The following is a 128,505-nucleotide window of genomic DNA, read 5'->3' as shown; positions in this document are numbered from 1 at the left end:
AGTGACGTTGTGATATCCAAAAAATTTCTTCTGTTCACATGATTGAATATCTCTAAGGACACAAGGGTAGATTTTAAAAAATAACGCGATCGCGTACTTTTGTTGGCGCACCAGGCGCCAACAAAAGTACGCTGGATTTTATAAGATACGCGCGTAACCGCACGTATCTTATAAAATCCAGGATCGGCGCGCGCAAGGCTCCCGATTTTGGGCAGCCTGCGCGCGCCGAGCCGCGCAACCTGCCTCCGTTCCCTCCGAGGCCGCTCCGATTTCGGAGCGGCCTCGGAGGGAACTTTCTTTCGCCCTCCCCTCACCTTCCCCCCCCCCTACCTTTATGCCTGCAGGAGGATTTATGCCTGCAGGAGGCAAACGTAAATCCGCGCGCGCCAGCAGGCTGCTGGCGCGCCAAGACCCGACCCGGGGGCTTTTCCGGAGGGCACGGCCATGACCCAGAACGCCCCCTGGCTGGCACCACGCCCCCGGGCCCGCCCCCCAAATGCCACGTCACGCCCCCCAAACGACGCGTCATTCGGCGACGCCCCTGACACGCTCCCTACACGCCCCTTTCAGGAAGACCCGGGACTTCCGCGCCGGCGGCCTATGCAATATAGGCACGCCGGCGCGCGGGGGTTTTAAAATCCGCCCCTAAATCTCTAAGCACGAAATCTTTTATGTTCATTAGAGATAGGCTATCTCCCTCTGTTCTCACATAGAGAACAAAATACAATAAACCTGTGTTAAGGTGAAGTCTGCTGTCTGTGAGTTATTTTAAAAGAAACAACCTTAAGACTAGAACGTAAAAGGGAAAAATCTGGCATGGATTCCCACAGATTCACATTTCCAATTAAGGAAAGAAAGGTCTTTTTTTGTTGTTGTTGTTGAAAACCTTTCACAAGGTTTTGTTTTTTTAATAGTTAAACTATATAGAAATACAAAGTTTACCAAGTACAAAAATCAACTATTTCTCAAGTAAAGGCATATGTTACTTACTTTTAATTGTGAAATGTCACTTTTGTTTTGAATTGAAATACAATGCAACCATTCTTTTTATATTTTCTTAAGAAAGTCCTCAACTTTCTGAATATATGAGCTTATTTATGCTGAAAATGCCCTCAGTATCAACAGTTTGTCATTATTCTGTATCCGCTATGCATTTTCTATGTGCAATTTAAACAGCTAGCTTAACTCATTCTTTACTCGCAGACAGAAAAGGCCGCTCCTTCACAGGTGAAACAACTCCAAACTTTATTAACAGGTAAAACATATAAAACAGGGCATACACTGGAGATAACAGCAACTAGATCAGTGTAGGCCACAGAAATAAAGACAGGTAAAATGAGGATTATTCTGCAGGGCTGGCTAGATTAGCTGCTGAATCACACAGACTGACCAAAGCTGACTAAAAATACACACACACACCCTGTAGAGCACATGCAGAAAGACCACCTGTTGGCAGTATAAGAATTATATCAAAATCTTTTGTTTGATTAAAAAGATCTTTGAGGGATTAAACATTCTGACAGTTTACTCTGTCCACTCCAACTCCACCCCTCCCCTCCTGTTCCCTTTAGATCAGGTGGGGAAAGGAGTGGATTAAAAAGCAGTGTGCCTCTTCCCTCCTCTGCTCCAGCCTCAGCCTGAGCCTCACACCCTCTTCTCATGTTTCCTGCAGGCTGAATGTAAGGAGAGGAGCTGGAGCAGGAATCAGAGAGCTAAGGCTAAAAGCAAGCACTCTGTTGCTTTCTTCAAATGATTGAATTAAGAGAGGGAGCTGCAAGTTTGTTGATTCTATGACAGGTTGTAAATTAATAACAGGCCAATTATGTGGTTTCTGCAGCTACATGGTTGCAGGAGCCTGGGGACATTTGATTTAATAGAAACAACATAAATAACCTAATGAAACAAATGACATAGCTTAGGAAATGATGTGAACAAAATGCAAAAATAGCATATGAAATGAAACGAGAACATGGAATGAAAGTTTTTTACATGCACATTCCTATTTTTATTTTTTTTTTACTTATCTTTACAGAAAGATGTTTTGATATTACAGTAAATGCTGCAAAATTTACTTTTCAAGTAGAAAGTGTCCCATATAAAATTTTCAATAATACTTTTAAGAATATTAAACAGGGACTGAAAAATCCTCTTGTTTCTTCAAATAACTTTTTTTAGTTGAACATTCATTACAAAGAAAAATTGTTGAAGAGGGAAGTGGATAGTTTCATAGAACTTCAATGCATTACTAATTTGTAATGCTTTGTATCGGTTTTAATCATGAACATTCCACCTCCTACCTTCTTTGTTTTTTTAAATATTTTTTGTGAATTGCAAGGTGCTTTAAAAACATATCATAAATATTCTTTAATGGCAGTGATCAATTGAGTCCCACTTTGTTTGTTTGTAACACCAACTGTGTGTCTAAAAATTCACTAACCACACTGATAACACCGACTGTCTCTAAAAGTCTATAATCCACCCGACAAGGCCTTGTTTCTGACCCAACAGTCAGGGGAAATCAACAGATGTTATGAAGTCGGATTTACTTATCTTAAACTTGATATTCTTCAAGATGTTCATGCCTCTCCAAAGGCTATAGGATACTCGGATGTAAAACAAGTGTAAAGGAACCTCCTTCCCTCACTGCGAGTATTCATTCAACAAATTACCGCGAGCTGAAACGCTTCACTTTTATGCCATGGTAGAACCGGTTAGACGCTCTCTGTCAACGCTCAATGCTGTCGCGGGCATAATTGGCCTAATTGTTACTGTAATATTTCCCTTCAGGTGCATTGGAACATGCTCTGCATTGTCAATTTCTTCTTTCTTCTTCATTCCTCAATCCCTGTAAATTACATTTTTGTCCTATGCACATTTTAATTGTACTAGTAGTAAGTTCAAATCATTTATACAAGCCGTAAAGCCCGTTAAAACGGGCTACATCCCTCTGTCTCTCACCTCCCCCTCATTCTCTCTCCCCTCACTCTTCACCACCCCCCTCCCCCACCCACTCCTCTCCACCCTCCCTCTCCTCTCACTCAGTCCCCCCCTCTCCCTCCCTCCCTCCCACTCAGTCCCCCCTCTCCCTCCCTCCCACTCCCTCAGTCCCCCTCTCCCTCCCTCCCTCCCACTCACTCAGTCCCCCACCTCCATTTCCTCCCGGCGCCGTAAGCGCGACTTCCCGCAACCCTCACCCGGCTCCATTAACTCCTCCCGCTCCTGCCGGCAGATCTCGGGGGGGGGGTCACTCCCGCGCGCGCGGCAGTGACCCCCCCGAGATCTGCCGGCAGATCTGGGGAGGAGAAGTAGCGGCACCGCGCGCGCGCGGTGCCGCTACTTCTCCTCCCGCTCCTGCCGGCAGATCTCGGGGGGGGGGGGGCGCGGGGAGTGACACCCCCCCCCCCCGAGATCTGCCGGCAGATCTGGGGAGGAGAAGCAGCGGCACCGCGCGCGCGCGGCGCCGCTGCTTCTCCTCCCGCTCCTGCGGCGCCACCACCATTTTTTTTTTCTGATCGACATCCTTGCCCGCACATGCGCAGTAGAGCTGCGCTCTACTGCGCATTTGCGGGCCGTCGGTCACAGGCCATTTATAAGGTAGATAGTGCTACCATATATATGCAGGACTGTATAGAAACATAGAAGAGACAGTTCATTCTCTATAGAACTTACAATTTAGTCAAGGCATACAAACAAATAAGAGGCTTTACTTGAAATCAACAAGGTTTGGTGGAATTTCATTGAGGCAAGGAACTATTTATCTAACAGAGCAATGTTTCTGGCTTCTGAAAGTCTATATAAGAAAAATAGGCAGTGAAGTAGATGGGATTCTCAGTTAGACCCTTCATTTGGATAACAGAGGCAGCTATTCTGCACATAAAATACATATGAAAACCACCTCTCAGCAGACAGTGAAAATTAAGCCAAAAAACTTACTTTGTCCTAGACTTACATAAATATTAACCTTTGTTAGACAAACTATACCATAATTTAGCTGAAACCATAAAAGTCAAGTCAGAGAAAATGTAGCCAAAACAGATGCCTCCATCCAGTCTATTCTAGTACACTTGTTGGATTATCTCTTAACCTCTAATCTTCAAGGATGGTCTTCATGATCTCTTGGTCAAACTTGATACTGTTGATCATTAGCTCCTTCTTCAAAAGCTGTCTTTTATTGGTGTTTCAGGCTAGCTCTCTCCTGATTTTCATCATATTTCTCAAACCATTTCTATTCTTTTTTTAATTATTATTTTATGTTTATTCATTTCAAATTTTACAGACAGAAATGGTATGTCCCAGAAAAATCAGGACTAACATGGAGATTTAGAAATATTGTGTTAATTACAGAAGAAAAAAAAGCAATATAAACTCCATTTCCTGAAGTTACAATAAAGTGAGGGGAGAATCACATCAACCGAGCAAATACAATATTCCATATAAAAAGAAAAAAGGAAAGAGGAGAGGATGCAGATTATTAATTATCTACAACTGAGACTTGGCTAGTTCCACCAGGAGGGCGATAGGAATCCAGAATAAACCCTAGCTGAGAAGGTTCAAAAAATATATAACTAGTATCATTAATTTTCATCACATATTTACAAGGAAATCATATAATTATCTGGGCATCCATCTGTCGTGCACGAGGACATAAAGCAAGAAACTTTTTTCGATGCTGCTGTGTTGCTCTAGAAATATCAGGATACATCCAAACTTTCTGGCCCAGATAAAGGATATTTCTGTTTCGAAGAAAAATTTTTAGAATATTGTCTCGGTCAGAGGACAAACCAAAATTTACCAATAAAGTGCTCCTTTTTTCTATCTGTGCCTCTGCAGATGTTTCCAAAAACTCTGAGAGATTTAGATATGTAAGCAGAGGTGCAGTTAAGGTAGCAACAGTTGGATTTTCACCTTCTTGCTTAGATTCCACAAAAAGATAAACCTTAGAAATTAGTGGTAATGCATCCATTGAGATATGTTAGTATCTCATGTAGATAGTTTCTAAATTGCTGCCTCAGAGATACCAGTTAACCTTTTGGAAAATTTAACACCCCTAACTTTAGATATCTTGATGAGTTCTCCAGATTTTCCACTCTTCTAGTTATAGCAAGTTTTCCCTGAATTAAGCCACTCTGTACAGATTTTATTTGAGTAATTTTAGAGTCCAGTTCTTCTATTTTAGATGCATGTGAAGAAAGAACAAGGTTTAAGGTGTTAAATTGTATTTGAGTATCCTTTAAAGCAGAAGTAAGAGATACAATAGAATTTTCTAGCAGGGAGATAACATTCCATAAAGAGTCCAAGGTTACAACATTGGGTTTTACCAAACAAGACTTTGAACTAAAAGTTACCGATGGGGTTAGTTGAAGATTTCCATTGCAGTTCTGGGTAACTTCCACAGTCTCTCTCCCAGTTGATCGATCATTAAATCGGGAGGTGTTCCTTCCAACCGTGGGGTAGAAGTCAGAGTTCCACCAGTGATAGTAGGCAACGCTATGATAGCTGCGGGTCCCGCCTTGGAGGTCATCACTCCCAAAGATGCCATCCATCTAGAGAGAACGCCCGGTCCCACATCTGCGGTGCGCAAAGGTGGGGAAGGAGACGTCAGGGCTCCGGGTTTCAGAGAGATTTCTCCCAGGAGCGATGGGGTTTGCTCTTCACCGTGTGCTACAGCGGGATCTTCCAGGGCCATTAAATCCGCTGCGGAGCCGAATCCCACTATGCTTGTCTGAACCACGGTGGGTCTAGGGGGGGGCAGGGCTACCTCCTTTACCCGACCTTTCCTCTTAGTGTGTGTCATTAAGGGAATATTTTACAGGAACGAGCAGTTTCAGGAGCTGCAACCACAGCGTCCTCTCGTCACGGTGCCATCTTGATTCCAAACCAATTCTATTCTGTTCTTGTAAATAATATCATAGCTGATTTTTCTCCTGTTTCTGTTGGAGTTGATCAAAGACTGTATTCTCTTCTCATGCATGAACAACAACCAGATAGGCATACATACACTGCATGATTTATAGGCTTCTAGGCATGAACTGAATATGCTGGATGTTGGGATATTTCATATAAATTGGACAAAGTTAAATAATCTTACTGAGTATGGGCAAAAAACTGGAAAAATCTTGGCTCAAAAATTAAAAACTAAAATTAAACAAGCTCAGATTTTAAGGATCAAAGATCACGAGGGGATGGTCAGATATATGGTAGAAGTTCACCCAATTTTATGCTGAACTGTACAACGGGGACATGGATATTTCAGAAGCATGTGTTGAAAAGTAACTTGGGAATGTCAAGCTGCCCCGATTAAGTGTTGTATATAGTGAAGCTTTGGATAGACTAATTATGGCCTCTGAAGTGATCTGGGCCATTCAGGATTTGAGAGCTAGCAAGGCACCACAATAGATGGTTACCCCCCAAAGTTCTATAAAACATTTCAGGCCTGTCTAGTCTCTCCAATCGTGGGTATGTATAATCACTTGAGAGAGGGGGTAAATTGTAAGGGATGCTAATGTTGCAGATATTACTGTGCTACTGAAAGGAGGAAAAGATCATACTCTTTGTACCTCATATAGACCTTTTCTATTTTCTATTTATTGCAGTGGTCTTGGTTCATGCATCTCAAATCATGGCTGTGCATATCATTGCTACAAGCATGACACTCACATCTACCTCTCTTTTTCCTCTGCTTCAGTTGGATACATTAAATTTCTCTCAATGCCTCTAAAATGAATGTTCTCCTCTTCTCCACTAAAACTTCTATTTCTCATGGCTTTATTCCATTGACACTGTATTGCTACCATTTTCAGAGTAGGCCAAAAATCATGGCATCATCTTTGATTTTGCTCTTTCCTATATTTCTTATATAGACAAGCATTGTTATACTCGCAGCCATCAGCTCAATATTCATAAAGCCCACCCTTTACTTATAGGTTTCAGAATGTTTATACAGCATGGAATTTCCTGGTAAAGATGCATGAAAAATAAATTTCTCAATTCATAAATAATAGCAACAAGAAATTGGTAGTTGCCTTTTCACAAAAAATGTCAACACAGGATTTATTCATCTGAATAGTTAAAGACATTACATAAAAGGCAAAATCATATCACTATATGGGAGAAAAGCACTTTGAAAATTGCCTTGCTTGGCTAGTGTGGGGGAAAGCAGGCACAATATCTGCAGAACACTTACTTTACCCTGGGGGGGTGGGGGGAAGATGCAATGTTGGGAGCAGACTCTGGGCCATCCTGGCAAATTATGTGTGGGAAGATTATTTTGAACTCCCTGCCCACACTTCTAGCTGAGGGAGTTTACACATGCAGATTCTGAGGGTACAAGCCCCCATCCCCCTGGGAATGGATTTTCAAAGGGAAACACCATGGAGAGTTTCCCTTTAAAAGTTGGCTTGCAGGCTTATGGAAGGCCTGAAAATAATCATCCTAATGAATAAGAGACATGAAAAATGAGAATTCTGGCATGAAAAATAACATACAAAATTAATTCATTATACTTCTGTGAGTTCAAGGCAAAAAAAGGAACTCTTATATGAATAATTCACAATGAGGGCGATGTACTAAATGCTAAAATGTTTTGCCGAAATGAGCTGGTAACACGTAAAGATATTCATACGTGCGATTAAACTTTGTGAAAAAGTCCTCACTAAATCATTGCCTTTTTCACAAAAAACCCCCCCTTTACATTAGTGATTTTGTATAATTTTTGCAAATAGCTGTTTTTTTCAAACATAGTCATGCTTGTCAAGCCGTTTGCACTTTGGTACATTGATCTCATTGTATTAACACAGCAATTTTCACACTTCTTGCTTCTAGTGCAAAATTTCTGCACATCACTTAATCATTTGAGAGGAAAGTGAATCCAAATATTCTTGCCATGTTTGCAAAAAGACCTGTACCTGGTTTTCAGAGGCTACTTTTGCAGTTAAATATTCAAAAGTTAAAAGTTTAACCATCCTCTTTGTCCACTGACCTAAATTCGGGTCCATATCCCCAACCCATATAGTTGTCTTTGCCACTAGTGCAGCCTTATCCACAAATAACTTTCTCTCCAGGGACAGGACTTGAGATAAATTGTCATAGAGCCCAAACAGCCAAACTCTAGGGGTGAGAGGCAGATTTATCTTATTAAGAGATTTTACAAAGGCTTGTACCTCTGTCCAGCAGGTGTGAATCTTGATGCAGTGCCAAACATCATGAATATAATCGCCAGTCTTCTGGCCACATTTCTGGCATATCAAGGAGTCACAAAGTTTAGCTGTAAATGCCCTGTCCTGAGCAAGATAAGACTTTTACATAAAAATCAAAAGAGAGTTTCTCTCAGCACCATATTTTCCATTATTTTACCTATTTTTTTAAAGCATTGTTGCTTTAAAAAAATAGGACAAGTGGTTCTATTTACTAAAGGTCTGAAGTACAGCATCCCCTGATTGGACATATAACAACCACCTAATGAATTCAGCCCAAGAAGGTACTTCTTTTCTGTTCCCCAGTAAAACCTCTTCAAGGACCTCAAAATTACCAAATTCTGACTGACTATGTAATATGTTAGTTACATAATGCCTCTCTTGGTGATATGCAAAAAATTCCTTATGTGATAATTGAAATTTGGATTGTAGTTCTTGAAAACTATATATCATATTAGAACCTTTCATAAGGAGTTGTTGAACTTGTTTAAGACTTTTATGTTATAACCTTAAATACCAGCTTTTACAGATCTGGTAAGAACTGCTGCGGGTTATCCCGAATGGAAATGAAAGGGGAAATCATGTCTATACTGAGTAAGAATTTACACATAAAAGAGCATGCTGACCGATAAGACTTAAGTAACAAATGGTCTCTAATCTCTCCTAGAATGTCCTTCCCCTCAACTTGGATTAGGGAATTCAGTGAGAATGGGCCTAACCAGCTCTGTAATAAAGCCTGTGGGGAAAATTTAGAAGTTTCAAACAACCAGCCACATATATGTCTTAGCATACATGCTAAATTGTATGCTTGCATATCTGGGCACTTCAGACCTCCCTCTTTCCATAGGTCTCATTAATAAATCCAGTGGTATCCATGCCTTCTTTTCTTTCCATATAAAATTTCTGATATTCCTGTTTATTTCTATAAGGTCCCTCCCGCGCAGCCAGATGGGAAGCATTTGCAGTACATTATTATTATTTAACACTTTTCTATACCGACCTTCATGAAAAAAAATTTAACAATTTGGGTATTTCCATCATTTTCAGTAATTGTATCCTGCTTAATACAGATAGAGGGAGACCCTGCAACCTTTGAAGGGAACTTGCCATGTTCTTCAACAAATGTTTGACGTTTACTTCGTAAACTCTGCTAATGTCAGAAGGAATTTTTATCCCCCAGTGTCTCATTTCACCTTCTACCCAGCATAAAGGGAAATCCCCGACCCATGTCCTTCTCAAAGTACCAAGGATATCTAAAACTTCCAACTTGTCCTTATTAGTTTTTAATCCCACAAAAAATTCAGGACTTTCTTTAGGGACTCTTTTGGCTCTGTAAGGAAAACTAGCACATCATCCGTGAAAGCCGCAATTCTGAAAATGTGCTCCCTCTCACCAAATCTTTTGTTAGTCTTATCAGCATCAATTTTCCTCAATAATGGGTTGATTGACAAGATATACAGTAAAGGGGATAAAGTGCACCCCGCCTTACTCCTCTTTGTATCCTGAAGTCAGCTGATTTATGGACATTTGCAGTAATGTTGGAATTTGGTGATCTGTATAAGAGAGTTATAAATTGCATTATATCTCCAGAAAAGCCAAAATACCATAAAACCAAAAATATATATGGCCATGAAACCCTATCAAAAGCTTTTTCCGAATCAAAGCCTATTGCCACCACCTGAGTAGTTTTGGCTGCCCTTCCTTTCACAAATCCTACTTGGTTGTTTGAGATTATAGAGGAAATAATCAGTCAATCTGTCTTCCAGAATGTTCGTAAAGGCTTTTAGATCCCAACTTAGTAAAGAGATAGGACGGAATGAAGCTGGGGATAGAGGGTCCTTACCTGCTTTAGCCAGGACTGTAATGTGTGCTTTATTGAAATCTGAGGGGAAAGAGTCATCTTAGAGAGCTGTTTGAAAAAACTCTCCATAGAAGCAGCTATTTGTTTACTTAGAATTTTATAATAATCATAGGAGAATCCATCAGGGCCCAGGGCTTTGCAGGATTTACTGGATTTAATGACCTGTAAAATGTCAGTAGACTGTATAGGCAGATTCAAAAATTCCAATTGCTGTTCTGATAGCCTGGGCAAGTTTAAATCTTGAAAAAAATCTTTTTGTTTTCAATCTCACTGCCCAAGCTATCAGAGGAATATAAATGTTCATAAAAATTCCTAAAAACTGCATACATATCTCTCTTTCATCACAATACTACCCTGAGTATTTTAAATCTTTTCAATAAAAGATTTCACCCTCCATACTTTAATTGCATTGGCTAAAAACGTCCCCACTTTGTTGCCAAACTGGAAGAAATTATGTTCCCATTTTTTGCACCCTGTGGTGCAAAAGCATATTTAGACTCTGTAAAATGTTTGTATATTCTTTTTTTAACATTTGAGAGCACCTCCTTACCCAGTTTTCTTTTGCCAATTTCAATTTTTCTTTTAACTGTAAAATTGATTTATTCAATCTTTTATTCCTACTTATCAAATATGAGATTATTTATCCCCCTCATCACTGCTTTGCTGGTCTCCCAAAAAAGTACAGGAGATGTCTTGTGTTGATTATTATTGCTCTCAAACTTGTTCCATTTCCTACAAAGAAAGGATTGGGAATCAATATCATTCCTTAATAAACTAGGGAATCTCCAGATTCTTTCACCTTTACCAAATTCCCCCACCTTGAAATCTACCCAAACCAAAGAGTGATCTGAGATAACTGGTAGGCCAATCTCGGCTTCAGTAATACTTGAAAAAACCTCCTGAGAGACTAAAATGTAATCAATTCTAGATAATGAATTATGTGCCCTAGAAATATGAGTAAAATCCTTGACTTCAGGATTCAGCACATGCCAAGCATCTAAAAGGTGTAATTCTTTACTTATAAAGGTTGTCCCCTTTCTCTTCATTTTCCTTAGATCCCTACTCACTGGAGCTTTATCTAGCCTGGGATCACTTACACAGTTAAAATCCCCATCATAAACAGGAATCCTTTTGCATTCGCTGTGATAATATTCACTATAGTAACAAAGAAATAATGACGATATTCATTTGGGGATAGATTTTAAAAAGGTGCGCATGGGCGTACATGTGCGCATGCTTCCCGGCGCGTGCTCATGTACACCCGATTTTATAATTTGCGAGGGCAGGCACATGCAAGTTATAAAATCAGGGGCTGGTGCATGCAAGGGGGTGCACAATTGTGCACCTTGCGCCCGCCGAGTCGCGCTGCCTTCCCCTGTTCTGAAATCGGAGTGGCCTGTGAGGGTACTTCCCTTCCCCCTAACCTGACCCTTCCACCTCTTCCCCTAACCTTTCCCCCCCTAGCCATACTCTAACCTCCTCAAAAATTTTGTTTTACCTTTTGCGCCTGCCAGCCAACTGCCGGCGCTCGATCCCCAGCATAGCGACAAATATGGCTGCTGTGCCGGGAGCCTGACCCCGCCCCTGGACTACCCTGGACACCCATGCCCCACCCCCGGACCACCTCAGACCGCCCATGCCCATGCCCCGCCCCTTCCCTCCCCTTTTTGCAAGCCCCGGGACTTACACGCATCCTGGGGCTTTATGTGCATCGCCGGGCCTTTTTAAAATAGGCCCGGTGTGCATAAGGCCATTTATGCACGCAACCTTTTTAAAATCTGGCCCTCGGTGCATATAGATCACATAGCGTAACCAGTTTTTCATTTAGTTTTCCAATAAAAATAACGTATCTCCCTACTGGATCTTGTATCACTGTTTCCTCTTGTATATGTACTTTCTTATTTATCAAGACATTGACTCCGGATTTTTTAGCTATGGCTGCTGAGAAATAACATTTTCTAGCCCAGTCTCTCTGTAATTTTCTACTCTCTATTTCCATCTGACTGGTTTCCTGGAGGCAGGTCACTAACACCTTGTCTTTGTTCAGCATATGCATTATGCAATACCTTCTTCCTCTTAATAGGTGATCTCATCCTATTGACATTCCAAGATATGATTCCTAAGCTTTCACCCATTAAATAATAAAATGCTAAAATGAGTGTGATATATCCAAAAAACTAGGCATGAGACCTCAGCTTTGTCTCGCTCCCTTTTTGTAAAATTAATGTGCATATTATCTTAACCTTTCTAGAATGGAATCCATCCCACTTAGTACACTTGCAAAGCTTACTGGATCTTACAATTCCCTTCCCCTCCCTCCCTCTCCTAATTTTCTGTTGAATCTTTTGTGCTAGTAACCTTAGAAATCCTCCCTCCCCTCCCCCCATTCCCTCCTTTCAGCCCTCTTGTACACTAATGCCTGTTCTAGGCAAACATGAGGTATGCTATATTTGTATATAGGTACCATCCCCGTTAATCTGTGAAGACCAAAAGGGGTTATAATCTTAAGTGTGTGTCTTAGAATCCATACGCTATACATATTGTACACACAAAAAAAGATTTAAAACTAAGTCGCTGAGAATTGGTCTCTTTTACTCAAAACATCCACTTTGTAAATTGAAGAGTGAGACACATATTATCCAGCTTGTCTCCAACATCCCAAAAGCCATTTCCAGTACAACCCTGAACTAATGTCATGGTGTGACTAAGTGAGCCAAGGTCCGATCGATTAGACTGATACTAAACTTCCATGGTTCATCTCCGGCACATCGACAACAGTCCCAGGATCGGGTATTAACAGTTGAGTTTGTATATTAGCAGCATTACTTACAGGGAGATTTTTCACCCCTTCGATGTTCTATGGTATTATGTAACGCCAACTCAGCTTGACAACAACCAAAACTTTATAGTGCTCTCACTGAAGACAAAAAGAAACATGGAAATTGTCTTCAAACGTCTTTGTTAAAAAGAAACAAGAAACAACGAGGTAGCCAAAAGATTTCCACTTAAGGTAAGCAATCCACAAATTCCTTTGCTTTTTGCAACTTTTCAAACCAGTGAGTTTGCCCATTATACCAAATTTTGAGGTATGCTGGATATTGTAGAGCGAACTTTACTTGTTTTTTTCACTAACGAGGAACATACGGGTTAAATTCTTTGCATTTTAAGGAGACTTTAGAAGAGTAATCTCGGAAAATTCGTATTGCTCCATCTTTATATGACAAGTTGCATATCTTATGATGTTTGGGGAATCTGCTGTTTTTTAGCCCAGTTTAGAAACTTAGCAATTGCAATGCGAGGTCTTGCTTCACTTTCTCATTTATTTCCAAGCCTGTGTGCTCTCTCCGTTTGCAGCCATCCAATGATTTCAGGAAGGCTTAATGCCTCAGGCAAACATTTTTTGAGAAACCCTTCCAGATTCCGATCCTCTATATTTTTGGGTATCCCCATTAACTTGATATTTCTTCTAGAGTGGTTTTCAAGATCTTCTATTCTCTCCTCCTGCTTCTCTACTATTTTTGTCAATGATATTTTATTTGTGAGGGCACCTAAATCATCTTCTAGTGCAGAGAGTCGTCCTTCCACTAAATAGAGTCTCAGGCCCACCTCTATAATTGCCTATTTAAGTTTGTTGAGTTACTCAGAAATGGAATTTAGTCTACCATCTAAAGTGGCTACCACTGCTGCTGTAATATCTCCTAGGGCATCCCTATTAGCAGAAAAATAGTTTGGTTTCGCTGCAGTGTTGGCCACCTAGTCTGTTGTCACTTGCGGCTTTTCGTTTTCTTTTTCCCCCCTTTACAAGGGCATAATCATCAGTGATTTCTGCATATATTTGTCTATAGACTAAGTTGAAAAGTTAGTTATAGGACCAAGTGATGCCACTGATTTTAAACGAAGAATGGGGGATGGCATCCAGAGCCAGTTCAGTCACAACTGCTCTGGCTCATCGCATCACATGACCTCACAGTGTACTTTTTAGAGATTTTTTTTGTTAGCCTTTATCAGAATAGATACATCATTGTACATATATTTGTTTTGTATGCTTTATAGACAATCTCTTTCTTTCTTGTTGCAAATAATCAAATAATGCCAGGAAATTTCTACCTTAGTGTTTTTGGTTTCTTTGGAAACTGCCGAGCATATAAGAGTGCTGTATATTGAACCTCAGGCAAGATCATTCTTTGACAGACCCTCATGGTCTTATTGTCTAACCCTGGTTTGAGATTATAACCCATGATACTTGCCTTTCTTGACTGGTAAGGCCTGAACTTCAAGTCTTTGATTTGAGATTTGTGCATTGGTTTTGCATTCTGAACACACCTATTCAGGAGTTCCTTTTGCCTTTTTTGCAGGAGCTTCAAATCCTTTTGCATTTTGTTCAACCCAATGGTCTGCTGGATTTTCCTCCAGAATGTCCTGTTGAAGTGCTCATAAAGTTTCCAGTCCAAGGAGCACCACTGTTTGACCCTCTCCTTGCTCTCTTGGGTCAGGTTCTGGATAGTGTCTGAGCTCCTGGAGTTCAGCTGGAAATAAACAACATCTTCCAGCTCCCAGCACAGAGTGTTCTTGAGGAGGAGCATGGACTCATCAAAGTACTCAGTGATAAGTATCAACTGAAATCGTCTATTAATCTCTTCAAGAACTGAATGCACATAGTCCTCTCTGTCTTCTGCATTGTTATCATAACCAAAATCATACCACATAGGGTTTCTAGCAAAGAAGCTCCGTGAGTCATTTGGTTTGTAGTAGTTCCATGGAGATGCCAAAAACTCATTCAAATCCTTTGCTTTATGAAATGCTTCTACATTATATTTATAATAAGTAAAAGAAGATTCCAGCAAACTGACTGGGCTTCGCAAGATTGAAAAGTAGAAGGTGTTGTTTGGCATTACTTTCTGCACCTGTGTAATAAAAGGAAGGTATAGGCATGTTAGAATCATCTCTGTTTATGATCTGACATAATATATATAATACACCTAATAAACTCCACAGCAGAGTGACAATATAATAATGTACTCTACATACACCTACCATTTAACCATATGGACAAAAACCCAGGCTGTCAATAAAAACTATAATGTATGGTGTAAGGTGGTAGTGTCATAAAATGTCCAAACTAAGTGCCATCCAGTTTACTGTGGACAGCTACTATAATCATTAGCATCCACCCAACCACCTAAAAGGATTTTTGTTATGACAATCCATTGAAGAAAAATGTTTTGAATTATTTTTTTGCAAGTAAAAATGTTTTTATATCCTAAATGAATGATCATAAGGCTTCAACATTTAATGCTTCCCCCTATTAACTAATTTTTATTGAATATCTTACAACTTTTTACATAGATATCTCTTACAGCGATGACTAAACCCAATGTGGCCCCAGGGAACTGTTACGAGCGCGCGTGGTCGTCTCAAGCGGGTGGTGAGCCCTTGGGCCACGGCAGGACTCGAGGAGGAGCCCCAAGCCACACCGTGGGAGGTGAGCTGGGCAGGCATGGTGAGCCAGGTGGGTACAGAAGCAGGGGAGCAGGCACGGAGTCTGACCCTCAGCCGGACCTGCACGCCCATGGCAACCAACACTGGGAAGTTGATTGATGAACGGTCCTCCGACTGTTCCCGGCCCTTTCGGACCTGCCACTGGGTAATGGCAATGGGCGGCAGGCCGGACAGAGGCGAGGGCAGACAGAGTCCTTTACACTGAAGACATCGTAGACAAGGCAGGTGCAGACATCGTAGACAAAGGCTAGTGCAGACATCGAAGAGGAGGGCTGGAAGGAGACACGGGCACTGTCCCTGAGGGCGCCCTACTCAGCCCACCCACGGGACTGAGTCGCGGACCACCCCGTCCCATACGCGCCCTATTCAGCCCAGGAAGGCTGGTCGCGGACCACGTTGGGAACAGGAGAGCACCAGGAAAGGTCCAGTCGAGAAGGAACTCCGATGCCGGGACCAATGACATCCGAAGCCCCGTCGGCTGGCAGGAACAGAAGCTCAAGAGCCCGGGGGACGAATCCCTCCTGTTGGCCACACCAGGGCCCAACAGGCCAGAAGGCTCAGGAGCCAGACGAGGACATAGGGCAGAACAACCGGAACTGGAACAGACCTCAAAACAGGACAAGGCACCATCAACACAGGCAAGACCACGGATGACCTGGATCGAGGAGAAGGTTACAGGCAACTGTAGAGCCCGATCCGAAGGCCAGTTGCAAGTGACAAGAAAGTCCTTATATACTGGAGGTTGTAGGTAACTCCCTGGGAGGAGTTTGCCAGGACCGCCCCTCACTGGTCCTATAAGTAAGGTGGAGAGCTGCGGGCCAGCCCCTAGGGAAACGGGCGTGGCTGGAAACCAGGAAGTCCAAACAGCAAGCAAGCCACAGGAACAGCTAGGCCTCTCAGGCCCTGGAGCAAGTCCCGGATGGAACACAGGCGAGGCCCTGGCTTCGGAGCGGCCTCCGGTGGAAGGTGAGAGACCACCTGTAGCGCAGCAACAGGGGGGATCGTAACAGGAACGATGATGAATCAACGATAACTTCAGACCTTTTATATCAGACCAGATCTCCCTGCTTGGCGTCTCCTTCTTGCACCTCATTCAAATGATCTTATGACGTCCATTTAAACATATCCATGTGATTAGAAAACAGATGCCAATACAATGTTTGTAGTGCTTACCCATAGGCATCAATTCACAGTAATGTCAAGCAATCAAGTTCTTCATTCATTCTATCCCGAGACACATCATTGAGGGTAAAAATCAAAAACGATTCTTGGTAATTCAAAATAGATTTTAAGTTACCTCCCCATGCTGACAATTGGACTTGTTTTATAACTGTCCATTGTAATTGCTCAATAGTGTGTGCAAAATTGGCACAGTGCTGTACTATTGGTGCCCCCAGGTTTCCTGTATTTAGTCTGGATTGATGTTGTATCAATCTAGTCTTCACTGCGCAAGTAGTACATCCAATGTACAACTTCGGACAGGCGATCATACATGTGGAAAATACATTAGTAGAAGCAGTCTATCTTGCTTCACCTCCTTACAATGTATCCTGTCACTGGATCTTGCCATTCTGGACCCTCCATTGTCCTCTGGCAGATTGTTACAATGCTGATGGTAACTTGTCTCATGTTGTACTGCAAGGTCTGTTAAATGGGAATGCACTACACGATCTCTAATATTGGCTCCCTTAGTCATAGCAATAAGAGGGTGCTCTTTAAAGGAATCATGCAAGGTTAATATATGCCAGTGTTTACTAATATAGGCTGCAATAGATGGAGCTATGGTAGTTTGTTTTAAAACACATACCAATCTGGAATTATTCTTATGAGATCTATATTGCAGCACGGATTTTTGGTCAGTAAATCTGGCATATTTATAAGCATATCTGATGGCTTTATAAGGATATCCTCCTGATTTAAACCAGGCCATTAACTCACCTGCCTGCCAATCAAATTCCTCTATATTAGAACATATTCACCTAATTTGGAAAAATTGGCTAACAGGTAGTCTTAATTTAAATGATTTTGCATGATGGCTGTGAAAATATAGAAAATTGTTTTTGACAGTTGGCTTTCTGTACACCATTGTGGAAAACTGTCCATCTTGGAAATGTACCAATACTTTTAAAAACAATACCTAATGTCTGTCCCATTGAGCTGTAAATTTGAGCTTAGTATCTAACGTGTTGATTCAGTAGAGGAATTCCGTTATATCTTTTTCTGTGGCTGACCATATAAAAAAATAATATTGATATATCGATGCCATTTTTCTATATGTTGCCACTACACAGAACTATATATGTGTCAAATCTCAAACAATGCCACAACTGAATGGCAATAGTCGATCCCATAGGGATGCCATGGATCTGATGATAATCTTTTGTTCCAAACAAAAAATAATTATTGAATAGTACTATTCTTGCCAATTACATAAAAAATCCAATAGGAATCTGCTGCAGAACTAAACACTGAGCCAATACTTTCTCTATATCCAATCAATTCATTCTTGATCCCAACTGCACGTCTTTTAAAATGTTCAAAAAGTAGACAGTGTCTTTTATATAGGACGTGGTCTGTACTACAGCCTTTTGCAAAAAAGTAGTCCATAAAAGAAGCTAAATTTGAATGATAAAAAGTTTTATTGTTTATTGACCAAGATCTTACTGAGCGTTTACAATGTCAGTTACATCAACTTATAAAACCAGCGCAGTTTCTTACGGAGAAGGAGAAGAGGTATTTACTAGCGATGAATCCACATAGACCCACAATTTATTCAGTTCCAAAAATACATAAGAATCTGATGATACCACCTGTCAGACCTATCGTGTCATTGAATGGTGCAATATTAGAACCACCAGCTGCTTTTTCATCACCGTTCCCTAAGGAAATATTTTTATCTGAAATAAGGCCACATTGGGTTTAGTCATCACAGTGAGAGATATCTATTTTAAAAGTTTTAGGAAATTCGGTTTGAACTTTCAGTAAAAATTAGTTAATAGGGAAGCATTACATTTTGGAGTCTTATGATCATTTAATTAGTATATAAACATTTTTACTTGCAAAAACATAATTCAAACATTTATTTTTTCAATGGACTGTCATAACAAAAATCCTTTTAGGTGGTTGTGTGGATATTGATGATTATAGTAGTTGTCACAGTAATCTGGATGGTACTTAGTTTGGACGTTTTATGAAACTACCATCTTACATCATACATTATATTTTGTATTGACAGCCTGCTTTTTTTGTCCATATGTTTATGTGGTAGGATATATATTTAGTACATAATTAATAGATGGGCATGATGACTCAGGATCCATTGCTGTTTTCCAGTGCAAGGGCATGAAGATGAGTTAGCCTGTAGAAAGAGCACAAGGGGAGGATTAATAAAAAGGAAAAAGCAAGTTTCATTGATTCCTGTTTGAACACAATTCTAATTCAGTATCCATTCTATGTCTAACATGTTATATTTGTAGTCAGCTCATAGTGCAATGCAGGATGGTAATGACTATAAATGAGAAAAACCCATTTCGATGTCAGATGACAGCCCATTTCGAGTAAACAAAAATATATTTTTAAAACAGGTACAATGGATAAGGAGATTAAGATAGATTAGAAAGATGCAGATTGCAAAGGTGCTTTTGTCATGGTAACCCATATTGAAATTATGATTAATAGCAGCAAAGATTCTCCCAAGACAGAATATGATGAAGCACATGAATTAACAACTCTACAAAAATAAAAAATTAAAGACCCACCACTTACTATTGCTGATTACATCTGCCAAGGTCCTAAAACTTACCTCTGGATAGCTGAACCTCATGTGGTTACACAGAATGTTATAGTTTTGGTTCACAGTGTTGAAGCCTTGTGTAAACTGTGCCTGGAATTGGTTAGGATAACCCAGGTGAATTCCCTTGCCAGCTGGGAGTGCCACACTGAGACTGTGGTTCTCTGCAAACCGGAAGAGCATATTCTGGACAGTGCTGCTGCCAGTTTTATGTGTTTTCAGGAATACGATGTTAATTGTAGGATGACAGGGCATCAGATATGTGCTAGGTAATTTGAGAAGCATGTGTAGTCTGTAGTAAAGTAAAACACAACAGCAGGAATTACTGCCTGAAGGATTGAGAAACAATTATGCCCAAAATTTTGCTCATCTCCCACATCTCTTCTTATGTGGCTGCCACAGAATTGGGCTTACTTGCACCATTATCTACTCTGAGTTCTGTCGGACATACTAAATTATTACATTAACCACTAGGGGTGTGCATTCGTATTGACCGCATATGTAAAACGCTACGCATATTTTTTTTTTAACTTAAAAAAGTGATGTGACATAAACGATCGGATTTCCCACATATCCAACATAGCTATGTTGGATATGTTGGAAATCGCGATTATTGAGCCAAAATAAAAATTTAAACCCCCTCACCCTCCTTAATCCCCCCCCCCAGACTTACCACAACTCCCTGGTGATCGAGCGAGGAGTGAGGACGCCATTTCTGCAATCCTTGGCGAGAAGCATGTGACGTCGGCGCCACGTCGAGTGACGCGGCGTCACGTGATTCCCAGCGAGTTCGCGCCGGAAGGCTCGTTCGGCCCAAAAGGAACTTTTGGCCAGCTTGGGGGGGTCAGGAGGCCCCCCCAAGCTGGCCAAAAGTTCTTTTGCTCTGCTGGCCAAAAACTTTTGCTCTGCACATCCCTATTAACCACCAATCCCAAGTAATACATGAATTTGTCTTCAAAATACTTTTGTGGTATCATGTGCACTATTGGTGAATAAGTCAATCAATCAATATGTCCTTTTTCATATACTCATGCTTGTGAATTGGCATTAACAAAGCGGTCGATATTCAGCTGCTTCCACCTAGCCAGATAAGTATGGACTTAACTTGCTAAAGGATAGTGGCCGCCACTTGTCCAGATAAGTATTTATCCTGCTAAGTGGTGGATGGGATTTGGGCGTAGCAGGGAAGAACGATTTATCCAGCTAGCATAGCACTATAAGTAGCGATATTCAAATGTATCTAACTCTGTTAGCTGGATAAGTTAGACCTGTTCAATGGAGGTCTAAAGTTAGCTGGATAAGACTTATCTGGCTCAATAGGCACTTATCCAGGTATATTTAGTGGCATAGCTGTGTTACTGACCATCCCATGTGAGTTAACTTAGCCGAATCATTACTAAATATCAACCTCAAACTTATCCAGCTTGTGCAGTCCTTAGGACTCTGCAGTCTTTGAGAAGGCAGGGCAGTTTGGGCTCCATGCCATGCATTTCTTGTTTTACAGTTCATTTGAATGATTGTACTGGCACTAGCTGACACCCATGGAAATCCCACAGAGACCTCTAGGAATTGCTCTCCCTCCCAGCCCCTGCACAGCCTACCCTCCCACTCTGAATCCCAGTATAGCCTACTCAGCTTCATCACAGGCTGTCCTCCCCCCTCTTGCAGCCCCAGGAACAGCACAGCCTGCCTTCCCCCCCCCCCCCCCCCCCCAGCCCCAGCCCAGGCTCTACCCCTCCCAGCCCCAGCTGCCAAACTGCCACCCATGAAAATTCCCCAGAGGCTCCTATTTACTGATCTCTCCCTTCCAGCCCCAGCAGCCTGCCCTTGCCCCTCAGGCCCCAGGCCCTGCAGATCCAGAATAGTCTGCCTTCACCCCCCCCCCCCCACCAAGCAGCTTCAGCACAGTCTGCACCCCCCCCCCCTCCCAAGCTGAGCCCCCTCCACCCAGCCACAGCGCAGCCGGTCTCCCACCAGCCTGAGCCCCAGCCACTCTAGCCTCCAGATATCAGACTCATTCTCTGAGGGCTAGGATGCCAGGCTGAAGGCCCTATATCACACACACACACAGGTGCTGTTTCTCAGTACTGGTTTTATTTAGAAACGGTGACAAAATAACAGTTCCTAACTTATGCATTGCAAGTAACTTAGCAGGTAACTCACAGCCGGATAAGGTTTACTTTCAGTCCAGGTATTTACTCTGGGTCAGTCTTCAGAGACAGCCCACAACATAACTGAAGACAAACTTCTTCTGCCAGACAAGATTCAAAACTTCCAGATTTACCATCACTCTATAATAGTAATAACATCCCATATGAAGAACCCGGGTGTCTTCCTCTGGGATCTCCAAACCCTTCTTTGGCCTCCCAGACATCTAAATGTTAAGAACACCTTCCAGCTGTTCCTGCACTCCTTTTGAATCCCCTGAGGGCCAATCCAGATCCTCGGGAGCTGGGCCATAAAGCAACCTATCTGCCATCCAAAATTAGCTCTCAGTGAGCCAGCCTGTAGCTCTATGCACAAGACACCAATCCTGAACCAAGCAGTCCCTGCTTCAAGACCAGGAACAATACCTTTTTTTTGCCAAACAGAAATTTTCCCTCTCAGGAGTGCCCTCTCAACACCCCAAAGTCTGGGATATAGGATGGGTGGGAAGAGTCAGAGACCAAGCAGCAATTGAGATGGGGAGACTCAGCGATTGAGTAGGGAGTGTTAGATTGGCTGAGGGTATGAGTGGCTGGTGTGAGATGGGGAGTGTGAGCAATATACAAAAAAGTGTGCCCATCCAGAAAAGCTTACTCAGAGCGACCTGGGTGGTTAAAGCAATCCTGGATCCAGATCAGAAGAGGCAGCAGCCACAATTGAGGCAGAGTAGGGCAGTCTTGCCTGGGCAGGCAGGATGGAGGGACACACAATATCTGGAGAGGGAGGGAATAGAAAATACTGGGAGATATGGAGGGGAGATTGGGAAAGAAGGGAAAGAAGGAGAGAGGGAGGAAGGAGAAGAGAATGCCTGGAGGGAGGAAGAGAAGAATGAATGAATTTTGAGGGAGAAAGAAAGAATGGAGGAAAGGAGGAAAAGGGAAGAATGCTATGAGAAAGGGGATGAGAGAATGCCTGGAGTGAGGGGGGCGAGAGTGCCTACAAAGAGAAAGAGAGAAGGGGGGAAGGGGAGAATGCCTGGAGGAAGGGAGAAAAATTGGATTTTGGGCAAAGGGGGAATAATTCCAGGAGGGGGGATTGAGGGTGAGCGAAAATGAAAAGGGGGGGTTGTGTGAAAAAGAAGGGGAAGAGAATATCTGGTGGGGGGCATCATTAGTCATTTTTATCCAAGGTGCTATTTTCCCGAAAGCTGGCCCTGGTACTACCCCCTGGGGGCATCAGTTTGTGCATTAGTGTTCTGATGCTCCTGGGGGAAAGTAAACTATGCCTCTTGAGTTATGGTTATCTTTCGTCAAATAACACAACTTGCAAAGTTTTATGCAATCCATACTTGATTTGTACGGATTCATTGGCCAGAAAATAACACGTGGAGATTCACTTTCTATACCACGATACAAATTATATCAAAATGATAGGATGGATCAAATTGGTGGAGGAGTGGTACTATAGAGGGCATTGAGTCAAACAGGATATCAGTTCTGCAGGAAACCAAATGCAATATTGAATCTTTATAGATAGAAATTCCAGGTGAAGATAGGAATAAAATAGCAGTGAGGTGTATTACTGTCCATCTGGCCAGAATGAGCAAACAGACAATGAAATGCTAAAAGAAATGAGAGAAGTTAACAAAATCAGCAGCACAGTAAAAATGGGTGATTTCAATTACCCTAGTATTGACTGGGCAAATGACTATGATAAAATAAGGGAAATGGTTAGAAAAAAAAAAAGAAAGAAGCAGCAGCAAAGGTTAAGTTTACATGAGGCTTGGACCTTGTTTAAAAGTATCATTTTGGAAGCCCAGACCAGATGTATTCCACAGATAAGAAAGGGCGGAAGGAAGGCTAAACCACTATTGACATAGTTAAAAGGTAAGGTGATATAGGCTATAATAGCTAAAAGAACATCTTTCAAGAAATGGAAAAGGAATCCAAAAGAAGAAAACAGGAAGCAGCATAAGCACTGGCAAGTTAGATGTTTCAATAAATTGGTTAGTCTATGTGGTGCCACGCAACTCCTGTCAAGTTAGATGCAAAGTACTGATAAGGAAGGCAAAGAGAGAATTTAAAAAGAAGCTTGTCGTGGAAGCAAAAACTCATAATAAAAACTTTTTCAGCTACATTTGAAGTAAAAAGCCTGCGAGGGAGTCTGTTGGACCATTAGATGATTAAGAGGTACTTAAGGATGACAAGGCCATAGCAGTGAGACTAAATTAATTCATTGCTTAAGTCTTCATTGAGGATGTGAGAGAGATACCCATGCCAGAAGTTATATTCAAAGGTGATGATTCAGAAGAACTGAAACAAATCTCAGTATACCTGGAAGATGTAATAAGGAAACTGACAAACGAAAGAGTAGCAAATCACCTGGACCAGATGGTATTCACCCCAGAATGCTGAAAGAACTTAAAAATGAAATTGTGTACCTACTATTAGTAATTTGTAAACTATCATTAAAATCATCTATGGTACCTGAAAACTGGAGGGTTGCTAATATAATACCAATTTTTAAAAAGGGATCCAGGGGTGATCCAGGAAACTACAGATCAGCGAGTCTGTCACCTGTTCAGGCAGAATGGTGGAAACTATCATAAAGAACAAAATTAGTGAAAATATAGGGAACATACAATAAAGTTACTAATTTGTACATTTAAAACTAATAAAATAAAATATGTTTTACTCAATGCATAATTAAGCTCTGGAATTCATTGCCAAAGAATGTGGTAAAAGCTGTTAGGGTAGTTATGTTTAAAAAAGGTTTGGACAAGTTTTTGGAGGAAACATCTATAAATCATTAAGGTGAAGTTGCAGAAATCCACTGTTTATCCCTGGGATAAGCAGCATAGAATCAATTTACCCTTTGGGATCCTGCCAGGTGCTTGTGACCTGGATTGACTACTGTTGGAAATAGGATACTAAGCTTGATGGACTTTTGGTCTTACATTCTTATGTGCATTATTTTTGCATAACTCATATAACACACATGAAACACTATTTACGTTAATGTGTTAGGACAGCTTAGTTAACCGGTCCCTTAAATAGCTGCAAACAGTCTCCTTGGGTGAGCAATTCTTCAAATGTAAATTAACATTTTTCAACTATCTTAAATACAATTTTTTGAAAAACACTTCAAATGAATTTTAGATGAAGTAATTTAGTTGCCAGGTTAAACCATTTAAATGCACAGAAACAAAGGTCGACAAAGAAAGAAAGAAGATACTTTTTCACTGGACTAATCCAATATGTTAATGACCTGCTTTTGAGAGTTATACTCCCTTATCAGAGGCTGAATTGGGCTTGGTGTTCTTCAATTCTTTACATTTATTGTGATCTACTTGTTTGATGTGTGACATCGTAAACCGCTTTGATGAGATTCCACTGATAAGCGGCCAATCAAATCAAATAAATAACAACAGCATTCAGCTAGATATCTTGTGCCAGTAGGTAAACCACTCCAGATATTATCAAAAACATTCAAATTAAGGCACCCACCATGTTAAAATCTCAATTTTATCACCATTCTTCATGACTGAAGTAAAAATCATTTTGAGACCAGATTTCAGCCGCTCCAAAAATACTATGCTAGAGGGAGGTAATACTAGAGGGAGGTAAAAATAAACTTCACTACCCCTGCTACCATCATCACTAATGAGCTCAATGACATAAAGAGATTGATATTCAGAGATTGATATTCAGTGCCATTCGGCTGAAACCAAACACTGAACCTCCTAAGGGACGTGTCTATCCATTCTCTGCAATTGAGAAAAAGGCTATGTCCGAATACATCGAGAAGAACTTACAGAAAGGTTTCATTAGACCTTCGAAGTCACCAGCCGGTGCAGGATTCTTCTTTGTGGGGAAGAAGAATGGTACCTTATGTTCTTGTATCGACTATCGAGGTCTGAACAAGATTACGATTAAAGACCGCTACCCCCTGCCTTTAATCTCAGAGCTGTTTGACCGGCTTCAGGGGGCCAAGATATTTTCAAAACGTGACCTGAAGGGGGCTTACAACAGTCCGGATTCACAGTGGCGACGAGTGGAAAACGGCTTTCAACACTCGAGACGGTCATTTTGAGTACTTAGTAATGCCTTTCGGCCTGTGCAATGCACCCACCGTGTTCCAGAACATGATGAATGACATTCTGCGGGATTTGTTGTACAAGAGTCTCGTAGTGAACCTAGATGACATCCTGATATTTTCTCAGAATCTGTCTACTCATCTAGAAGACGTCAAGCAAGTTCTACTAAGACTCCGAGAACACCGACTCTACGCCAAGCTATCCAAGTGCGAATTCCATAAAGACTCCGTGCCTTTTCTTGGCTACATTGTGTTTAAAGATGGCTTGCAGATGGATCCCCAAAAATTAGAAAGTATCAAGAACTGGTCCCAACCTACCAGCCTGAAGGCCCTGAGATGATTTTTGGGGTTCACCAATTACTATAGAAGCTTTATAAAGAACTATTCTTCTTTAACGGTGCCCTTGACTGCTATGACCCGGAAAGGGGCCAATGCTTCTAAATGGTCTGCGGAAGCCATTTCCACGTTTGAAGAATTAAAGACTGCCTTTTCCACGGAACCCTGCCTACGTCATCCAGACCCCAATAAACATTCATCGTAGAGGTCGACACCTCTGACATCGGTGTGGGGGCTGTTCTGAGCCAGACTGTGGATTCCAAGTCCTTATGTCCCTGTTCTTTCTTCTCACGACGTTTCTCTCCGGCAGAGAAGAATTATGGGCTCGGTGATAAAGAGGTCCTGGCTATTAAGTTGGCATTCGAGGAATGGCGGCCTTGGCTCGAAGGCGCTCAACATCAAATTACCGTGTTTACGGACCATAAGAATCTAGAGTATCCCCGCCATGTGCACCGTCTTAACCATAGACAAGCTAGATGGTCCTTATATTTCAACCACTTTGACTTCGTGCTCAAATATCACCCCGGAGACAAGAATACCAGAGCTGATGCCCTATCACGCTCCTTCCTCTCGGAGGATATTCTGTAAGAGCCGCAGCACATAATCGACCCAAAGAAAGTAGTCTTAGCAGCTACTCATTCTGTGCCCGCTGGTAAGACCATCATGCCAAAACGTCTCAGAAAGAATGTGCTCTATTGGGCGCACGATTCCAAGCTGGCTGGCCATCCTGGTCAACGCAGTACCCTGCTGAAGCTACAGAAGTATTATTGGTGGCCAACTATAAAGGAAGATACACTGTCCTATGTGTCATCTGGTGCCAACTGTGCCAAGCACAAACCTACTTCTGGCCAACCGTGGGGATTGCTGCAACCACTTCCAGCTCCAGAACAGCCCAGGACGTATATCACTACTGATTTTGTAGTTGATCTACCCCTTTCTGGAGGTATGAATACCATCTGGGTCACAGTCGACCGCATCAGCAAGATGGGCCACTTCGTGGCACTGCCTGGCTTACCCTCAGCCTCGGAACTTGCGAAACTCTTCATAGTCCATATCTTCTGCCTCCACGGCGTAGCGAAGCAAATACTCTCAGATCGAGGATCACAGTTCACGGCAAGATTCTGGAAGGCCCTGTGCAAACTCTTCGACATCTCTCTAGATTATACATCTGCCTATCATCCTCAATTTAATGGCCAAACAGAATGGATGAATAGGACCCTGAAACAGTTCATTCGGGCCTAGGTGAGTTGCCGTCAGAATAACTGGGCCGAACTGTTACCATGAGCTGAATTCACCATTAATTCTCATCCAGCAACATCAACTGAATCAATACCATTTGAAGTGGTATATGAACGTTCACCATCACCGCCACTTCCACTGAAGCTCTCAGTGACGTCCCCAGCAGTTCAATCCACTGACAGAGAGGAGCAGTCGGGAGGAGGTGTGGCGCTTTATGTCCGGGATGGCATAGAGTCCAACAGGATAAACATCCTGCATGAGACTAAATACAAAATTGAATCTTTATGGGTAGAAATCCCTTGTGTATCAGGGAAGACTACAGTGATAGGGGTATACTACCGTCCACCTGGTCAAGATGGTGAGATGGACAGTGAAATGCTAAGAGAAATTAGGGAAGCTAACCAAATTGGTAATGCAGTAATAATGGGAGACTTCAATTACCCCAATATAGACTGGGTAAATGTATCATCGGGTCACGCTAGAGAGATAACGTTCCTGGATGGAATAAATGATAGCTTTATGGAGCAATTGGTTCAGGAACCGACGAGAGAGGGAGCAATTTTAGATCTAATTCTCAGTGGAGCACAGGACTTGGTGAGAGAGGTAACGGTGGTGGGGCCACTTGGCAATAGTGATCATAATGTGATCAAATTTGATTTAATGACTGGAAAAGGAACAGTGTGCAAATCCAAGGCTCTCGTGCTAAACTTTCAAAAGGGAAACTTTGATAAAATGAGAAAAATTGTTAGAAAAAAACTGAAAAGAGCAGCTACAAAAGTAAAAAATGTCCAAGAGGCGTGGTCATTGTTAAAAAAATACCATTCTAGAAGCACAGTCCAGATGTATTCCACACATTAAGAAAGGTGGAAAGAAGGCAAAACGATTACCGGCATGGTTAAAAGGGGAGGTGAAAGAAGCTATTTTAGCCAAAAGATCTTCATTCAAAAATTGGAAGAAGGATCCAACAGAAGAAAATAGGATAAAGCATAAACATTGGCAAGTTAAATGTAAGACATTGATAAGACAGGCTAAGAGAGAATTTGAAAAGAAGTTGGCTGTAGAGGCAAAAACTCACAGTAAAACTTTTTTAAATATATCTGAAGCAGAAAGCCTGTGAGGGAGTCAGTTGGACCGTTAGATGATCGAGGGGTTAAAGGGGCACTTAGAGAAGATAAGGCCATCGCGGAAAGATTAAATGATTTCTTTGCTTCGGTGTTTACTGAAGAGGATGTTGGGGAGGTACCCGTAATGGAGAAGGTTTTCATGGGTAATGATTCAGATGGACTGAATCAAATCACGGTGAACCTAGAAGATGTGGTAGGCCTGATTGACAAACTGAAGAGTAGTAAATCACCTGGACCGGATGGTATACACCCCAGAGTTCTGAAGGAACTAAAAAATGAAATTTCAGACCTATTAGTAAAAATTTGTAACTTATCATTAAAATCATCCATTGTACCTGAAGACTGGAGGATAGCAAATGTAACCCCAATATTTAAAAAGGGCTCCAGGGGCGATCCGGGAAACTACAGACCGGTTAGCCTGACTTCAGTGCCAGGAAAAATAGTGGAAAGTGTTCTAAACATCAAAATTACAGAACATATAGAAAGACATGGTTTAATGGAACAAAGTCAGCATGGCTTTACCCAGGGCAAGTCTTGCCTCACAAATCTGCTTCTCTTTTTTGAAGGAGTTAATAAACATGTGGATAAAGGTGAACTGGTAGATATAGTATACTTGGATTTTCAGAAGGCGTTTGACAAAGTTCCTCATAAGAACATAAGAACATAAGAAAATGCCATACTGGGTCCGGAACCCCCGCTGAACGACCTCCTGCAGTCGATCTCCTGCCGGCGCCATTTTCCGTACGGAAAACGATTCGCGGCAAGAAATCGCTTCCTGAACCCCGCTGGACTCCCAGAAACTTTTGGCCAGCTTGGGGGGGCCTCCTGACCCCCACAAGACTTGCCAAAAGTCCAGCGGGGGTCCGGAACGACCTCCTGCGTCGAATCGTTTTTGTCTATGGCCGCCGCCATTTTGCGGCGGCCATTTTGCAAAATGGCGCCAGCTGAAGACAACAGGATTCAATTGAGGGGGCCGTTCCGGACCGCCGCCGTTCTGGACCACCGCTGGATCCCCAGGTAATTTAAAGCATTTGGGGGGGGGGGGGTTCGGGGGGGTGGGGGATTTAATTTAAAGGGTCGGGGGTGGGTTTTAGGGGGTTTTAGTGTGTCGGCTCACGATTTTAACGATTTTCACGATAGTTTACACACCCAAACGGCAACAATATGATTCCCTCCCCCTCCCAGCTGAAATCGATCGTTAAGATGATCGAGGACACGATTCACATTACTAGTATCCTCAGCTGATGCTGACCTGTGGCCCCTCACGGGACTGCCCCCCGTGGGCGTGGTCAGCTGCCACAGTGTCCAAGGGTCCATCCAAACTTCACTAATTATAACAGTTGAATATTGACCTCTCAGTTTATTGGCCATCACTGGAGACAGAAAGCAAAATTAAAGTCATAGAAAAAATGATTAGAATCCTGAATTAGAATAATCTTAAAAGGAACATCCTGTTTATTAATGTAAGGTCGATTAAGATTCATTGAGGCTTTTCTCCCATTTTGTGTCTATGGGACAGGGCTGGTGCAAGGTATTAGGTGCCCTAGGCAAACCTTCTGCCTTGCGCTCCCTCCCTTCCCCCCCCGGTACAGGCCCCGGCTCCGGTCCCGACCTCATTCACTCAGACAGGCCCCCTCTCTTATACACACTTAGGTCCCTTGTCTCATTCACACATGCACCCTTACACAGGATCCCTCCCTCTCTCTCACTAATACTATTGCTCTCTCGTGCACACACACATTCTCTCTCGCTCACATACACACACACACATACACACACACACAAACAGAGGCACCACTAATGGCCCACAGAGACTCTGCTTCTCTCGGCCACGAGCAAGATGTGTGCTGTTTGCGACCCAAGTCTCTACTCCTCTTGCCATTGAATGGGATGGGCTCCACTTGCAGCCCCACATGGCTGCTCTTTGCCGCCCCCTAATGGCTGGCACCCTAGGTGACTACCTAGTTCTCCTATTGGGACACACTGACCCTGCTATGGGAAAAACCCTTAGTGAATCAGGTAATAAGTTAGCCAGATAAACATATCCGGCTAACTTGGCTTACATCCTCAGTGGTACAGCCACAACACTGAATACACTAGCCTTCTTAAAGTTAGCCAGATATGTTTATCTGGCTAACTGTAGGAAAACTGAATAGCAGTTCCAAACTTATCCACCTAATGGAAACAGCTGAAATTGGCACTTATCTGGTTAACTGGATAAGTAGCTTCGCCCTGGAACTTCCCTGTCCTGCCCCTCTCTTATGTGGCTATGTGGCCGGATAAAGAGCTGGCCAAGTAGTGGCTGCTCAGCATGGCTGAAAATCCATACAGCACCACTTAGCCGGCTAAGCTGGAACTTAACCAGCTAAGTGGCTCTGAATTTCAACTTAGTTGTTAGATGTTATTGGGAAATACAATGCTGACTTTATGTGAATTTCATAGACTTGGATGTGTCATGATGATGGCCAACTGATTTTATCCTGGCTATGTGCCATAGGGTTTGATATTTTCTATTGTCCTAAGGAGAGAAGAAAAGGAGGGGGGACTAGCTTTGATCTTCAGTAATCTCATATCTGCATTGAGACATCTGTTTAGGCAGATAGAAAACATGGACTTGAAACTGGATTTTCTCAAGTCGATAGATGTCATGATCTACTGTGCCTCCCAGGGGGATTAATACCTCCCTGGATGATCTTTTAAAAATAACTGCAGATTCTGCATCAATTTCATCAAATATATTTATTATTGGTGATTTCAACATAAGAACGGAAGAAATTGCCATGCTGGGTCAGACCAAGGGTCCATTAAGCCCAGCATCCTGTTTCCAACAGAGGCCAAACCAGGCCACAAGAACCTGGCAATTATCCAAACACTAAGAAGATCCCATGTTACTGATGCAATTAATAGTAGTGGCTATTCCCTAAGTAAACTTGATTAATAGCCGTTAATGGACTTCTCCTCCAAGAACTTATCCAAACCTTTTTTGAACCCAGCTACACTAACTGCACTAACCACATCCTCTGGCAACAAATTCCAGAGCTTTATTGTGCGCTGAGTGAAAAAGAATTTTCTCCAATTAGTCTTAAATGTGCTATTCGCTAACTTCATGGAATGCCCCATAGTCCTTCTATTATTTGAAAGTGTAAATAACTGAGGGGGTCATTTTCCAAGGTATTATCGCGGGAGATAAATTCACGCTAACAGCCGTTAACGTGATTTCATAATTATATATTCAGGGGGCAGAGCATATGTAAAGTTATCATGTGCCACAGCTAATAGCTACAACACTTTCATTACCTTGTGCGCTACAGGTCAGTAAAGGGTTGAGAGAGAGAGAGAGAGAGAGAGAGAGAGAAAACCTTCCTATAGTGCCTATGCCCTAGACAGGTATTTGTATCCCTATGGGAGGGCCACCTAGTAACTCGAGGTGGGGATTAGGTATGAGCGTAGGGGGTTGGGGGCCACTTTCACATTCAACATGAGACCTACGGAAAGAACAGTGGTCTCTAGTGAAGATTTGCTGGCCGTCGGAGTGAGGAAACTCACTCCAAGAAGAGATTTGGGCAACGTTCTCTCAACCTAGCTTGTTGTGTCCATCAAGCTAGGTTGAGAGAACGTTGCCCAAATCTCTTCTTGGAGTGAGTTTCCTCACTCCGACGGCCAGCAAATCTTCACTAGAGACCACTGTTCTTTCCGTAGGTCTCATGTTGAATGTGAAAGTGGCCCCCAACCCCCTACGCTCATACCTAATCCCCACCTCGAGTTACTAGGTGGCCTTCCTATAGGGATATAAATACCTGTCTAGGGCATAGGCACTATAGGAAGGTGCTCACTCTCTCTCTCTCTCTCTCTCTCTCTCTTTCTCTGGAATTGTCATGGACCACAATACTCCCAGCTGGACAGTGAGGCCCTGAGTCACATCTACTCATTCATGATCTTAAAGACCTCTATCATATCCCCCTTCAGCTGTCTCTTCTCCAAGCTGAACAGCCCTAACCTCTTCAGGGGTTAGGGCTGTTCCATCCCCTTTATCATTTTGGTTGCCCTTCTCCATCGCAACTATATCTTTTTTGAGATGTGGCGACCAGAATTGTACACAATATTCAAGGTGTGGTAGCTCCTAATATAGAACCTAACATCGTGTAACTACAGCAAGGGTTATTTTTCCCTATATGCAACACTTTGCACTTGTCCACATTAAATTTCATCTGCCATTTGGATGCCCAATCTTCCAGTTTTGCAAGGTCCTCCTGTAATGTATCACAGTCTGCTTGTGATTTAACTACTGTGAATAATTTTGTATCATCTGCAAATTTGATAACCTCACTCATCGTATTCCTTTCCAGATCATTTATATATATATATATATATATATATATATATATATATTGAAAAGCACCGGTCCAAGTACAGATCCCTGAGGCACTCCACTGTTTACCCTTTTCCACTGAGAAAATTGACCATTTAATCCTACTCTCTGTTTCCTGTCTTTTAACCAGTTTGTAATCCATGAAAAGACATCGCCTCATATCCCATGACTTTTTAGTTGTCGTAGAAGCCTCTCATGAGGGACTTTGTCAAACGCCTTCTGAAAATCCAAATATACTATATCTACTGGTTCACCTTTATCCACATGTTTATTAACCCCTTCAAAAAAATGAAGCAGATTTGTTAGGCAAGACTTCCCTTGGGTAAATCCATGTTGACTATGTTCCATTAAATCATGTCTTTCTATATGCTCTACGATTTTGATCTTGAGAATAGTTTCCACTATTTTTCCCAGCACTGGAGTTAGGCTCACTGGTCTATAGTTACCTGGATCGCCCCTAGAGCCTTTTTTAAATATTGGGGTTACATTGGCCACCCTCCAGTCTTCAGGTACAATGGATGATTTTAATGATAGGTTACAAATTTTAACTAATAGATCAGAAATTTCATTTTTTAGTTCCTTCAGTACCCTAAGATGCATACCATCCGGTCCAGGTGATTTGCTACTCTTTAGTTTGTCAATCTGGCCTACTATATCTTCCAGGTTCACAGTGATTTTGTTCAGTTCGTCTGACTCATCACCCCTGAAAACCATCTCCGGAACTGGTATCTCCCCAACATCCTCATTAGTAAACATGGAAGCAAGTGAATACAATAATATCAGGAGCAACTTTACATTTTATTTCCTTTGGCTTTAGGAAAATAGTTTTTAAACCTACACATATAATATAGCAGGACATGCTATTGATCTGCTATCTGAATTATTAAAGGAAGATTCTAAATTGAATGATGAAGATGTGGAAGCCTACCATCTTTCCTTGTCAGACCACCATCTTATTTAAACTTTCAGCTTCCAATATGATATGAAAAAATTACAGAAGCAAAACTTTGAAAAAAATTTCATCTGAGCATAAATTGAATGCTACAGCTCTGCTTGAAAAATTAGGTCCATTTCCTTCAGACCATGATGGTAGTGATATAAATACATTGGGTAATCTTTAGAATGTCGAAGTACAAAAAGCCATAGATTCTATAGCAGCAGAGATTTAAGAACACTAAAACAGAAAGTTAGGAAATTAAAGAAACAATGGAGAAAATTGCAGTTGGAAGTAGTGGCGTATTAAAGGGGGGGGGGGGGCAAGAGGGGTGCCATCCACTGTTCCATGTTAACTGTGCTCGTGCATGGCCGCGCACAACTTTTATACCCCCGTGCAGGAAGACTGGGATGGTGAAGCTCATCCCACCACGGTCCAAAGAAAACAAGACAACCAACCTCCAGGGGATCCTTCTTTCCACTCACGTAGCTCCGGAAGAAAAATGTTGCCAGAGCCACAGGGGCAGGAAGGAGGAGCGTCGGCCTGCAATGTCTGTGGCAGGGCTGCTGCGGATCCCACCTCATAGCAATCCATGAAGATGAAGCTCAGAGTCAAAAGGGAGGCTGAGGCCCTGTAGAGTGTGTAGGTGAAAGAGTGAGTTGAGAGATTGTGTGTGTGTGTGTGTAGGAGTGAGAGCCTATATGTTGTGAGAGACAGAAACAGCATGTGAGAGCCTCTGTGTTTATATGAGACAGCATGTGAGAGCCTGTTTAGAGACAGCATTTGAGAACCTGTGTGTGTGTATTAGAGTGAGACAACATGTGTAAGAGAGAGCCAGTGTATATCTATGAGAGACAGCGTATGAAAGTGAGAGCCTGAGTGAGTGACAGAAAGACAACATGTGAGAATGAGAGCCTGAGTATGTGAGAGACAACGTGTGAGAATGAGAGCCTGAGTGTGTGTGTGAGAGAGTGCAAGACAGCATGTGAGAATAAGGGCCTGAGTGCTTTTGTGTGTGTGCGGGAGGAAGGGAAGAAGACAGGTAGAGAGAGAAGAAACAGAAGAAAAAGGAGACCCTGTAAAAGGAATTGGGAAAAGCCCAAGAAAGGGAAATTGGAAAAAAAGAAAAAAAAAAAGAGCTGGAACCAACCATTTAGAAAACTAAGATCAGAAGCAAAGGTAAAAAAAAAAATTGTAATTAAATTAATTTGTAGTGATTGGCATATATCTTTGGCATATATCTTTGCATATATCTTTGCATTACATATTTGTATTTTGATCTTTCGGGCTTTCATTTTATTTTTGTCTGCATGTTTCTGCCTGTGTTCTGCATATGTAACTGAGGTGCAGTATTTCTGCCTGCATGTAGTTTTTCTGTAGGGCTTTGTTCTGTTAACCCCAGTAGGTGGAGTATTATAGTGTTCTAAGGCATGGTATAATATTTGCATTGCTGCCGTTTCATAGATAAGGCTGCTACTGTTTGAGTCCTAGTATGGTATGGCAAGTTTCTAGGTGTCCTTTTTTTTTTGTTTTGCAAAGACTTGTGTTCTCAAAAGTGTTTGGCATGAAGGGCCTGCAGCCCCATGATGGTCATGTGTTCAGTGTGTGTGAGAACTAACAGGTGTGTTCCAACAGAAAAAGGTTGAAAACCACTGCTCTAAGCTGCAAGTGTGCACAACTTTTTTGCGGCCGCTCACAACTTTTACCACCCACCCCCTTGCAGGGATCGGATCAGGCAGGGATAAACCAAATCCCTGCCCTATCTGATCAGTGGCATCACATCTCCCTTCACCCCATCCCAGGCAGCAGGAGTCACGTTTATCCAAACATCAACTCCTGCTGCTGCAGGGCCAATCTCACAGCTCTTATCACGAGGTCAGCTCTGCGGCATCAGGAAATGACATTCAGATACGCTGCCATCCACCCCACAACTCGGCAGGCTGCCAAAAAAGGAAGCGAAAGCAGAGGCCACCAGCGGACACCATCCCGCTGACGGCTGAAGAGAGGAGAAGGATGCGATGGCCACCAGCGGACCCCCATGCTGCTGGTGGCTGAAAAAGAGGAAGAGGATGCGATGGCTGCAAGTAGGCCCCATCCCATTGGTGGCCAAAGAGAGAAGGACAATGCAATGGTTGCCAACGGACCCCATCCCACTGGCGGCTGAAGACAAAGCCCAATCTGTGTGTGTGTGTGGCTGGGTGAGAGCCTAAGTAGTAGCGTGGTGGCTACTTGTGTGTGCGTGTGTGTGGATGAGCACCTGGGTGTGCGTGTGAAAGCAAGTCTGTGTGTGTGTGTGTGAAAGAAAGGAAGGGAGGGGGTTTGTGTGTGCAAAGGAGAGGGGGAAGCTTGTGTGAGGTGTGTGTGAGAGAGAGAGGGGGAGCCTCTGTGAGGGAGAGGGGAAGCGGAGATCACTGGGGAGGGGGGATGGAGGAGTGAACCTTGGGGGGTGGGGGGATGGGGTGCCAAATACTTTAGGTACGTCACTGGTAGAAGCAAACTGTTATAACTACTACTATATATCTATCTATAGTGCTATTAGACATGTGCAATGCTGCTTTGCTTGTATCTATCCCTCTGCTATAAAAGCAGCCAAAACATTAGATTTTACTGTTCATATCAGAACTTTGCAAACTCTCAGGCAGAAAAAGATAGACATCTGAGTCACTATGCACTCATTTCAGAATCAGAATTTTTAAAATCTCTCATGAGATAAGGGAGGTGAGCCTCCTATCAGTGGTATTTTCCAAGGAGAAGCAGAAATAATATGGAAATCTTTTAAGTTAACAGACGATGGACCGATATTTGGACTTATTTCAGCAGTTTGTCCAGCAAGGTGCCCCTCCAGGTGCAGAGAGTAGCCAAGGATGGACTTGTGGAATGGATGAATCAAGTGATTAATGCATCTTTAGGGAAAGGTTGTTGCATTAAACAAAAGCGCCCATCAGGCCATTGTTGGATAAGCTGTCTCTAGCAGTACCACATGGTGGGAATTTCAGACTAGCATCAAATCTCTTATATTTGGGAAACAATTTAGAAAAGGCTGTCCATGGGCAGTTCCTGGAATGTTTAGCACAAGTGGGATTTTTAGATGCTTATCAATCCAGGTTTAGGGTCTACCATGATATGGAGGCAGTTTTATTGGCCCTTCATAATGATATCCGGCTAATGTTGGATAGAGGTTCCAATACAGGGATCACTCTTTTTGACCTTTCCACTGCCTTTGATGTGGTAAATCCTGCATTTTATTGGATTGACTGGCACAAATATTGATTGGGAAAAAGGTCTTAGAATGGTTCAGATCATTTCTGCAATCCTTGGTTGGAGGAGCACTTGAGTGTGACATTCTACAAGGGTCCTTGCTCTCATCTGTACAATTTAATATTTATGCTAAATCATTTTCAGGTCTCATTCAGCTGTTCAGTTTGCACTATTTTCTCTATGCAGACAATATTGTCCAGCTGTATTTCCTTTTGGAAAGAGATGCAGCTGAATCTCTCATTGAATAAATGAGTATATGTCTGCTGTCACTAAGCAGCCGAGAGAACAAATTGAAAATAAACCCTAAGTCATCATAACTTTTTGGGGTAGGAAAAATGGAAGACCCTGACCTGAATTTTAGAATATTTATTGATGAGTCATCTCTTATAGTTAGCCAGAACATTCAAAATTTAGGGTTGCATTTAGACCCTAAATTGTCTATGGAAATATAGATTGATGTGATAGTGCACGCAGCTTTGGAAGACTACATATAGTTAGGCAATTAAAATTATTTTTAGGAAAAGTTGATTTTACTGTAGTGCTACAAGCCCTGGTAGGGCTAAACCACTGTCTGGTGCTTTATGTGGGAGATTGGTAAAGAAACTGCAGTATATACAAAACACAGCTGCCAGGGTTTTAGTAAACTATAGACTTTGTTACAGATTTATAGCACAAGTGAGATAATTTAAATACGAGCCAGGGACATTTCTTTGCAAGAGTAGTAAAATAGCACTGCTTTTATCAGGGGCGGATTGTGGGAAAATAGTGCCCAGGGGATTTTTCTCCATACTGGCCCATGGGTATCCAATTACATATACAATATAATTTACATATATAATTGACATATATATGTACACACATCTATATTTCGGCAGGGTCCTCCCGTATCAACACAGTACTATTTGCCAAAACTCAAAGAATAACAGCCCCACCTATGAAAAAGAATATCATAAATATTACACCAGAATCTAAAATATCAATACACCTCCTATCAGGAAAACAGAACAGGCCAAACTACTACAGATCCCTACAGAGAAACCACATGCTAAAAGAATGCTTCATCTCAGTCTTTGCATGCAGAACACAAACTCTCACCAAATACAGAATAAAGCCACATAAAGTATAAATAGAAATGCACAGATAAAACCTAAACTGTAAAACATATCACGCCAGACTCTATACAGTGCAACAATGGAAAAACAAAAATGTCACCATTCCTCATGAAACAATCAATAAAATCAAGATATATAAATCATGAATCATAATTATAAAATCATATTAATAAAATAATTTCAAAACAGCTGATGAATAGAATATCCAATAATTAAAGACTCAAGCAAATTTTGAAAGCTTTACCAAACACCAATAAAATATTTCAAACAGCAGACACATCACATACTACCCAATAATTAAAATGGTAGTCAATCAAGAAAAATTAACTTAAAAAGCCACCTTTACTTACCCTCTCCAGCAGTTCTCCCACTCCTTTCCCTTGCAGGCCACACCAGAAGCAGCAGTAGCTGCTGAAGCTGTCCTCACAGTCCTCTTCCTTAGGGACCACAAGCAGTCTCTTCTCTCTTTCACACACACACATACACCAGTCATACCCTCAAGTCCAGTTTCTGTCTCTCACACACCAATCATCTCCCCAACCAGTCTCTCTCTCTCTCTCTCTCTCTCTCTCTCACACACACACACACACACACACACACACACCATAAGAACATGCCATACTGGGTCAGACCAAGGGTCCATCAAGCCCAGCTTCCTGTTCCAACAGTGGCCAATCCAGGCCAAAAGAACCTGGCAAGTACCCAAAAACTAAGTCTATTCCATCTCCCTGATCAGTCTCACACATACACACGTCACCCCTCTGGCCAGTCTCTCTCAATCACACAATGCTCTCGCTCCCTCTTACACACAGGATTTCAATCACACACATGCTCTCTCTATTTCACTTACACACAAGCTCTCAATCACACACATGTTCTATCTTACTTACAAACAGGCTCAATCACACACATGGCCCTCTCTCTCACAGCCTCAAGCCAGCCAAAAACATGCTCCATCTCTCTCTCGCACACACACATTGACTCACACAAGCACCCTCCCTGACTCACATATACAGCACACACATACAGAAGCACCCTCCCTGCCTCACATACAGATGCACCTTCCCTGTCACACACAGAAGCACCATTCCTTTCTCACGTACACACAAACACACACACAGAAGCACCATTCCTTTCTCACATCCCCACAAACACACACACACACACACACAAGCACCATTCCTTTCTCACATACACAGACACACACAGAAGCACCATTCCTTTCTCACATACACACAGAAGCACCCTTCTGATCTAAGGCCCCCAGCTGAACAGCTGGTCTCCGGCGGCAGTTAGCAGCACCGGTGTTCACTTCTTCGGCCCCCGCCGGCCTCAGTTTTAATTTCTTCAGCCCCCACCGGCTTGGTCTCCGGTGGAGGCTGGCTGGGAAGCGCCCATCTTCTTTTCTTCGGCCTCCGCCGGGTGGGGGCCGAAGAAGCTAAAATCAAGGCTGGCGGAGGCCGAAGAAAAGAAGATAGGTGGCTTCCAGGCAGCCCCCGCCGGAGACCAAGCCGGCGGGGGCCGAAAAAATGAAGATGAGCGCTGCCCAGCCAGCCCTGGCTTGGTCTCCGGCGGGGGCTGGCTGGGAGGCACTGAGGCTGGGCTGAGGAAGAGCCACGCAGTTGAGACCACGTGATCAGCTAGACTGGCCCACTGGGGGAAGCCCAATCCCCCGATAGACCAATCCGCCCCTGGCTTTTATTAACAAGTTAAAATAGAGCTGTGAGCAGCTAGCAACGCAACTCACACACAAACAGGAAACAAGTAAACATACAGAGCAGTACAAAAACCCTAGTACAGGGCTCCTATCTTGCCGTTTCTTCCCCATGTACCTATCCTCCTCTTTCCCCCTACCTTATACCCACAAACTCCCTTCCTCAAGCACCTGCCCCCTTTTGCCCTTGTCCCCCTGCACATATCCCCCTCTCTTCCCTCTGCCCCTTTCCCTTCTCTTTTCCTCTCTCCCTGTTACTATCCGAGGTCGGCAAGGTCCCGAGTCCTCCTCAGTTTCGCCACCCGGCAGTGGCAGCCGGCAACAACGTGCCTCGACATGCTTCAGGCTCAGGCCCCACCCCCTTTAAGCACATCAGTTCCCAGACGTTCCTGCAATCGCACGGGAACTCTCTGGTATTTAAAGCCTCGGCTACAGGCTTGCTGGTGCTCTGTTTGGATTGTGTTGCCTCCTTGCCTGAACTGGTCTGCCCTCGGTTTTCCTGTCTGCTGCCTGCCCTGATCTTGGTTCCATTGGATACTCTGCCTTGCTGCCTGCCTACGACCCGGACTGGACTTGGACTCACCTTAGCTTGCTGCCTGCCATGACTCTGGTCTGTTCTCTGGATATTCTGGCTTGCTGCCTGCCTATGACCCGGACCGGACTTGGACTTGCCTTACTTGCTGCCGGCCTACAAACTGGTCTGGATTTGGATTACCCTGCTTGTACTTGATTATTTACTGGACTGTGCCTGGTTGCGTGGATACTACCTTCACCTGTTTCCTCGACTTATCCATCACGGCCTAAGGTAAGACTATTGTCCACCAAGGATTCACAAATTCATAACATCCCCTCTCTCAATACCCCATATTAGCCTGATCCACATTCTCCTTCTCCCTGCTCTTATTCCCCCTCTTTCTTTTCCTTGCTCCTATATCCCCTTCTCTCTCCTGTCCCTTTGTCTCCTCTATCTTTATTTACTGCCTCATCCTCTCCTTTTTCTCGTTCTCCTACCTCATTCCTGTATCTCTCTTCCTGCTGCCCAAATCTTCCCTCTTGCCTCTGCTCATATCCCATTATCCCATTTCTTGTCCTCTCTGCCTATCCCCCTCTTCCTCTCCCCTTCTTTCCCTCTTCTCCTACTGCTATCCTCTCTTCCCTGCCTCATTCCCCCTTTTCCCTGCTGCCTCATCACTCTTTTGCCTTCCCCTTTCCTCCTCTCTTCTCCTTCTCATCTCTCTATCCCCTTCCTCTACTCTGTTCCCCTTCCACTATTCCCTTTCCCCTTCTCCATACCCTTCTTTTCCCTTCCCCATCCCCCTCTCTTCCCTTTTGTCTCATCCCTTCTTCCCTCTCCCTATTTCCACTCCCTCTCATCTCCCCTGCCCCATCCTCCCCTCTTACTTTCCTCCGCACCTATCCCTCTCCCTCTATCCCCCTCTCACTCACTTCTTCTCTGCCCCATTCCCATTCTCTTCCTCCCTACTCCTATCCCCTCTTCCCTCCTGCCCCATCCCTCTCTTTCCATCACCCTCTTCCCCACTGCTATCCCTCTTCTCCCTGCCTCATCCTCCCTTTTCTCTTACTCATCCCTATACCCCTCTCTTTCCCTGCCCCATCCCCACTAGCTCCCTCTCCCACTCTTCCCCACCACCCCTATTCCCTTCTCTTTCCTTGCTCCTTTTCCATCTCTCTTCCCCACCCCATTACACCCTTTCTTCACCCTGCCTCTATATCCACTCTATCTTCCTCTCTGCCCTTATTTCTCTTCCTCCTGCCTCTATCTCCCCTCTCTCTTGCTCCTGCTCCATCTAAACTCTTTCTCCTGCCCCATCCCCTCCCTCTCTTTGTCTCTATACACTTCACTCTCTAACCCCCTGTCCCTCTCTCTCTAACCCCTGCACCCTCCCTTGTATCCTTAACTCCCTGCCCCTTCTTCCACTTATCTCCCTAATCCCCTGCTCTATCCTTCCCTTCTACCTCTTTCCCCTCACCCAGCACCACTTTCTCCTGCCCTAAGCCTGCCTCTCACTTCAAGTTCTCCCACCAATCAATCCAGCACCAGTTTCTGCCACTAAACTCCTCTCCCTCCTCAAGTTCTACCTCCCACCTAGCACCAGTTTCTCTTATTCCCCAAAGCCCTCTTGCTTTTTAAGTCCCCTTCCCCCAGCATCAGTTTTCCCCTGAATCCAGGCTCCCTCTGCTTCCTCTTTATGGCAGTAGCATGTGCCGGCTATTTCCCTTCTCCTCCTCCTCCTCCCCCCTTGCAGCTATGGCGCTCCAGGTCTTGCTGTTCTCATGTCTGGGCTTGCCTTCTCCTCCTCCTCCCTAAGCTTCCATGAGCAGCAGCATTCAAACAGGCTTTGACTCCCCCTTACTCTACTTCAGGCTGGTTTCTGAGCCTGCAGTATACAGCAAAACATTATTGAATCAGCAATGTGGAGATAGCACATATCTAAGGGTTAGGGACTGACCCAGTGGTTGACTGAGGAGGGCCCAGTCAACCACTGCTTGACTGGGCACCAGGCAAAGGAGAGGGGGAGGGCGCCAATACTTGATCATCAACCTGTACCTGGGGAGACTAGGGAACTCTTCTGGATCTGCTCTGAGAGTGCCCCTCCCAACCCATCTACACCTTTACCCTTGGGCTGCTGATTGAAGCTAATGGTGTGGGGGCAGGAGGTGGACAATGGTAATAACTTCTGCAGGCTCAGAAAACAGCCTGAAGTAGAATAAGGGGGAGTCAAAGCCTGTTTGAATGCTGCTGCCAACAATAGAAACTAAGGAGCAAAATGCTATAAACACCTTGACCTAAAATTGGAATACCAGTCTAGAAATACAAATTATAATTAGTATATTTATTCCCAAATAAACACCGTTGTACTCAAAGGCCAGCTATAAAATTTTGGGAGAATTGTCCCAGCAATTCTTGAAATATTTGACATGTTTACTCTCCAATTAATTTCTTATGGGAAAAGTTTGTAATTTGTCTCCTTCTGTGCTCCCCAATGGCTTGTGACTTTTGAAATGTACAAAAACTAGATGTCCCTCCAAGGAACTATCCTTACACAAAGTTTGAATCAGTCAAATCAAATTGTTTTGAAAATATTTGCAGGAGGAAATATCATCCCATAGCCACATAAAGAGGCAGGGTTGGTGCAAGGGTGTTAGGTGTTCTAGATGAACCTTATAGCCTGGCGCCCCCTTGACTTGTCTCACTCTCCTCACACACAAACACACAATTAAAAATTATGCATTTATGATAGATTTTACATGAAAAAAGACAATGTATAGTCTTTTGAGATAAAAAAAAATATTACTTACAAGAACATGTATATTATATTTACATTTACTACTGTGGTGCCAACCAGAAAGCCCTGCAAAGTCGACGTTTGGAACCCATATGGTATTAGATCTATTGAAACAAGTTGGGTGTACACTTGGACATCAGAAAGTCAAGAATAAATAGAATTACAGTTACAATATTAGTACACCTTCTGTACCAAGACAGTACTAAACGCCAGCACTCAAAACATTAACAATCCTACTTATGCAACATCACTCTCTGCTTCAAAGGAGTCGTGGGGGGGTGGAAGGAAGAGGAATTTGGATTCAGAGACAACCAACACGAGCCATGACTTATTTACAGTCTGGGGTATTGATGGCGCAGACATTAAGAAAAAAACACAGGACTGCTTCTACAGCCAAGTCCATAAGCAAAGCACATCAAGCAGCACTGACCAATACATAGGGGTAACCTTCACAGTGTGGCAAATTCTACCATGGGAAGCTTGCTGGGCAGACTGGATGGATTATTGGTCCTTTTCTGCCATCATTTCCATGTAAGGCAACACTACAAATATTACAGCAGGCCCTAAAACAACCAAAAGAACAAGCCAGTATACTATAGATCTCTACACAGAAACTACATGCCCCTGCTCCTTTTGTGTCCCCTTCTTTTCCTTTATATTATATGGGGTAGAAGCATTTGTGTTTTCATCTTTTGCCATCATGTATAATGGGTAAATGATATTTCCTATTTTTCTTTATTTCTGTATACGTCATTCTATGCAAGAGATTCTTGTATGTACATTTGAAATTGCATAAAAAAAAAAAAAAAAAAAAAAAGAAACTACATGCCCGCAGAATGCCTCACTTAGGTCACACATGAAGAACACAGACAGAATCTCAACAAATTTATACTAAAGATACCATAAAGTATAAATAGAAACACGCTGACATAAATTGAACTGGAAATCACAACAAGCCAGACTCTGTATGCAATGTAACAATGGAAAAACAGAAATATCACCGTTCATAAAATGTCAGACAATTAGATAAATATAAATCATTAATCATAATAGCAAAATCATACTAGTAAGAATATTTCAAAATAGCTGACAAATAGAATATCATCTAAAAATTAAAAACTTGTAAACATTTTCCAGACACCAATAAAATATTTCAGTACAGCAGATACATCAAAGAACACCCAATAATTAACACTAATAAGGATAAAAATAAACACCCTCTCTTCATACCTGGGAACGTTTGATTTCCAGATGCCTCGAGATTGTCATGGATTAGCATGGGAGTGGGAAGGAGGTATTGCACATAAACTTTCTCCTCTCTCTCTCATGCTTTAAATCACAAACATACTCTTAAGAATCCGGAAGTGGACCCCTGTTCCGAGGTAAGGTTAGCACTGCCAAAGAGGGAGTTAACCCTCTCTGGTCCCTAGAGGACCAGAGGAGGGCAAGTCTTGAAGGTTCGCCAGTCGAGTACAAGACTTCGCCCTGGAAGCTCGCGGTTCCCCCAGGAGGGGCATGTAGGAACCCGGCCGCTGGGACTTAGGAGACTCCTTCAGGACTGAAGATTGGTCTGGATGCAGGTGCGTCCTGCAGGTCGTTGATTCCAGACGGCTGGCGCCTCCAGCAGGTCGAGTCAGTCCAGGAGTCGAAGCTGAAGAGTAGTCGAAAGCCAAGGAAAGCCTGGGAGCCAAGGGTCGAAGCAGGGAGAAGGGTCCACAGCCAGTCCAGAAGCAAGCCAGGAGAAGGATCTGCAGCCAGTCCAGAAGTAAGCCTGGAGAAGGGTCCGCAGCCAGTCCAGAAGTAAGCCAGGAGAAGGGTCCACAGCCAGTCCAAGGTCAAGCCAAATGAAGAATGACAGCCGGTCCAGGGGTTAGAAGCCAAGAATCAGTCCAACAAGGAAGGAGAACAGAAGCAGGACGAAGACCAGGAATGGAGACCAGGAACACCAGTGCAGAATCCGGAACCAGAAGCCACAATACCAAGGCAAGGTCTGAGAAGCAGACCTTGCCTTAAATACCTAAAATGAGGGAGGAGTCTCAGAAGGGAGCCACGACCATTTCCTGTCGTGGCCCCTTTAAATCTTATCTTCAGCCACGCGCGCGGCTCTAAGGCAGCCAGGAAGGGGGAGGAGTCAGTTCAGCCCCGCTGGGCTCTGCGGCCAGCCTAGGCAGTGGCCAAGGCCGTGGGAAGAACGCTGGAGGAGACTTCCTGCTCCTGCAGGAGCCTTCGGGCCCACCCGATGCCGCGGGTGAGTACCTGGTCCCGGCCGCGGACCGCTGCGGCCAGCAGCCATGACAGTCGGCCCCGGTCGTGGCTTGCCACGGTCGGCGGCCATAACAGTACCTCCTCCTTTAGGCCTCCCTCTAGAAGGCTTGGGTTTATCTGGATGTTCATTGTGAAAGTTCTGGAGAAGTGCTTTATCCAGGATGTTCTTAGCAGGCTCCCAGGAATTCTCTTCCGGTCCGAATCCTTCCCAAGACAGCAAGTATTCCCATGTGCGATCTTGTTTATGGACATCAAGTACCTCACGCACCTGATAAATCATCTCTTCTTCTGCCCTAGGTGGTGAGGCTTCAGGAACCTTGTGGGTAGGCCAAGTGAGGACCAATGGCTTCAGCAGGGAAGTGTGAAAGAAGTTATGGATTCGTAATGTCACTGGCAGATGAAGTTGATAGGTCACAGGACCTAGTTGTCGAAGCACCGGAAATGGCCCAATATAACGAGGAGCTAGTCGCATGGACGGAACTCTCAGGTGGATGTGCCGGGTGCTCAGCCATACTTTTTCACCTGGGCGGAACCGAGGACCTGGTTGACGGTGCCTATTGGCAAAGTTTTTGGCGGAGAGTGCTGCTTTACATAGCATCTGCTGAGTATGGACCCATAGCTGTCTTAATTATGCAGCAGTGAGCTGTGCTGCTGGGGTTGGAACTGGTAACAGAAAAGGCAAGGGTGGTCTGGGTTGTCGTCCAAATATGATCTGAAAAGGCGAAGCCCCATAGCAGTACAGGTGTGAGAATTATGGGAGAATTCAGCCCAGGAGAGAAGAGTTGCCCAGTCATATTGGCGAGAATTGACATATATTCGCAGAAATTGTTTTAAAATACGATTCGTACGTTCAGCCTGTCCATTGGCTTGTGGGTGAAACACGGTAGTAAAATCCAAAGAAATGTGAAATTTTTTACAGAGATTGCACCAGTAACGTGCAGTGAACTGAGGACCTTGGTCAGAAACAATGTGCTGCGGCAAACCATGAAGTCTGAAGATATGGCGCATAAACAGCTGAGCCAACTGAGGAGCAGACGGGAGGGAGGGTAGTGGGATAAAGTGGGCCATTTTTGAAAATCGGTCCACTACCACCCATATAACAGTATTGCCCTCTGAGGGCGGAAGTTCCACAATGAAATCTGTGGAAATGTGTGTCCAAGGTTTCGAGGATGCCGGTAATGGTTATAACAGTCTTGTATTTTCCCAGTAGGAATCTTATGTTGGGCACAGGATGGACAGGAAGCCACATAAGCTTTTATGTCCTTACACATTCCAGGCCACCAATAGTACTGTTGCAGAAGTGTCTGGGTCTGGGCTCGTCCTGGGTGTCCTGCTAGCTGAGAATCGTGTCCCCAGGCCAACACTTTATTCCGCAGTCTCTTGGGTACCACCATTTTTCCAGGTGGGACCGTGAAGGTGGCGGCTAGGGTGATGCAGGCCGTATCTGTAATATGCTGAATAGGTTCCTGTGTCTTCAGTGGAAAACGATCGGGATAAGGCATCAGCTTTAACATTCTTGTTATATGGGCGATATCGCAGTTCAAAGTGAAAATGTGTAAAAAAGAGTGCCCAACGAGCTTGGCATGGGTTCAAACGTTGGACCTGTTGAAGATATACTAAAGTCTTATGATCCGTATATACCGTTATACAGTGTTGAGCTCCTTCCAGCCATTGCCGCCACTCTTCAAAAGCCAGTTTTATGGCAAGCAATTCTTTGTCCCCAATGGAGTAATTATGCTCCACTGATGAAAATTTCTTAGAAAAATAGGAGCAGAGTGGGAGGTCCCTGAGATGTCATGCTGGCTTAAAACAGCTCCTATTCCTTCAGCAGAAGCGTCCACCTCCACAATAAATGGAAGTTTAGAATCGGGATGTTGAAGACAGGGTTGTTGGAGGCCATTCCTTGATGTTCGACCCTTTACGGGTAAGCGTGGTAAGGGGTGCAGCCAATTTGGAAAAGTTCTTAATAAAACTATGATAGTAGTTTGCGAATCCGAGGAAATGCTGAAGTGTATGTAATCCTTTCAGCTGGGGCCACTCTTGGATACATCTTAATTTGGAAGGATCCATCTGGAAACCATGTTTGGAAATAATATACCCCAGGAAGGGTAAGGATTCCTGTTCAAAGATGCATTTTTCGATCTTGGCGTATAAACGGTTCTCTCTTAAGCGTTGTAACACCTGAACAACATGTTGCCAATGTGTCTGTAGATTGGAGGAAAAAATCAAAATTCATCAAGATAGACTACCACGCATACATAAAGTAGGTTTCGGAAAATTTCATTAATGAGATGCTGAAACACTGCAGGGGCATTAGTCAATCCGAAGGGCATAACAAGGTATTCATAATGACTATCTCTGGTGTTAAAAGCAGTCTTACATTCATCACCCTCCCGAATCCTGATTAGATTATACGCTCCTTGTAGATCCAGTTTAGAAAACACTCTGGCTCCCTGAAGGCAATCAAAAAGCTCCGCTATCAGCGGTAGAGGGTATCAGTCCTTGATGGTAATCACATTAAGTCCACAGTAGTCAATACAAGGGTGTAACATACCGTCTTTTTTCCCAACAAAGAAAAACCTGGCCCCTGCTGGAGATTTGGATCGTCGAGTGAATCCTTTCTGTAGATTTTCTTGGACATATTCAGTCATAGCACGAGTCTCCAATGTGGATAGCGGATAAACCCTACCATGCGGCGGGGAAGTTCCAGGAACCAAGTTAAAGGTACAATCAAATTCCCGGTGCGGAGGCAACGTATCTGCAGCCTTCTTGGAGAAAACATCAATGAATTGTTCATACTGGGAAGGAAGACCCTCCAGACGAGTGGTGCAGATAATGGTACTAGAGGCATTGGATTCTTTAATGCAAGTTCCATGACAGGCTGGACCCCAAGGAACCAGTCTTAGTGATGTCCAGTCAAACTGTGGGTTGTGCCGTTGCAACCAAGGAATCCTAAGAACAACTGGGTGAATGGCTTCCTGAATGATATAAAAGGTGATGCTTTCGGTATGATTCGGTGCAATATGGCAATCCAAGTTCCCTTGCAGAGGGTCTCCATGGATGGAAGAGATAATTAAAGGCATGGGGCACAGACTGGTAGGGATATGCAGTTGTTCCACCACATCTTGCAGGATGAAATTTCCTCCAGTCCCAGAATCTACTAATGCCAATGTAGAAAATTTGTGATCTCCTAGAAGCAGGGTTATTTGTAATGTGAGTGGAGGAGCAGGAGTAGTGATGCCTAGGATTACTCCTCCAATATACCCTAGGCTTGGCTGTTTCCCAGACACATAGGGCAACGTGCAATGAGATGACCCACTCCTCCACAATATAACAGAGGCCTACCTTTGCCTTTCTTCTGGAGAGAGAGGTCCACGACCCAACTGCATAAGTTCTTCGCCCGACCTCTCTGTATTGGATGTAGATCGAGCTGCCGGGGGAGAGGAATGAACAGAACTAGACACAGTCATGAGCTCTTTCTTGTAAATGGCGATCAATCCTGGTGACAAGATCAATCAAAGAATCCAAGGAGTGAGGCAACTCACGGGCCACCATTTCGTCTTTAATTTTGGATGACAATCCCTCCAAAAATATGGTCCGGAGACAGTTCTCCTCCCAATGGAGTTCTGATGCAAGAGTTCTAATCTCTATGGTGTAGTCTGCAAATGGACGACCTCCTTGGCGGAGTTGAAGAAGCTTGGAGCTAGAGACTACTTGTTTTCCTGGATCATCAAATACTGTTTGAAACAGTTTCAGAAACTGAGGAAAATTTTGCAGAATAGGATCTGATCATCTCCAGTAGGGGGAAGCCCATGCTAGTGCCTTGCCTTCCAATAAAGATAAAATATATGTAGTCTTGGTTAGATCATCCGGAAAAAGAGAAGCTTGTAGCTGGAAATGCATACCGCATTGATCGAGGAATCCTTGGCATGAAAGAGGTTCACCAGCATAACGTGGAGGAATAGGCAAAGGAATCATAGAACAGGCATTACCCAGCCGTACGGATGGTGGTGGCAATGATGGAGGAGCTGTCTGGACCGCAGCAATGGAATTCAGCCAGGCGTTGAGTCGCTCCAGGGAGGCGGCCATAGATTCTAATATCCGTTGCTGCTCCATGACTTTCTGGGCTAGTCCAGGAATGGCCTGAAGAGCAGAAGCCTCTGCCGGGTCCATGGCCTTCGTATTCTGTTACGAATCTGGAAGTGGACCCCTGTTCCGAGGTAAGGTTAGCACTGCCAAAGAGGGAGTTAACCTCTCTGGTCTCTACCATCGGAGGGCAAGGCTTGAAGGTTCGCCAGTCGAGTACAAGACTTCGCTCTGGAAACTCACGGTTCCCCCAGGAGGGGCCTGTAGGAACCTGGTCAGAAGCCAAGAATCAGTCCAACAAGGAAGGAGAACAGAAGCGGGACGAAGACCAGGAACGGAGACCAGGAACACCAGCGCAGAATCCGGAACCAGAAGCCACAATACTAAGGCAAGGTCTGAGAAGCAGACCTTGCCTTAAATACCTAAAATGAGGGAGGAGTCTCAGAAGGGAGCCACGATCATTTCCTGTTGTAGCCCCTTTAAATCTTATCTTCAGCCGCGCGCGTGGCTCTAAGGCAGCCAGGAAGGGGGAGGAGTCAGCTCAGCCCTGCTGGGCTCCGCAGCCGGCCTAGGCAGCGGCCAAGGCCGCGGGAAGAACGCCAGAGGAGGCTCCCTGCTCCTGCCCACCCGACACCGCGAGTGAGTACCTGGTCCCGGCCGCGGACCGCCGCATCCAGCGGCCATGACACATACATGCTCTCTCACACATGCTCTCAATCACACACACAGACATACATAAACAGGCTATTTCATTCACTCACTCAATCCCCCACCAAAATATGCGGCAGCAGCAGTCTCTTCCTCCTTCAGCCCCCATGACTCACTGGACTCGTACTATTTTCAAGCTGCTTATGCTCCACCTTCTGCTCCAGGCCATGGAGGCTCCTGATGCTCGGCTTCTTATTCCTGCCCGCTGATTCTCCTCTTCTTGACTGCAGGGGCTCAGTGCTTGCTGCTGCTGCTTCTCCTCCTCCTGAAAGTGCGTAGCCCTGTTTTTTCTCCTCTCAGTTCATGCACTTGATGGTGTCTGGCTGCTTCTGTGATTGTGTGTGGCTTGGGCCTATTGCTTCGCAGGCTTCCTGTTTCTCTCTTTAGTGCCAGCCAATACTCTAACATGCTCATTCTCACTCCTAAAGGCAATAGCATATCGTCCTTCCAGCACGCAGCCCCGCTACAGTTCTTCCTCTTTATGGCACCAGCATCGACGGGAAGGAGAAGATGTTCTCCCTGCATCGCCCCCAGAACAGATGTGCTTGAAGCAGTCACCTAGTTTGCCTAGTGCTTCCACCCACCCTGTAAACAGGTGGTAACCAATCACTGACTAAAATGTAATTCTGTCCAACTATAGTTCATTATGCCATGTGTCTAGATATAAAGTTTCATTTGAATCACCCCAATGGTTCTCCAGATACGAGTTACATTTGCCCCACCTATTTCTTATGAGGAAATAACTTAGTCCCACTTCTATATCCTCCCCAAAATTGTATTCTGTCCAATCAAAGTTCCTTATGCCCTACATCCAGATATCAAGTTCCATTAGACTTGACCCAGTGTGAGTTATACTGAGTTTTGCTCCCTCTGCATTTCCTATGGAGAAATTAGTCCCTGTCCCGGGACCTCCCCCAGATTACTCCCTGACTTTGAAAGGTACAAATGTCAGATGTCCCTCTCAACACAAAGTCTGATTCACCATGGTCTAGCCATTGAGAAATTGAAATGGGGTAGGGGGAGATGGTGGGGGCAGTGATGGGACACAGACAGACATACTCATCCACCTGATAAGCCTCTTTTCCTCATGGAACAATGGCCATAAAGGGATTAGATAACAAATCATATGCCTCTCTTTAATGCCTGATAAAAATTCTGCCATCCCAAAAATTGTACTTAAAATAACTTGAACCCCAAATCTCAATTTATTATTTCAACCTTTTCCTGCTCACCTGCAAATGTAGCTATTTTCCATATTACATTTTTACTATATATTTATATATATATATATTCACCCGATATATTTATGAATGTAGATCGGATTCTTATAAAAGAGGAATATTAGGAGGAAAATTCCAAAGCACAGATACACAAATATGTTCAAGATCCAAGGGATTCTGAAAGAGATCAGAATAATCAATTAGTCATTTCTAGGCAATAAGTAACTAAGGAATCAAATATTCAAATGGGTTATGTGCCTGAATTTTAAGATTTAGGTTCCTAATTTGGCCCCTTTGAAAACTGAGAAGGACTGAGCCTCCTAAATTTGGGTTCCTATTTTCACTAAAAAGTGTGTGGGAGGGGAAGAGGGCAAGGGTGGGGAAAGTAAATTATGCGCGCAGCCCTTATTTCCAGCACTAGGCACCTAACTTAGGGGGTTATTTTCTAACCCTATCGCACATGAAAAGGGACTTTTTGCGTGCGATAGCTAGATCGGGGCGGAGTCGGGTCGGCATCAGCACCGGAAGAGGAGTCGGGGCGGTGTCGGGGCAGATGCGGCGCTAACATCACTGGCGGCAAAAAGGTAAGATCCCTTATCGCCGCCAGTAGTGCGCCCAATAGCGCCACCTTTCACGGTGGCGCTATTGGGTGCGAAAGTCGGCAGCAATCGCACCGCGGTGGTGCGATCGCTGCCGACTCTCGCAGGCCCGCCCCCTGTTACCGCCAAATTCAGAGAGGCTTGCACCGTTGGAAAATCCAGCCCTTAAGTTCCTATATTCAGGCTAACAAACAGCAGACCCCTAAAGTTAAGCATATTTCTATCCTAAAACTGCGGTGCTGAATTTTGGCTGAAATTTCACCAAACTTTAGGTGCCTGAAACAGAAACAATTAGGTCAGGCACTCATGCTCAGCTTCCTTGGAAAATCAGTCTATAAAGCACTGGAAAGAAATCTAAACGAGTAGTGTAGGTAACAAAGCAAATTGCAAGGGTAACTTTCAAAATTCACCTATAAACTCAAAATCTATAAATTATGTAAACTGCATAGATATAGATATAACTGTCATTTGCCATTGTCCCCCTAAAGATAGATATATTTAGTAGATAAATGACTAATATTATGCTTGGACTTCATGTTCAGTTTAGCCCATCACCTTTCCAAGGTAGATTGAATTCATTGCCAGAGGATGTGGTGAAAGCTATTAGTGTAGCTGCATTTAAAAAAAGGTTTGGACAAGTTCCTGGAGGAAAAGTCCATAAACCATTAAGGTAGAATTGCAGAAATCCACTGCTTATTCTTGGGATAAGCAGCTTGGAATCTATCTACTCCTTGGGATCCTGCCAGGTACTTGTCACCTGCCTTGGCCACTGTTGAAAACAGGATATTGGACCTGATGGACCTTTGGTCTCACCCAGTATGGCAGGTCTTGTGTTCTTATGTAGTACTTCTGCAACCTGGATGAAAGTACTTCAGATAGGTGCCTATATATTAGGGATGTGAATCGTTTTAGGACGATTAAAATTATCGTCCGATAATTTTAATATCGTCTTAAACCGTTATGGAACACAATACAATACAGATTCTAACGATTTATCGTTATAAATCGTTAGAATCGTGAGCCGGCACACTAAAACCCCCTAAAACCCACCCCCGACCCTTTAAATTAAATCCCCCACCCTCCCGAACCCCCCCCAAATAACTTAAATAACCTGCGGGTCCAGCGGCGGTCCGGAACGGCAGCGGTCCGGAACGGGCTCCTGCTCTGAATCTTGTCGTCTTCAGCCGGCGCCATTTTCCAAAATGGCGCCGAAAAATGGCGGCGGCCATAGACGAAAAAGATTGGACGGCAGGAGGTCCTTCCGGACCCCCGCTGGACTTTTGGCAAGTCTCGTGGGGGTCAGGAGGCCCCCCACAAGCTGGCCAAAAGTTCCTGGAGGTCCAGCGGGGGTCAGGGAGCGATTTCCCGCCGCGAATCGTTTTCGTACGGAAAATGGCGCCGGCAGGAGATCGACTGCAGGAGGTCGTTCAGCGAGGGTTCCGGCGCCTCGCTGAACGACCTCCTGCAGTCGATCTCCTGCCGGCGCCATTTTCCGTACGAAAACGATTCGCGGCGGGAAATCGCTCCCTGACCCCCGCTGGACCTCCAGGAACTTTTGGCCAGCTTGTGGGGGGCCTCCTGACCCCCACGAGACTTGCCAAAAGTCCAGCGGGGGTCCGGAAGGACCTCCTGCCGTCCAATCTTTTCGTCTATGGCCGCCGCCATTTTTCGGCGCCATTTTGGAAAATGGCGCCGGCTGAAGACGACAAGATTCAGAGCAGGAGCCCGTTCCGGACCGCTGCCGTTCCGGACCGCCGCTGGACCCGCAGGTTATTTAAGTTATTTGGGGGGGGTTCGGGAGGGTGGGGGATTTAATTTAAAGGGTCGGGGGTGGGTTTTAGGGGGTTTTTAATGTGCCGGTTTTTCGATTTTTCGATTTTTAACGATTTTTCACGATTTTTCACGATATTTTACCCCCCCAAACAGCAACAATACGATTCCCTCCCCCTCCCAGCCGAAATCGATCGTTAAGACGATCGAGGACACGATTCACATCCCTACTATATATAAGAATACAAATATTAACGCTATTGTTATAGCCATAACAGTATTGCCACTTCCTTCTTTTCATTTCTGGTTTTCTAAAAAAAACAAAACAAAAAAAAAGATTCTACCTGTTTTTTTCAATCTGTCAGCATTCTGTCTTATTTTTACTTCTCTATCGGACACTTTTCTTTGTGTCACCTTCAATATTAGCCTATGTGGGCTTCAGTAATATTCATATTTTCATGGTCAACCTTCTTACCTGAATCCACTTTCTATTTCTATTTATTAGATTCCATAAATATTTGATCTATGTTTCTCTGGAATTTCCAGGCTATTTTTAATCTGTTTTATTCTACTTCTTTATTATATTCTCTCTGAAATGTACATTATTTCTCCTTTAACCTTATTATTCTTTCTACCCAGCAACACTGGCCTGAAAGCACATTAGTCGGTAGCTTTCAAAGCAGCTTGTGGATGCACATGTGCAGGCAATCGTCAGGGACACAGCTATTTTATAACATGCGCATATATGCAAATGTATTTAAATGCTTGCCGCCTCATAGTCCTAATTACTTAAAAATTATTTTTAAGTTGTACAATCCATCTAGGAATTTGCATTCGCAATGCCAACATTTTTTGGAGGTACCAGTGGCAGATGTAGCCCGATTGCAGGAGACAAGTAATCGCGCTCTATTATTGGAGAAAAACTGTGGAATGAATTGCCTGCAAAGTTGAGAAATTCAGGATATAAAATTGATTAGAAAAATGTTTAAAACTATTCTTTTTAGTGAACCTTTTGGTAATGTTTAATGATTTGGTAGCGTCATATATTTGCAGTATTTTTAGTGTTATATGGCAGGCAGGCAGGTCAGGGACAGGCTGAGGTCTTTGGCAGGTGGCAGGCAGGCAGGCTAGGAACAAGCTGAGGTCTTTACCAGGAAGACGAACAACGAAGACAGGAACAAGCAGGGCAAGGAAGCAGGAAAAAGCAGGAACAGAACTGGAACAGAAGGATCCTGGAACGAGACTAGGAACAGGCAAGCAGGAACACGAGCAAGGGCAATCTCAGGAACAAACCGACCCGATTGCCAAGGCCAGGAAGTGAGGCCAGGAACTTCCTTTTAACATCCATTCAATCAGGGTGCGCCGCGGAACTAGGCTCCCACCCTAGAACCCATATCAGGGTGGCTGGTCCGCCATTGCGCGCGGCTAGCTGCTGGGATGCCAAGGCCCGGCGTGGGGCCTGGCATGTGACCGAAGGCTTGGCGAAGGCTGCCGCGGGACCTAGCTGGGCTTGCGAGGGAGACAGGACCGGGACCTGTGTATGACCCCGAAGGTGAGCGGTCCCGAGCACGGGGCGACCATGGGTGGGGCGCGTAACAGTACCCCCCCCCCCCCATCTAGGCCTCCCCCTACGTGGCTGGGGTTTCTCAGGATGCTGTCTATGGAAGGTTTTCAGGAGATCCTTGTCAAGGATATTCTGAGAGGGTTCCCACGAGTTCTCCTCGGCCCCATAGCCCTCCCAAGCGAGGAGATACTCCCATTTACCTCAACATCGTCGGACATCTAGGACCTCTTTTACCTGCAGAGAAGTATCAGGTTTTGCCGAGATGCGTGGAGCTGGAGGGTCTTTGCGAGAGGGCCATGACAAGACAAGAAGCCTCAGCAGGGACACGTGAAACGTGTTATGGATGCCCAGGGTACCTGGAGCTGATAGGAAACAGCTCCCACTCTTCTGAGGTTTGGGAAAGGACCTATATACTTCGGAACCAGCCGATGAGATGGAAGTTGGAGACGAATATGGCGGACCCTCAGCCAAACTTTCTGGCCAGGTCGGAAGAGTGGAGCAGGTCTTCGATGAAGATCCGAGGTGCATTTAGCGCACTCAGCAGCCTGTGAGAGACGTTCTCTTACTTGGGTCCATACTTGGCGAATGATTTGAGCCATAGATTGTGCTGCAGGAGACGGAACCATTACAGGAACAGGAAGAGGCAGATGGAGCTGCCTTCCAAGGACTACTGAGAAAAGAGACACATTGGTGGCTGATGTGAGATGAGTGTTATGTGACAGCTCAGCCCAAGGGAGGAGATCTGACCAATTATTCTATTGGTCATTGACGTATGAGCATAGGGACGCTTTCAAAGTCCTATTCGTCCTCTCAGCCTGCCCATTGGCTTGAGGGTGGTAGGCCGAGGTATAACTCAAGGAAATATTGAATTTATGACATAGGAAGCGCCAGTACTTAGCGGCAAACTGTGGTCCCCGATCGGAGACAATCTCCTTGGGGAGCCCATGAAGTCGAAAAATATTTGTTAACGGTTTTGCAAGTTCTGGGGCAGACGGGAGACCCAGTAAAGGGATGAAATGCCCCATCTTTGAGAAGCAGTCGATTACAACCCAAATCACCGTGTTACCTTGTGATGGAGGAAGATCCGTGATGAAATCAGTTGAAATACTGGATCAAGGTTCCATAGGCACTGGGAGTGGCTGTAGCAAGCCCCAGGGCTTCCCTGTGGGTGGTTTTTGTTGCATGCAGGTGGGACAAGAGTCTACATAACTCCGGGAGTCCTGTACCATAGTGGGCCACCAGTAATGGCGGCATAGCATCTCTAGTGTCCTGGCACGGCCAGGATGGCCTGCTAGTTTTGAATCATGGGCCCATCTTAAGACCCACTCTCTGAGTCAGCGAGGGACGACAGTCTTCCCAACAGGAACAGTACTGGTTGCTGTTAAGGATATACAGGCAGGATCGATAATATAACTGGGACTTTCTGGTAGGTCTTCAGGTTCAAAGGAACAAGACAGCATGTCAGCTCGCTGATTTTTCGAACCAGGCCGAAAACAAAGATTAAAACCGAATCTCTCGAATAAGGCCCAGCGGTCCTGCCGGGGGTTTAGAAGCTGGGCCTCCTTGAGGTGCTCTAAGTTCTTGTGATCCATGAATATAGTGAATTTGTACTGTACCCCTTCCTACCAGGGGCGCCATTCCTGAAGGGCCAACTTCACTGCCAATAGTTCACAATCGCCAACTGTGTAGCATTGTTCTGAGGGAGTGAACTTGTGTGAATAGAAAGAGCATGGAGTTAATTTGCCTATGGACGAGTTCTGGCTTAAGACAGCCCCAGTTCCGATAGCTGAGGCATCTACCTCGACTATAAATGGACATTTAAGGTCTGGGTGATGGAGACATGGGCCAGAGTTAAAGGCATCTTTAAGTCTCTGGAAGGCCACAATGGCTTTCAGCGTTCAGACTCGGGTATTGGCCCTCTTCTTAGTCATCGATGTAAATGAGGCGACCATGGAGGAGTAGTTAGCAATGAAGCTTCGATAATAGTTAGTGAAGCCTAGGAACCATTGTAAGGCTTGAAGCCCAACTGGCTGGGGCCAGTCACGAATCCCTTGGACCTTCTCAGGGTCCATGGAAAAACCACGGTCAGATATGATGTACCCTAGGAAGGGTAGACTAGTGTGTTCAAACAGACATTTTTCTAGCTTAGTGTAGAGATAATTTTCTCGTAATCATTGGAGGACAATATGAACATGTTCATGATGACTTTCGATGTCCTTGGAGAATATCAGAATGTCGTCAAGGTAGATAACAACAAACTTGTACAGGAGGTCCCTGAAGATCTCATTCATGAGACGCTGAAAGACGGCTGGGGCGTTACATAGCCCGAAGGGCATGACCACGTATTCATAATGACCATCCCTAGTATTAAACACTGTCTTCCAGATGTCATCAGGTTGAATGTGTACTAAGTTGTATGCACCTCTCAAGTCCAACTTGGTAAATACTTTGGTGCCCTTGAGGCGATCAAATAATTCACTGATAAGAGGTAGTAACAGTCCTTACACATTATAGCATTAAGACCCCGATAGTCAATGCAAGGGCGGAGCCCACCATCTTTTTTCTTCACAAAGAAGAATCCCGCTCCTGTGGGTGAATCAGATGGTCGAATAAAGCCCTTTTCCAAGTTTTCTTTTATATACTCTGACATAGCCTGCGTCTCAGGCTGTGACAAGGGATAGCTTCTGCCTTTGGGAGGCATCATGCCCAGCAGTAATTCAATGGGACAGTTGAACTTATGTAATGGAGACAAGGTGTCTGCTTTCTGTTTTGAGAATACCTCACTGAATTCCGCATACTGAGAAGGCAGACCAGGAAGCGTTGTGGACCTCAAAACTGGGATCATGGAGACAGGTGGCTTGGAATTTAGGACCCCACCATACCAGCTGCAGGGACCTCCAGTCGAACTGGGGTTTGTGAGTCTGGAGCCAGGGCAACCCCAGAATTACCGGGTATGTTGAGCATTTTAGCACGTAGAAGGAAGTTTCTTCTTTATGGAGTGTACCCACTAACAGGCGAATAGCCACGGTCTGATGGGTGATAAGACCGGGAAGATGTTCTCCTTGGATGGAAGCAATAAGGAGACTCACCTCCAATGGTTGAAGAGGTATCCCCAAAATCTTGACGATATCGTCCATAATGAAACTTCCACTCGCTCCAGTATCAATGGGAGTGGTGGTAGCGAACGTGTGGGCTTGATTCCCAGGGATACAGGAAGCAGGAGTTGAGGGCCAGAAACAGTTGCGCCCAAGCTCTGGACCCCCGCTGGGCTTAGGCGTTGCAGTTTCCTGGACGAACCGGGCAGCACTGCAGACAATGTCCAGAAGTGCCACAGTAAAGGCAAAGCCCTTCTTTTCTACAGCGGAGATGTTCAGTGGGAGACAACCGTCCCCGATTCACCTCCATGGGCTCCACTGTAGAGGAAGATGGTGGTGTTACGACCCTTGCAGGAGTGCAGGGTACACTTGCAGGTCAAACTGGAGAAGGGCTTGAAGCACCTCACCTCTCTTTTTCCACTTCTCCTGCGGCCTGGAGGCTGCCGACGCTCCCTTAGTGTGACTGGAGCCACTCCAGCGCAGCCTTTGCGGCCAGAGGCCGCCGACATCCTCTCCATGCGCTGGAGCCGCCCAGGTGCTGCCCTTGCAGCCAGGAGGCAGCCAAAAGCGTACCTAAGCAACCTGGAAGCCGCCGACATCATCTTCTCCCCACCAGGGGAGGGGAGGAGGCCTCCATCGTCTGCTTCTTTCCTGCGGCAGGGAGCCACTCCCAGCTTCTTCTTTGCAGCTTTGACACCGTCGCTTCAGCGTCAGGGCCTGTTCTGCTGCCCAGCCCTACTCCTGCACTCAGCGGCAGGGACGCCACTCTCCAAGGTCCTGCCCACTTCCTCCTTAGGTGCGGGGCCACGCCTCTCTTTGCCTCTTAAAGAGCCAGCCTGGGAGTGGTCCTCCTGATGATATCATTGTGGGAATCTCTCTTCAGCCCTATAAAAAGGGCCTTCTTCATTGCTTCATCGCCTTTGCAAGGAGCCAGTCCTCCTTAGGATTTTGCTGCATTCCAGCTTCTCCTAGGCACACTGTTTCATGTTGGAATTCCATGTCTTCATCTTCATCTTCGTTATGGTCTCTCGTCGGATTCTGTGTCTTCGTCCATCCAGTTCCTGATGTTCCAACGTCCTTCTCTTCAAATCTCCTGATGTTCCTGATGTTTCGTCCTTCAGAGCCCCTGAAGTCCTGATGTCCTATTCTCCTGATGTCTTCATGTCCTGATCTTCCTTTATACAGATGTCTTTTGCCTTGGCAGAGTAAGCCTCCAGAAGATTCCGGCTTTTAATCCTCCAAGCTTCAGGTTCCATACTCCGAGTTTGCTCGAGCTCCCACACCGAGCCCTTTACTCCGAGTCCTTGGATCCTGAGGTCCTTTTCCTTATCCTGAATCCTGTCCAGGTCTTCGGAGTCCCTTGCGTTTGCCTTTGTCCATATGAATGAACTCTGCATAACCTGTACTGCATCAACGTGGTCTGTGCCTTGCCTTGACTGGCTGTGGAGGGCGCGCCTCAGTGCAGGCTTCGGAGTCTTCGTTGTGGAACCTCCAAGTAACCTGAGTCGGGAACCTCCAGCGTGGTCCGTGACCTGCCTTAATTGGCTGAGTAGGGCACATGGTGTGACAGTACCCATTCAGAATTCTTGATCTTGTGACTCTGTCAGAGTCCCTCTCTTCAAGCAACCTGAGTCCTGTCTCAGTTCTTCAAGCAACCTGAGTCCCGTCTCAGTTCTTCAAGCAACCTGAGTTCCGTCTCAGTTCTTCAAGTCTTTGTGTTAATTCTTCAAGTATCCTGAGTCTTGTCTCAGTCCTTCAAGTCTTTGTCTCAACCTTCAAGTATCCTGACTCTTCGTGTGTATCCCTCACATATCCTGAGTCTTCGTCTTCATCTGATGTCTTCGCCCTTCAACCTCTGACCGTCCTGTTGCATTTGCCATTCCTGTACAGCAGGTCTGAAAGGGCTATCGAGTGGTCGGAGGGCTACCCCAGAGACCAACATTGCGTTCCTGGGTCTCTTCAATGCGATCAGGTTCGGCAGAGGCCTTGATCCTGCATCTCCAGCCTGTGCTTGGACACTCCTCGCCTGCCTCGGTGCTTCCCGGAGCTCCTCTGTGGTTGCGTCGTGGCCCAAGGGTACACAATCTCCCAGAAATGGGACCGCCTCTAGCGTTCCCATAATACCATGTACATGCATATCTCCCACTACACCCACAAATGAAAAGTTCTGAAAAAGGGACAGGACATGGGTGTGGTCTGGGTGGGGCATGGGCATTCCTGGATTTCACCCCTAAATTTGCGTGTAAATACTTACGTGCACTGGATTTTCCTGCCATGTAACTTTACTTCTGCTATGGATGGCATGTAAGTCATAAAACAAAAAAAATAAACAGATTAGTGAGATTTTAAAGGTCAGGGCTAACAGAGGAGAAGGAAGGCTATTAAACTAGGGGGATTTGGAAGTCTTATTCCTCACCTGGGCAAACTGGGAATGAACTGGCAGCATTTGCATGCATAGGCACGCGTCTACTTAAAATTACACACACATGTGCACACATTCAGGCTATTTTATAACATGCATGCATATATGTACATATGTCATAAATTGGCCGCGTTCCCTGGCGCAGGCCAATGAACATGTGCATATGTGCGCCCGCGCACCTGTTTAAAAGTGCAAACCTCTTCCTTAACTACACTCCAAGGAACACCTCCACTCATCCGGGTAAACTTTTGTGTGAACAGGATGTACACATGTAAGTTTATCTGCATATTAGGGGGGCAAAACAAGATCATCTCTGTGGATAAAACATTGTTTTACCAGAGGAAACACTTTGGAAAATTACCCTCCATAAGATAGGTTTTAGTCTTCTTAGAATTAGCCCTGTCCAACTGCTCTGTACTCCTGCCCACATACACACTCATCGTATGACCACACTACTGCTATGCTAAAAAGGCTTTGCAGTTTCACAGGAGTAGCAACCTGGATGATGAGAATTAGAGAAAGGGTTCATTTGGAGTCATCTGGAGAGAATGTTCATGTGGCATCCTGTCACTGGCAAAAAATTGTCCAAGTATTACAGATGCACACAACTTGGCTCTGCTCTTCACACATAATCTTAATATGCAAAAGAACTGGGCTTTCATTATCAAGGTAAAAAAAGAAATTGGAAAACTGAAGTGCGGTACGTCAGGAAGTTAAGTTTCTTGGTGGGTTAAAGTTGTATGGGGTGATGAGGTGCAGACCCTCTAACCTGGATAAGCCATGGCCAAGACTCCTAAATTCTCTAGAGGAGAGCAAGTTTCAAACTCCCCATGGACAGCAAGTGTACTTTTCTTCACATAAGTGGGACAAGTTTCAAAGGATGCTTTTTTACCTTGTATAACCACCTGTTTACCCATGCACATGGATTGGCTTTTGAAAAGCTTCCCAGTGGTTGTGCAGGAAAAAGCATGCACCACACTTCGCAAGCAGCCAGAGTTAGTGCACACATATATCCGTGTATGTACTGGCAGAGCCTTGGAATTTTTAAAGCAAATTTATGCATACTTTGTACCAGCAAACCTTTAGCCCTACACAGCTGTTGAAAATTACCCTCCAAAATATGCAAAAGATGCCTTTTCATGTCTACGGACAAAAGCTTTTCTTGTATTTTTACCCTTTCTAATCTAAGTGAAGCATTCAATTTAATTGATCAGAACTACTTCATCAATTGACCACCTCTATCAATATGCAGGATCCTGTAGGAGTTAGATTTCAGAATGGTACAGAGAACATCCCTGTAATAGTATCTGGCATGTTTAATGACTTTTCATGTTTGCGCCAAATTCACAGTTCAAACAAACATATCTTTCCTTAAAATGACTACAGATTAGAATGTTAGTAGTAATTGGTATTTAATAGGCAGAAGCAGCTTAGGAACTAAGGACTGAATGAACATTGCTCTCTCCTCTCATTTCTAGAGGCAGTCTCTCCAGAACAAGAGCAGGCTTGAAGCACATTTGCAATTCAATGTAGGAAAGCATTTACTTCCACTGTCTGTGCCGGATCTGCTCTGTGGATAAACAGACTTCCTTCCTATTACAGGGCTATCAATCTTTTCTGACATTAAATTCATGATAAAAAATGAAATATTCAAAAAGTTTCGATACAAACATAAATGATTTTTAAAATTTTCCTATTGTTATCAGGGTTATTCGTTGTTTCCACAGTTTTGTTTTTTTACCTTTACAAGCTTTTTCGTTCAGCTTTCTATTTTCTCTTACCTGTATTTAGGTCTCATTTCGTCTTCAAATTCTGCACACTGTGCTCAGAAGGACCATTGGTCGTCCAATCTAGCTTAAATCTTCCAGCATGAAAGGGACACTCCTGGACACCACCATCATATGATGATATGTACAAATAAGACAGAGAGAGCGAGAGACTGATGAATACGCAAGGTTACACATGGGAACCCCCCACCACCAAGCCTTAGCTGCTGTAGCATGCCAGAGAGAAGGTGCTGAGCATGAAATAACATCAGACTTAAAGCAGGACCCTCCTCCTGGACATTCTTAGACCCAATACATAACGTCTATCCACTGTTATTTCACTGTCACAGATTAAAAAGGAGTCTGGTAAAGTTTAACATCACTGGTCCAATGATTTTACCTCCATCTAGTACCAGAGAAAAAGAGAAGCAATGGTGAGTCTCAGCAGTGCCATACCAAACAGACAATCCTCACCTGCTCCAATGTCTTACTCCGTCGTGGAGAGAGCCTGAACACTCGTCAGTAAGTTCTCTTTCTAAACTGTGCTACAGACCAATTCTACCTTTGCATAGTCTCTCCAACACTCAGACCCAAACAGGATGTGGAACATTTTCAAATCTCTCCTTGTCTATTGTCCTGTGCATGCTCTAGTGCATGAATTTAATTGTACAATAATACAATGCATAATCTATTTTTATCTTGGGGTTCTTAGCATAAAGACACTGCCACATAAGTCACGGGTACAGTGTATGCACACACAAGTCTTCACAATGTACAAGCTAAGTATAAAGTTGGACGTGGGCTTCAAGTATGAGCAAGGAGCAAGGGTGGCTTGCAGACAAATAGCAGCACGGGGGAGTTTTTTCCAAAACTGGCCCACGGGATATCTGACTCACTTGTCCACTTTCTGTGCGGCACAGGCCTTAAAAACTCCCCAAAGCACACCAAGCTAATCACTGAAATGTACATCATGGACCTGAGCCTGGCAGAATTTAGAAAAAAATCTTCAACTTAAAATTTCACCTTTTTCCTAACATCCTAGACCAGAGATGAGCACACTGAGCTGCAGCCCCCCCTTCCATCCAGGCAACTGGTTGCCCCCCCACCCCCCAAGTCTGGTTACATCTCTCATATATCTTGGATTCCTGGTCTGGTGTTAGTTTTTTGCCAACCAATCAGCTCTTGAATCAGTTGCCAAGTAGTGAGACAACCGCACTGCCAGCCAGTGGTCCATATGCACACAGACATTTGCTGTTGTGCTGCTTCTCTTGGGCCCATTCAGTGAGTGTCCCCCCTGCCCCCAGCACTGCTGCATCATTGTGTAAAAGTTGATGCTTGTTGCCAGCCCTTCCTCAGCCTGCAGCAGCCCCTCCCCTTTCTCATTTTCACCCCTTCTTGGCACCTCACTCTCCAGGAGGCTCATTAGATCCACAGCCAGCTGGCTGTCCCTCTCAAAACTCAGCTCAGCCCCTCTAATACTGCATAGGCACCTCCTTCTGGCTCACTCCCCCCCTCCCCCCTTCTATTACCTCCACTACTCAGGGCTTCCCTCACTCCTACACAGTGTTATATTTCCCAACTGCGGGCGGCCGCGGCTGGCCCCTCCTACCTCCCTCCGCGATAACGGGTCCGTCGTCGGCATCCCAGCCAGAGCGGGGAGGCGCCCCCGATGCCGGCTCCAGCTCGCCCCGCTCGGGGCAGCCCCCTTGCACCAGGCCCCGGCTGCTGGGCGATACGGGGGGAGCGCTCCAGGTCCTTCCTTCCGCGGCCTCGGGGACGCATGGCAGCCCTTCTGGGTTCGACATCTGGCCCCGCCTCCTCCTAGGCGTGCGGCCGCGCCTCCCACACTCTCTTAAAGGGCCCTCATCACTGCTCAGGATGGAGCCAGACCCGGGGACGTATATAAAGACTGCTTCCTCTTCCTGTCCCCTGACTTGGCAACAAGTCTGCTTACTGTTGGTAAGTTGCCTGTGCCTCAGAGACCTTGTTTCTGCTTCCTGGACGACTCTCTGGCTCTGACCTCGGACTGGTGATTGGTGTTCCTCTGGCATTTGACTTCGGACCGGCCATTGACGATTCTCAGGCTCCTGACCTCGGACTGGCAGTGAGTGACCCCTGGCTTCTGAACTCGGACCAGACCTCGACATCTCTTCCACCTCGCAAGGGCCCACCTAAGTCCCAGCAGCTCGGGTCCCCACGGGTTCCTCCTGGGGGGACCACGGGCTTCCAGTGGCGAAGATCCAGCTGGTCCTTGCTTCAACTCTGCCTCGCCTTCCGACGGGGAAACCTGAGGGACCGTCTCCTCGGACTGCACCAACTCCTCCTCAGGCCATGGGTCCACATCCAGTCCACAGTCAGAACACACAGTCTGCTGCTTTTATAGTTCCCTAGGCTCTGCTCTGCCTGCTCCTGGGGAGGGTGACCAGAAGTGATCCCTACTGCCTGTTCCCTCCAGGGTTTAAAAAAAAAAAAGAAAATTAAGCCATGGCCAAGACTTTATGCATTACTGCTGCAGCTGAGACGGAGAGCCTACCCATGACAGCACAGCTCCAGATGGGATTCTGCTTTCCCACACGGAGCCAGGGCTGCTGCAAGGGTATTAGGCATCCGGCAAATGTTACAACCTTGCAACCCCCCAGTCCCACTTCTCCCCCCCCTCCCCAACACACACACACACAATTAAAAAGTATGTATTTGTAATAAGATTTTGCATGAAAAAAAGGACATTCAAAGAACAGTCATATGAAGTAAATATATCAACATTTATACTATCTTTACATGCACTGCTGTGGTGCCAACCAGAAAACCCTGAAAAAGTAAAAAACAATATTGGAACTTATATGGTATTAGGGCTATTGTAATATGCGTCAGGTTTGGGCTTAGCCCTCAAAGTCATAAGCAAACTAACTTACAATTATTATAATATATGAAATCTCTCATACCAAAAAAGCACTAACTGCCAGCACTTAAAGAGTAACAACCCTACTCATGAAAAGCCAACACTGCAAATATGACACAAAGCCCTAAAACATCAATACACTCTTATTAGTAGAGATGTGAATCGTGTCCTCGATCGTCTTAACGATCGATTTCGGCTGGGAGGGGGAGGGAATCGTATTGTTGCCGTTTGGGTGTTTAAAGTATCGTGAAAATCGTGAAAATCGTGAGCCGGCACACTAAAACCCCCTAAAACCCACCCCCGACCCTTTAAATTAAATCCCCCACCCTCCCGAACCCCCCCCCCCAAATGCCTTAAATTACCTGGGGGTCCAGCGGCGGTCCGGAACGGCAGCGGTCCGGAACGGCCTCCTGCAATTGAATCGTGTTGTCTTCAGCCGGCGCCATTTTTCAAAATGGCGGCGCAAAATGGCGGCGGCCATAGACCAACACGATTCAACTGCAGGAGGTCGTTCCGGACCCCCGCTGGACTTTTGGCAAGTCTTGTGGGGGTCAGGAGGCCCCCCCAAGCTGGCCAAAAGTCCCTGGGGGTCCAGAGGGGGTCCGGAAAACGATCTCCTGCCGCGAATCGTTTTCCGTATGGAAAATGGCGCCGGCAGGAGATCGACTGCAGGAGGTCGTTCAGCGGGGGTTCTGGACCACCGCTGAACCCCCAGGGACTTTTGGCCAGCTTGGGGGGCCTCCTGACCCCCACAAGACTTGCCAAAAGTCCAGCGGGGGTCCGGAACGACCTCCTGCAGTCGAATCGTGTTGGTCTATGGCCGCCGCCATTTTGCGTCGCCATTTTGAAAAATGGCGCCGGCTGAAGACAACACGATTCAATTGCAGGAGGCCGTTCCGGACCGCTGCCGTTCCGGACCGCCGCTGGACCCCCAGGTAATTTAAGGCATTTGGGGGGGGGGTTCGGGAGGGTGGGGGATTTAATTTAAAGGGTCGGGGGTGGGTTTTAGGGGGTTTTAGTGTGCCGGTTTTCCTGCCCTCCCCCTTCCCCCGATTTACGATTTTTTGACGATAAATCGGGGGAATTGGTATTGTATCGTGGCCCTAACGATTTTTGACGATTTAAAATATATCGGACGATATTTTAAATCATCAAAAAACGATTCACATTCCTACTTTAGGGAAATGCAAGTAGTCAACCTGTTCTCTATAGCCCTATACAGAAACTATACCCTAACAGAATACCACACCTTTGTCTGACTCAGGCAGAACACAGACAAATACAGAATAAATATACCATAAAAGTATAAATAGAAACATATCTACAAAACTGAACTGAAAACACAATAAGCCAGATACTGTATGTGAAAAACAGACACATAACTATTCTTCATAAAACATCAAATAAAACCAAGAATATACAATATAATAGTAACAGCATGCAAAACAAAAAAATATTTAAATATAGCAGATGAATAGAATATCCAATAAGTAAAAACTCATTTTTTTAAATTTGTTTGAAAAAAATGTTTGGTGTTTGGGAGACATATCAAAATACACCCAATTAAAGCTAGAAAGGATTTTTTAAAATCCCCTGCTTACCTGGGAATGTTTGATTTCTAGTCATCCTAAAATTGTCATTGAGGGGAGTGCACATATTTTCTCCTTCCTCTTTTTTTCACACACACAAGCAGGCTGCCTCACACACACACACACACACACACACACACAAGCAGGCTGCCTCACACACACACACACACACACACTAGGCACAAGCAGGCTGCCTCTCACACATACACACAAACACAAGCAGGCTGCCTCACACACACACACACACAAGCAGGCTGCCTCACAAAGACACACACACTAGGCACAAGCAGGCTGCCTCTCACACATACACACAAACACAAGCAGGCTGCCTCACACACACACAAGCAGGCTGCCTCACACACACACACACACACTAGGCACAAGCAGGCTGCCTCTCACACATACACACAAACACAAGCAGGCTGCCTCACACACACACACACACACACAAGCAGGCTGCCTCACACACACACAAGCAGGCTGCCTCACACAGACACACACACTAGGCACAAGCAGGCTGCCTCTCACACATACACACAAACACAAGCAGGCTGCCTCTCACACATACACACAAACACAACAAGCTGCCTCACACACACACACAAGCAGGCTGCCTCTCACACATATACATAAACACAAGCAAGCTGCCTCTCACAAATACACACAAACACAAGAAAGCTGCCTCTCACACATACACACACACACAAGCAAGCTGCCTCACACACATACACACAAACACAAGCAGGCTGCCTCTCACACACACATTGTGCCTTTCCCCTTTATTTGAGTGCTTCCAGCCTGGACTCAGGTAGTGGGGCCCGCAGCCTCTTTTTTTCTTTCACAGCCAACACTGGCCCAGGCTCCGACGACAACCAGTGGCTTCTGTTCCTTTTGTTCAGCCGCCCCTGACCTGGGCTCCAGCGGCAGCTCGCATATGGCTCGCGTATTGCTCGTGTATGGCAAATGCCAGCACTGGTTCTGTAGACACCTACAAATTTTACCTGCATAAATGTGCTTTGAAAATTTGTGATAAAGTCTGCGGGTAAAAAGTACCCATAGACTTTAAACTATGTGGGTTGTTTGGAAATTACCTTCCCTGTTATTTTGCTATGCTCCAGTTTGCATGTATCACTATTACAGAGGGTATTCTCTTTCAATTTTCCCCACATTCATGTAATGACCCTACTCAAAGAGAAAATATAATATTAAATACAACAATGTTTATTCATATAAATATACAATTCCCTATCTAAACAAATAAAAACTGTCTATCGCATTCATACTTTTTCATTTATCCACATCCAATGATATCATTACACTATTATCTCAAAATTTATATTTCTGCCTTCTTCATATAACTTAAGGTCATATTTTGCATTGCGACGATACTCTCCAAAGATTTATCCTACAATTATTAAAACAATAATACCTAATCACTATCCGTTCCACACCATGTTCTATAACTACTATCCAAAGCTGTTTATCTATTTTATATATGATAGAGGAAGTTATGAATAACATTATAGTTGGATTGGTGAGTTCATATATAAAATAGATAAACAGCTTTTGGTATAATATAGATAAACAGCTTTTGATAGTAGTTTTTAAAACCCAGCTACACCAACTGCCTTAACCACATCCTCTGGCAATGAATTCCAGAGCTTAATTGTGCATTGAATGAAAAATAATTTTCTCTGATTTGTTTTAAATTTACTACTTGCCAACTTCATGGAGTGTCCCCTGGTCCTTATATTATCCAAAAGAGTAAATAACCAACTCACATTTACCCATTAAAGTCCTTTCATGATTTTGTAGACCTCTATCATGTCCGCCCTCAGCCATCTGTTCTCCAAGTTGGACACCCTAATCTCTTTAGCCTTTCCTCATAGGAGGGCCCTTCTATGCCCTTTATCATTTTGGTCACCCTTCTCTGTACTTTCTGTGGTGCAACTATATCTTTTTTGAGATGCGGAGACTAAAATTGCATACAGTACTCAAGGTGTGGTCTAACCATTGAGTGATACCGAGGTGTTATGACATCCTCTGTTTATTTGCCATTCCCTTCCTAATAATTTCTAACATTCTGTGTGCTTTATTGACTGCCACAGCACACTAAGCCGATGATTTCAATCTAATATCAACTATGATGCCCAGACCTTTTTCCTCATCGTTTAACTACAGCATGGATTATTTTTCCTTATATGCATCACCTTGCACTTGTCCACATAATATTTTATCTGCCATATAGATGCCTAATCTTCTAGTCTCGCAAGGTTCTCCTGCAATTTAAGACAATCCGCTTGCATTTAAATACTCTGAATAGTTTGTGTCATTTGCAAATTTGATCACTTCACTCATCGTACCTCTTTCCATATCATTTATAAATATATTTAAAAGTACCTGTCCAAGTACAGATCCTTTCTCCACTGTGAAAAAGTCCATTTAATTCTATTCTCAGTTTCCTGTCTTTTATCCAGTTGGCTATCCACAAAAGGACATCTCCTCCTATCCCATGACTTTCTAGTTTTCTTAGAAGCCTCTCAGGAGGGACTTTGTCAAATGCCTTCTGAAAATGCAAATACACCAGATTTACCAGTTCACCTTTGTCCACATGTTTATTCGGCCCTTCATAAAAATGTAGTAGATTTGTGAGGCAAGACTTCCCTTGGGTAAATCCATGCTGGCTGTGTCCCATTAAACCATGTCTATCTCAATGTTCTGTGATTTTATTCTTTATAAAGTTTCCACGATTTTGCCCAGCACTGAAGTCAGACTCACCAGTCTATAGTTTCACAATCTCCTCTTATGCCCTTTTTAAATATCATAGTTACATTAGCCACCCTCCAATCTTCAGGTACAGTGGATGATTTTAATGATATGTTACAAATTTTTACTAATAGGTTTGAAATTTCATTTTTTAGTTCTTTCAGAACCCTGGGGTGTATACCATCTGATCCAGGCATTATACTACTCTTCAGTTTGTCAATCAGCCCTATTACTACATCTTCCAGATTCACCATAACTTAATTCATGCTGTCTATGACCCATTAAATCATGTCTATCTATATATTCTGTAATTTTATTCTTTATAATAGTTTCCATGATTTTTCCCAGCACTGAAGTCAAGCTCACTGGTTTATAGTTTTCTGGATCTCCGCTGTAGCCCTTTCTGTATATTGGGTGTTATATTGGCTACCTTCCAGTCTTCAGGTACAACAGATGATTTTAATAATAGATTACAAATTACTTGTAATAGGGCTATCATTTTTTAGTTCTTTCAGAACCCTGGGATGTATACCATCTGGTCCAGGTGATTTTGCTACACTTCAGTTTGTCAATCTGGCCTACTACATATTCCAGGTTCACCATGATTTGGATCATTTCATCTAAATCATCAGCCTTGAAAACTATCTCTGGAATGGGTATCTCGGCAACATTTTGTTCAGTAAACACCAAAGCAAAGAATTCATGTATTCTTTCCACGATAGCCTTATGTTGATTGAGATTTAGTTCATTCAACCTCTCCTCATAAGTCATTTGATGGAGACCCCCCACCATTTTTGTTTCCCTTCTCTGGACTGCCTCCATCCTGTCTCTGTCCCTTTTGAGATATGGTCTCCAGAACCGAACACAATACTCCAGGAGAGGCCTCACAAAGGACCTGTACAAAGGGACCATCACTTCCTTTTTCTTACTGGTTATTCCTCTCTCTGTTCAGCCCAGCATCCTTCTGGCTTTAGCTATCGCCTTGTTAGATTGCTTCGCCGTCTTCAGATCGCTAGACACTATCACCCCAAGGTTTATCTCTTACTCTGTGCACAACAGCCCTTCACACCCCAAGAAGTACAGCTCTTTTGGATTATTACACCCCAGATGCATGACTCTGCACTTCTTGGCATTGAATCCCAACTGCCATATCTTTGACCACTGTTCAAGCTTCCTTGAATTACGTCCCATTCTCTGTACTCCTTCCGGTGTTTCCACTCTGTTGCAGATCTTAGTATCATCTGCAAAAAGACAAACTTTACCTTCTATCCCTTCTGCAATGTCACTCACAAAGATATTGAACAGGACCAGTCCCAACACCTTGTGGCACACTGCTTAACACCGTTCTCTCTTCAGAATAGGTTCCATTTACCATCACACGTTGTCTTCTATCCATCAATCAGTTTGTAATCCAGGTCACCACCTTGGCGCTCACTCCCAAGCTTCTCATTTTATTCACAAGCCTCCTATGCGGGACTGTATAAAAAGCTTTGCTGAAATCCAAGTAGATCACATCGAGTGCTCTTCCTCGATCCAATTCTTTAGTCACCCAATCAAAAAAGTCAATCAGATTTGTCTGACACTACCTTCTTCTGGTGAATCCATGCCGCCTCTGGACATGTGGACAAAGTGGACAAAGGTGAACTGGTAAATCTAGTGTATTTGCAAGTGGATCAGCCACTTCCTTTGAGAACCAGATAGGTTTCTTATTTCTCTTGCTTTTGTTTACTTTTATAACATAGAGATTAGGTGCCTTTGTAATTGCTCCTTTTAGTTTGGCCCACTTTTGTTCCACCTCTGTCATTTTCTCCCAGTCTTCTAGTTCTCCCTTCAGGTACTTCCCCATTTCAACAACATTCGTATTTTTGAAATGCAAAACTTGGGTCTTTGAGTGACTTGTTTGTATCCTATTTGCGATATCAAACCATACCATTTGATGATCACTGGTCCTGAGATGAGTACCAACCCAGACATTAGAGAAGTTATCCCCGTTAGTGAGCACTAAATCAAGTATAGCTCCCTCCCTTGTGGGTTCCATTACCATTTGTTTAAACAGAGCCCCCTTGCAGGGCATCCACTATCTCTCTATCATTATTATTATTATTATTATTTAGGTTCTTTAATATACGTATGGTAACTTTTTTGACTGGGTAACCAAGGAATTGGATCGAGGAAGAGCGCTTGATATCATATACTTGGATTTCAGCAAAGCTTTTGATACGGTTCCGCACAGGAGACTGGTGAATAAAACGAGAAGCTTAGGAGTGAGGGCCGAGGTGGTGACCTGGATTGCAAATTGGCTGACAGACAGAAGACAATGTGTGATGGTAAATGGAACCTTCTCTGAAGAGAGAGCGGTTTTAAGTGGTGTACCGCAAGGATCGGTGTTGGGACCGGTCCTGTTCAATATCTTTGTGAGCGACATTGCGGACGGGATAGAAGGTAAGGTTTGTCTTTTTGCGGATGACACGAAGATCAGCAACAGAGTGGACACGCCGGAAGGAGTGGAGAGAATGAGACGGGATCTAAGGAAACTGGAAGAGTGGTCGAAGATATGGCAGCTCAGATTCAATGCCAAGAAGTGCAAAGTCATGCATATGGGGAGTGGAAATCCGAATGAACTGTATTCGATGGGGGGGGAAAAGCTGATGTGCACGGAGCAGGAGAGGAACCTTGGGGTGATAGTGTCTAATGATATGAAGTCTGCGAAACAATGCGACAAGGCGATAGCAAAAGCCAGAAGAATGCTGGGCTGCATAGAGAGAGGAATGTCGAGTAAGAAAAGGGAAGTGATTATTCCCTTGTACAGGTCCTTGGTGAGGCCTCACCTGGAGTACTGTGTTCAGTTCTGGAGACCGTATCTACAAAAAGACAAAGACAAGATGGAAGCGGTACAGAGAAGGGCGACCAGGAAGGTGGAGGATCTTCATCGCATGACGTAGGAGAGATTGAAGAATCTAAATATGTACACCCTGGAGGAAAGGAGGAGCAGAGGTGATATGATACAGACTTTCAGATACTTGAAAGGTTTTAATGATCCAAAGACAACGACAAACCTGTTCCGTAGGAAAAAAATCAGCAGAACCAGGGGTCACGATTTGAAGCTCCAGGGAGGAAGATTCAGAACCAATGTCAGGAAGTATTTCTTCACGGAGAGGGTCGTGGACGCCTGGAATGCCCTTCCGGAGGATGTGGTGAAGACCAGAACTGTGAAGGACTTCAAAGGGGCGTGGGATAAACACCTTGGATCCATAAAGTCAAGAGGCCGCCAATGAAGAGTGGGTGACTCGTCAGAATGACAGCTACTGCCTGGAGACAATACCCTTATTCAATAAACATACACATGCTTACTGTGACTCCAACATCGCTCTAAGCTTCAACAGCAAGAGGAAATGTGGAAAAATTGATTTACACTCACAAAGAGGGGAGTAGCTGGCTTGTTACGGCGATTACTACCCCAAACCAAATAAGCCTGATACTTCACCTTCAATGCATATACAGCATAGTTCTCTGCTTCAACGGCAGGGGAGAAGAAAAAAGGGTTCGCACTCACAAAGCGGGGAGTAGCTGGCTTGTTACGGCGGTTACTACCCCAAACCAAATGTGTCTGATACTTCACTTTCGATGCATATCCAGCATGGCTCTCTGCTTCAACGGCATGGGAGAAGACTGATACATGCATTTCCAGCATAGCTCCCTGCTTCAACAGCAGGGGAGAAGAAAAATAACCATTAAGGACTGTATAACATAGTCTGGGTAAAACAAATAAGCATGGGTGTAGCTTGCTTATTGCGGCGGTTACTACCCCTACTACCCCTAACGAATCAAGCTAGATATTTCAATGGTGGGGGTGGAAGGGAAATAGAACCAAGAGCTAAGAGAAACAGATAAGTATGAGAGAAAAGATGTGTGAAGTTTGCTGGGCAGACTGGATGGGCCGTTTGGTCTTCTTCTGCCGTCATTTCTATGTTTCTATGTATGCTCAAGACCAAGTCTTATCGTACCGGTTTACAATGGAACAAGGCGAAACCATTTAACAACTGTATAGAAGATAAAGTTACATTAAACAGGGAGCAAAAAACATGGGCTTGGAAGACAGGAAAGATATTAAAATATTATAACTGTAGAGAACTGAAAGTAGTCATCAACAAAAACAGTTAAGTAGCGAGGCAGATAAAGGTTAACAAGGGTTAAAGAATTCGGCTGGTGATTTATCATAGGCACTTATTAGGAAAAGTTTCCTGTGGAAGGGAGGAACAGGGGAGGTAAGCAGGAGAGGGAGGGGGAGGGGGGAGGTGGCAGGACAGGGAATGGGGCGGGGGGGAGGGAGGGAGGAGATAGGGAATGGATAGGAAGGTGAAAGAGACAATATTTGTTGATAGAGGCTCTATCAACTGTAAGCTTGGACGGACAGCCAGGTTTTCAGTTTCTTTCTGAAAGATAGATGGCATTGTTCCTGACATATGTCTGGGGGGAGAGAATTCCAATGGAGTGGACCCGCTGTCGAAAGTGTTTATTTATGGATGGAGTTGTGGACCAAGAATTTGCTTGGGGGAGCCTGGAGAGAGCCTTTGTATGCGGATCTGATCGGCCTTGTGGAAGCATGAAGTTCAAGGGGGATGGAGAGTTGGAGTGAGGATTGCTGGTAGACAGATTTGTGAATGATAGTGAGAGTCTTATTTATTTATTTATTTATTTAGAAACTTTTATATACCGGTATTAGTGGGGACATCATACAGGTTCACATACTAACAAAAGGTTTGGAAATACATATCAACAGGGAAGGAGAACTGGGAGGGGGATTGGTAGCCAGTGTAGGATTTTTAGAATTGGTGTGATGTGGTTTTTATGGCGCGAGTTAGTAAGAATCCTGGCTGCTGCATTTTGCAGCATCTGTAGAGGTTTAGTAGAAGAGGCGGGTAGACCGAGTAGTAATGTATTGCAGTAGTCTATCTTTGAAAACAGTATGGCTTGAAGAACTGAATGGAAATCATGGAAGTGAAGGAGTGGTCTTAGCTGTTTTAGGACCTGTAGCTTAAAGAAACATTCTTTTGTTGTGGTATTGATGAACTTTTTGAAGTTCAATCTGGAGTCTAGGGTGGCTCCAAGGTTTCTCACCTGGCTGGCTAGTGGTATAGTGGCGTTGTTGGCTACGGGGTTATTGTTGCTGGGGGCGATGACGAGAAGTTCTGTTTTGGACGTATTGAGAACCAGGTTGAGACTCGATAGAAGGAGATTGATGGAATGCAGACAATTGTTCCAAAAGTTTAGAGTAGTGGAGATGGGGTCCGAGATTGGGATTAGTATCTGCACATCATCAACATATATGTAGTGGGTGAGGTTGAGGGTATTGAGTAATTGGCATAACGGAAGAAGATAAATATTAAACAGGGTAGGAGAGAGTGAAGAGCCTTGTGGTACTCCTTGATTAGAAGGGACTGGGTGGGATTCTTTGTCATTTATTTTAACTTTGTAGTGCCTGTTGGAAAGAAAGGATTTGAACCAGAGAAGTGCAGAGCCGGAAATGCCTATTTACTTTAGACGGTTAATGAGAATTGAATGATTTACAGTGTCAACGCAGCTGAGATGTCGAGGAGAGCTAGAAGGTAAGATTGGCCTTTGTCAAGGCCCATCAGGATATTGTCTGTTAATGAAAGAAGGAGAGATTCTGTGTTTAGTCGTTTCCTGAATCCGAATTGAGAAGGGTAGAGAATATTGTGAGAGTCAAGGTGGTCTGTGAGTCTGATGTTAACTAGCTTTTCCATTAGCTTGGCTATGAAAGGTAAGTTTGCGATGGGGCGGAAATTTCCGGGGTTGGCTGAGTCCAGGTTGGGTTTCTTCAATAGAGGCTTCAGGGAAGCAATTTTTAATGAGTCAGGGACAGTACCTTGAATGAGGGAGCAATTAATGATGTCGGCCAGAGGTTTAGCAATGGTATTGGAAACGGTGAGAAGGAGTTTGGTGGGTATTTGGTCCAATGGGTGTGATGAAGGCTTCATATTCTTGATTATTGATTCGATTTCCAAGGATGATGTGGGTTCAAAGGATTCTAGTTTCTGTATGTGGATAGTAGGGGAGTAATTAAGGCTAGGTGGTGGTAGGGTATTTGAAGAAGGGTTGGAAGTTGCCAGTGGAGCCAGTAAATTTTTAATTTTGTTATCGAAGAAGATTGCCAGTTCTGTTGATTTGTTTTGGGCTTCCTCTTCAGGGATGGAGGGGGGAGCAGGGGTGGTAAGAGCTGCAACGTATGAGAAAAGAGTTTTTGGGGCATAAAGGAAGCCGTGTATTTTTTTGGCATAGAAGTCCCGTTTAGTGCGAAGAATGGCGGTCCTATAATAGTTCATAGTGGTTTTGTAGGAAGCAAGTGAGGTGGGGGAGGGATCCTTCCGCCATTGTTGTTCTTTGTGTTGCAAGTCTAGTTTGAGTTTTCTTAATTCTGTTGAATACCAGGGTTTTTTGTTAGAGCGGGCTGGATTGATGACTTTGGAGGATGTGGGGCAGATTTTGTTTGCTATAGATTGCGTGATATTTTGCCAAGATTTAATGGCAGAGTCGGCATCGGAGAGGTCCAGGTTAGTTAGGTCCTTGGTAAGGCTATTGCTGAGGGTCTCCATGGAACAAGGTTTCCTGAATTGGATAGAGGATTTGGAGACGATGGGAGACTGTTTTTGTTTTATTGATAGTTCTGAAACTATCAGAGCGTGATCTGACCAGAGGATGGAGGTACAGGTAGGCGGGGAGAGGGGCGAGATGGTTTCGTTCGTGAATATAAGATCAAGCGTATGGCCTGCCTTGTGCGTGGGATTGTTTATAATTTGTTTGAACCCCATGGCCTGGAATGAGGAGAGAAGAGCTTCGCAATTAGATGAGGGAGAAGGGGAGTCAACATGGATGTTGAAGTATCCTAGAATGATAGCTGGGGAGTTAGTGTTGATGTATTTGGCAATAATTTCGATAAGTGGAGAGGGGTCTGATTCTAAGAGCCCTGGGGGGGGGGGGTTGTATATAAGGCAGATTTGAAACTGGGTGGATTTGAATAGTCCGATTTCCAGTTTGGTCGTCGATTTGAAGGCTTGTTGGGATAGTCTCAGTTCTTTCTTTGCTGCTAACATTATTCCTCCCCCTCTTTTTTTAGGTCTTGGGATAGAGAAGAAATCATAAGATTGAGTTGGTAATTGATTAATTAGGGCAGTATCAATGTTTTTCAGCCATGTTTCAGTAATGGCACAGATGTCCGGTTGGGTATCTAGGAGGTGGTCGTTGAGCAAGTGAGATTTTTTTTGCGAGGGATTGAGCGTTGAGAAGGGTTAAGGTGATTAAAGACAGATCTAGGAATTGTGTTAGCGGGGAGATCATGATTGGAATCAGTGACCTCTTTGAGCGAAGGTTGAGCATGGGTGGAGTGGCTCTGAAGAGGGGAGAGCATGGAATGATAGGGATGGGGTAGGATTGTAGCATGTTGTCTATTGTAGCAATATGGATGAAGGTTTGAACTGTGGAGTGAGGGATAGTTTTTTTGAGGAGATGAGTGATGGAAGGTTGCTGGTAGTGATGCTAGCAGGGTGGTAGATGAGAGCAAGAGCCGAAGAGCGCTGGATAATTGCTTGAGGAGAAGGGATCTGGTTGTTTGATGGATGAGATGGATTGGCGGGGAGAGGGTGTTGGAAGTTTAGCTGGAAAAGAAGGGTTCTGGATGAATTTGTGGAATAGATGAGAGTTGAATGTTTGCTGGAATAGAGAATCTACTATTGTTAGAATCTACTATTGTTAGATTCTGCAGAAGGGATTCTCCAGCCTACACCCGGCAGATTAAAATCTCCAACAATCACCACTTCTCCCTTCTTTCCCACCTTTTGGATGTCTTCAACCAGATCTCTGTCTAGATCTTCCATTTGATTCAGAGGCCTATAAACCACTCCAGTAAAAATGGATGCCCCATCATCTTTTTTAGGTCGGCCCATACTACTTCTTCTTTACACCATCTTCCTTGCAGCTCAGATGCTTGGAAATTGTTTTTGACATAAGAGCTACTCCTCCCCCTTTTCTTTCCTCTCTGTCCTTCCTTAACAAGTTATAGCCTGATATGGCCATATCCCAATCATGAGATACTGTGAGCCATGTTTCTGAGACAGCATCAATGTCCAAGTCTGCCTCCACCATTAAGGCTTGCAGATCTGGAATTTTATTGCCCAGACTATGAGCATTTGTGTTCATACCTTTCCAGCTTTTCTTGTTCAGGTTACTGCTTTTAGTGGACTTGTTTTGTGTCTTATTCAGATGATTTTTTTATCCCCTTTACCCATTTCCTTTATTTGGGGAGGTGACATTGGGGGGGTGACATTCTAATTTCCTTCTGCCACCCCATTGTCTAGTTTAAAAGCCTTATGGCATAAGATTTGAATTTATCTCTTAGGATCCTTTCTCCTGCCACAGACAGATGTAAGCCATCTTTGACATAGAGCCTTTTACTGTTTCATACACGGGCTCAGCCTCCAATATATCTAAAACTTTGTTCCTTGCATCAGGTTTTGAGCCATGCATTGAAATTATCTATATGCCTTAGCCTCTCTTTCCCCTTTCCATGAACAGATAACACTTCTGAAAAGGCAGTAGTCTTCACCATGTGACTAATCTGCTTTGCCAGAGACTGGAAATCTCTCTGTACCATTTGGCTGCCATTTCTAGGAAGGTCGTTGGTTCCCAGATGGATGATAATACCAATTTTAGAGATTTTGCTTTCTTCTTTGATCGCCTTGACTATTTGAATAGCATTTCTACTGGCCGATGATCCTGGAAGGCTTTTAACTGTAGAGTTCCCAAATTAGTGCCTCTGATGACTGAGTCACCTAACACAATGAGCTTTTTCTTTTGCTTATGATTGCATTATGGAATTTCTGCATGCATTGGGTTTCTTCTTTCTTTTCAGATACCACTTCAAATGCTATCGCAAGAGCTTCTTCATCACCTAATTCACCTGCCACTTAAAAGAGTGTGTGTCTCTGCATCACAAGTCTTACTTTACTAGAGCCCACTGTAATCCAGTTGCTCTTGGGTTCTTGTATGCTCTGTGTAAGTGGGGGAGGACATGAAGGCTGCACAATTGTGAAGAATGAGTGTCTTTGGGTCACAGGTCTTTTCCTAGCTGAGCTCACTGTAAACCCCTTTTTTCTGGGCTTTTGATTTTTCTGTGGTACTGGGGAAACGATTCCTGAATACTGTAAAGTGGGAGAGGATTTTTTGGTGGTTTCTGATAGTTTTATATATTTTTTATAGAAGAGAATGTATGGGACGAGCTAGGAAACCTGGACGTGGACAAGGCCATGAGGCTGGATAAGATACATCCCAGAATACTAAAGAAGCTTAGAGATGTATCTATTTATTTATTTGCAGTACTTTTATCCAGCATACTCCAGCAGAGATTGAAGCAGTTTGCAATAAAAACATTTATAGTTTAAAAACATCACTGCATTACACACACATAGCTACAAAATTCAAAGTTCCACCTGTACAATAACACATTATTCAGAAAATTCCTACTTATAAAGCCATATCTTGAGGGACTTTGGGAAAATTTTACAATCAGTAATTAATCACAGTGTTGCGCTGCGATGGCAGAGAGCACCAGGGGGTGCGCCTCAGGGCAGGACGAGAGTTGGGTGCCTTTGCGGAGAGACGGTCCTTGTCTGGGAACTGGAGAACCAGGGACCTCCACAGGACCTGCATGCTTCCATGAGGCCACCAACGCAATGGTGTTCTCTGAGTGGTCCTCCGACCACTCCAAGCCCTTTCGGTCCTGCTGCTGGGTAACGGCAAGAAGTGGCAGGCCGGACAGAGGTCATGGGCGGACTGAGACATCTGGCACAGGATGAAGACTCAGGCAATGAGGAAGATGAAGACTCAGGCAAGGCAAGGCAAGGCATGGCAAGGCAAGACAAGGTTAAAATCAAATAGTTAAAAGTCCGGAACCTCCAGGCAAGCAATGTCCCTCCAGCCCCCTACACAGCCCAGTCTGACTGGTCGTGAACCACACAAGAAGGCATCAGAATCATGGAAATCCAAGGACAGGAAGGATCGGAGAGGCGCGCAAAGTTCTCAGGCACCCTACACAGCCCTGCCGGGCTGGTCGCGGACTACACTGAAAGATGGCCTGCTCAGGGAAGGAAGACATCAGGCTTATGGACGTCAAGGCAAGGTAGACATTGAACATCAGGAACAAGGCAGGTCTGACAAGGGACAAGAAGACTCCTTGGCACCGTCAGATGGAAAGACCCTCCAGCGCCCTACACACCCCAGCTGGGCTGGTTGCGGACCACTGGGCAACTATGCGCCCTACTCAACCCAGCCGGGTTGGTCGCGGACCATGAGGGACAGATCTGAGCAGAGCTGAGGACATCTGGACACTGGAAGAAGACATCAAGGACATCTAAGACAACGGACGTTGGGAATGCTGGGACATCAAATAAAGCTGGAACACTGGACACATCAGGAGAGATAAGAACATGGAACATCCAGAGAAGAGACCAGGAATGAAGAGGGATCCCAAGAAGAAGACAAATGCCAAGCAGGAGCAGGAAACAGCTCCAGGAGGACAAGCTCCAGGAAGGAACTTGCTCCTTGTGAAGGCAAGGAAGGACTGACCTGAAGAGCCTTTTGTAGGCAGAAGAGGTGGATCCAGGAAGTGAGGTCATCCAGGGCCCACTCCCTCACTGGCCCATTAAGAAGGGCAGAGAGACGCGGCTCTGCGCCTAGGGAAAACAGGAAGGAGAAGCAGCAGGACCCTGGACAGCGGCCCTGCTGTGAGAGGAGGAGCCGGAGCTGGGCCGTGTAGGCCCTGACATTGGAGGTGGCGTCCTGCTGCTGAAGAGCAGGTCTCAAGCCTGCGGGAACATGCAGGAGCTGGAGAGGGCCACAGGCAGGCCCAAACGTGAGAGGTGGCTCCTTGCCACTGAAGAAGCCTCTGGAAGCAGCACCATACCGCAAGAGAGCCTGAAGACTGCAGCCTCTGGGCCGCGAAGAGGAAGGCAGGTTCCTGATGCGTTGGAGGATCCGGGGGCAGCTCCAGGCTGCGGGAGGGACCTGGACGATGGCGGTCCGAGGTAGGAAGGTGGCAGCTTCGATTGCGGCTCCTGCCGCATATGAGAACTCCAATGCAGCTCCTGCTGCGCCGGCATGCTGGCGGCCCTGGCCGCAAAGGTAAGAGCCTGCTCATGGTGCTGTCTTGAGCAGGATCACAATACACAGCTGTTCTGGAATGGAATTCCACGCTGTTCCCTCATCTCCCCTGTTTGAGCTTGTTCCAGAGTTGGGGATTCTAGAAAACCCTTATTCTGAGAGTAGGGAGTTCTTAAAGAAGTGTAAATACGAAGTAAGGCACCTAGCAAAGGGGCTTTTGTGTTATCAGCTTGTGTATCAGCATGAGACTTTTATATTTTATTCTTGCAGCTATATGTAACCAATGCAGTGAAGCAAGGACTGGAGTTATGTGATCATATTTCTTACTGCCAGTTAGTTAGTTGTGCTGGTAGGTCCATTGAAAGACCTGTTCAATAGATCCCTAGAAATGAGAATGGTGCCACAAGAACTGGAAAAGAGTGGTTGTGATCCTGTTTCACAAAAGTGGTAGCAGAGAGGAGGCTGGAAACTAGTTTCACCTCTGTGGTGAGAAAATTAAAGGAGACTCTGCTAAAGGAAAAGATAGTGACCTATCTACAATCCGGTGGGTTGCTGGAACAAGGCAGCATGGATTTACAAGAGGAAGATCCTGTCTGACAAATCTGATTGATTATTTTAATTGGGTGGCTAGAGAATTAGATCAAGAAAGAATGCTCAATGTGATTTACTTGGATTTCAGCAAAGCTTTTGATAGGGTCTCGTAAAGGAGGCTCATGAATAAAATGAGAAGCTTGGGAGTTGGTGCTAAGGTGGTGGACTGGATAATAAACTGGTTGACTGACAGGAGACAGAGTGTAATGAAAAATGGAACCTACTCTGAAGAGACAACAGTGTTAAGTGGAGTGCCTGAAGGATCGATTTTGGGTCCGATTCTGTTCAATATCTTTGTTAGCAACATTGAAGAAGAGATAGAAGCTAAAGTTTGTTTATTTTCTAGATGATTATGGTCTGCAATAGAGTGGACATGCCTGAAGCAGTAAAGATAATCAAAAATGATTTAAGAAAACTTGAAGAATGGGCGAAGATTTTGCAGTTGGGATTCAATGCCAAGAAATGAATCTGGGGTGCAGTAATCCAAAAGAGATGTATATAATGTGAGTGAAAGACTAATGTGTATGGACTGGGAGAGGGACCTTGGGGTAATAATGTCTGACGATCTGAAGGCAGCAAAGCAATGTAAGAAGGCAATAGCTAAAGCAAGAAAAATGATGACTTACATAGAGAGAGGAATAACCAGTCAGAAAAAGGAGGTGATTATGCCCTTGTACAAGTCCTTGATGAGGCCTCACCTGGAGTACTGAGTTCTATTCTAGAGACTGTATCTCAAAAAGGATAGAGACAGGACCGAGGTGGTCCAGAGAAGGATGACTAAAATGGTGTGGGGTCTGTATTGGAAGACCTTTGAGGAGAGGCTGAAGGATCTAAATATGTATACCCTGGAAGAGAGGAGATGCAGGGAAGATATGATACAGACCTTCAGATACATGAAAGGTTTTAATGATGCACAAACTTTGAACCTTTTCCATTGAAAAGGAAACTTTAGAACTAGGTGTTATTAAATGAAACTCCAGGGGGGATGACTCAGAACAAGTATCAGGAAATATCTCTTCATGGATAGGGTGGTGGATGCCTGGATTGCCCTTCAGGAGGCGGTGGTGAAGACAAAAACAGTGAAATATTTCAAAAGGGCATGGGATAAACACTGTGAATCCCTAAAGGCTATAGGATGGGAATGAAGAAAAGAGTGCATGGGGGTAACTTGCTGGTGTGGCGGTTACTACCCTTAACCAATAAGCCTTCATACTGTTGATGCAACTCCATTATTGCTCTCTGCTTCAACGGCAGGGGGAAAAGTGGAAAAGGGGAATTAGATTCAGACAGCAACCAACAAGGACATTGAATTTTACGGTCTGGGAAAAGAAATAAGCATGGGGATAACTTGCTGATGCAGCAGTTACTACCCTTAACCAATAGGCCTGATACTTTTGATGCAACTCCAACATTGCTCTCTGCTTCAAAGGCAAGACATAATGGGGAATTGGACACAACCAGCAACCAACAAGTGTCTTGACTTTGATGATCTGGGACACTGATAAGTATGGGGGTGACCTGTATAGCATGACAGATGCTACCATAAGCTTGCTGGGCAGACTAGTAGGACCATTTGTTCCTTTTCTTCCATCACTTCACTTCTATGTTGTAGATGCCTGGAATGCCCTTCTGGAAGAGGTGGTGAAGACGAAAATAGTAAATTAATTCAAAAAGGCATGGGATAAACATTGTGGATCCCTAAAACCTAGAGGTTGAAAATAACGAAAAGGTGGTATGGAGATAACTTGCATGGAGTAGCAGTTATTATCCATAATAAAAGGCATGGGGATTACTACGCTTAAACAATTAGCCTTGTTGCTTTTGATGCAACTGCAACATCGCTCTCTGCTTTTGATGGCAGAAGGAAAGAGGGGAACTGGATTCAGAAGACAGATGGGATCTGACTGTTATGGTACGGGTACTGATATGCAGACATTAGAGAAAAAGCACAGGACTGCTTCTATAGCCAAGTCCAAAAGCAAAGTATGTTAAAGCATAAGAACATAAGAAGTTTCCATACTGGGTCAGAGTGAGGGTCCATCAAGACCACCAGCATCCTGTTTCCAACAATGGCCAATCTAGGTTACAAGACCCTGGCAAGTACCCAAATAGATCCCATGCTACTAATGCTGGTAATGAAGCAGTGGCTATTTCCTAAGTCAACTTGATTAATAGTTTGTCTGACTTATCAAAAACGCTGCTCACCCCAGTAATTTTGTTATGGGTTTGACAGTTGCTTGGTTTTGATTGTAATTATTACTGCCCTTAACATAAGGCTTGTGGGTAATTGGCATGGAGCAGCAGTTACTATCCTTAAAAAAAATGTGGAGGAACCTGCACGGAGCAGTAGTTACTACCATAAGGAACTTGCTGGGCAGACTGGATGGACCATATAGTCTTTTTTCTGCCATCATTACTATGTTACTAAGTGTAATATTTCTTCATGGGGGTATCCTGAATGGAGTGGCAGTTGCTAACATAAGCAATACTGGGCAGACTGGATGGACCATTTATCTGCCATCATTTACTATGTTACTATATATGTTACTATTGCGAGGCATGAGATCTCTTCAAATTTTAGGTTCAGACTGTGAGAAGGAGCTGGAGAGGAAGGAAGCTGCAGCTGGTAGTATTGGTGAAAAGGTAGTTCTTTTCATCAACCCAACTCTCTGGCAGAACTTCTACCAGAAGGGAATGAAAGGGTGCTTTGCATACCTTGGAACTTTTGATTTCCTGTCACCCTGAGATTGTTGCGTGTGGGGGGGAGGGGGGGTAGAAACATGAAGCACAAACTCTCTCTCATACTAGCACACTCACATGTTCACTCACACACATACATGCTCATTCTCTCACACTAATTCACTTCTCTCTCGTCCACACACATGCACTTCCTCACATACACACACACAATTCTGTCCTCTATCAAATGCATACATGCAGTCTCACACACACATACACTCACTCTTTTCTCTTTTTCATTCATGCACACTCACTCCTCTCCCTTTTTCACACATACTCACTTCTGTCTTCCACACATATACAGGCATTCACTCCTCTCCTTTTTCCACACACACACACACATGCACACATTCACTTCTCGCCCTCTTTCACACACACACACACTCTCAATCTCTCTTCTCATCTCAATCATCATTTCCCCAGGTCCGCGGGACAAGCACTCCACTTTCTCCTCCTTCTGCAGCTTCGGGACCGCTCTGCCCTTGTTTCATTTACCCTGCACAGCCCAATGCTGCTGCTTGCTGCTCTTCCAGTGTCTCTACAGATCCTTGTTCCCTGTGGGGGAGAGACTGCATCTTGCTTGTTTGCTCCTATTGCATGGCCTCCTTGTCCTCCTGCAGCATGGCTGCTGATGCTCCTCCTCCTTCGGGCCCGCACTGCTTCAGCTGTTTTTTCTTCACCTGGAGTTTTTGAGTATTGGCCCAGAGACCCGGCAATTCATTCAGAATTCCGGCGTCTCTGGGCCAAATCCAGAGAGTTCCCAGGTATGGTGCTTTGAGGTTTTCTATGAAGCCAGACTAGTTTGGTAATGGTGAAGAAATAGAAAGACAACAGCATAATGAGATTGCACTGATTGGACTTGTTGAAATGCTAACGTTTGAGCAGTATATTAAAGGTCAGCATTAAGTTTCATTTCTGCATTTTGGGTTCAATTTATAAGAAATCATATGACTTACAAGAATCCAGTCTTATTAGAATATATGAGCGAAAATTGTAATACCAACCAGTTGGAAAATGTTATGGAAACAAACTAACTCATTGGTGTGTTAAAAGCGACGATGACATATTTAACTAAGTGTAATGACTCAGAAGAGCTGAGATGGATTGTTATTCTGCATTGTTTGGTAAGCTACACTGCTCCTATTATGATATATCTTATAATAAAAGACTAAGAGGTCCATTTTCAAAAGCCATTTAGATGGAGAAATCACAACTTATCCATCTAAATGGCTACTGCAGCATATTCAGCTGCTTATCTGGCTAAATTATAGCCGGATAACTACTTTCCTGGCTATAATTTAGCTGTAATAAAAAAAGGAGTGTTTCAGGGGTGTTGTAGGGAGGGGCTGACATATCCAGCTACGTTAACTGGATATTTCTGAGCAGATTTAAAGTTATGTGGCCTTGTGTGGCTGGATAATGTGTTACTTAACCAGGTATTTTAAAAAGATATCCGGCTAAGTAGCCCTGTTATCTACTATACTAAAAAAAAAAAAATGTTGCTCATTCCCCTCCCTCCCGCCCCCCCAAAGATTAATTCAAGTCATATGGCGTATCCTAACCACCCTCCCCTACCCCTAAAACATTTTAAATAGTATTGATTTGCCTGGGATTGTAAACTGGGCCCCCATCCCGATTGCACCTTCAAAACAAGCTCATCCTGCCTTCCCCCTTCCCACCCACAAGAAAAAAGTGTCGGTCATACACCCCATCCCCACACCCTTCCCCATCTCCACCAATAGATGTTTCTTCTCAGCCGGGATTGAAGGACCCTTTGCCCCACTCCCGGCACCTCCAGCGCTGACAGCAAAATCTAGGGCTTGAGTGTTCCACTGTAAGGTATTTGGTGACAGTTTATCTCTGGATATTGAGCAGAAATGACTGGGTAATTCTCTGGGTTCAAGTGCCTAGGAAGGAGATCTCAGCTCAGATAAGTAATCGTGTTTTCGGACATCCAGTAGGAATGTATGCTTGAGACTGAATGCATGTTTGTTTTGTCTGTTTTGACAGAGTATAGAATAACTTTAACCCTTGGATGTAACAATCCACCAACCACAGAGTGCTGCACCGTGGTTGGCACTCATGGTCCTGAGCCCAGTGCTATTTCCTGTGACTTGCTGGGGCCAGCCAGCATGGCTTCCAGTATCCTGCTCCTCTGCTGCATCCTGCTGCTGTAAGGGCCCATAGCTACTCACCAGCTTTATAGAACCAGCACTCTATAGTTCCTGTGGCACGGACTGATGACATCAGCACTGCTCTAACATAAAAGAAAGCGCACTCCTCTACGCAGGTGCCTGAGCAACAGGTTCTGTTTCCTTGTTCCTCTACCTCTAGCTGTTCTTGATTCTGACTTCTAATTGAGACTCGGCCTGGTTTCTGACCTTGCTTCCATTTAGTGTTGCCAACTGCCTGGTTTTGGACTGGACAGCCAGGTTTTCAGATGTGCTGTACAATGTCTGGTCAGAAGTATTGATCGGACATTGAAAATCCGATTTTTGCAAGAGGCTCCTCTTTCCCAGTTTCCTGGTTATAGGGAAAGACAGAGCCGAGAGCTGTGTTGTGTTGCTGCCAACTTGCCTCCTTTCCTGTGTTGTGGTTGGATGGGATGGGCAGAGGCGAGGAGACAGGGCACAGCCCAGCCCTCAGTTCCCAGTGGTTTCACAGATCTCTGCAGCAATGCCCCCTGGGTCCCTCCCCCTCCCCCACTGAGTACTGGGCCAAGACCCACCAGAGGGGCTGTAGTGAGCCAGCAAAAGGATACAGAAACAGAGGAGAGAAAGGTGATAAAAGAGACAGAGTCACAGGGTGGGGAAAGGGGAGAGACAGAGGGGACACAGAGAAAAGGGGAGGGAAAGGAAGATAGACACATGGGGAGCAAGGGAGGAAAGAGACACAGAGGGGGTATGAAAGGAAGGAAGGTCACAGGGAAGGGGAAAAGCATAAAGGGAGAATAAGGGAAGGCAGGAGTCATAGATGGGGAAGGGATGAAGAGACAGAAGAAGCACAAAGGAGATAGGGGAACACAGGAGGAAAGGAGATAGAGAAAGAAGGCACTGGGGAGGAGAGGGAGACAGGAGGGAAGAAGGAGGGAGAGAATGACAGCATGGGGAGGAAGAGGACTAGAGACAGGAGGGCAGCACAAGAGAAGCAGGCACAGAGGAGGTGGAGGGCATATTGAGAGCCAAGTGGCTCAAGGGAGACCCAGATGAAAGGCTGGGAAGGTTTTAAGGGAAAGGACAGCGAACCACCTGTGTTTGAGACACGAGGCTGTGTGTTTGGGAGTGTGCATGTGTGTCTGACAGAGGAAGCTGTCTGTATGAGAGAGGAGGCTGTGTGTTTGGGAGTGTGTGTGTATATAAGAGAGGAGGCTTTGTGTTTATGGGGAAGCATGGAGGTGGGTATTAGAAAAGCTTTAGTTGTGATAGAGAGCAAAACTGCATGAGAAAGGCTGATGTGATTATGAGAATAGCTGAAATAACATTCTATAAAACAAAGTTTATTGAGGGGGGGTGCTTGAAAGCCAAGTAATGAGTGGATTGACAACTGACTGTAGTCTGTAACCTCCCCCCTCCACCCCCCCAAGCATGTAGTTGGGTGTCCAGTTATGGTCCATGGAAACGCTGGCCATTCTACCTCCATCTGCTGCCTGCCCTGATCCTTGCTTGTCTCTTGCTTCTGAATGGTCTCCGCCTGCCTTGATGTTGCTTGCTTAACCATGTCTCTCCCTCATCATTCTATATCAAGTGCATTGGCCCTGTCTACCAATAGTCCCAGGGTCCACGCTTCCAAGCCATGGTATTGGGTAATACATGAGTGGGCCAATTTTGTGTTTAATTGTCTTTTGAAGTCTTGGTTTTTCTTTTTGCATGCCTTGGGAGACCAAGAGCAGTTGTGATAACCTTATTGCATGGACAGCAGGGATCAATGCTGAAAAGTACATTTTATGTGATTACTGAGAAGAGAGACAGAAGAGAGTTAATGCTGAGAATTGACTCTTGGACATTTCTAATATATTTGGAATGCTGTGCAAATTGCTTATGAGAATAAGACCATAACTAGGTTAGCAAAACTTTACACCATATGGGTCACACAGCAAGATAACTGTTTTGAATGTCAAAACATATCAGTAATATTGTCAGACAGCATTATAACATCTTGCCATATTGTCAAATAAATTCAGTAAGTTAGGAACAATTAAACTGGTGTGGGCATTGATTTTATTAACACAGCAACAATACACCAGGCAAATTACCTTCTAGAACCCGATAGCCTTCAGTGTAGCTGAAAGAAGAGTTTTACATTGTTGTGGCAGTATTGGGGTGGTTACATATGAGATTCCTCTTTCTCTTGCTTTACACAGCTGAGAGCTTCTATCTTAACTTTCTTGGTTTCTCTGGGAATTGTTTGGCATATAAGAGAGCTGTATGCTGGGTTTCAGGAACAATCAGTCTATGACAGACTCTCATGGTTTCATTGTCTAAACCTGGCTTGAGACTGTAGCCCATGATCTCTGCTACTCCTGACTGAAAAGGTTTGAGATGTGAGTCTTCGATCTGAGAATTATGCATTGATGTTCCATTCTGAACACAAATGCCTGTAAGTTCTCTCTGTCTTGCTCGCAGGAGCTCTATCTCTTTCTGCATTTTTGCCATACCGATGGTCTCCTTGATGGTCTTCCAAAATGTCCTGTTGAAGTGCTTGTAAAGCTTCCAATCAAAAGAGCACCACTCTTTTACCCTCTCTTTGCTTTCCTGGGTCAAGTTCTGGATACTCTCCTGAGTTCTAAAGTTCAGCTTAAAGTAGACCACATCTTCTAGTTCCCAGCACAAGGTGTTCTTCAAAAGCACCATTGACTCATCAAAGTACTCTGTAATGAGTATCAGCTGGAACTTCTGTTCAATATCCTCTAGGATTGAATGAACATAGTCCTCTTTGTCTTCTGCATTGTTATCATAGCCAAAATCATACCACATAGTGTTCCTGGCATGGATGTTGTATAAGGAAAAAGTTCGATTGTAGTAGGTCCATGGAGATGCCAAAAACTCATTTAGATTCTTTGATTTCTGAAATGCTGGTGCAGATCTTTTATTGTATGCAAAAGAGGACTCTAGCAAGGTGATAGGGTTCCTCAGGATTGTAAAATAGAAGGTATTATTTGGCATTACTTTTGCTACCTGTTTATGAAAAGAAATAAGGGGGTATTAGAGAATAGCATATGATTGGTTTTTGGCCCTGAACTTTTGATTGCTAGATTTCCACTCAGAAAAATAAAGTATTTATTTGTGACACTGTAGTTCCATGGGTATCACTAAAAGCAGACCTCCAGTGACTGCAGACAGTTTGCAAACCTGAGACCTTGAAGTTACCTGTGTAAGTTTTTTCTGTGCCTGCTAGGTCAATTTACTTTGTTTTCAGGATGGAACCTTTTTTGACACACTCAGACACTGCAGAATAAAAATCTGGAAATCAGGATTTTCCTTCCTCAGTTGACCTTTTTAACAATTCATCAACATAACATGCTCATCAACTTATTTATTTATTTATTTTGAATTCTTATATACTGACATTCCTGTAAAGTATACAGATCATACCGTGTGTATACAGTATACAGTGTGTATACAGTATACAGTATACAGTGTGACAGAACTGTCGCGAGTGGCGATTACATAGAACATAAAACGTTAGAACATCGGAACATTTTGTACATAAAATATTAGAGCATCAGAACAATGGGAACATTGGGAGAATGCAAGGAACAAATGGAAACCTTATAAACTGAATGAGAGGTAACTATAAGATGTTAATGCTGTAATATTGTAAAAGACTTAAGCCTTGAGGCTAGGTTTCAGGGGAGTAAGGGGGGGGAGTATTGTTTGGCAAGGCCTAGTGAGATCAGCTCAAGAAGTATCATGTTCATTCATAAGGGGTTAGTAAGAGGAATAAAAACAACTGATTGGACTTCAGGGCCTATTTACAAAAGAATATTAAAAACGCACTTTAAAACAAATTGTTAATGTTCTTTAGTGTCTTCCCTTGTGAACATGGGATTTACTAAAGGACGTTAAGCCTAACACATGTGCCCAGAGCTATTAACGCTTGTTCCTAAGGCCATTAATGCATAGATATTACCAAAAGGGCCAGCACTTCCTATTAGGCAAACTGGCCCTGGATTTACCCAAGGGAAGTCTTGCCTAACAAATCTGCTTCATTTTTTTGAAGGGGTTAATAAACATGTGGATAAAGGTGAACCGGTAGATGTAGTGTATTTGGATTTTCAGAAGGCATTTGACAAAGTCCCTCATGAGAGGCTTCTAAAAAAACTAAAAATTCATGGGATAGGAGGCGATGTCCTTTCGTGAATTACAAACAGGTTAAAAGACAGGAAACAGAGAGTAGGATTAAATGGTCAATTTTCTCAGTGGAAAAGGCTAAACAATGGAATGTCTTAGGGATCTGTACTTGGACCCATGCTTTTCAATATGTATATAAATGATCTGAAAAGGAATACGACGAGTGAGGTTATCAAATTTGCAGATGATACAAAATTATTCAGAGTAGTTAAATCATAAGCGGATTGTGATACATTACTGGAGGACCTTGCGATGCTGGAAGATTGGGCATCCAAATGGCAGATGAAATTTAATGTGGACAAGTGCAAGGTGTTGCATATAGGGAAACGTAACCCTTGCTGTAGTTACACGATGTTAGGTTCCATATTAGGAGTTACCGCCCAGGAATAAGATCTAGGTATCATAATGGATAATACTTTAAAATCGTCGGCTCAGTGTGCTGCAGCAGTCAAAAAAGCAAACAGAATGTTAGGAATTATTAGGAAGGGAATGGTTAATAAAACGGAAAAGTTCATAATGCCTCTATATCGCTCCATCGTGAGATTGTACCTGGAATACTGTGTACAATTCTGGTCACTGCATCTCATAAAAGATATAGTTGCGATGGAGAAGGTACAGAGAAGGGCAACCAAAATTATAAAGGGGATGGAACAGCTCCCCTGTGAGGAAAGGCTGAAGAGGTTAGGGCTGTTCAGCTTGGAGAAGAGACGGCTGAGGGGGGATATGATAGAGGTGTTTAAAATCATGAGAGGTCTAGAACGGGTAGATGTGAATCAGTTATTTACTCTTTCAGATAATAGAAAGACTAGGGGGCACTCCATGAAGTTAGCATGTGGCACATTTAAAACTAATTGGAGAAAGTTCTTTTTTACTCAACGCACAATTAAACTCTGGAATTTGTTGCCAGAGGATGTGGTTAGTGCAGTTAGTATAGCTGTGTTTAAAAAAGGATTGGATAAGTTCTTGGAGGAGAAGTCCATTACCTGCTATTAATTAAGTTGACTTAGAAAATAGCCACTGCTATTACTAGCAACGGCAACATGGAATAGACTTAGTTTTTGGGTACTTGCTAGGTTCTTATGGCCTGGATTGGCCACTGTTGGAAACAGGATGCTGGGCTTGATGGACCTTTGGTCTGACCCAGTATGGCATGTTCTTATCTCTCACCCTATCTTCGAAGAGATTCTCTCCAGTACACGGCACATCAGCGCGTCATTCTTGTACCTCTGGTCAGAGATCTGATGCCCGCAGCCATGCCATTCTGTGGGCACTGATTCCTACTGCAAAAACTCTTGAAGCTGTCTTAAAAACATCATAGGTCGATTGGATTTTGTGTTTTCCGCACTCCAGGCCCTTATGCACCAGAGACATGAGGGCATCCTGCTGCTGTTGAAGCAGCTGCTCAGCTACCTTCTTCACCTGCTTTCAGATGCTCCAGAGTATTGGCTCATGTAGAGCTGGTAGGCAGCAATGGTGCCTTGAAATACTTTCCTCCCAAGAGCGTCCATTGTTCTATGGTCCTTTCCTGGGGGTGCTGAGGAATGAGTCCAAGAGCACTTGGTCCTCTTGAGGGAAGATTCGACCATCACTGACTGGTGGGGCAGCTGACGCTTATCAAATCCAGCAGCCTCTTGACAAGGTAAACCCTGTCTGCCTTCTTATTGATGGAAGGCACTATAAAGGGGTGTTCCTATAACCTCAACAGCAATTCCTTAAGGATCTCGTGTAATGGGACCACCACGATCTCCTTAGGAGGCTCCATGAACTAGAGGATCTCAAGCATTTTGTGCCTAGCATTCTCCTCCAACAATAACTGAAAAGGGATGGCTTCTGCCATCACCCTCACAAACCCTGTGAAGGTCAAGTCTTCAGGCAGAGACTTCCTTCACTCCTCTGGAGGAGAAGGGTCTGAAGGGAGGCCCTTGGAGCCCTCTTAGGAGGACTCTGCAATGTCATTCCCCCAGGGGCCATAGGGTTCCTCATTCTCATAGTAGGCAACAGGGGATGTGTCTGTAGGTGCTCAGCCTACGCCCAGAGATGCAGGCCTTAATAGAACTGGATGGGTAATGGAAGGCCTTGGTATCTCCACCAGCCTCTGTGCAGCTTCCTCAGAGGAGGAACCGGCAATGACCACTGTATCGGTAGGGGGAGGCCTCAGTGCCCCACTGGATACCAATGCTGTCCCAGGAACTGACGCACTGATGACTACATTGAGCTTCTCCAGAAGCAGTACGAGGACAGGCAGCACCGGGTCTGGTGCCATCAGTGCCACAGGACAGAAACCCTACAGTGCCTGGTCCACCGCAAGCTGGACTTGATGCTCCAGCTCTTCCTCGAACTTTGCCGATGCCAAGACCCACAATGTGGATCATCTTTGGACCCTTGAGGTGGATCAGTGACTGGTATCAGGACAGGTGAAGACCGTCGTAGAACCTCGGCACCAATGGAGGATTGGTTCTTCCCACTTCGGGGCCACCGCAGCAAAAAATGGTGCATCCCCATGCCCATCACCATGATCAATCTTGAGTGAAGAAGTGGAGGTAAGGGTTCTGAAGGAAAAACCCTTACCTTCCCTTTCCTTTTGGCTGGCATAGCACGAAATTAATAGAAATATTCAAACAGTCAAAAGCTCAAGAATTCGAACGTTTATATTGTGCTTACCTACATGTCCTAGGTCTCAGTGAACGGGGGAAAGTATGTAGAGAGCTTCCTCCTCCAGTCCTGCCCTAGTCCAGACTAAGTCGGACCAAGCCATGTGTACCCCTTAGGTGCACACGGCTTTGGCGGCACACCGGCGGCAACGGGGCGCCGCTGCCGAGCTGTTCTTATTGCGTGTTTTGGCTCCTCCCACTCACGTCGGGCCTCTGAAGGTGGTAGATGTTCCGGCCCTGGAACCGGAGCCCAGCAATCCGGTCTCCCCAGCGTCTCTCGCGCTGCCGCGCTGTTCTTATTGCACATTTCGGCTCCTCCCACTCACATCGGGCCTCTGAGGGTGGTAGATGTTCCGGCCCTGGAACCAGAGCTCAGCAATCCTGTCTCCCCCCCTGGAGCCCTTTTTAAATATAATGATTACATTAGCCACCATTAGCCACCATTAATGATAGCTTATAAATTTCATTTTGAGTTCCTTCAGAACCCTGGGGTATATACCATCCAATCCAGGTGATTTACTACTCTTCAGTTTGTCAATCAAGCCTACCACATCTTCTAGCTTCACCTTGATTTGGTTTAGTCCATCTCAATTATTCCCCATGAAAATCTTCTCCAGAACAGGTATCTCCCCAACATCCTCTTCAGTAAATACCGAAGCAAAGAAATCTTTTAATCTTTCTGCGATATCTTATCTTCTCTAAGTGCCCCTTTAACCCCTAGACATCTAATGGTCCAATTGACTCCCTCATAGGCTTTCTGCTTTGGATATATTTTTTAAAGGTCTTGCTGTTAGTTTTTGCCTCTACGGCCAACTTCTTTTCAAATTCTCTCTTAGCCTGTCTTATCAATGTCTTACATTTAACTTGCCAACGCTTATACTTTGTCTTATTTTCTTCTGTTGGATTCTTCTTCCAATTTTTGAATGAAGAACTTTAGGCTAAAATTGCCTCTTTCACCTCACCTTTTAACTATGCCGATAATTGTTTGCCTTCCTTCCACCTTTCTTAATGTGTGGAATACATCTGAACTGTGCTTTTAAGATAGTATTTTTTAACAATGTCCACGCCTCTTGCACACTTTTTACCTTTGTAGCTACTCCCTTCAGTTTTTTCTAACTATTTTTCTCATTTTATCAAAGTTTCCCTTTTGAAAGTTTAGCACTAGAGCTGTAAATTTGCTTACTCTCCCCCTTCCTGTCATTAATTCAAATTTGATCAAATTATGATCACTATTGCCAAGCGGCCCCACCATTGTCTCATCAAATCCTCCATAAGAATTAGATCTAAAATTGCTCCCTCTGTCATCAGTTCCTGAACCAATTGCTCCATAAAACTGTCATTTATTCCGTTCAGAAACTTTCTCTCTCTAGCATGTCCTGATGTTACATTTACCCAGTCAATATTGGGTTAATTGAAATCTTCCATTTTTACCGCACTACCAATTTGGTTAGCTTCCCTAATTTCTCTTAGCATTTCACTGTCCATGTCACCATCTTGACTATATTGTCTAGGAATGTGTATTTGTTTAAGCAAATGCACAAAATGAAACAAATAATGGCAATTTGTTTCATTCGGCAGCCTGAAATGAATCAAGAGTCCTTCAAATGAAACAAACCTTATTCGTTGCATTCATTATAAATGAATGCATAGGTCAAGGCCCAAAGCAGAGCCATGGCCTACTTCCGAGTGTGACACTGGCACCTTGGCCAATGCCTAGGCCCGAAGCAGGCCTAGGCACGAGCGTGACACCAGAATCTCGACTGTACAATGCAAAACATCAAAATGGCACTGTTCGCTTGGGTGAATGCACCAGAGTTAATTATCTCTGGCCCGACCCCAACGGACAGCGTCAGTTGAAGAAGAAAAGAAGAAAAAGGATGTCAACAGAGCTGCTTCAAGGCCTGGGATCCAGGCCTGTGCCTGACCCTAGGCCGAGACTCAGGCATCGGGACCTGGCCTCCAGGCCAGGCCCTGGCATCAGAACTGGGTCCGAGCTAAGCCATGGCTTTGGGACCCAGCTTCCGGGTTGGGCCGTGCTGTCAAGTCTGGGCCTGAACCCTGACCTAGACCCAGGCATCATAATTTGGCCTTTGGGCTGGGCGGCAGTGTCAGGGCTCTGGCCTAAGCCAAGGCATCAGCTTTGTATAGGCTGAAGCTGAGGTTGCGGCATTCTACCGTGTCCTCAGCTTGGACCAAGGCCTCACTGGCAGATCCCCACCAGATTGGATAACTGAGGACTGAGGAGATCCTGGCTCTTGCATTTTTCTGGGCAAGTGGATGGGTGGGAGGGAGGGACAGGAGGCTGTCGAAGGCTTTGGTTTTCATTTTTTTGTCCATTTTTTTTTTATTCATTTTTTTTCACACAAATGAAACGAATCAAACAGTCCACAAATCAAAATTTTTGGGAAAAAAGCTCCCAAAAATGAACCAAAAAAACAAAAATACATTTTTTCCCTGCACACCCCTAATATTGTTTTAGGATGCTATCTTTTGCACACGTTTGAGCTACTGTATGTAGTAACCCATCCTTGCAATAACATAAGGGGGGCTTGATATTCAACTGGCAGATAGCTGGATAAGTAGGACTTATCTGGCTATCTAGAGGCCGCTGAATATCCATGCAAGTTTAGCAACCACTAGATAGCAGGATAAGTCTCTTATCTGGCTATCTAGTTAGCTGGATAAATGGTGGACAGGCAATGGGCAGATAAGAAATGCTATTTGGACTTAACTGCATAAGTTATGCAGCTAAGTCTAGACCTGCTATAGAGAACATCTAGATTTAAGTGCATCACACTTATCCGCTAAGTCCAGTGTGTTCGTAGATATTCAATGGCATAGCCATGCCGCTGAATATCCTTGTAACTTACCCAGCTGGCCTCTCAATATCTACCCTAAGGTGGTTTTCTTTTTACACATATGCTCTTTATTTCTTTTTATTTTTTATAGTAAATTTAGATTTTTTTTATCTATCTAGGTGTGGTTTGTTTTTTTATTTTTCTCCTTTTTTCTTTTTACTATTGTTCATTATGGGCATTTTTATTATTCATTATCTTTTATTTAAATATATTTTTTATTTTTATTTGATATCTTCATTTTTGTCCATTATTGATATATATTTTTATTTTTTATTCTGTTGATATTTTAGATTTGATAGTATTCTGTTTTTTCTTATATACAGTTTTTCTTTGTCCTACCTCTAGAACTTTAGGTTCCTTGCCTTCGTGGCACAGTTGTGCTCTCTTGTGAGGGTCCCAAGGGTTGTTATCCTAATAAGGTTCTTTGGCTTTACTTGTTCTGGCAAAGTAGGTCAGAGTTGCTTCTAATTGTTTTTTTGCTCTTGTGTTTTATTTTATGCATGCATTTTTATATATATTTTTAAATTTGTTATTTTTATTTGTTATAGAACAACAGGGACTTATAGCTTTTCTTAAGGATTAGATATTTTTCTGCCTCTTCACTAATTTAAGGTATAGTTTATTTCAAATTTGTTGTCTCTTTTTTTTCTGTGCATTTTTTCTGGGTGTTGTGAAGTTTGTCTGTTTGATGATTTAAATAGGGAGTTATGATCTCATTTCTTGTATTTTTATTTGATCTGTTTTATGAATGTTTTGTAGTATGTCCTGTTTAATGAATGAAGTACAGCAAGATGGTTTTTTGATGGTTTGCAACTTTGCTTGTTTTATAGGCACTCTCACAGAGAATTAACCTCATTGTGAATTGATTGTATATGCCCCTGAGGCAGGCATTACGCCAAAACATAATTATGTTGGTTCATGGTATTTTATTTTATATTTATATGTGTTTCAGTTTGTTTTAATTTTTTATTTTGTATTAATATTGAATATTTTCATTCTGTTTTTTAATCATTTGTTATCTTGTAGGTTTTTTATTCATGTTTCAGTGTGCCCTTTGAGTTCAGTGCTACATTTATATATGTACCACTTTGGTACTATTTGCTTTTTACTGTGGTCACTTACCTCTCTTTTTTCTTCTAGTGTTAATAAACTACATGAGATTGCAGAAAGAGAAAGACAGGCAACAATATCTGGAAAAGCTATCTGGGACAATAACAAGGAAAGTAGCCATTATTGCAAAGATGCAAATAGAATAAAAATCAGCAAATATGGTAAATCGGGAGACAATATATTTCTTTTTAGATATATTAGTGATAGGAGGAAGTGCAGAGGTGGCTTTGCAAGATTTAGTGGATAAGACAAGAAATATGTAGAGACTGACTAGGAAAAAGTAAAATTGCTTAACAAATATTTCTGTTCAGTGTTCACAGTAGAATGGTCAGGAGCAGAACCACATAAAACAAACACAAATAGGATTGAATGTGAAGTAAACCTCATTAGATTTTAGAAAAATGTGTTCGTGCGGAGCCAGTTGGGATGTATCTGAGGTTTTAAGGGAATTCGGAGAAGTTCTACCAGCTCTGCTGGCTGACCTTTTCAATCCTTCTTTAAAATCGGGAGTAGTTCTGGAGGACTGGAGACAGGTAGATCTGGTTCCTATTGACAATAGTGGAAGTAAAGAGGAGGCTGGGAAATACAAGCAGGGTAGTCTGATCTCTATGATGAGCAAATTATGGAATCACTGTTAAAACAGAGGACAGTGCAGTTTCTGGGGGGAAAAAAGGATTATAAGATCTGAGGCAGCATGGCTTTCCAGAGATAGGATTTATCAGATGAATCTGATCAATTTCTTTTATTAAGTGACCAGAGAGTTGAATCAGGGAAGAGTGCTAAATATAGTTTACATGGATTTTGATAAGGTCTTTTTCACGTCATAAGTGTCTTATAATTAAATGAAGAGCCCTTGATATGGACCCTAAAGTGACTGACTGTGTTAGAAAGTGGTTGAGTGGGAAACAACAAAGTGCAGTGATAACGAAGTTCACTCCAAGGAGAGTAGCATTACTAAACACAAGGGAAAGGTACAAAATAGGGGTGAAATTCATCTAAGCATGAAAAAAGAGTGGCACCTGAGAGTAATCGTATCTGATAATCTTAAGGTAGACAAATAGGTGGATAAAGTGATTGCTAAAGCTAGAAAGATGCTTGGATACATGGGATGAGGAATGGTCAGCAGAAAAAAGGAGGTGATATTTCCCCTGTATAAGTAATTTGTTTTCAGAGAGGGGTAGTAGATGCCTGGAACATAGAGGTGATAGAAACAAAGACAATATCTGAATTTAAAAAGCACATAATAAACACAGAGGATCTTTAAGGGAGTGGCAGGAATTTTAAAGCTGAATAGTCGGTGTGAATAGATAGGCCACAATGGTCTTTTTCTGCCATCATAAGAACATAAGATACACCATAGTGGGCCAGATCAAGGGTCCATCAAGCCCAGTATCCTGTGTCCAACAGTGGCCAACCAAGTCACAAGTACCTGGCAAGTACCCAAACATTGAATGAGTAGATCCCAAGCTAATAATCTTTATTGATTAATAACAGTTTATGGACTTCTGCTCCAGGAACTTATCCAAACCTCCTTTAAACCCAGCTATACTAACTACGGTAACCACATCCTCTAGCAATGAATTCCAGAGCTTAATTATGCATTGAGTGAAAAATAATTTTCTCTGATTTGTTTTAAATGAGCTACTTGCTAAATTCATGGAGTGACCCCTAGTCCTTGTATTATCGAAAAGAGTAAATAACCAATTCACATTTACCCATTCAAGTCCTTTCATGATTTTGTAGACCTTTAGCATATCCCTTTAGCCATCTCTTCTCCAATCTGAACAGCCCTAACTTCTTTAGCCTTTCCTCATAGGGAGCCGTTCCATCCCCTTTATCATTTTGGTTGCCTTTCTTTGTACTTTCTCCAATGCAACTATATCTTTATTGAGATGCAGCAACCAGAACTGCACACAGTATTCAAGGTGCAGTCTCACCATGGAGCGATAGAGAGGCATTATGACAGCCACCATTTTATTCACCATTCCCTTGCTAATAATTCCTAACATTCTGTTTGCTTTTTTGACCGTGTCAGCACACTGATCCGACAATGTCAATGTATTATCCACTATAATGCCTAGATCTCTTTCCTGGGTGGTAACTCCTAATGTGGAACTTAACATTGTGTAACCAGAGCAAGGGTGCATTCACCTTGCACTTGTCCACATTAAATTTCATCTTCCATTTTGACGCCCAGCAGAGCTGCCATATTTCTATCTTTCTATATTTAGATCTATCAAGATCCCAAATCTTACCTCTGAGAAATTGAACCTCAGATGATTACACATAATGTTGTATTTATGGGCCATAGTGTCGAATCCCTCTACTTGCTTTGCCCTGAATGGCCCGGGATGACCCAGATGGAAACCTTTGCCAGCTGGCAATGCCACCATAAGGTGATTGTTCTCTGCAAACCGGAACAGGATGTTTAGGACAACACTGCTGCCAGTCTTGTGGGTCTTTAGGAACATGACATTGGTCACAGGCTGGCAGTCGGTTAGAGTGGCATTGAGCAAGTGGAATATCTTCCGCATACTATATGAAAGTAAGACATAAGAGAAGAAACATAAAAGACTGCCCTTTGTACAAGATCACTACTCAGGAATGCAAAGTTCTGGGTGTTTGATACAGAAGCTGAAAAAAGCAGACCATAGGGTACACAATGTCAGCTCCTAAAAGAATTAATCAGTACCTTAAGGCACTTTTACTAATAACTGAATGATTAGAAATGATTCCTAATCAGTAAGCTAAGCCACATGAGATAAGTCATAAGACAACTTCACATACACAAACAGGCTGCATTTGTACAGTGGCTTTTAACATCAGGAGTGGGCTTTTCCTCCCTTCACTTCAGAAAAACCTGAAAACCAGATAGGACTGTAAACAGGACTGGCAGTAAATATCTACATTTCTACAAGATATCAAACAGCACTTTTATCTACTTGTTGGTACTAATCTCAGACTACGCGACTATGTACAGTTCTAGAAGATTTCAACCAGTACATTTAGGAGTGAATTTTCAAAGGGGTTTCACACAAAAACATCTTGTATGCATGTACATTTATCATATAAATAAATAAATGTTTACATGTAAACAAGGCTTTACATGTAAAGCCTTGTTTAATATGTTTCTTGTAAAGCCTTGTTTAATATGTAAAGCCTTGTTTAATATGTTTCTTGTAAAGCCAAGGGCACTGTTTCCCGTCCCGAGGCATTTTTGCTGTTACCTGTAAACCGGATTGATTTGTTTCCTAACAGGAAATTCGGTATATAAAAATTCTAAATAAATAAATAAATAAATACGCATGTAGAAGCGATTTTCAGAACATAGAGAGAGTGCACAAACTCATGTCTCTGTTATCCACTATGACGCCTAGATCTCTTTCCTGGGCGGTAGCTCCTAATATGGAACCTAACATCGTGTAACTACAGCAAGGGTTATTTTTCCTTATATGCATCACCTTGCACTTATCCACATTAAATTTCATCTGCGTTTTGGATGCCCAATTTTCCAGTCTCACAAGGCCCTCCTGCAATTTATCACAATCTGCTTATGATTTAACTACTCTGAATAATTTTGTATCATCTGCAAATTTGATTACCTCACTCATCGAATTCCTTTCCAGATCATTTATATATATATATTGAAAAGCATGGGTCCTAGTACAGATCCTTGAAGCACTCCACTGTTTACCCTTTTCCACTGAGAAAATTGTCCATTTAATCCTACTCTCTGTTTCTTGTCTTTCAACCAGTTTGTAATCCACGAAAGCACATCGCCTCCTATCCCATGACTTTTTACTTTTCTTAGAAGCAACTCATATGGAACTTTGTCAAATGCCTTCTGAAAATCCAAATACACTACATCTACTGGTTCACCTTTATCCACATGTTTATTAACTCCAAAAGAGTGAAGCAGCTTTGTGAAGCAAGACTTGCCTTGGGTAAAGCCATGCTGACTTTGTTTCATTAAACCAAGTCTTTCTATATGTTCTGTGATTTTGATGTTTAGAACACTTTCCACTATTTTTCCTGGCACTGAAGTCAGGCTAACTGGTCTGTAGTTTCCTAGATCACCCCTGGAGCCTTTTTAAATATTGGGGTTACATTAGCCACCTTTCAGTCTTCAGGTACAATGGATGATTTTAATGATAAGTTACAAATTTTAACTAATTAATCTGAAATTTCATTTTTTAGTTCCTTCAAAACCCTGGGGTGTATACCATCCGGTCCAGGTGATTTACTACTCTTCAGTTTGTCAATCAGGCCTGCCACATCTTCTAGGTTCACCATAATTTGGTTCACTCCATCTGAATCATTACCCATGAAAACCTTCTCCGGAATGGGTATCTCCCCATATCCTTATCTTCTCTAAGTGTCCTTTAACCCTTCGATCATCTAACTGTCCAACTGACTCCCTCACAGGCTTTCTGCTTCGGATATATTTTAAAAAGTTTTTACTGTGAATTTTTGCCTCTATGGCCAACTTCTTTTCAAATTCTCTCTTAGCCTGTCTTATCAATGTCTTACATTTAACTTGCCAGTGCCTATGCATTATCCTATTTTCTTCTGTTGGATCCTTCTTCCAATTTTTGAATGAAGATCTTTTGGCTAAAATAGCTTCATTCACCTCCCCTTTTAACCATGCCAGTAATCGTTTTGCCTTCCTTCCATCTTTCTTAATGTGTGGAATACATCCGGATTGTGCTTCTAGGATGATATTTTTTTAACAATGCCCATGCCTCTTGTACACTTTTTACCTTTGTAGATGCTCCTTTCAGTTTTTTTCTATTTTTCTCATTTTATCAAAGTTTCCCTTTTGAAAGTTTAGTGCTAGAGCCTTGGATTTACTTACTGTCCCCCTTCCTCCAGCATAACATTCTCAGAAATGCTCCCTGTTCCATGCACAGATCCTGAGGCAGGCAGAGCTAGGGATGTGAATCGTGTCCTCGATCGTCTTAACGATCGATTTCGGCTGGGAGGGGGAGGGAATCGTATTGTTGCCGTTTGGGGGGGTAAAATATCGTGAAAAATCGTGAAAAATCGAAAAAACGTAAAATCGCAAAACCGGCACATTAAAACCCCCTAAAACCCACCCCCGACCCTTTAAATTAAATCCCCCACCCTCCCGAACCCCCCCCAAATGACTTAAATAACCTGCGGGTCCAGCGGCGGTCCGGAACGGCAGCGGTCTGGAACGGGCTCCTGCTACTGAATCTTGTTGTCTTCAGCCGGCGCCATTTTCCAAAATGGCGCCGAAAAATGGCGGCGGCCATAGACGAACACGATTGGATGGCAGGAGGTCCTTCCGGACCCCCGCTGGACTTTTGGCAAGTCTTGTGGGGGTCAGGAGGCCCCCCCCCAAGCTGGCCAAAAGTTCCTGGAGGTCCAGCGGGGGTCAGGGAGCGATTTCCCGCCGCGAATCGTTTTCGTACGGAAAATGGCGCCGGCAGGAGATCGACTGCAGGAGGTCGTTCAGCGAGGCGCCGGAACCCTCGCTGAACGACCTCCTGCAGTCGATCTCCTGCCGGCGCCATTTTCCGTACGAAAACGATTCGCGGCGGGAAATCGCTCCCTGACCCCCGCTGGACCTCCAGGAACTTTTGGCCAGCTTGGGGGGGGCCTCCTGACCCCCACAAGACTTGCCAAAAGTCCAGCGGGGGTCCGGAAGGACCTCCTGCCGTCCAATCGTGTTCGTCTATGGCCGCCGCCATTTTTCGGCGCCATTTTGGAAAATGGCGCCGGCTGAAGACAACAAGATTCAGTAGCAGGAGCCCGTTCCGGACCGCTGCCGTTCCGGACCGCCGCTGGACCCGCAGGTTATTTAAGTCATTGGGGGGGGTGGGGGATTTAATTTAAAGGGTCGGGGGTGGGTTTTAGGGGGTTTTAGTGTGCCGGCTCACGATTCTAACGATTTATAACGATAAATCGTTAGAATCTCTATTGTATTGTGTTCCATAACGGTTTAAGACGATATTAAAATTATCGGACGATAATTTTAATCGTCCTAAAACGATTCACATCCCTAGGCAGAGCTCCTGAGTCTCAATGCGTGGCTGAGACGATGGTACAGGGAAAAGGGCTTTAGGTTTGTTAAGAACTGAATATCATTTTGAGAAAGGGTGGAGAGCCTTTCAGAAAGGAAGGGCTCCTTCTTAAACAGGGTGGAACCAGGCTGCTGGCACTAACCTTTACAAAGTAGATAGAGCAGTTTTTAAACTAGAAAGCCGCCAGTTTTTCAGGAGCACATGGTTTGGAATGATGTATCTTTTAAGGATTCTAGGACTACATGGAAGTTAGGGCTTCCTGATTAAGAGGTAATAAGTGCAAAAGTGGCCCAGGTGCTGTTAAGTAATGAGCAGGCAGAGTTAAAAGATTCCAAATTACTCCTCTCAACTGATAAAAGTTGTTAATACAAACAAAAAACATACTTTGAAATGTCTGTATACAAATGCTAGAAGTCTAACAATGTTAAAACCCTGAGCCACAGGCTGCCACACGTAGTCCCCCTCTTACCTCTCAGGTGCTCTACACAGCCTCGGCTCGCTCCTCTTCATCCCGGGCCGCAACAGGACCTTCTCTCGGCGTCCTCACCATGAGGAGGACACAGACTGCTCCCTCAGCCTGGCTCCGCACGTCTCTCTGCAGAATTTAAAGTGGCCATGGTGGAATACTTCGGCCCGGCCCCTAAATGCTCGTCATCAGCTGGGGACTATAAAAGGAAGTTCCAGCACACAACTACTTTGCCTTGCAACAAGGTTCACTCTTCGAGTATCTAGTTGCTGATCTTGCTTGTTCCAGCTTCCGTGTTCCTGATCCAGTTCCTGCTTGCTCCTGCCTCCGTGTTCCTGATCCAGTTCCTGCTTGCTCCTGCATCCGTGTTCCTGATCCAGTTCCTGCTTATTCCTGCCTTCCTGTTCCTACTCCGCTCCTGCCTTCCTGTTCCAGTTCCTGTTCCACCTCGGCTTGTCTTCTTGGTTCCTGACTTTGGCTTGGCTTCTTGTTTTTCTTATCTGCTGCTCGTCCTGATCCTTGGCTTGTCCCTGGTCTTCGCTATTTCGCTGCCTGCCCCGATTGCTGGTCCACATTCTCATCTTGCACCTCTTCTGCCTGCCACGAGCTCTGGACTTCCTCTGGCTCCATTTCACTTCAGCCTGCCTCGACTTGGATAGTTCACTGGATTCCTCCTGGCCTGTTCCACCTCCCAGCTATGAAGTCGCTGCAGGCCTTCCTTCAGCGGATCTTCTCCATCCACTAGCCGGCTCAAGGGTCCCCAAATCTCAACAGTTTGCAAGGCCATAGACCCGGTAGACCTGTTCGGTCTTCAGGCCATCCCTGGCATAGCCCAGCACTTACAACAGCAACAACATTGCCTGGACGTTCTAGCAGCCACTGTCGAATGCCTGGCCAGTCGTCTGGATGCTGTTCCGCCTCCTGCTCCTGCTCCAGGTCCAGCTGTTGCAATGCATCTACCAGTGCCAGCTCGGTTCGCTGGGGACATCAAGCAATGTCGTGGGTTCCTGAACCATTGCTTTATGTGGTTTTCCTTACAACATACACAGTTCCACACTGACCAAGTGAAGATGACATACATACTCTCTCTGCTAGATGGCAGGGCCCTAGCCTGGGCATCTCCGTTTTGGGAGCGAAGAAATTCTTTGCTGGGAAACCTCCAACAATTTACTCACGCTTTCCGGCAAGTGTTTGATGAACCAGCACGGCAGTCTACAGCTGCAGCCGAGATCCTCCATTTACACCAAGGCTCTCGCCCATTGGTGGACTATGTGGTTGAATTCCGCACCCTTGCCTTTGAACTGGGTTGGCAGGACGACTGTTTGTGCAGTATCTTTCTGGAGGGTCTATCATCACGCATCAAAGATGAGTTGGCAGCCCGGGACCTCCCAGATGATCTAGAGGACTTGATCAATCTCTCAGGATGCATCGATCTCTGACTCCAGCAAAGAGCTTGTGAGGTTAAGCCTGCACAAAGACCAGTGCCTCTGGCTCCGTTGTTCTCCCATCCGTTGGCTCCGTCTCCTGAATCTCCTTCTACTCGAAGCGAGGAGCCCATGCAGCTAGGATGCAGCCCACTTTCCTCCGAAGAGAGAAGGCGGTGGCGCTCACTAGACTTATGCCTTTATTGTGGTGGCAAAGGGCACATGTTGGCACAGTGCAAGGAGCGGCCGGAAATCTCCTAGGTCTAGGTCTCTCTGGGGAGCTGATCCTAGGCTGTGTGAATCCTCCTCCCCAATGCATGGTACCAGTATCCCTGGAGTATGCTGGGACCTCATTCTCTACCTTGGCCTTTATAGATTCCAGGGCCGGAGAGAACTTTATCCTAGTGCAGGGGTCAGGAACCTATGGCTCGGGAGCCAGATATGGCTCTTTTGATGGCTGCATCTGGCTCGCAGACAAGACCTCCAAAATTAATTTACTACAACCCCCACCCTCCTGACACCCCCCCCCCCCCCAAGACCTGCCAAAAGTCCCTGGTGGTCCAGCAGGGTTCCAGGAGCGGTCCGGGAGCGATCTCCTGGACTTGGGCTGTCGGCTGCCAGTAGTCAAAATGGCACCGACGGCCCTTTGCCCTCACTATGTCACTGGGGTCGACCAATGGCGGCGGTAGCCCCTGTGACATAGTAAGGGCAAAGGGCTGTCGGCTGCCAGTAATCAAAATGGCGTTGACGGCCCTTTGCCCTTACTATGTCATAGGGGCTACTGCCACCATTGGTCAACCCCAGTGACATAGTGAGGGCAAAGGGCCGTCGGCGCCATTTTGACTACTGGCAGCCGACAGCCCAAGTCCAGGAGATCGCTCCCGGACCCCGCTGGACCACCAGGGACTTTTGGCAGGTTTTGGGGGGCGTCAGGAGGATGGGGAGTTGTAGTAAATTAATTTTGGAGGTCTTGGGGGGCGTCAGGAGGGTGGGGGGTTTTGTTAGATTTTTACTTTTTTATTAAAGATTTGTCTGTGAGCCCTGGACCCCCGCTGGATCACCAGGGACTTTTGGCAGGTCTTGGGGGGGAGGGGTTTAGGAGGATGGGGGGTTGTAGTAAATTAATTTGGCAGGTCTTGGGGGCATCAGGAGAGTAGGGGATTGTAGTAAATTAATTTGGTAGGTCTTGGGGGAGTCGGGAGGGTGGAGGGTTGTAATTAGTATGGCTCTCACGGAATTACATTTTAAAATATGTGGCATTCATGGCTCTCTCAGCCAAAAAGGTTCCCGACCCCTGTCCTAGTGGATCTAGTGCAACAACTGCAACTTCCTACTCTGCCACATCTTCCACCTTTACGAGTTTCCTCCATTCATAGGACTCCTCTACCAGGCTGTATTGAAGCTAAGACTTCTCCATTGACTCTCCGTACCAGAGTTCTCTACAAGGAAGGAATCTCTTTCTATTTATTAAATAAATCTATACATCTGATAGTGTTGGGACTACTGTGGCTGCAGAAACATTCTCCACACATTTCCTGGGACACTTTGCAAATAACCGCATGGAGCACGGACTGCTTCACCAATTGCTTACAAGCACTGCCATGGCCTATCATCCCACTGTTGACAACTTTCCTCTCGCTCCTGTCACAATACATGGACTATTCTGATGTCTTCTCAAAGGAAAAGGCCAAACTACTTCCTGAACACACAATTTTTGACTGTGCCATCGACATGCTACCTGGTACAATGCCACCTCGTGGAAGGGTATACCCTTTATCCTTGCCTGAGACCCAAGCAATGCCCCAGTATGTGCAGGAGAACCTAGATAGGGGCTTCATTCATCCTTCAAATTCCCCGGCAGGAGCTGGGTATTTCTTTGTCGCCAAGAAGGATGGCTCCCTTAGGCCCTGCATAGATTACCGGGGTTTAAACGCCATCACACAAAGGGATAGATACCCTCTCCCATTAATTCCTGAGTTGCTAGATCAACTACAAGGTGCTAGGGTTTTCACCAAATTCGACCTCAGAGGAGCATAAAATTTGGTGAGGATCAGACCTGGCAACGAGTGGAAAACCACGTTCAATACGCGTGATGGACATTACGAATATCTCATCATGCCCTTTGGATTTTGTAAATCACCTGCGGTTTTCCAGAACTTAATGAATGAAGTGCTCCAAGATATGCTCCATTCTTCGGTGATTGTGTACCTGGATGATGTCCTAATCTTTTCAAAAGATCTTCCCACTCACCGCACACATGAACGTCAAGTTTTACGACTCAGAGAGAATCACTTACACGCTAAGTTTGAGAAGTGTGTATTCGAACAAGAGTCCCTGCCGTTTTTGGGATACATCATGTCAGTCACTGGCTTTCACATGGACCCAGAGAAGGTCTCCGCCATCAGGGACTGGCCAGTTGGCATAAAATCCCTTCAACGTTTTTTGGGATTCACAAACGTTTATCGGAACTTCATCCCTCAATACTCCCGCAGAATAGCACCCCTTATAGCCTTGACGAAGAAGGTGTCTAATGCTAAACAGTGGTCATCTGAGGCTTTCAAAGCCTTCCAAGATTTGAAATTGGCCTTCCTACAAGACATATGTTTACATCATCCAGATCCCACTCGACCATTTATTGTGGAAGTTGATGCCTCGGACTTGGCGGTAGGAGTGGTCCTCAGCCAAGTCTCCAAAACAGTCATATCCTTACCCTGCTCCTACTTCTCCCGAAGATTCTCTTCTTCAGAGAAGAACTATGGCATCAGGGATAAGGAGTTGCTGGCCAATAAAATGGCCTTTGAAGAATGGCGCCAATGGTTGGAGGGGGCCCAGTACCCTGAGGTGGTGTACACCGACCACAAGAATTTAGAGTATCTGTGTCATGCTCAAAGATTAAATCCCCGGCAAGCACGATGGTCTTTATTTTTCAGCCGCTTCAATTTCTCCTTGCGGTATCAACCAGCATCTAAGAATATTCGAGCGGATACCTTATCTAGTATCTCTGAAGCAGAAGATTCTCCAACCACACCACAATATATTCTTGACCTAGCCAAAGTACTGTTAGCAACCACTGACGTACCCCCAGAGGGTAAAACGGTGGTGCCTCTTCGCCTAAGGTAGCAAGTCCTCACTTGGGCCCACGACTCCTTAACAGCAGGACATCCTGGAAGAGCACATATGCTAGAACTATTGTCTCACTACTACTGGTGGCCACATGTCAAGAATGACGTCCGAGACTACGTGGACTCTTGGCCTACTTGTGCCAAGCAAAAACCTTTGCCGGGTTAGCCGAGGGGTTTGCTACAACCTCTTCCCATTCCTGTAGAACCCTGGACTCACTTATCAACAGACTTTATAGTGGACTTACCTCCGTCCGAAGGGAAGCAGGTCATTTGGGTTACTGTAGACAGGTTCTCCAAAATGGCTCACTTTGTGCCTCTAGTGAAACTTCCTACCACACCCGAACTTGCACAACTCTTCACTAAACATATCTTCCGGTTGCATGGTTTACCACAACATATCACTTCAGATCGTGGATCCCAGTTTACCGCGAAGTTCTGGAGAGCTTTATGCAAGAAGTTTGATATTCAACTAGACTTCACAACAGCTTTTCACTCTCAAAGCAATGGACAAGCTGAGCGAACTAATCGATTGCTAAGGTTATTCCTACGCTCCTTCATTGGGGAAAGACAAGATAACTGGGTGGCTTTACTTTCTTGGACAGAGTTTTCATTTAACCACCATACTCATTCGTCTACAGGAGTCTCTCCATTCCAGCTAGTCTTCGGAAAGCAGCCCAGGCCACCACTGCCACTTCCCCTCACTGTGCATTCTCCAGCAGCCCAGTTCACTGCACTGCAACTTCGTGCCCTTTGAGAAGCCACACAAACTAATTTGAAACAAGCCGCTGACTCTGCTAAAAAGGAGGCAGATAAGCATCGACGCAAAATTCCTATCTTCCATTCTGGGGATCGAGTGTGGGTGAGCCCCGCCATATCCGGCTCAAAGTTCCTTCTATGCGTATGGCTCCTAAATATCAAGTACAAGACATTCTCGATGTTCGTTTTCATCATCGATGATGGGAGTATCTAATTGCATGGGAGGGTTTCGGTCCAGAGGAGAACACATGGGAACCAGCCTCCAATATCTTGGACAAGACTGTTCTCCATCAATTTCACCAAGATAATCCTGGCAAGCCTAGACCCCCGAGGAGGGGGCGTAAGGGGGGGTACTGTTAAAACCCCGAGCCGCAGGCTGCCACACACAGTCCCCCGCTTACCTCTCAGCTGCTCTCCACAGCCGCGGCTCGCTCCTCTTCATCCCAAGCCGTGTCGGGGCCTTCTCTTGGTGTCCTCGCCACGAGGAGGATGCAGACTGCTCCCTCAGCCTGGCTGCGCGCGTCTCTCTGCAGAATTTAAAGGGGCCGTGGTGGGAAACCTCAGCCTGACCCCTAAATGCTCGTCATCAGCTGGGGACTGTAAAAGGAAGTTCCAGCACACAGCTACTTTGCCTTGCAATGAGGTTCACTCTTCAAGTATTTAGTTGCTGATCCTGCTTGTTCCAGCTTCCGTGTTCCTGATCCAGTTCCTGCTTGCTCCTGCCTTCGTGTTCCTGATCCAGTTCCTGCTTGCTTCTGCATCCGTGTTCCTGATCCAGTTCCTGCTTGCTCCTGCCTTCGTGTTCCTGATCCAGTTCCTGCTTGCTTCTGCATCCGTGTTCCTGATCCAGTTCCTGCTTATTCCTGCCTTTGTGTTCCTACTCCACTTCTCCCTTCCTGTTCCAGTTCCTGTTCCACCTCGGTTTGTCTTCTTGGTTCCTGACTTTGGCTTGGCGTCTGGTTTTCCTTGTCTGCTGCTCGTCCTGATCCTTGGCTTGTCCCTGGTCTTCGCTAGTTCGCTGCCTGCCCCAACTGCTGGTCCACATTCCTGCCTTCCTGTTCCTACTCCGCTCCTGCCTTCCTGTTCCAGTTCCTGTTCCACCTCGGCTTGTCTTCTTGGTTCCTGACTTTGGCTTGGCTTCTTGTTTTTCTTATCTGCTGCTCGTCCTGATCCTTGGCTTGTCCCTGGTCTTCGCTATTTCGCTGCCTGCCCCGATTGCTGGTCCACATTCTTGTCTTGCACCTCTGATGCCTGCCACAACCTCTGGACTTCCTCTGGCTCCTTTTCACTTCAGTCTGCCTCGACTCGGATAGTTCACCGGATTCCTCCTGGCCTGTTCCGCCTCCCAGCTATGAGGTTGCTGAAGGCCTTCCTTCAGCGGATCTTCTCCATCCACTAGGCAGCTCAAGGGTCCACAAATCCCAACAAACAAATAAGGTAGGAGAGTTATAATGTATAGCACTGAATGAATGACGAGGTAGATATAATTGGCATCTCAGAGATCTTGTAGAAGAAGAATAACCAATGTGACACTGTGATTCCAGGATACAAATTATATTGAAATGATAGTAGGGTTCAAATTGGTGGAGGGGTGGCACTATATATAAAAAAGGGTATTGAATCAAACAGAATAAACTTTTCTCAGGAAACAAAATGAACTGTAGAATCCTTTATGGATAAAAATTCCAGGTGAAAAGGGACATAAAATAGCAGTGGGAGTGTATTACCTTCTGCCTGGCCAGAATGCTCAAACAGATAATGAAATGCTAACAGAAATTAGGGAAGCTAACAATATTAGCAGCACAGCGATAATGGGTGATATCAATTACACCAGTTTTGACTGTATAAATGTCACATCAGGACATGATAAGTTTGTGAAGTTCCTAGATGAAATAAATGACTCCTTCATGGTGCAGCTGGTACAATAATCAACAAAGAGGGAAGTTATTTTAGACTTAGTTCGTAGTGGAACACACGATCTGGTACGAGACGTAATGGTTTTGGGGCCACTTGGCAACAGTAATCATAACATGATCAAATTTGACTTAATAACTGGAGGGATGACACTGAAGAAATCTATTGTAATAGCATTTACCTTTCAAAAGGGAGAATATGAGAAAATGAGAAAAATAGAAAAAAACTTAAAGGAGCAGCTGCAAAGATTAGGAGTTTACAGCAGCCATGGAAATTCTTTAAAAATACTATCTTGGAAGGCCAGACTAGATACAGTATATTCCATGCAAATCAAAAGGTGGAAAAATGGCTAAAATACTGCCAACTTGGTTACAAGGTGAGGTGACAGAGGCTATTATTGCTAAACATATCTTTCAAAAAATGGAAAAGAGATCCTATTGAAAAAAAATAAACAGGAAACAGCATAAGCACTGGCAAGTTACATGCAAAACATTGATAGGAAAGGCAACAAGATAATTTGTAAATAAGCTTGTCCTGGAATCAAAATAATAAAAACTTTTTAAAGTACATTTGAAGCAGAAAGCTTGCAAGGGAGTCAGTTGGATCACTAGATGATCAAGAGGTAAAAAGGGCACTTAGGGAAGAAAAGACCATAGCAGAAAGACTAAATTAATTTTTTCTTCAGTTTTTACTGAGGAAGATATAAGGCAGATACCCGTACCAGAAATTAAAGTAATGGTGATGATTCAGAGGAACTAAAACAAATCTTAGTGAACTTGGAAGATATAATAAGGCAAATTGACAAACTAAAGAGTAGCAAATCACCTGACCAGATGATATATATATTTGGCCGAATTTTAAATCAGCCATGTGCACAAATTCTGGTAGTTACGTGCATGGCCGGGCCCGGCACACATTTTCAAAAGGGCCTGGCCATGAGCATAACTGCTGCTATATGCACAAGTGCCAGGCCCTTAAAAAGGGGCAGGCCAGAGAGTGTGGTCTGGGTCAGGAGGGGAGGGGGCGGGACAGATGCCAGCTGGGACAGCAGCCATTAGCCATGAAGTAGCCATTTATTTCATCTAGGAACTTCACAAAATTAGTATGGCCTGATGTGACATTTACACAGTCAAAATTGGGGTAACTGAAATCACCCATTAGCCGCTGAACCAGGGAAGTGTGCATCGGCAGTCGGCCAGCATGCACAAACTACTTCTGCTCCAGGGGAGCAGTAGTTTTGAAATTAAAATCTTCATGCGCACTTCCACTCTCCCAGCCTAACTCCACTTCTTTTCTCATGCAAGTAAAAGTACAAGTGCTGTGAAAGAGCAGGTACTTTTATCTGCACTGAGCTGGGGGTAGGGTCAATTTTCAAAGTTTTTTTATGTAAGTAAACACACATTTACCTGCACCTGAATAATATAATCCACTTTAAACTACATGAAAGGCAAAATACAAATTAAATTAAAATAAATAAAATCTTTTGAATATTGCCCTGTAAATAAGCAACAAATCATCCAGTGCTATCTTCTGTGTTCCCTATCCCCTCTTCATATTTATTATGTATTTACCTTATATATTGAATAATGTACATATTATACTCATGAAGGAATATTATGAGAAGAGTAAATCCCAGACAGAGGGCTACAGGATGGATGGAGGTCAAAAACAACCTGAAAGAGATCAGAAGAAATGATGAATCTTCAAAACACTGCTTGCCTCAGTGACATCTGTAAAACACTGCCTGCCTCAGCCTCTGTAATGACACTGCACATTCTAGGTCAATGCTCCTTGCAGCAGAGGACTTATTGTGATGGCCACGTAATGAATGATCTAAACCATTTTGCTATGAAAACTCCCCTCTTAGAAGTAGCCACAATAGTGCAGTCATGGGGGTTTGGTCAGAGAAGTCTAAAATTTTTATGGGGAGACAGAAAAGGGTTGACGCCGAGGGAAAGTGATGTCCAGTCACTCATCTGTCATTGCCAGAACCTGGAGTTAGGAGAAGGGGAAAATCTTCCTTTTGGCCTTTATTCTCCAGAGCCATGCAGTGATTACAAGAGGCTACACAGTTCCCTATGGTGGTGCTTCTGACACTTTATTAACAGTAACTGCCCCTATTGGTTTCAGCCATGGGGTGGAGAGTATCTGAATATCCCCTCTCTGAGGGAGTGATCCTCTAACCCTGGGACTTGTCTTTCAGAGGAAAGAGGACCCTGATCCAAGGTCTGTGTCTGAATGAAAATCTACAGCAAAACAAGGAAGCAAAAAAAACAACCCTATAATGTACAAATCTATCAAAAAATGGTTGTAAACATAATATTCAAACTAAAGTTTGAGAAATAAAACATTATTTTATTTGTGAATGTTTAGAAAATGTTAAAGACTTTATTAAACAATCATAAAAATTAACACATTAACACATCCCATTCATACAATTCATTAAAATCATATATTAAAAACCATATCCCACAGTTAAATCATGTCACTATTTCTATGAGAATTATAGAAGAAATATTAAAACATTAAAACAAAACATCTCAAATCCTATAACACTATCAATACATCCCTATTACATGGATTTTATGAATATGTAACAAATAAGACCACATCTTAGTTTCAAAATGAAGACCACAACATCCGATTAAAGTCCAAAATGTAATCAACTTATGTAGATGAATAAAGCAACATCGTTCTGTCAAAGAATAAATTACATAATCCAACTTTATTCTGATCAAGAAAGATCTAGTTCAGTGATAGCAAACTCCAGTCCTCGAGTGCCACAAACAGGCCAGGTTTTCAGCATAGCTATAATGAATATGCAAGAGAAAGATTTGCATACACTGCCTCCATTGTATGCAAATGTATCTCATGCAAATTCATTGTGAATATCCTGAAAACCTGGCCTGTTTGAGGCACTCGAGTTCGCCATCACTGATCTAGTCTGTGGAACTTCAATGTAGTACTTCAAACCAAATACACTGTTCCAGAAACGAAAGAATGGAAATCACAAATATAATGTTCCAAACCAAGAAAACATGTGTCACAATGACAAATTGTTCATAATCTTGTTGTAAACAAGGTTAGTGAGGGTATGCATCTCCAAATGCTAAACAGTTGCACGATCTGTAATCCCACATGCACTGTAATCCCAACGTTAGTGTTTCAGCACAATATGCCTACTTCAGGGGCAGAGTTTAGCGACTAAAAGCTATGAAAATAAACATTAAAAGAGAGCATCACATATCATCCTAAAAATTTACATAAATATAGACATTCAAAAATATTTAACACTTACGTCGTTACTATGGACAAACATATCTTCTCAGCGTTGGGCAGGATTTCACAAACAGGAAATAACTTCACATCCTGGACACAAGCAATTACCCATAAAACTCGCCTCATGTCATGTCTATCAATATTAACCTCTCAACATCCAGGCTGTGAGCGACAGGGCCTGGAGGTTGGGATTCCACAACCTGCCTCAATCCTGTGTGATGAGATCTACAGAAGTCCCCAGACTGATTGGTTTCTGGATGGACAACTCCCACAGGAATGGAATCCAGACCTGTCTCAGCCAATAAGGAGCTATGAGGATTATAGTCCCTTTTTCCTCACCAAGCTTCAAGAGCGTCTTCGCTACCAATGCAGCTGAAGGATACGCGTACAGAAGACCCTTGTCCCAATGCAGGTAAGAATATCTGAGGCTGGTTTGCCACGTGTCCTACACAGGGAGCATAACTGAGGAACCTTTTTGTTCCAAGGCACTGCAAAGAGATCTCCAGAGGCAGAAGATGTGATTCTCAACCCCTTGCTCCAGAGACTATTTGTGGTATCTGAAAGAACACACACTGGCTAGAAACAAGATTTGCTTCCCCAAAACAGACAACGTATCAACAAGATAGAGGTAAGCATATAATCAATTTTAAATGATCCTTAGCACATGACTTTAAAAATACAAGCACATCTACAGATTTTAATACAAACTAACATTTATTTATTTAAATTTATTTAAAATCTTTTCTATACCATCGTTAAGCGGGTGCCATCACAACGTGAATCTATAGCCCATTTGCAACAGTTTTTAGGTCTCAAAATCAAGAACAGCTTTCTTGTTTTTTGTGTTACATTGACTATATCAGGAAACATTCATCCCTTATGGTCTTTAATTAATATCTCATGATGTTTAAAGAAATGTCTCAGTAGAAACTCTTTATCATTATCAAGAGCCAGCTGAACAAATAAAGTTACAGTTGTAGAAGCATCAATTTCTGATTTTTCCAGAAGTTGAGAAATATCAAGGCTATCATTCAATAGCAAAATCTGTTATTCCCCAGCAGCAGTCTTATTACCCAGAGAAAAGTAATAAACCCTGGAAACAGGTGGGAATGATGCCACAAACCCTTCAATATTTTAAAAAATATTTTTAAACATATCATACAATATCACTGCTCTTTCCTTTGGAAAATTAATCGAATGTACATTTCAACCTCTAACCATATTCTCCCAATGTTCACACTTAATATGCAAACTACCATTGTCTTTAACCAATATTAACTTCTAAGAAGATATCTTTCAAAACTGCTCACTCATGCCTATATACAATGTATATGGGTGCTCGCAAAGTTGATAATAGTATTTTATAACCTGCATGCAAACAATGGGGTAGATTTTATAAATCTGCGCCCACGCGTACTTTTGTTCGTGCACCAGGTGCAAACAAGAGTATGCGGGATTTTAATGGATACACGTGTATCCATTAAAATCCGGGGTCGGCATGCGCAAGGCTGCCCAAAATCGGCAGCCTGCGAGCGCAGAGCCGCGCAGCCTGCCTCTGTTCCCTCCAAGGCCACTCCGAAATCGGAGCGGCCTCGGAGGGAACTTTCCTTCCAACCCCCCTGCACCTTCCCCTACCTAACCCACCCCCCCAGCCCTATCTAAACCCCCCCCTACCTTTGTTGCACAAGTTACGCCTGCTCGAGGCAGGCGTAACTTGCGCGCACCGGGCCGGCCACCGGCGCACCATGGTCCGGTCCGGGGGCAACGGCCACGCCCCTGGAATGCCCCTGATGATGCATTGGCCGGGACATGCCCCAACATGCCCCCCAGAATGCTCCCGATGATGCGCTGGCCGCAACACGCCCCCCCCAACACGCCCCCGACACGCCCCCCAGGAAAGCCCCAGGACTTACGCGCATCCCAGGGCTTGCGTGCGCCGCCAAGCCTACTCAACATAGGCTCGGAGCGCGCAAGAGGAGCTTGGGCCAGGTTTTCGGGGGGTATGCGCGTATCTTACGCCCAATATGTGCAGGTTATAAAATATGAGTACATATGCATGCAAATATGCTGCACATGTACAACCTGCGAGCTGCACAAGTTTGGACCTATCTGGATAATTAGTGGCACTTATCCCAGTAAGTTCCAATTTATCCAGCTAAGTAGCAGCAGGCGCCACTTAGATAACTCTGAAAAGCGCTACTTGTCCGTAGTGCTTTTCAGACTTATCTGGATGTCTTTAAGAAAGTGCTACTTAGTTGTATAAGTCTTAAAACAGATAGCCAGATAAGCCCAAAAAATGTTACATATCTGGCTAAATCAGATAAGTAGCACTTTTAGACTTATCCAGCTATTTGACTGAGCCAGATAATTAGCATTTTAAGACTTATCTGGCTAAGTAGCACTTTTGTTTTTCTTTTTTTTTTTTTTTTACTTATCTTGTCTGAAAAGTGCTTCTTAGGTGGACAAGTAGCACTTTTAGACTTATCCAGCTAATTAGCCTCTGCTGCTACTTGGCTGGATAAATTGGAACTTTTCCAGATAAGTGCCACCACTTACCTGGATAAATTTGAATTTGAACATCTAAGTAATGGCAAGGGTCAGATAAGTCAGAATTTGTCCTGATGTGCACGCAAATGATATACCCGCACATTTTTACTTCAAATTTTAAAAGGATATGCAAGTAGATATTGCATGTTATTTAGATGCATCTACTCCTGCAAGTCGGCTTTTACACATGTAAGTCAGGGGATTTTCTAACGTGTACACAGGAATGAATTAACCAGTTTTACCAATTAGCCCACCAGATCATCTGCAGCTCTTAAGCCTGAAGTTCCCCCATTTGACCCAGACCCCTCACCCAGTCGTTTTTTCACTTTTAAGATGTTAATCATTTACTCCAGATATTAAATAGGAGTAAATATACACAAATAAGGTGCCAAATTTACATGCATACATTGTTTAAATAATAGCAACTTACACATGTAAACATTAGCCCCTTCCCAGAATGCTCCGAGCCCACCGGTTTTTTACACATGAATATTTCCTCCTTGATTCACACGTGTATGTTGAGGTTTCTAAAATAGCATATACTCGCATACGGTATATACTATTTTACATGCATAAGTGCTATTTTCTACACACGCAACTTTTGAAAATTCACCTTTAACTGTTTAACTCGATTTTCCAATATGTCCATCTTTTGAACTATTTCTCCCACATTCATTTTGTCTTCACCCAATCTGTAGAAACTTTCTAGAACTGATCTGAAAGCTGTTTTATTTGAGAAGTTAAGAAACCTGCATGCCAGTTATCGCATTCCAAAGAGGCCCCTAAAGAGGTTCCAGGAAAAACCATTACAACTTTGCTTTTAATCAATCCAGCCCCTTCCTCCAATAAACTGCAGAATCAGCCAACTTCTCCAGATCTACTGCACGATCTACTATTTCTCTCAAAGCTGCCACTGCAGAAGAATTTGTCTCAGCTCTTCCTTCCTTTGCCGACATGGCCCGTCTCACATCATCCACTGACAACTGCAATAAAGGAGACAGCTCTCATTTCTCCGGTGCTATCAGAGGAGATTGCTCCTTGGTGGAAAGGAAGACCGTTTCAGGGGAGGTTGCTGGGCTCTCTCTCAACAGCAAAGATCCGAAAGTCATCATCTCTGTGGGTCAATGCTACCACCTCACAGGTCATGAAGGCATCTATGGGATATTGTACAGATGTCACAAAAGTCTTACGTACAGAGGGGAATACTCAAGACTATCCTTTGCGCTTCACCATGTTGAATAGCACAATGTCCTCAACTAGCAACACAGTGCTAGTACTAGTCTGCCATCTTGAATCCTCTCTCTTTCTGTGCCTCTTCCTTTAGCTTTTATTAAACTCCCAGAGAACTCAAGTTATGTCCTTCCCTAACAACGCTAAAGAGGAAATGCAGAGCTTCTTGCACATGCTCAGAGTTTACAGCAGAGTAGGTCAGCGTCACTTGATCCAGATAGTTAAAAACATGCTGCACCAAGATTTGTCCTCTGTCTAGTCTCCTTGCCAACTTATCCTGCCTTGGCTCTAACAAGGCTATAATGTCATACAGGCAAGAGCTGGTTACTATAATTAGTTGGGGTTTTTTGGACTCTACCTTAACCAGAGAGGAACCAGGCTGCTGGTGCTAACTTTTAAAAAAGATGTAGAGTAGCTTTAAAATTAGAACATGGGGGAAAGCCAATGGTCACTCAGCAGACCATGATTCGGAGGAAGGTATCTTTGAAGGATACTGATAAACTAAGCCCTAGGTTCAGCAAAACACTATAAATATAACAGAAATAGCCTAATTTCTTTGCTACTGCATAGGTATTTTCTGCAGCACATGATACATTTATCACACCTGTGTAATAATCCACCGCCGGCCTGTTCCTGATGAGAGAGAGCTAGCGCCTCTGTAGAGGCTCATATATAAGTTTACTATTTATACCATTGTAAGAGGGGGCCCTAGTAACTTGGGGTGAGGTTTGGGAGGTGGGGTAAAAACACCCACATCCCAACTAGGACCCTAGTTTTGATAACCATATGCTGTCTTCTTCAGGGGATGAACTCAACCCTTAAAAAATTAGTTCTAAGAGTATCATATGTACAACCTAATATACGTTCAAATCCAAATATTCCTTAGTTGTCAATTTTTCACTTCAAATAAATAAAGATGCTGTAAATCTAAAAAATCTAAAATATTATATATAAATTTTATAGTACTCATAAAATACTCAGGAAAAACTAAAAAAATATAGTGACTTCACAAAATTACATATATACGGTACCTACCTGTATATATATTCACTCACACTGTATTAGAAAAGATATAGTTCAAATGAATATTCCCATCAAGATTATTATGATGCATAGAAAAACAATCAAGACCAAGGGAAAGAGACAAATAATCATTAGCAAAACAACCTATGAGCCACGTGGGAAACTATTGATTTCAAAATATATTAACCCATACATCTGCCTTCCACTACTATTGCTCTCTTCAGGGATTAATATGATCACCGTTTTCTATTTTAAATACCTCCCGGGAAAAACACTATCATAAATCACTCTTTTGATGTCTCTGCATCAAGGATATACAAGATTAACATTAGTAGCTTCTATCAACAACAGAAGAACACAAAATTTTACTGAGGACTAACATTTGTAGAACACACACACATATATATATATATATATATATATATATAGTAACTAGGGATGTGAATCGTGTGATCGATTGTCTTAACGATCAATTTTGGCTGAGGGGGGGGAAATCTGATCGTCTGAGTTTTTTTGGTTAAAAAATCGTTTTATCGGGGGAGGGCGGGAAAACCGGCACACCAAAACAACCCTAAAACCCACCCTGACCCTTTAAAATAAATCCTCCACCCTCCCGAACCCCCCCAAAATGTTTTAAATTACCTGGGGTCCAGTGGGGGGGTCCCGGCGCGATCTCCCGCTCTCTGGCCATGGCTGCATTAATAGAAATGGCGCCGGTGGCCCTTTGCCCTTATCATATGACAGGGCAAAGGTAGCACCGGCGCCATTTTGAATAGTGGCAATACGGCCTGCGTGCAGGAGGTCACTCCCGGACCCCCGCTGGACTTTTGGCAAGTCTTGTAGGGGTCAGGAGGCCCCCCCCAAACTGGCCAAAAGTCCCTGGGGGTCCAGCGGGGGTCCGGGAGCGATCTCCTGCACTCGTGACGTCGGGAGCCAGGAACCAAAATGGCGCCGGTGCTACCTTTGCCCTGTCATATGATAAGGGCAAAGGGCCACCGGCGCCATTTCTATTAATGCAGCCATGGCCAGAGAGCGGGAGATCGCGCCGGGAACCCCCCCCCCCAACTGGACCCCAGGTAATTTAAAACATTTTGGGGGGGGTTCGGGAGGGTGGGGGCTTTATTTTAAAGGGTCGGGGTGGGTTTTAGGGTTGTTTTGGTGTGCCGGTTTTCCCACCCTCCCCCCTCCCTCGATTTACGATTTTTTGATGATAAATTGGGGGAATTGCTATTGTATCGCGGCTCTAACGATTTTTGACAAATTAAAATATATCTGACGATTGTTTTAAATCGTCAAAAAACGATTCACATCCCGTAACCACTTCAGATGGTACAAAATGCGGCAGCACGAATACTGACAAACACCAGGAGGAGAGACCACATCACTCCAATCCTAAAAAACCTCCATTGGCTGCCAATTCACTATAGAATCATCTACAAGTCCATTTCCTTTATATACAAAATCATCCATCAACATGCAACAATTGACCTGCAAATACCTCTCCTCTTACACAACTCCTCAAGACCCACCAGAGACGCATACAGAGGATCTATCCAGGTACCCCCAACCAAAGCCACTAGACATATTACCTTACGAGACAGGGCCCTCTCCTCAGCTGGTCCACCACTATGGAACTCCATCCCCCCCGATCTCAGACAGGAGCCCTGCCTCCCAACCTTCAGGAAGAGACTTAAGACTTGGCTGTTCAAACAAGCATTCCCGGACTCCAACTAATGTCCCACAACATCAACATTCATAACACAGCCAGCTCAATTTCAGCTGTTTGTAATTATTTTTAACTACTGTTAACCTTTTCTTTTTTTCCTCCTCTCCAAGTTTATTCTTCCTTGTTATTTGTAACTGCTTTCTTCCGCACTATAGTTCTTGTTTGAAGTTTATTATGCTCCCCTGTTTAACTGTAAACCAGCATGATGTGAGTATATCATGAATGCCGGTATATAAAAACCTTAAATAAATAAAATAACTTTCAAGACAGGGTATATATATTTTTAACTTACTTACATATACAAGCCAGTGGTTCCCAACCTGTGGTCTGTGAATCCCTAGGGGTCCACAAGATCATCATAGGGAGTCCACTAGAAGGGAGGCAGGCTGATCTCACCTCTGAGGAGCTCTGCTCTAAGGCTCCTGCTTCCTTATCCCACTGTCTGATTCCATGCTGAGGAGAGAAAGATCACAGCCTTAAGAAAACCAAACTGGTGCGGAGAAGAAGCAGGGAAGGGTGCAGCTGATTGCTTTCATGAGGAGTCTGATGCTGGGTCAAGAGGAGGAAGGGAAGCAACACTGCCACCAGCATCTTTACCCGCTGCTGCTACTCCACATGACCAGAGGCAGAAGCAAGCAGGGTGATGAAACTAAGGAACATTTCTGGCCATTCTGGCTGTCCTGCTGGCCTGATAGTGAGGAGAAAAAAGGTGGAGTAGTAAGGCCATGGAAGGGCCCGGAGGCCAGGAAGGAAGGGGGCCATAGGGGGATCATCACTCAGAAAGATGTAGAGAAGGGGGTCACAGGAAGGAGAGGGAACCAGATGGTGAAGACAGGAATGAAAGCATTTGGAAAGGGCCTTAAGAGGGAGGAGGAGAGGGGAAGGCATTAAGGAAGGTGATATGGGTAGGGGAAGTGGGTTAGCAGGGAAGGAACTCATGGAGGGGAGAGGACAGGAGGGTGAGCACTGAGGAAGGGGTCGAGGAAGGCAGGAGGGACAGAACCAGAGAAGGGACTTCAGTTGTCAGGCCATGGCTGGCTGGTGTTTGGAGAAACTCTGAGGCAGGAGTAGGTTGGCTCCCCCAGTAACTGGCTAGAAGTCATGGTCTTCTGCTTGACCAGTCACCTGTCCTTCGAGTTGAGCTCTCCAGTTCTGATGGCTGGCAAGACTTAGTCGGCAGTGCATGTTGACAGGGACAGGGTACCCACTAAGGCAGCAAGGCTGCAACAGAGCAAGGAACAGAAAGGTGCCCAGAACAAACACAGAAATACAGACAATGGAATGTACTAACAGAACAAGGACAAACAGAGACATGAGAAAACACACAGACAAACCAAGGCAGAACATAAAAGCAGAAAGATCACTAGAGTAGTGCCTAAGTACAGGATCAGACAGGAATATGAGCAGGAAAACAAAATTAGAAACAGTGACCATAGCTAGAAGGAACCAACTCCAAGCTGAGGAAGACAACTGTGTTGGCATTGTGAGGGAGTGGCAGTTCTGACTCATGAGAGTCTTCAAGGCATAAGTCTATGCAAGCAGAAGGGCCACACTGCAGCCAGGCTCCTCACATTACCTCCCCTAAAAAGGGTGGATTCCATATGCCCCTGGGAGCACCTCCTCTCCTCGGATCCCAACTAAAAGGGGAACTTAGGGTGTCTGGACTAGTGCCTGTATTGGAGTCAGAGTCTGCCTGGATTGGAGTCTATCACGGAGTCAGTCCTGGAATGGTGCAAGACCAGGAGCAGAATATGGAATGGATTCAGACTCTGGAAGTAGTGTCTGCAGGCTTGTAAGACCTGGAGTGCAATCCAGAAGCAGAGTCTGCAGTGCAAGAGGGTCTAGGACAAAGTCCAGAAGCAAAGTCTGCTGAGTCACCAGTGCTGGTACTGAATCTGGATTCTCTGGAGCTGGCTGAGAGAAATCTACTTCTGCTGGTTGGACCAGATCCTCTGGAGCTGGCTGAGAGAAAGCTACTTCTGCTGGTTGGACCAGATCCTCTGGAGCTGGCTGAGAAAAAGCTACTTCTGCTATTTGGACCAGATCCTCTGGAGCTGGTTGAGAGAAAGCTACTTCTGCTGGTTGGACCAGATCCTCTGGAGCTGGCTGAGAGAAAGCTACTTCTGCTGGTTGGACCAGATCCTCTGGAGCTGGCTGAGAGAAAGCTACTTTTGCTGGTTGGACCAGATCCTCTGGAGCTGGTTGAGAGAAAGCTACTTCTGCTGGTTGGACCAGATCCTCTGGAGCTGGCTGAGAGAAAGCTACTTCTGCTGGTTGGACCAGATCCTCTGGAGCTGGCTGAGAGAAAGCTACTTCTGCTGGTTGGACCAGATCCTCTGGAGCTGGCTGAGAGACAGCTGCTCCTGCTGGTGCAGGATCTGGAGCAGGTGTGAAACAGCTGCTGCTAGTGCTGGTATAGAATCCAGAGCTACTAGGTGGACTGAAGGCGTAATGAAGTTGTTGGTTTAGGTGCACAATTTGTTTTGCAATTTCCTTGTAAATGATTAATTTTTCTTGCTTCTGAGAAATATGTATTTTTGAACCTTCACAGCTCTATTTCTTTTTAGATTATAGGACTCCAGATAGAGGTGAACCAAGCGCTATGGCCCCTTGAGATGGGGGGAGGGGTAGATTCTGTGAATTTGTTATATAGGGATCATCCTCTGGGAAGAGTTTTCATTATTATATTTCATACTATCACTCTCATGTTTTCTGGTCTTCTTGTAATTTGCACTGTATTAGGATGGAGATGTTTAATCTTTATTTCCTTATATCAAGAATTATATTTCTTCTTTGTTTTCTTCGCATCTTTGGCTTATATTGCTGCACAAGTTAATGCTTGTATATTATTATTAAAACATACATAAAGGATTTTAAAAAAAAATCAAAGGTTCTTCTTTTACAGAGACTGGGGCAGAGCCCGGCCTGGAATATGGAACTGGATTTTCTGAAGCTGGCTGAAAAGCAGCTGCTGCTGTGAAGGGGTTGGCTGGAACACAATCTAGTTTGGTAAATACTGGCTTCTCCAGAACTAGGGTACACTTGACTGAAGCTGCAACTGTAGCAGGTTTAGGAGATTGAGACAGCTTTAACCAGGGAAGAGTCAAGCAAAAAGGCTGCAAAAGCAAAACAGGCTGTCTTTCTTGAATAATTTGGCTGCATTGGAGTCTATGCTTCTAAGCATGAATCAGCTGGCTGAGTCAATGAAGCTGAGCTGAAAGCAGCTAACTGGATTGGAGACACACAGAAAATAGGACACCCCTAGCTGAAGCTGAAACAGGCTTGACCAGGGAAGAGTCAGGCAAAGAGGCTGTAAAAACAATGGGATCTGCCTTTCCTGATGCTAGGGCAGGCATCCTTAATGCAGGACTGGAAATCACTGCTTCCAGTGTTAATACAAATCTGGAGTCCAAGCACGGCACACAATACTTTTTTATTATTGATTGTCTATTTCTGATAGGCACATCTTGCAATCCCAAAAAGGAGTTGCAGGAACTACTGTGATTCGAGGTATACCAAAAAGGACAAATTGGTTCAGGTCATCTACTTCAACCCAGACACTTCTTGCAGCCCCAGGAAAGAGATGCTAGAGCTGGGATCAGTGTTTCAAAAGCAGGGTTCAAAGCATGCCAATCAGCACAAATTGCTTTAGATTGTTTTCTCATAGACAGTCACTTCCCGCAGACCCAGGAAGGAGCTGCAGGAATTACTGAAGCTGGGGCTAAGGCACCAACATTAATGGCTATATATGGGCTGTAAGTCCAGTTTCCAGATTTTATAATTATATCAGGAAAACAAGTCTTATTTTTTATAGAAACAGGATTTTTAAGAGGCACATACCTGAAAAGCTGTAAGTCTTGGTCAGGAAAATTTAGACCAAACTTGAGGCAGTTCATTTTGTCTCTCCCGAGGGGTATGTTTGACCCCTACCTTGAAGTCAGGCCATGGCTGGCCACAGTTTGGACAAAACCCAAGGCAGGAATAGACAGGCCATGAAGGGAGGGCAGGAGGGAGAGCACAGTTTATATCAAAAACCATTCTCGGGGGGGATCCAAGATGGTGGTTACCGCACCCGCAGCTCTGGTGCTTATTTGTTGCATTCAGTGGTCCACGGGGCAGGTCCACAGACCGCTGCTCTTACCTTCAGTCCCAAGCCCGGAACCACAACCACTGATGGGATAGGCCCCTGGGTGGTCCCCTCTGCGCTCAGCCTGCCTCCTCCTCCGATGCTCCCTCCACCAGAGGAAGGTCCCAATATGGACACATGGCAGGCGGCCGCACTTGACCTGCCGCCAATCCCACTGTCTCCCTGGGTCCCTCCTAGGATGCGCACGCGCCCAACGTTTTCCCTCTTAAAGGGCCCATGGTGGGAAAATGCCAGCAGAGCCCGTTGATGACATCACCAGTTTAGGACTATATAAGGCTACCTTGGCAACCCTTCCGTGCTTTGGCAATAGATTGACTACCTTGTGTAATACTAGTTGCCACCTTGGGTTCCTGGTATTTGTTCCTGCATTCCTAGTCTTTATTCCTGTGTTCCTGGTCTTGTCTTGGAAGTTCCTTGTCATCCCCTCTGAGTTCTTCATCTTCATCCTTTGGTCGGTCTTCAGTTCTTCATCTTTGTCTTGTGGTCAGTCTTCAGTGTCTCCTCTTGCTGGCCTATGCTGTTCCTCACCTGCCAACCTGGCTTGTCTTCCCTCGGATAGATCTCTGGTTCTGACTTTGGCCTGTTGACACTTGACTTCGACTGAACTCCACCTGCCACTGACCACTGCCTGTTTCACGTCTATGATGGAACTCTGCCTGCCATTGACCTCTGCCTGACTCTTAAACCACATCTGAATGCAGCCTGCCCCGGACTCTGGCCTGTGACTCATCGTCTCCATGGATCTCCACCTTGTCCGAGGCCCGTGCCTAAGTCCTGCTAGCTCCAGAAACCTAAGGGGAATGAGGGCTAGTATAGGTGAAGCTCCAGTTGGGCCTCTGCCACTACTAGCTCTGCCAGCTAACAGTGAGGGACCTGCAGGGCTCCTCCCTGCAGGTTGTGTCAACTCCACTTCGGTCTAAGGGTCCACATCCACATTATTAAACTTACATTTTCCTAAACATAATGCCGCACACCGGTCGCAAATGAAGACCAAAGGAGAGGACTTACCCTGCAGCTTCAATGGAGCATTCTGCTGTCAGCCCGATGGATGTGCATGTTCTACACAGAGATGATGGATCAGGAGCAGAGCCAATAAAGGTTGAGAGTGGGGAAGTTGTACACATCTCTTACCTGGGCTCGTCCATCTCTTTGTTTCCGGTTGAGAGGATCTCTCTAGCATACTTTGCTGCTTCCCAGGATCCAAAAGCATGGTCAGAACGGGTGCTGGTTGATCATGCCAATTGTCTTAGACTCTGGGCAGGGAGCGTGCTTCTGAGGAGTGAGGGAACCGATGCTGGGTGTGACTCTCCCAGAGGATTTGTTGGTTCACCAGCCGTGGAACATCAGAAGATTGAACTAGTGAATTTTCCATCTTACTCAACTCCAGTTTTGGAAGCCTCAAATATTTCCAAGCTTGTCTTTATAAAGGGAAGTCTTGCCTTCAATTTATTAGATTTTTTTTAAGTGAAAATAAACATGCAGAAAACGGTGAGCCAGTTGATATACTATATAATTGTATTTTCAGAAGGTATTTGACAAAATCCTTCATGAGAAATACCTCAGGATATTGGGAGGTCATATGATCAGGGGCAGTCTCCTATTGTGGACTGGTAACTGGATAAAAGACAGGAAACAGAGAGTAGGACCAAATGGACAGTTTTTGAAAGGGAGAAAGGTCATTAATGGAGTATCCCAGGGGTCTGTATTAGGATCTGTGCTATTTAGCATATTCATAAATGATATGGAGAAAGGAACGAGTGAGGTGACAACATTTGCAGACGACACAACATTGTTTCATTTAGACAGTAGCGGATTGTGAGGAACAGCTGAAATATCTTGTGAGACTAGGAGGCTGGGCATCTAAATGGCAGTTGCAATTTAATATAGACAACTATAAAGTAATGCACATAGAAAAAAATAATCCCAAATTCAAATGATAAGAGTCACCATCCAGGAAAAGGATTTTGGAGTCCTTGTGGGCAATACCTTAAAATCTTTGGCTCAGTGAACGGTGGCAGTCAAAATGGCAAATAGAATGTTATGAATTATTTGGAAAGGAATAAAGAACAAAACTAAGACTATCATAACGCCTTTGTATAGATCCATGGTGCAACCGTATCTGTGTGCATTTCTGATCACTCCATCTCAATAAAAACATAATGAACACAGAAAAGGTTCAGAGAAGGGTGACAAAAATGATAAAGGAGATGAATAAGTTCCTTTATGGATAAATGCTAAACAGATTCTTGCTCTTTTGCTTGGAAAAGAGACAAATGAAAGGGGGGGATATGACTGAGATTTATAAAATCATGAGTAGGGTGGAACAAGTAAACAGTGAATAGTTATTTATCCTTTTAGATAAAACTAGGACTTGGAGACATTCCGTGAATTAGCAACTGGCAGATTTAAAATAAATTGTTGAAAGTACTTTTTCACTCAGCATACAATCAAGCTATAAAATCTGTTCCTAGGGTACATGGTCAAGGCAACTAATATAGCAGGGGTCAAAAGAGTGCTGGACAAGTTCCTGAAGGAAAAATCCATCAAGAGTATTACCAGGTAGAATTGGGAAAGCCAGTACTTATCCCTGGGAGTGAAATACAAGAAACAGATCAGCTATCAGGGATTTGCCTGATGGATACTTGTGACCTGGATTTCCATGGTGAGAGACAGGATGCTGGCTTCCTTAGACCTTGGTTTGACCCAGCATGGTATTTCTTTGTTCTTGTATTCTATTCTTATTCTGGTTAATTCATTTCCCTACTCCCTAAAAATCTATCTTATTTGGATTGCACTTTAGTTTATTAATATTTTTCTTATTATTAATTGCCGCCAGACATTTGGACAACGTCAATACAACATCGGCTGACCAGGTTGTACCAAAAAGTAAAGCTGAAAAATCACTATGGATTACACAAAGAAGTCTGAACTTTCAAGGTTCTTAAACTGCATGTTCAAAATTCTGTTTGACCATAAAAAATTACTGCATGTTCACGTTCTTTAGCTATCTTCACTGCTGTCTCTTCTTCATGAGGATCCAGTATAGAGGTACTGTTTTGCCAATCACTATGAAGGGTAAACTGTTGTGGGTCCCGGCCGTGGTAGACCATGACTGGTCCCCCCTACCTCTTCCACTACGAACCAGTGCTTCCCCCGGTTGGCACGGCGTCTCCCACTCCAGGACCAGCCGACTGCAGCCTCCCACGTGGCGCTAAACGCCGCCGTCCTGCTTCCTGCGGAGCTCTCCCTAGGCGCATGCACGTGGGAGGCGCCGCCTCTTAAAGGGACCATGGTGGGAAACTTCGGCCCAGCTCCGATGGATGACGGCAAGACTGAGGGGTATTTAAACCCTGCCTCAGTCTTCAGTTCTTTACCTTAGCAACAGGTTGTCTCCGCGGAGTACTAGTTGCTGCTTCCTGATGTCTGCTGGTTCCTGCCTGAAGTTCCTGATTCCGTTCCTGCTCTTGGCCCTGGTCCTGCTCCTGATCCTGCTCCACTCCAGCCCTTCATTCATGAGGTCCTGTCCCGGCGTTCCTGCCTTTCCTTCCCGCACCAAGTGTTCCTGCCTTCACCCCTCATCCTCCAGTTCCTGTGTTCCTTCTCGGCTTGCTCTCCTGGTTCTGACTTC

General features: G+C 44.3%; 2 protein-coding genes across 6 annotated transcripts; both read right to left on the bottom strand.

Moving 5' to 3' along the window:
• Positions 1-12,440: 12,440 nt before the first annotated feature.
• Positions 12,441-63,060, bottom strand: LOC115099454 (galactose-3-O-sulfotransferase 2-like). 5 transcript variants are annotated; one of them, XM_029617114.1, is made up of 5 exons: positions 62,946-63,060; positions 62,487-62,589; positions 51,331-51,432; positions 19,355-19,634; positions 12,441-14,957 (listed from the first exon to the last, which is right to left on the bottom strand). In XM_029617114.1, exons 2-5 carry the CDS (start codon positions 62,501-62,503, stop codon positions 14,157-14,159), a joined length of 1,200 nt encoding a protein of 399 aa, XP_029472974.1. In that variant the 5' UTR covers positions 62,504-62,589; positions 62,946-63,060; the 3' UTR covers positions 12,441-14,156. The 5 variants fall into 5 exon arrangements, with proteins under 5 accessions (XP_029472974.1, XP_029472973.1, XP_029472977.1 ...); XM_029617113.1 differs by having other exon boundaries at positions 62,487-62,600; positions 62,946-63,050; XM_029617117.1 differs by lacking the exon at positions 62,946-63,060 and adding an exon at positions 52,668-52,737 and having other exon boundaries at positions 62,487-62,601.
• Positions 63,061-88,465: 25,405 nt separating this feature from the next.
• On the bottom strand, positions 88,466-99,730 carry LOC115099590 (galactose-3-O-sulfotransferase 2-like). The gene is made up of 2 exons (XM_029617323.1): positions 99,452-99,730; positions 88,466-89,401 (listed from the first exon to the last, which is right to left on the bottom strand). Exons 1-2 carry the CDS (start codon positions 99,728-99,730, stop codon positions 88,598-88,600), a joined length of 1,083 nt encoding a protein of 360 aa, XP_029473183.1. The 3' UTR covers positions 88,466-88,597.
• Between the last annotated feature and the right edge of the window lie 28,775 nt (positions 99,731-128,505).

This window comes from Rhinatrema bivittatum, chromosome 9 (assembly GCF_901001135.1).
Source record: "Rhinatrema bivittatum chromosome 9, aRhiBiv1.1, whole genome shotgun sequence".
Lineage (NCBI taxonomy): Eukaryota > Metazoa > Chordata > Amphibia > Gymnophiona > Rhinatrematidae > Rhinatrema > Rhinatrema bivittatum.
The sequence above is the reverse complement of the archived record's forward strand: the minus strand, read 5'-3'. Positions and strand labels throughout refer to the sequence as shown.

Excerpts from the sequence above, each read along its gene's own strand:
- LOC115099590 (XM_029617323.1), bottom strand. The coding sequence starts at position 99,730 with ATGCGGAAGATATTCCACTTGCTCAATGCCACTCTAACCGACTGCCAG. Across the intron at positions 89,402-99,451 it reads TGAGGTTCAATTTCTCAGAG|GTAGCAAAAGTAATGCCAAA; the intron begins GTAAGATTTGGG and ends TTTCATAAACAG.
- LOC115099454 (XM_029617114.1), bottom strand. Across the intron at positions 19,635-51,330 it reads TACATTCATAAATATATCGG|ACTACACATGCTTCTCAAAT; the intron begins GTGAATATATAT and ends ACTTTACTACAG. Across the intron at positions 14,958-19,354 it reads TGAGGTTCAGCTATCCAGAG|GTGCAGAAAGTAATGCCAAA; the intron begins GTAAGTTTTAGG and ends TTTATTACACAG.